At 44.1% G+C, this 122071-nt stretch overlaps 4 protein-coding genes across 4 annotated transcripts; 3 read left to right on the top strand and 1 right to left on the bottom strand.

The window, feature by feature from the left end:
* Nucleotides 1-654: 654 nt before the first annotated feature.
* stag3 (STAG3 cohesin complex component) lies at nucleotides 655-72116 on the top strand (the record flags this gene model as incomplete). Its single annotated transcript, XM_084332006.1, has 30 exons — nucleotides 655-747; nucleotides 2936-3139; nucleotides 5392-5488; nucleotides 6818-6894; nucleotides 7531-7735; nucleotides 9482-9633; nucleotides 11381-11578; nucleotides 12803-12901; nucleotides 13648-13727; nucleotides 19671-19784; nucleotides 21561-21666; nucleotides 23029-23143; nucleotides 24271-24374; nucleotides 24486-24578; nucleotides 27027-27119; nucleotides 29818-30036; nucleotides 40808-40875; nucleotides 40971-41058; nucleotides 44841-44921; nucleotides 45728-45820; nucleotides 49803-49971; nucleotides 51937-52070; nucleotides 59673-59774; nucleotides 61661-61794; nucleotides 62714-62851; nucleotides 64180-64463; nucleotides 70693-70888; nucleotides 71184-71273; nucleotides 71834-71942; nucleotides 72072-72116. 30 exons carry the CDS (start codon nucleotides 655-657, stop codon nucleotides 72114-72116), a joined length of 3780 nt encoding a protein of 1259 aa, XP_084188132.1.
* Nucleotides 72117-74272: 2156 nt separating this feature from the next.
* Nucleotides 74273-92078, top strand: mcm7 (minichromosome maintenance complex component 7). Its single transcript, XM_084332242.1, has 15 exons — nucleotides 74273-74460; nucleotides 76235-76314; nucleotides 77803-77967; nucleotides 79287-79411; nucleotides 79519-79699; nucleotides 79787-79924; nucleotides 80432-80581; nucleotides 83488-83602; nucleotides 85039-85170; nucleotides 86223-86306; nucleotides 87274-87485; nucleotides 87667-87932; nucleotides 88290-88458; nucleotides 90947-91056; nucleotides 91625-92078. The coding sequence occupies exons 1-15, from the start codon at nucleotides 74430-74432 to the stop codon at nucleotides 91848-91850; spliced, it is 2184 nt and encodes a 727-aa protein (XP_084188368.1). The 5' UTR covers nucleotides 74273-74429; the 3' UTR covers nucleotides 91851-92078.
* Nucleotides 92079-93561: 1483 nt separating this feature from the next.
* Nucleotides 93562-95340, top strand: and4 (actinodin4; the record flags this gene model as incomplete). The annotated part of the gene is made up of 2 exons (XM_084332005.1): nucleotides 93562-94445; nucleotides 94570-95340. Exons 1-2 carry the CDS (start codon nucleotides 94284-94286, stop codon nucleotides 95338-95340), a joined length of 933 nt encoding a protein of 310 aa, XP_084188131.1. The 5' UTR covers nucleotides 93562-94283.
* A 1186-nt stretch (nucleotides 95341-96526) lies between these two features.
* On the bottom strand, nucleotides 96527-116790 carry cops6 (COP9 signalosome subunit 6). Its single transcript, XM_084331734.1, has 10 exons — nucleotides 116724-116790; nucleotides 115970-116095; nucleotides 115564-115695; nucleotides 113516-113604; nucleotides 110238-110300; nucleotides 109428-109475; nucleotides 107718-107832; nucleotides 105439-105531; nucleotides 98206-98306; nucleotides 96527-97052 (listed from the first exon to the last, which is right to left on the bottom strand). The coding sequence occupies exons 1-10, from the start codon at nucleotides 116770-116772 to the stop codon at nucleotides 96912-96914; spliced, it is 957 nt and encodes a 318-aa protein (XP_084187860.1). The 5' UTR covers nucleotides 116773-116790; the 3' UTR covers nucleotides 96527-96911.
* Nucleotides 116791-122071: the final 5281 nt, after the last annotated feature.

The following is a 122071-nucleotide window of genomic DNA, read 5'->3' as shown; positions in this document are numbered from 1 at the left end:
ATGTAGTATGTATACTAAATGACTAAATGTAATAACATACAACTTTTGATTAACTAGCTAGTCGAGCTACAATGTCATCAAGCTAGCAGTGCAGTAACTTACAACGTTAGCTAAGGTGACGTCACAGATGTCGGCATGTCGTGTCAGTTACTGTCGGCGATTCGAATTAACTATTTGTGACCATCTTCTTCTTTCTCCACCACAGTTATTAAAGATACCCACTGAGAAGTGTTGCAGAATACAGTAGCTAGCGTTACCGGCTACAGTTATCTGAACTTACCCGGCTGCTTCGAGCACGAACATGGCGTCAGACGATGAATCAAAAGTGTCCAGGTACAGCCAGTAGTAAATCACTATGAATTGAAAATGGGGGACCGGACCCTGATGTAAACAAGACGAAAGTATTTCTCTGGTCTGCATCCCCTTAACAATTGTGTGTATTGAGCTGTACTGTATTGTACCCATTCTGCAATCTGTTAAATAAAGTTTCCATTCATTCATTAAACTATTCCGAATTCACATTGCCAGCCACCCCACACACACTAGCAAACTGAGATTCAGCCGTTTTCTTTGTCAGCCTTGGTGTGGTGCTGAATGTTTAAAAAAGAAAAAAATATATATATAATTCTACTCCTCCTGTCTGTTAGTCTTGAGATGGATGACAACATCTCAGATGATTTTGAATACCAGCCAAAGTCCATCACGAAGCGGGGAAAACGGGCCACAAGTGTGACTGCTGGGTCTAAGGTAATTGAGTTCATTATTTATTATCTCCAAAGTCATTCAGACAGGTTATCATCCTCCTGGATGTTGTAGATCGGGGTCTGTATTCAGAGTGGCTGATTAATTGAAAATGGGGGACCCTGATGTAAACAAGACGAAAGTCTTTCTCTGGTCTGCATCCCCTTAACAATTGTGTGTATTGAGCCGTACTGTATTGTACCCATTCTGCAATCTGTTAATACAATTTTCAATCAATCAATCATATTCATGACATGGTCGGATCTCCTCTCTGGTAAACAAGAATACCCTGAAGACTCTGGCAGGAGCACTCATTCAGGGGTACTACGACTATGCTTGCACCTCATGGTACCAAAGCACCTCAAAGGCGCTAAAAACAAAATTACAAACATCTCAAAACAAACTGGTCAGACTACTGCTTGACCTTACTCCTAGAACCCACCTCACCCCTGCCCACTTTGACAACCTAGGATGGCTTAGAGTAGACGACAGAGTACATCAACTTGCAATGGGCCTGGTCTACAAGATACACTACACGACCAAGGTACCCATGTACATGTCAAAATACTTCCCAAAGGTCAGTGAATACCACGATCACAACACCAGAGGGAGCTCCACAAATCATGTTAAACCCAGATTTGGCTCAAATAAGGGACTAAACACGTTTCGCAATTATGCCACATCAATGTGGAATGCCCTACCCAAAGCTGTAAAGGAATGTGGATCACTACCCACTTTCAAAACCTCTCTCAAGGGACACCTACGGGAGACTGCAATTCAACACTGGCCCCTGTAAATATCCTAACCCAACCCCCTCCAATGTACAGTCATTTACCTAGTATGGTTTTGTCAATAGTCCAATGTACAATTTTGTTTGTTTGTACAGTGTCCCCCCCCCCCCTCAATGTACAGTTTTGCTTGTTTATACAGTGTGCCCCCCCCCCAACCACCTCCAATGTAAATTACCCAGTATGGTTGTCAATATCCCAGTGTACCCAACCCCCCCCCACCCAACCTCCTCCAATGTACAGTTTCTACGTCAAATGTATATACTCCCTTTTCTTGACTCCTTCTGTATCACAAACAGTACTGTATTTGCAAATCTGGTATGTCATAAATGTATAGATGTAGCAGTACTGACTATCTGTATGTCATGTATGTCATATATGTCCTGATGAATTGAAAATGGGGGACCCTGATGTAAACAAGACGAAAGTCTTTCTCTGGTCTGCATCCCCTTAACAATTGTGTGTATTGAGCTGTACTGTATTGTACCCATTCTGCAATCTGTTAATAAAGTTTTCAATCAATCAATCAATCAATCAGTCATCATGGGGATTTATTTAGTGGTCCAAGATCAGTAATTTTATTCTAAAAGGGTTGCTTGATATGGATCCATATATGGATTGCTAACTTTGTATGTAAAAATCACTGCTATCCAATGCGAGTACTGTACGTTAGAAGTAACAAAAAACCTTTTTTCAGATTAATAATTCAAATTAATTTAAGGTTTCTATTGCCCATAGGGTCTTGAAACTTATTTAACACAGAAGAACATGTCATCTTTTAATTTAATGTGAAAAAAATCAAAAAGGCCCAAATGTACTTGTCTTTGGGGCCATTGGTTTTCACTTGACGGTAGCAGCGTGAGCCATGGAACCATCATTATTTTTACAAACAAGCCAACACCTTAGGGCTCGGAGGTATACCCAATTATACCCAATATACCTTGCAAAGGTATGGATTTTCCGGTGTCCACAATATATAAATGAATAGTCAAATACAGTTATATACTGTCAAAACTAAGAAATATTGTGATATATTTTGGCTATAACACGGTAACACCCAGCCCTTCGGGTCAAGTGTTCATTTATTAATCCCCTTGGGAAAATTCAGGCAGCATGTGGGGAGGGGAGGTACAGGCAGGAAAAAAGAGAATAATTGAAGTAGAAATAATAATAATAATAATATGAAAATATAAATAATAGAATCAAAGATAATAATACAGTGGCAGTATATTCTATTGATAATAGTATACATGGTATACAATACATAGTAGTAGCACACTGCGTCTGTGCAGTGTTTAGTAATTAACACTTATCTGTGCTATTTACTACCACTAATTCAGATGGCTACATTAATTCAGCCAGAATCCTCCATTGACCCTGCCCTCTCATTTCTTTTTCATCCAAAGCCACCCAAGAGACCCAAGCGTAAAGCTGCAGTAGGGCTCAGATCCAGCCCCATCAACGCTACCCCAGCCAGCCATCCCCAGCCACAACAGCCCTCCCCGGGGACATCTAAGCTGGCCTCCCCTCGATCTGTGAGGAGAGGGAACCAGGCGATCAGAGCATGGGACATGTATGAAGCCATCCGATCTGGAAAGAGTGCCATGGTGGTGAGCACACAGCCAGTAGAAGGATAAGTGAGGGAAGTTCAAGTTCAAGTTCTTTAATAGTTGTCATACAGAAGTACAGAATACTTTCATACAAAATGCTTCTTTCTGTTACGCTCCAGAGACTGTGCTAGACAAGATAGTATCAAATAACATAATAACATAATATAGCATGAATTTAGAAGAAGAAAAATGAGGTCACAGTGTTCGGTATAGACATATGTACAATGTTCTGAGTTACCATATAATATACAATACACAATACTATGCAGTGTACTAATGTACAGTACTATCTAGTGCAAAGCAGAAATGGGATGAGGTACAATTTTAGGTACAATTTACAGTAAGGTGTACGAGTTGTAGTGCAATCCTTCATCCATAAATATAAAGTGTGGGGAGTGGGTGCTACAGTGTGTTTGTGAACCGGAGGAGGGTATATAGCGATAGACGAATGGATGAGTGAAGGGAGGATGGGAGGGATGAGTAATGAGGGGGAAACGACGCCCTCAGAGCCGACAATGAGTGGGATTATCATGCACTGTCAGCAGCTGACAGATGTGACCCTACAGAGTTGCCTTTGATGCGCAGGGAGGAAGGGGTGCTTCCATTGGGTCATGCAAGTCAATGATTGACAGCACATGTCCATCCCAACCATTGTTGGCCTCTGAAGTGCTGCTTCCCCAGTTTCTACTGAGTCCAATCTGAAAAGGAGCAATAAGGGCCATCGGAAAACAATACGAGTGATGGGCAGTAGAAAAGAGGCCGCCTCTACAGTATACTGTAGCGCCACAATGCAGAAGGGAGAGTCCATTGAAACCCCACTTCAGCCCTCTGCACCTGCTGAGAGAGAGAGAGAGAGAACTTTGCTGAAGAAGTTTACTGTGCTATGCTTCCTTTAGTGCATTTCCAGTCCAATTGATTTAAGTTCGCTTTTTTTAATTAATTATTTTTATAACAGATGGTGTGCATAATCTATACATAAAACATTCTAAAGTGGGGTATCTCTTTATTTCTAAGGCGGCCATGCCTGGCCGGGGTGATTATGCAAAGGAGTCAGTGGATGGGAGTGGAATTTGGGGGAGGGGGAAGGAAAGCTTGGGGCATTTATTGTGAAGCGTGACATGCAGACCCCTATAGGTTATAGCCTAGGAGGATAATTAAACGTCTGCGGCTCAATGAGAGGGTGAAAGTGACCACTGGGTGACAGAGGAGAAAGCTGTGAGGCCAAATATTAGAGGTGCCATGGTAAACCAATTCTTCAGAACTGATGCAAGTAAATGGTATGCATTTATGTAGCGCTTTTTATCCAAAGCGCTTTACAATTTCTATGCCTTACATTCACTCATTCACTCACACACTGACGGCGGAGGTAACCATGCAAGGTGCCGACCTGCTCATCGGGAGCAGTTAGGGGTTAAGTGTGTGTCTTGCTCAAGGACACTGACACGCTGCTGGGAGGAGCAGGACTTGAACCGGGAACCTTCTGATTACCAGACGACCACTCTACCTCCTGAGCCACTGTCGCCCCTGACAAGTACTGAGCACTTTATTAAATGTACCAGCCGATACGAGTACCAGCCCTAGTACTTCTAATTCTCCTTAGGGTGATCTGACTTCAAGTGTTTATTAGGTTTGTCATATTGAAAAACACACACACACAAAATACACTTTAGCTTGACCCCACAGCTGGTAGTTATCTATTTTTATATCATCTTCATTGACCTCAAAGAATGCCTCAAACATTGTTTCTCCCCACCAGAGACGTTTTATATTGTGCTGAAATGCATTGAAGTATCTGTTTTGGCACTACTTCATTTGCCAGTAATGAAATAAAAAAAGCTGATATTTTTCCTCTTACCTGAAGTGACATCTATCCATCCAGACAGTTTTGGTGTGATATATGGCGAGTGTACGTTGGTAAAAAAAATAAAGCTGTTCCTAAATGAAACTGTTCACAACGAACAAGGTCTGTTGATTATCTTGAGTAACTGTGTCATGGTTTCTCAAAAGAGACATTGCTGTTGAGTTTTTCAAAGGCATTCGTTGACTCTTTGAGTGACAACAGATATCTCAAACTCAAATCACACCAAAGCTACCTGGGTGGTTAAATAGAAGGGGAAAGCATGTTTTTCTTTGGGGGGGGGGGGGGTGTCGACCGGATGGGTGTCGATCTTGATACGACAAATTACACAGTGAAACCTCTGGCCTTGGGTGCTGCTTCCTCATTGGCTCCATATCTCCCTGTCACTTTTCAGACAGTGGTGGATGAATGGCTCGACAGCTACAAGCAAGACCAGGAGGCGGGACTGCTGGTGCTCATCAACTTCATTGTGCAGTGCTGCGGATGCAAAGGTCAGGGGTCAAGAGATGGAGACGGCAGGGATGGGGGCTGATAGGGGTCAAAGTTCACCAGATAATCTTCTAGTCTGATCCCAGTATAGGCATCGATCAGCACTCCAGTATTGATCACCTCAGTGTGCTAACAATGTGGTGCCTAGCATCGGCCAGGAGCCATCTTAATCCACTGTGTTTTGATGGCACTATATTGTATTGTGAGAATTTTGATTCAAGATTTAAAAGGGATAGTTCAGCTTTTTGGACATCACGTTGTATGAAATACTTGCCAGGAGTGCAGTGGATGCAAAGCTATTCGCTTACTTACAATGTCCCTTCGGAGTTCTGGCCGGGTTCTGAGCGAACCGGGAAAGCTTTAGACAGGCAGCAAACGGCAGAAACGGTGTCACGAAACCAAACCGCTTTAATCCACACCACAACATGCAGGTAAAGGGTTAACCAGCTCCAAAACCACACCACAACATGCAGGTAAAGTGTTAACCACCTCCAAAACCACACCACAACATGGAAGGCAAAGGGTTAACCACCTCCAAAACCACACCACAATACGAAGGCAAAGGGTTAACCACCTCCAAAACAAAACCACACCACAACATGAAGGCAAAGGGTTAACCGCATCCAAAACCACACCACAACATGGAAGGCAAAGGGTTAACCACCTCCAAAACCACACCACAACATGCAGGCAAAGGGTTAATCACCTCCAAATGGTCCTCTGGCATTTTTAAATGGCTCCAACATACAGATACAGATTATTATTATACAGATTATTTTCAGAGAAACAAAATGCTGATTGCAGAATCCATAGTGCTGGAGGACAATGATTTTGTGTTAGAAATAGTTAACGTTAACCCTTTTGCCTGCATGATGTGGATTAAAACATTTTGGTTTTGTGACCCTGTCTGCTTTCGTTTTCGTTTGGTTTTGCACTCAGAACTCCTGACCACAGGACTCTGTAAGTAAGCCAATAGCTCTGCATCCACTACACTACTGTATTTCATACAACCTTTATTCCAGTGGGAAATAAAGAAGAGATGATGAAAAAGATATTGGGCAGATGTTTTCTTGTGCAGTATTTTTTCTTTTTCTCCTTTTTTGATGTAGCGAGCTTCCAGCTAAAGTGATCGACGAATTATTGAATGAAAGTAAGAAAGAGGTGGCTTCTCTCTCCTGTCTGTGTCCAGGTGTAGTGAGCAGGGAGATGTTTGACTCTCTCTCCTGTCTGTGTCCAGGTGTAGTGAGCAGGGAGATGTTTGACTCTCTCTCCTGTCTGTGTCCAGGTGTAGTGAGCAGGGAGATGTTTGACTCTCTCCTGTCTCTGTCCAGGTGTAGTGAGCAGGGAGATGTTTGACAAGATGGAGCATGCTGAGATTATCGGCATCCTCACCAAAGAGTTCAATGAGGTAACAAAGGAATTTATTAATAATTTATTTATTAGATAGTAGTAGTACAGTAGAACAAGCCCCAAGGACAATTTGCTTTATAGCCAGTTGTCATTAAAACACAGTACAGAATGAGGTGCACAGGTTCACATTATATGTTGTAGACACTCATTCTCTACATAATCTTAAAGCGGATTTCCACCTAAATTAAACTGTTCGGTTGTAACTCTTGCGAATGTTATTTTCCTAAAATTTGCAAAGAAGATTTATTTTGAATTCCATTTTTTAGTTATACGCTTTCAAAGTAAGGAATATGCATTGTCTGAAATGGTTGAAGGTGAATCATGTCTCTATATAAAACATCTTTATGAAGAAAAAAAGAGGTAAAAGTTGTAGGTATGGGAACATGACCAATTGTCTTTCCACAATCTCCAGCAGTGCAATTTGATAATGTCATCACATTGTTTTTACCTTATTTTGAGAACTCATAACTTGGAACAGCAGAAAAGAATCTTGGGCAATTTTCAGAAATATGTCAAATCTTTTAGAATTAAGAAGTCAAAAAGTGAGACTCACTCACACACACACTCACTCACACACTTGCCCCCGCAGATGCAACAGCATACTGTCATGTGTTGTGCTTTCCTCCCTGCCCAGGACTCTGTGAACTACCCTCTGATTTCCCCAGGCCTCCACGGGAAGCGTTTCAAGGCAGGCCTGTGTGAGTTTGTGCACGTGTTAATTCGCTCCTGCCAGAACAGCTTGCTCTATGACGAGAGGCTGTTCTCTTCCCTGCTGGCGCTGCTCACCGGCCTGTCTGACTCGCAGGTCCGAGCCTTCAGACACACCAGCACCCTGATCGGTGAGGCGCACACACACACACACACACACACACACACACACACACACACACACACACGCATGCGCAAACACAAAACATCACATGAATCCAAGGACCCCCACATTGATACACATGAATCCAAGGACCCACATTTGAAAAGACACTGTCTCAAGATTGTAGTTGGTAGATATGATTACGTTTCAGCCGTCTATACTGTAATTGAAGAGATGATGGTGGAGAAAGTGAAACCTGTGATCTAAATACGTAGTCATTGTTATATATTCTCTTACTTCTAGTGGATGAAATAGTGAAGTTAAACTACCCCCCCCCCCCCCCATTTTTCTGGGAACCCCCCCAAGGACCCCAGTCTATCCATAAACACATCTCCACAGGTGGTGCACAGACACACACACCCAGTATGCAATATTGCACATTGTACTGAGTAGACTTAGGCTAGCTATCTATTTTTGTACACAGGGTTGACTTAGGATAGCATCTGTATATTATACCAGGGTGTTAACACAAACAGCACATTGGGTTATTATTATCGAGTGTCTCGCCTGTCGAGCATATCAGACTCATCTTTATTAGTATCTTGTTCTCTACCTTTTATTCTTTGATTATTATTGTTTCTATTATCCTGACTGCACCTCCTCCCCAGTGGCATTAATGAATATACATCTTATCTTATCTTAGCTTATCTTACACACACCAGAGTGGCAGTGACCTATTAGCAGACTTAATAATTTTAGAATATTTCTAATATAGCTAATGAATGCTAATGCTGAGAGAGAGTGGGAGTGAGTGAGTTGGAGTGAACAACGATGAAAATGAATTTGAATAAAATAGTTGCCTTTGCCCGATGTGAACAATAGCCGAGGTGTAAGCTCCTTGGGCGGGTGTGAGTGCGCACGGAAAACATTAGGCTGATCTGCCTCAGTATGCGAGATTAGCTGTGGATACACCGAACACCTGTCAGACAGATGCGCACGCAACCAAAAATATAATCTCACTGGTGCATTCACACCTGCAGAGAAAATTATCAAAGGATTAAGACATTTCTACATGGATTTTCTGACAGTTGCTCACATAAAGAAAGGCTGTACCATGTTCTTGTTTAGGAAATGTAAGGTAGTTATTCAGACACACACACACACACATTCTGCACTCTCTCACACACAAACACACCACAGGTCACTTTAAACACATAAGAAAAGGTCACTTTAACACTTTGGATGCCAGCCACGACAATTGTCGTCTTATCAGACCCCCCATTGAGTGCCGATGACGACAAATGTCGTTTGTTTGCCGTATTTCTATTTATTGGCAACACGCCGCCCCCGACACTTCCTGATTCTACTGCGCAGGCGCACCAACCGACCTGTAGGAGTCGCTGTCCACAACGCCCGATCCCCACCCATCAGTTTCCCACCCCCTAATACGGCCAATGTGTATTAGTACGGACGACCAGCTAAACTGAAAGCAAATGTGGAGCGCTGGGCTCGAACTGACGAGCCCAGCGTCTCCAGCATTTCGTGGCGAGTGCCTTGCCCACTACGCCACGTAGCCGCCCACAGAAAAAAGGTCACTTTAAAGGAAAAAAAAACATAACTGGATGGATGTTTTTGTATAGTATAGTTAGTATAGCATAGTGACATATAGTATAACTGTATGTATATTATTATATATCCTTTACCAGTCTTTCTGACCAGTCTGTGTGCTCCTGTGCCAGTCTTTCTGACCCGTCTGTGTGCTCCTGTGCTATAGCCATGAAGCTGATGACGGGGCTGATGGACGTGGCGGTGGTGCTCTCTGCCCGGCTGAAGACCACCCAGCGGCAGCGGGACCTGGAGAGCAACAAGGGGGCCGGGGACCGAGCCTCCGACAGACTGGAGGAGCTGCAGGCCGCAGTCAGCCAGGTCTTAACGCAGAACACGCGCTGTGCTCTTCCAATGATCTGTGCGAGTTAACCCTTTCACTGCCACACACTACAGAAGGTTAACCCTTTCACTACGTCTGTAGTGTGGTAGTGAAAAGGTTAACCTCCCGTAGTGTGGCTGTGAAAGGGTTAACCCTTTGTCGTGTGGCAGGAAAAGGGTTAACCTTCTGTATTGTCGCAGTGAAAGGGTTAACCATTTTGGTAGTGTGGTAGTGAAGGGGTTAAGGCATCATTTTAACAGAAAGCTAGCTGAGCTGTTTAGCCAGCCGACCCAATGGATGAGCCCCGTTTTAACAGGCTTACATCTTACATCTGTATTCTTACTTGGAATAAACTTTGACGGCGCTACCTGCCTCAGATGGCTCTGCCTCAAATCGGCCACATTATTCACGTACGCTTTTGGTTTTTGTCATTAACAATAATAGCCTGTAATTTACTGCTCACTCCAGAGTCCGCTTCTTTGGGGCTCTCCAACCCGTGTACAGGCCTGGGCTAATCATAATCATCCACTCTACAATTTTCTGTACAAATGAAGACGTTTTTTTTATGGGGTGGTCTCAGCACAGAAGCTACAATTAATGCCTCCCTGCCTGGTCATGTTGAATCTGGCTTAACTTTTTTGGCTTGCACTTTATTTAGCAAATGTGTATTTAAGTAATGTAAGTAATCAAATTTGAACTTTATATATTTTAACATATTATGAATGAATGAATTAAGTTTATTTTGAGCCATTTAGCATGTACAAAAAAACAACAACACACAAATCAAATTATAAGTTGGCCGAAAAGGTTAGGGCTGAAGCCACAAGCTTGTAAATGCCCTAACCCAGTGCATCATCTTAACATATTATTAACTTTACATTGCATGGGAAAAATCATGTTCAACAACCTCTCGTGTGTGTTTATGTATGTATGTTTGGACTTTATGTATTGTGACAGACTCGGGGGTGTTCTGAGTTGTCACTAGATTGGATTGACCAAAATACACACGGCACACGGCAGAAGCAAGTTTAACAGTAGTTTTAATGTTGTTTAGTGGGAAATGAGGGGTTAGTGTGATTGTCAGCCAGTCCGTAATCCTAGAGAAGCGTCTTGGTCCGTTAGCGGGGTTCGGTCCACAGAGAGCGGTTCTCGTACGGGCGGGGGATGATCCGGGAGAAGAGACATCAGACAAGCAGGGGTCGATGCACAGGAGGGTTCTCATACAGTCAGGGGATATAGCACACAGCAGGGTCCTCCTTCCGAAAGTAGATAAACAAAGCAGGGGTCACACAGACGGCAATCTTTCCTCCTCTTCTTCTCTTCTCTCTTACTCACTTCGTTCTGGTTTCGCCTCAGCTACTCCAATTCATTCTGTTACTCCGTCTCCATTTTCTATGGTGTGGTGATTGCGCTCACCTGTCTCGGGCACGTCTGGCACAGGTGCGCTTCATCTGCGCTGATGCGCTCTGCTCTGGCGGGAGTTTCTCCGGAACTCCTAATATGGGCATATGCCCCAGTACCTTGGCCGACACATAGCGGCCGTCTATTACCACGCCAGCCGGTCTGCCACAGTATGTTTATGTATGTGTGTGTTTATGTATGTATGTTTGGGTTTTATGTGTGTGTTTATGTATGTATGTGTTTATGTATGTTTGGGTTTTATGTGTGTGTTTATGTATGTATGTGTTTATGTATGTTTGGGTTTTATCATGTGTGTGTTTATGTATGTGCGCATGGAACGTGTAGCTGCAAGAGTACCAGGAGGAGCTGCTCTGCATCATGAACGGGGCGTTCCGGGGAGTGTTTGTGCACCGTTACCGTGACCGCGTGACCGAGATCCGGGCAGTGTGTATAGAGGAGATGGGCGCATGGCTGAGACTAAACCCTGGGGACTTCCTCAACGACTCCTACCTCAAGTACCTGGGCTGGACCCTGCATGACAAGGTGGAGCAAACAGACACACACACACACACACACACATACAAATGCACAGACACACACTTGAAGTACCTGGGATAGATATTGTGCAAGTGGTTATTCAACAAGGTGAGTAACCAGGCACATACACACACATCAAGGTCAAGGTCAACTTTATTTATATAGCACATTTAAAACCAACCGAAGTTGCACCAAAGTGCTTTGCAATATATAAACAGAAATACTAAAAATACAGTATACACGAAGTAAAAGGCTACAATACATTAATGAATGATCTCAGGGTAACAACACTAGCATACATTTAATTGTTTAGGCTATCTGATCAATGTGCCTCTGAATAAACAGTAAGTTACCACAATATAGCGTTCTGAGTAGGTGTTGGCTATATTTGACTGGGAAATTGTCTTTATTTTTTACCCGATGAAAGTATGGACTGAAACGTCTTTAAATAAAGTATTGCCAGTAAAGGCACAGTGGGAGTTCTCTTCACTTTGCTTATGGACATGTTCTCCTACAACACACCTGTCTATTAGAAACAGTGTGCCTGAGCCTCTACTAATTATAGCTCATAATTTGCCATGAAATCGAAATGTCTAATGTCTAGTGTCTAATGTCTTTTGTGTTGGTTATATAGTTTTTATTTATTATTATATTCTATATTTTAAATTTTGTATTTGGTTCTTTGTATTTTGTACTCAAGTTTTAAGTCTGTATTTATTTTTTACTATTGTCTTGTCATTATTATTATTATTATTATTATTATTATTATTATTATTATTATTATTATTATTATTATTATTATTATTATTATTATTATTATTATTATTATTGTTGATGTCAATATGGCGTTTGTTGTTGTATATACATTTTCTTTAAATAAAAATGTGATACAAAAAAAAATATATATATATTGCCATGACATCGCAAATTCAGCCTGAAAACAACACAAGAATGACTAATCGACTAAAATGAATCTCGGGTCGACTAAGAGCTTAATTTGAGGATTAGTCGACTAATTGACAAAGAGGGGGCAGTGCTAGTGCACATATACATACATCTAGTGCATGAGCAAATATGTGCAAAGACATCAATACTGTAAAAACAAAAAACCGACCCAGCCATTCACGTATTAGAACAGACAGGGAGATTCTTAGCATTTCCAAGTCAATTCACTGTGTGTGTGTGTGTGGTGTGTGTGTGTGTTGGTCCTCTGTGCTCTCCTGCCTGCAGCAAGGTGCAGTACGTCTGCAGTGTGTGCTGGCCCTGCAGGGCTTATACAAGGAGAAGGACTTCATTGGGCGCCTGGAGCTTTTCACCAGCAGATTTAAAGTGAGGAGTCCCACTGGAGTAGACTACTAGCCCTGCTTCTAACATACCGCCTCTAGCCTCCCTCACTCTATCTCTCTCTCCCTCTCTCTCACTCTTCACGCTTTCATTTCTACTCCCCCTCCTTTTTTCTCATCTTCCTCTCTACATCTCCTTTTTGATTTCCCTTCTGTCTATTCCTCCTATCTGTCTGTCTACCTCCTCCTTCATGCCTCTGTTGCCCTTTCTTCCCCCCCCCCCCCTCTATCTTGACCTCCCTCCCTGCCTCTATTCTCTGCTCAGTCTCACCCCCCCCCCCCCTCTCTCTCTCTCTCTGCTTTGTCTCTACCTATTGTGTCTTTGTCTGATTGCTCCCACCTTTCCTCTCCCTCTTCTCTCGTCTCCTCTTTTCACATTTTGCTCCGTCTCTCGTCATGTTATTATATCCTTAATTATCTCCCATCCCATTCGCTCTATTGCCCCCCCCCCCCCCGATCACATGTGTTGTCTGTCTCATTCCCTTACTGTCTATCTGGCCCAGGCATCTGTCCGTCCGTCTGTCCAGCGTTTTATCAGTCAGAGACTGACTGCTAATAATCTCTTCTCAAACAAACCAGCCCCTTCTAAGCCCTGTGTGCAGCACCAGATAAATGTGTGTTTATGGTAGGGCTTAGCTCAGTCTTATATGTGTGTGTGTGTGTGTGTGTGTGTGTGTGTGTGTGTGTGTGTGTGTGTGTGTGTGTGTGTGTGTGTGTGTGTGTGTGTGTTAGGAGCGCATGCTGTCCATGGTGCTAGACAAGGACCCAGAGGTAGCAGTGGAAGCCACCCAGCTGCTGCTGCTTATCCAAAAGTGAGTGTGTGTGTGTGTGTGTGTGTGTGTGTGTGTGTGTGTGGAGCCTTTTGTGCGTGTTGTGTACCAAGGATTCAGTTGTTTCAGAATTTCGAAGCCTGCTATTCAGTCTATTCCAATATCAAGTATCGTGTCTCATAATACGATATTGGGGATTAGGTATCATAATAATCACATGTTGCCACGCAGTACTCGAGTCCTCGCATTGGAGCTGGTGACTCATGATGATGATTCATAGAACTTGCACTGAACATGAGGTAACTGAACATTATTGACTTTCACCTGTTAGTTTGGGGTAACTGGACAAAAACTATTGAGATAAATCTTTCACAAAGATCCACCATTCTTCTGTGGGTCAAAAAGGCAGGAAATCAAGGGGGGCAGAGGTAACAGGAAATCAAGGGGGGCAGAGGTAACGGAAAATCAAGGGGGGCAGAGGTAACAGGAAATCAAGGGGGGCAGAGGTAACGGAAAATCAAGGGGGGCAGAGGTAACAGGAAATCAAGGGGGGCAGAGGTAACGGAAAATCAAGGGGGGCAGAGGTAACAGGAAATCAAGGGGGGCAGAGGTAACGGAAAATCAAGGGGGGCAGAGGTAGCAGAAAATCAAGGGGGGCAGAGGTAACGGAAAATCAAGGGGGGCAGAGGTAACAGAAAATCAAGGGGGGCAGAGGTAACAGAAGATCAAGGGGGGCAGAGGTAACAGAAGATCAAGGGGGGCAGAGGTAACAGAAGATCAAGGGGGGCAGAGGTAACAGAAAATCAAGGGGGGCAGAGGTAACGGAAAATCAAGGGGGGCAGAGGTAACAGAAAATCAAGGGGGGCAGAGGTAACGGAAAATCAAGGGGGGCAGAGGTAACGGAAAATCAAGGGGGGCAGAGGTAACAGAAGATCCAGGGGGGCAGAGGTAACAGAAGATCAAGGGGGGCAGAGGTAACAGAAAATCAAGGGGGGCAGAGGTAACGGAAAATCAAGGGGGGCAGAGGTAACAGAAAATCAAGGGGGGCAGAGGTAACAGAAAATCAAGGGGGGCAGAGGTAACAGAAGATCCAGGGGGGCAGAGGTAACAGAAGATCAAGGGGGGCAGAGGTAACAGTACTCGCCTACCATCGCAGAGACCTGGGTTCAATTCCCGGTAGCGGTACCTCTGACTTGGTCAGTCTTGGTCATTCCAGCTAACTCAATCGGCAGTGTTTGCTTGTGGGAAGCCGGTGGGGTATGAGTCCTGGTCATTGCATTAGCGACTCCTACTGGTCGGTCGGGTGCTTGTTAAGCAGGGACGGGTTCTGGGGGCACGTTATGCTCTCCCAGTGAAACTCCTAGCTGTCGGGTGAAGAGAAGGAGCCAGTGACTCCACATGTAGCGGAGGAGACATGTGGTAGTCTACACCCTCCCCAGACCGACGGAGGAGACATGTGGTAGTCTACACCCTCCCCAGACCGACAGAGGAGACATGTGGTAGTCTACACCCTCCCCAGACCAACAGAGGAGACATGTGGTAGTCTACACCCTCCCCAGACCGACGGAGGAGACATGTGGTAGTCTACACCCTCCCCAGACCGACAGAGGAGACATGTGGTAGTCTACACCCTCCCCAGACCAACAGAGGAGACATGTGGTAGTCTACACACTCCCCAGACCAACAGAGGAGACATGTGGTAGTCTACACCCTCCCCAGACCGACAGAGGAGACATGTGGTAGTCTACACCCTCCCCAGACCAACAGAGGAGACATGTGGTAGTCTACACCCTCCCCAGACCGACAGAGGAGACATGTGGTAGTCTACACCCTCCCCAGACCAACAGAGGAGACATGTGGTAGTCTACACCCTCCCCAGACCGACAGAGGAGACATGTGGTAGTCTACATCCTCCACAGACCAACAGAGGAGACATGTGGTAGTCTACACCCTCCCCAGACCGACAGGAGACATGTGGTAGTCTACATCCTCCACAGACCAACAGAGGAGACATGTGGTAGTCTACATCCTCCACAGACCAACAGAGGAGACATGTGGTAGTCTACACCAGTGGTCACCAACCTTTTTAAGCCCAAGATCACTTTTATTTTTTTGGTGAAGGCAAGATCTACCTATTGAAGCATTGAGAGAAAAAGGCCCCCAAGATTGTACTTTAAACTAAATGACTTTTATTTGCCTGTATTCTAATTACATGCAATGCTTTGGTCCAACATTAAAACGTCAAAGTAGAACTATTATGTACTTTCTCAGTCAGTGCTAAGTGCAGTCATCTTATGCAGCATCACTTTTCACATCAAAACAAAAGTAGAACTGTAATGTGGACTTTCTCATATTATTAACATTGACAAACATATTTACAATTAGCATTTTATAAAGTAGAACTGTAATGTGTACTTTCTCAGTCAGTGCTAAGTGCAGTCAGTGCTAAGTGCAGCATCAGTTTTCACATCAGAACAAAAGTAGAACTGTAATGTGGACTTTCTCATATTATTAACATTGACAAACATATTTACAATTAGCATTTTATAAAGTAGAACTGTAATGTGTACTTTCTCAGTCAGTGCTAAGTGCAGCATCACTTTTCACATCAAAACAAAAGTAGAACTGTAATGTGTACTTTCTCAGTCAGTGCTAAGTGCAGTCAGTGCTAAGTGCAGTCAGTGCTAAGTGCAGCATCATTTTCACATCAAAACAAAAGTAGAACTGTATGTGTACTTTCTCAGTCAGTGCTAAGTGCAGCATAACTTTTCACATCAAAACAAAAGTAGAACTGTAATGTGGACTCTCAGGGTAAGATCTAAAAAAAAAATTTTTTACTTTTAATTTTCATGGAAAGATCTACAGGGACAGTCTCAAAGATCGACCAGTCGATCAAGATCGACGGGTTGGTGACCACTGGTCTACACCCTCCCCAGACCGACAGAGGAGACATGTGGTAGTCTACACCCTCCTCAGACCAACAGAGCGCAGTGACCAGGACCATGACACACACAGAGGGAATTGGCATAATGACTAAATTGGGAATTGAGGAAAAAGATAGCCAGTTAGAAGCCAGATAGAAGATACCCAGTAACTGGTATTGGCCTGATATCGGATACCATTATACATATTGTTACATCCCTGTTATGTGCATTTAGCTAGGGATGTACCAATACTTGTATTGGTTATCTGTCCAGGACCAGGCTAAAATAGGGTATTGGAGAATGTCCCCAATACTAAAATCTGATGCAAAGAAACTTGTAACATGCTAGAAATCAAAGGGAAGGGATTTTTTAACACATAGAAGCATGTTAGATCTCTCTAATGGAGAAAGATGTATTGTGTATTTCAATTAAATTAATTTGTTTTACAATGAACCCAAACTGATGGTCTAAGTCTGTACTGTTCAGTAGAAGCAATGGATCCGATTGGTACTTACTACTTGGTATCAGATACTGAAATCTTAGTTCTCTGAATCAACATTGACAGTGAAAATGTGGTTTTGGTTCATCCCTACATTTAGCACATTCTGTTGCACTGTAAGGATAGCATAAGATAAGATATTCCTTTATTGACCCCCTTGGGGAAATCATAGCACCATGGGGGAAGGTTGAGGGGAGGTACAGGTATGGGCAGGGTAATGGAAGAAAGACATAAATATAGGCAATAAAATGTAATTTGAATATAAAGATATGAGACAAATTAACAGTGCAAACAAAGGTGATGATGAGGGTCTGTATGCTCTATCGGTTATAATATACGTTACAATAAATATATGCAATTCAAAAATAAAAGTGTACAATCTGAATATACAGTATACTTACTATACTATGAGTAAAAGTAAACCGTATACACAAGGTGGTGTATGCAATGTTAAAGTGCAATGTAAGATTAGTTTGTTTGCTCAAACACATCTTAACAAGGACATTAGGGCTGGACGGTATATGGTCTAAAATGTATATCACGGTATTATTTGAAGCATAGACGCATTAGACAGTAATGGTATATATCACGGTATATTCATTTATCTTAAAATGTCTATATAAATGCTTCTGAAGGGGTAAAACACTGGCAGCTATTACTGTACTCTTGTATTACTAGGACACATTTCACATAGTACAGAGGTATTTTAAGAAAATGTATTGTGCAAAACTGCAATAGAAAAATACAAAACCTTTTCTCAAGTTACTTCCATCTCTGAAAAACACTTTCTTCATGAAATACAATAAAATCAAGCAGCACAAAGTGAAAATAAAAACTACTGCAGGACAGGAGGTTTCTTTCCCTCAAACAACTCAAACACAATAAAACTCCAACATAACTTAAATTTTTTTGTACATGTGGCGGCTGGATGACGCAGCGGACATTGCGCTCGTCACCAACGCAAGAGACACCGGTCTCGAATCCGGCTGTCAGCGTTGTCTCCGGCTTGGGCCGGCTGTCATACTGACTCAATTGGCAGAGTCAGCGGGAGGGGAGTCGATGGGTGGTAGTCTGGTCGTTGTAAACAGCGACTCCTACAGGTCGGTCAGGGCGCCTGCACAGCAAAGACAGGAAATGGCGGGGGCAGTGTGAGCCTCCCACACGTTACACCTTGCCAATGAGAGTCCACGCTGGCAGGTGAAAAGAAGTGACTGGCTGCCTCCACATGTATCGGAGGGGACATGTGATGGGCTTCTATCCTCCCTACGACCGGCCAGTGGGGGGCACATGCGAGCAACGACCAGGACAGGGGAGGGAGAATTGGCACGAGAGGAAATTGGGATGGGAGAAAAATCACAGAAAAAGGAGGAGAAAAAGTAGGTAAAAAAAATGTTGTACATGTTTGACAACGTAGAGAGAGAGAGCGAGAGAGCGTGATGTAATAGGTTTTAGTTTGAGGTTTGAGCGTCCTAAGTTGCCATAGTTGATGTCACACCAGGATGTCATTGTCAACACAGAGTTGGAAACGAGAGCAGCCCGATGGATAAAGCGATATAAAGAAACGAATAGCCAATAAATGTGAAGTTATCTTTGAACCTCTGTTGTCAAGCCTCATCAATATACCCCCCCCACTTTCCTCACTAATTAAACTGGTCGTTAGCCCGTTGCTGCGCTAAAGCAAGTCTCCTCTCAGCCTCCTTAGCCAAATTGAAATGCCCAAACTATATGGCAAGGTCCATGAGCAAGTGGAGAAAAACTCAGTACAATTAAACACTATGCAATGACCACTGCAAACGACGAGTGAATCGTCAAGTAACGTTAACGTCATTGCTACTGCTGTGACTAGCTGCTCTAGTCTACCGGTCACAAGGTATGAAGGTATAGTCAAAATCCATACCGTAGCGCAAATTCATTTATACCGTCCACCCCTAAAGGACATACTGACAGTCTATTTGTGAGTAGCAGCAGCAGTGCAGAGATTCCATTCTTAAAGTGGCACTTCACTGAGGGACTGGGAGACCATGACCTCACAATGCACACACCCACCCACCCACCCACCCACCCACCCACACACACACACACACACACACACACACACACACACACACACACACACACACACACACACACACACACACACACACACACACACACACACACACACACACACACACACACACACACACACACACACACACACACACACACACACACACACACACACACACACACACACACACACACACACAAAGTATTTCTATTCTATCCCCAAGGCTACACATCCCCATGACTACATATCCCCAAGGCTCTAAACTGTTGATGAAAAAATTGCAATTCCTATTGCAATCCTTATTTCTATCTCTAAGGATGAGCATCTCTGTGAAACTTAAGAATGGAATGTCTTCACCCTGCTGCTACAATGGTCAGTGAGACTTGCTCGCAGTAGACAGAATGTACATATTAAGATGTGTTTTGGAGCAAAGTTAAAACAACGAAAATTCATGATTTGACAATGTGGATCACGTAGTGAGCCTAAATCAACTTTGAACTTTGTGCCTGTAGTATGACAGAGGAGGGGTTCAACTTCACAGAGGGGGAGTGTGACCACCTGTATCCTCTGGTCTACGCCTCACACGGAGGGCTGGCTGCAGCTGCCGGAGCTTTCCTCTATCACAAGTATGACGTCTTGTATTTGGTTGTTTGCTAGGCTTGGGCAATATTGGCAATAAGTTCTACTGACCATATTGTTTTACGATAAAACAACCATATGGCAAATGGCTGCTTTTTTATATAGCGCTTTTATCCAAAGCGCTTTACGATTTGTTACTCACATTTTTACCCATTCACTCACACATTCACACACCGACGGCGGAGGCGACCATGCAAGGTGCCAACCTGCTCATCGGGAGCAATTAGGGGTTAAGTGTCTTGCTCAAGGACACATCGACACGATGCCCGGGAGGAGCGGGAATCGAACCGGAAACCTCAGGATTGCCAGACGACTGCTCTACCTCCCGCGCCACTGTCACGCCATATAAGATATTATTGTCCAAAAACGCGTACAGTTATGTTGCAGCTTTTATTTCGAAATATTCTAACCAGACGTTCAAACGATCCTGCTGCTCGTTTGACTCACGTCCTTCCCTGCACATCCCAGGGAAGATTCAAATACATGAAATAAATGTATTTACTATTTCCTTGAAACTGGCTTTTTCAACTGTATGGAACCATTTATTTCCCAATGTACCTAGTAACTGCCCTCGGATAGTCTCACCACTGTTAACCGTCTGTTGCCTTTATGAAAACCCCATTGGAGGGTGGCTACGTGGCGTAATAGGCAATGCGCTCGCCACGAATGCGGAGACGCTGGGCTCGCTTTCAGTTTAGCTGGTCGTTCATACTAATACACATTGGCCGTATTAGGGGGTGGGAAACTGATGGGTGGGGATCGGGCGTTGTGGACAGCGACTCCTACAGGTCGGTTGGTGCGCCTGCACAGTAGAATCAGGAAGTGTCGGGGGCAGCGTGAGCCTCCCACGCGTTACTCCTCGCCACTGAGAGATCGAGCTGCGCAGGTGAAAAGATGCGCCCGCTGTTACCTCAAGTACCGGAGGGGACTTGTGCTATGTATGACTTAGTCCACATTGCAGCCGGCTTGTGGGAGGCAAGAAACAGCGTTCGTGACAGGGGAGGGTTGAATTGGATGATATGAAATTGGGATGGGAGAAAATATGGAAAAAAATGGGAGAAAACCCCATTGGATTGGTTGCTCGCCGTGGTAACCTTAGGAGTTTTGAGCCAGATGCTCTGGGTGGAGTCTGTGGCAGTTTCTGTTGGATGGTGATTTTTAAGCAGAGATTTGTGATGTTTCCATCTTAAGTCCTGACTTCTTTATCACACAGCTTACAACTCACTTTGTTTCACGTTATCTGGTTCCCTTTTTTGTTTGGTTTAACACCAACGAATCACCAATAAGGCTCATTCTTTTAGCTAACGAGAGCTGACATAGAGGGTCAGAATGCTGCATATTCATGTAACTTTTTTTTGATGGGGTTTACAACAATGTGGTGAAGCATAGCAATGTACAGTTTCTTCCCCTTCAAATGTATATATTTTTATAATAGGCCTACGTACTTAAACAGTACTGTATATTTGTATGTCATAAATGTCTTGATGAAACAGTACTGTATATCTGTATGTCATAAATGTCTTGATGAATTGAAAATGGGGGACCCTGATGTTAACAGTTGTTTGTATTGAGCCGTACCGTATTGTACCCATTTACGCAATGCCGGGAAAAATAAAGAAAACCCAGAAAACTGAAGAACATCGAAAATCAATCAACGAATCAATGTAGAATTGGCAAAAGCTAGAGTCGCAATTATTACATGAATTGACTATTTCTCCCACCTCTACTGACTATATAGTTGAAGCTGTGTGTGTCTCTCTCAGGCTGAATGTGATTATTACAACGGAGGACAGTGACCTGGAGACAGGCGACAAAAAACGGAAGTCCGACTTCTTCCAGATGTTGATTTCCTTCATCATCCAGAGTGAGGTACTCTCTCTCTCTCTCTCTCTCTCTCTCTCTCTCTCTCTCTCTCTCTCTCTCTCGCTCTCTCTCTCTTGATCTACCCCCTTCTCTCTCTCATTCAGATACTTGAGAATGGTTTGATAATAGAATCAGAATGGCTTTGGGGCGGCTAGGTGGTGTAGTGGGCAAGGCACTCGCCACCAATGTGGAGACGCTGGGTTCGCGTGTTCGAATCCAGCTCTCCACATTGTTTTCAGTTTGGCTGGTCGTCCGTACTAATACAATTGGCAGTATTAGAGGGTGGGAAACTGATGGGTGGGGATCGGGCGTTGTGGACAGCAACTCCTACAGGTCGGTTGGTGCGCCTGCGCAGTAGAATCAGGAAGTGTCGGGGGCAGCGTGAGCCTCCCATGCGTTACTCCCCGCCACTGAGAGATCGAGCTGCGCAGGTGAAAAGATGCGACTGCTGTTACCTCAAGTACCGGAGGGGACTTGTGCTATGTATGACTTAGTCCACATTGCAGCCGGCTTGTGGGAGGCAAGAAACAGCGTTCGTGACAGGGGAGGGTTGAATTGGATGATACGAAATTGGGATGGGAGAAAAAGTGGATAAAAAAAAAAGAATCAGAATGGCTTTTATTTGGATGCAGAAGAAATTTGACTGTCAATTGCTGCTGACGCATCACCCAACAGTCTCACTATTAACCGACACATCACCCAACAGTCTCACTATTAACCGACACATCACCCAACAGTCTCACTATTAACTGACACATCACCCAACAGTCTCACTATTAACCGACACATCACCCAACAGTCTCACTATTAACCGACGCATCACCCAACAGTCTCACTATAAACCGACACATCACCCAACAGTTTCACTATAAACCGACGCATCACCCAACAGTCTCACTATAAACCGACACATCACCCAACAGTCTCACTATAAACCGACGCATCACCCAACAGTCTCACTATAAACCGACACATCACCCAACAGTCTCACTATAAACCGACGCATCACCCAACAGTCTCACTATAAACCGACGCATCACCCAACAGTCTCACTATAAACCGACGCATCACCCAACAGTCTCACTATAAACCGACACATCACCCAACAGTCTCACTATAAACCGACACATCACCCAACAGTCTCACTATAAACCGACACATCACCCAACAGTCTCACTATAAACCGACACATCACCCAACAGTCTCACTATAAACCGACACATCACCCAACAGTTTCACTATAAACTGACACATCACCCAACAGTGTCACTATAAACTGACACATGGGACATACAGGACCTCACATATTCCAGTCACTTCTTCTATATGAACCCACACCTATCTCTGCCTGGCCCTGTGTGTGTGTAGTTCCATGAGCACGGGGCCTACCTGGTGGACAGCCTGTGGGTCGTAGCGGGTTCGCAGCTGAGGGACTGGGAGACCATGACATCACTGCTGTTACAGGAGCCTGGGGAGAGCCAAGGTAGGAGGAGTCTGGAGCTCAACAGAACAAGTCAGGGACACTTTATTCATACAGCCCATCAAACACACAACAAGTTTGTTTCAAAGTGCTGTCGAAGGCGCGTGAAAAGGAAGCAAGACAAAGGACACAGACATACAATAGATTCTAGGACTTAGACGATCTGCCAGTGCTGCCACACACACTGACATGTAAAGCCACCCTCCTTCACTTATCTCGAGAACCACTCATCCAATTGACTTCATGCTTGACGGTTGTATTGATGAGGGCCCAAGTAAGTGCAGCGTCGAATGTGAAGTTGATTGGATCTAAGGTTCTGGAGAACGCTGCAAACGGCAATACCGTAGTTCTGGAGAACACTGCAAACAGCACTACCGTGGTTCTGGAGAACGCTGCAAGCAGCAACACCATGGTTCTCAAGAACACTGCAAACAGCAATACTGTGGTTCTGGAGAACACTGGAAACAGCAACACTGGTTCTGGAGAACACTGCAAACAGCAGTACCGTGGTTCTGGAGAACACTGGAAACCGCAATACCATGGTTCTCGACAACACTGCAAACAGCAATACTGTGGTTCTGGAGAACACTGGAAACCGCAATACCGTGGTTCTCGACAACACTGCAAACAGCAATACTGTGGTTCTCGACAACACTGCAAACAGCAATACTGTGGTTCTCGACAACACTGCAAACAGCAATACTGTGGTTCTCGACAACACTGCAAACAGCAATACTGTGGTTCTCGACAACACTGCAAACAGCAATACCGTGGTTCTCGACAACACTGCAAACAGCAATACTGTGGTTCTCGACAACACTGCAAACAGCAATACTGTGGTTCTCGGCAATACTGCAAACGGCACTTCAGGGGGCCAAGCAATCTGCCGGTTCTGAACCGCCACTTTTTGAACAGGCACGCACTGCACTAGTTTAGGAAAATTCCAAGTAGACTGAGGGAACTCGTAACATTCTGAAGTCTTGAGTACACCTTTTTCACAAGGAACAACCTAGGTGGGAAGCCCAATGATTCAGAAAGCAAGGCAGTGAAAGCAAGGTTTGTTGTATAGCCAACCCTCTCTTTGTGTGTGGTGTTATATTGTTAGCCCCACTCCCCACCTTTGTTGCCAGGTCTGATGGATGAGGAGGAAGGGGCTCTTATAGAGGTGATGATGTGTGCCATCAGACAGGCTGCTGAGGGAAGCCGACCTGTAGGGAGAGCCCAGGGCAAGAAGGTGAGCGAGGACACATACACAGACATCCGTTTTCTTACAAGGAAAACACTTGTTGATGTCTGAATGTTCTGTGTATGCGTGTCAACATTTGCCACTGACGTGTGTGACCAGATTCTAAGCATGAAGGATAAGAAGACCCAGACTCAAGACAGGAGACGCATCTCCAACCACTTCATCATCCTGCTACCACAGCTACTGGCCAAGGTACACAGCTACCATGTCATTACTGTCTACCATTCTGAAAATATACACTATGACTGCTGTTTTGACAGGGTTAGGGTCTTTACTCTTGGCTACATTTGAGGAAAGAAAACGCAACATTAATTCATACGGTCTGTAGAGATGAATTTATGGCTTGGGTCAGGTACCGGTTAAGTACTACTGCTTTATGATGATATGACTACATACAGACAGAGCCTTCTCCAGGGCAGCTCCCAGGCTCTCGAACTCCTTCCACCAAGAGACTCTGAGTCTCTCAATTTTCTAATCCCATTTTAAGACTAATTTCTTATTCACTGCCTGCTCTTATTAATAATAATAATACGCATAACATAACATTACTGTTGGTGTAGGTCAGGCTGGTGGGTAGCCAGCTTGCTAGCTTAGCTCTATGCTTATGTTTGCATACCTAAATGTCGGTGCTTCAACATCTATGGGATGATGCTTTTTCACCACATAAGCTGTTACACTTCTCACATCGTTGGGTCACTGGCTTAGCAGTAGGCTGGCTAGTAACATTACTAGCAATCTGTGGACGTTCATCTACGAAATAATACATTACAGTATTTGCATTCAACACACACGTTTTGGGGAATTCGGTCAAGTATACCTTGTTTGCTGTCTCACTGTTGAGAATAAGACAACGTTATTTAATTTTCACATAACCCGGCACACCACATCAAACACGGTAACGTACACTTGTTGATTTGTTCACCATGCAGGTAGTGTTTAGTCATATTAGTAGTGGATCCTCCCTTTCACAAAATAGGTTTGGCACAGGTGTTGCACCTTTCAGGCATTTTTCAGAGTGCCGCTTGTTGTAACCATTCAACTCTTGCAGGCGGAAACTACGGTGGCCGCCACGGAATCTGAAACCTAGCACGAGTCAAATTTGTTTAATATAGGAATCGATCATTGGAATCGAAATTAAAACTTTAACAATTCTTTTGGAATCCGAATTTTGACATTTTGAACCAATTTTGGGTGCCCAACCCTAGCTGCAGGGTGAGACTGCACATTCGACATAGGAGGCTCTACGGCAGTGATTCCCAACCTGGGGTCCGCCAGACCACAGATGATTTGAGGTCTTTTTTTTTTTTTTTTTTTTTTTAATTTTTTTTTCTTTCAGAGAAATATTTAATTAGCATATTTTTATCATCAGAAGCATGAATAGTCTCTCCACTACAATAAAAAATTAAGATAAATAAATAAACATCTAGACATGATTTTTGAACGTTAACAGTAGGCTACCGGGTAGCCGCTAAAACGCGAATCAGTTGACTGTATCACTTTCCGTAGCTAGCCTAGCACGCTAGTTAACTTTCTCGGCTCGTCTGCAGTCAGCCGCCAGAGGCGAAAATGTGTGACAAACGAAAAGGAGATGACGGCAGCTCATCTGCAAAAAAAGTTAGGACCTACAGCAATCGCGAAAATTACATCACCATGGGCTTCACTGAGGGACCAGACAAGTGTGTGATTTTTGGAGAAAAGTTGGCAAACTCGAGCCTGAAGCCCAGCAAGCTGAAGAGACATCAGGCGTCTAAGCACCAAGAAACCGTTGGGAAGGATCCAGACTTTTTTCGGAGGAAAGAACAGTCTCTCAAGGCGAACAAGCCTGTTGATGTTAGAGTAGTGTGGAGCAGGGGTGGCAGTGATTTACAGAAGGCTACCGAAGCCTCCTTTGAGTGTTCGCTTTTAATTGCAAAAGCAAAGAAACCGCACAATATTGGCGAGCAGCTCATCAAACCAGCCTGCATCAAAATGGTTTAGAAACTGTGCGGCCCACAGGTGGCGTATAAACTAAAATCAGTACCACTCTCGAACAATGTAGTGAAAGACCGAATTGATAAGATGTCAAGTGATTGCGAGCAGCAGCTGTCAGAAAAGCTTAGAAAGGGTCCATTTGCCATACAACTTGATGAAACTACAACTGTCGCAGACGAGGCTGTGCTCATCGTTTATGTGCAGTATATCGAAAATGAGGATCTGAAGCAGGACATTCTCATGTCAGTCAACCTTACTACCACCACTCGAGGTGAGGATATTTTTACTGCAGTGGATTCTTACTTCATTCAACATAAATGCAAACCGTTCACCATTAGGGCCTGATTTGAGAGGATGAATACAGGATTTGAATATTGGCCAACATTTTGAAATACATATGGTGCAAGATGAGATTTATTGATTGAAGGCACAAGTCAAAGAAGCATAGTGGGTCTAATTATGATGCATATGCCTGTGTATAAGCAGTTTGTTATTAAAATGACAAAAAAAAGTATTAAAATGACAAAAAAAGTATTTTATGGTATTTTATAAGGAGGGGGGTCCAGGAATTTCATCAGAGATGTTTGGGGGTCCCTTGGGGGAAAAAGGTTGGGAACCCCTGCTCTACGGGGTGATTGATGGTTGTCCTGACCTTGCCTTTGCCTCCAGTACTCCGCTGACGTAGAGAAGGTCAGTATCCTGCTGAGGGCTCCTCTCTACTTTGACCTGGAGACATACAGCAGCGCTGGCAGAATGGAGAGGGTAAGAGGAGCGTTTGCACTGGCCAAGTTCCTGGTAATTCAATTGTGTTTTCCAGGCTTTCGAGCACTGCTGAAAATGCATTCATTATCTTGTTGACAAGTAGTTCACTGCTTAATGTCAAGCCCAGCAGTTTGTAAATGATGAAGTCCTGGCTGTACTGTATATTGTCTGACTTAGAGTTATAGCTTGTCAAGACACAGGGACATTCAAATAAGCTACTCAGACATTTTGTTTGTTTGTATATATAGAACTATTTGTCACGATCATATATGATGAATGATCAATTGAACTGTTGCACTGAAGAACCATATAACCTTGTTTTGGACAGCCCATGTACTTGCGGTTGTAAAGTCAATCATTTGAGAGTGTGAATGTGATACATCACCAGAAAGTACTCAGCCTCTACTTTAACTATTAATCTATTAATAAACACAACACTCTTAACTTAACCCTTACGTTTGGAAACGTTCTTCTGAAAACCTAAAACGGAGTTATATGGTTATTCGTCTTGAGTTACTAAAATAAAACTGCAATGATGATTTCCTGACCACTAGGGGTCCACGAACGAAAGCCTGTTCATGTATTAACTTAAAAATGCCTTGTTGTAACTAAGAGATTTGCTATTAAAACATGGTTCTCACAAGGTCCTTGAAGTGCTTAAAGTGCTTGATTTTTCAAGTCAAGGCCTGGAATTCCTTAAACAGCCCATTTTTTAACAAGGTGCTTAACCCATTCTCCGCCATTGACGGATTAAGACGTCATTCCTCGCCATGCTTAATCTGCCAATAGCGGATTACGCCGTCATCGAGATCAATATTTCAAATTTTCGACATGGTATTCACATTTCACCGACGGAGTCATGACTGGTGCTGTAGATCTCCACTCAACTCTCCAGCGCTTCAATACCGCCACCTGGTGGCCGATCGGCGAGTTGCCAAACCGGAAGTGGGGCCGGAAGTGCTTGGTGTCACCCCTATTCCGTCCGCCACTCGCTGTCGCTCGCGGGACTCCATCTGGACACACTGGATAATCGATCCGTTGCCATTACTCGATAAACAACATTATTTGGACGTATATAGTACAACCTGGAAATGGAGCGCATAGATCAACATCCCATAATAGCGATCTTTTTGCTCCAGTATCATCCCCCATCGCTACGAGGAAGCTGCGGTGAGTTTCAGCGTTTTTGATTATTATTATCCATACAAACTGCTATGATCTATATATCACCCATACGACATGAATCATTTAACGTCGGTCATTGCATTATAAACGACCCCCCCCCCCCCCCCCCCCCCTCCGGTTACCAGCAGATGAGTCATGACGTTTAGGACCTTGTACAATTGAAATGTTTTATCTGACGTCAATCGCTATCAAACTGCATTTGATGATCTAATATATGCATACATGGCTATAACTCACGTTCTATGAAATACTGCAGAAAACGATAAAAACATATTCATACTCTAGACCGTATTTTTGTATGAATGTGTGAATGAAAAAGTATAACGTTCCCACATACTGAACGATAGATAATTGATGTTGAATGGGCCATAGTAATGTCAATTTAGCAATACAATTTAAAAAGTTATAGCCCTGCAAAGTAGGTGAACATCTCCATAGACAAATAGAGCTGGCAGAAGATGGTATAAGAAGGGTACAATGCCTGGCGAAGAATGGGTTAAAAAGTCCTTGAAATTCAAATCAACCATTCGCATTGAAAGTTTTGTTCATCCATGATAAAATTGTTCTGAATCAAGACATTTAATTTTTTTATTTAAAGTGTAACTAATTGTCGGAAATTGGTTTTAAGCCATAAATATTGGATCCGATTGTTTTTTCTATAAAAAAAACAGCATTTAAAAGTGAATTGTATCCTTTTAAATGCTCTTTTAAAATGACAAATAGTGCTTGGAAAAGTACTTGAAAGTCCTTGAATTTCATTTTGCAATGTCTGGGAACCCTGTTAAAAGCTATTTGGTTTTGTTCATGGATTATTACAAGAATACATACAACTTTCTCTTGGGCATTTCCTGGTTGTTAAACAAGGTAGGTAAACAATTCACCTCCTAGAGATTCACTGGGGGGGGTTTGTCGGGTTTTGTCAACAAAGAAAATAAATGATGGAACAACAACAGTTGTTTGAGTAGCATCAAATGGGATACCACGCAGTTTTACAATGTTTTTTTTTTGTATCCACTTTTTCTCCCCATTTTCTATTGTTCTCCCATCCCAATTTCGTATTTCCAATTCTTCCCTCCCCTGTCTTGAACGTTGCTAGACTATGCCTCCCACTGGTCGGCTGTAGTGAGGATAGAAGCCTTGCATCACGTGTCCCCTCCGGTACACGAGGAGGCAGCCTGTCGCATCTTTTCACCGCAGCAGCTCGAACTCTCAGTGGCGAGGAGTAACGCGTGGGAGGCTCACGCTGCCCCCGATACTTCCTGTTTTCGCCGCACCGGCCTTCACCCAACCGACCTGTAGGAGTCGCTGTCCACAACCCACCGGCTTTCCCACCCTCTAACACTGCCAATTGTGTTAGTATGATAGCCGGCCGAGCCGGTAGCAACGCCGAGAGCTGGGCTCGATACCAGCATCTCCTGCGTTAGTGGCGAGCGACTTGCCCACTGCGCCACTCAGTTGCCTGCAGTTTTACAATGTTGAATGATGATCTGATCTCACTCACTCTTCTCACCAGTATCTGGACCTTCTACTGGCCCAGGTGTGTTCTATAGTGGAGAAACACACAGACGAACGTGTTCTGGATGCCTGTGCCCGCGTGTCCACCGTTCTCTGCTCCAACTGCTACACCTTCTCTGGCTGCTACACCTTCTCTGGCCGCACCAACCTGGCATTCAGCCAGCTGCTAGACCGCTTGAACGAGCGCTTCAACACCTGCCTCAGTGACATGCTGCAGGTGGGTACACACTAGGGGTGCACAATTTGGGACATTTCACGATTCAATTTAGATTGTTGGGGGTCACAATTTTATTCAAAATCGATTCTCGATTCAACCCATGCATAGATTTGATTCTAGATAATTTTTTAGGTACTTTTCCCATTTGACTGCGGTAAACACAGAGAAAAAAAACGTATATCCTCGGAAATATCCCTCATGTAAGATATCGTCATTTCCAGAATTTCATTGGCTACAAAAACGTCAGGCCGTCGGAAACGTTAATTAATAGGTCTCAAAGAAAAAAATCACATTGAATAAATCTTCTCAGGGTGTCACAACAGTGTCTCCTCGCTCTATCCCCATGGAGAGAGAGCTCCTATATGGTGGGGGGCGTCCCCATGGAGAGAGAGGTCCTATATGGTGGGGGGTGTCCCCATGGAGAGAGAGGTCCTATATGGTGGGGGGCGTCCCCATGGAGAGAGAGGTCCTATATGGTGGGGGGCGTCCCCATGGAGAGAGAGGTCCTATATGGTAAGGGGCGTCCCCATGGAGAGAGAGGTCCTATATGGTGGGGGGCGTCCCCATGGAGAGAGAGGTCCTATATGGTGGGGGGCGTCCCCATGGAGAGAGAGGTCCTATATGGTGGGGGGCGTCCCCATAGAGAGAGGTCCTATATGGTGGGGGGCGTCCCCATAGAGAGAGGTCCTATATGGTGGGGGGCGTCCCCATAGAGAGAGAGGTCCTATATGGTGGGGGGCGTCCCCATGGAGAGGGGTCCTATATGGTGGGGGAAGTCCCCATGGAGAGAGGGGTCCTATATGGTGGGGGGCGTCCCCATGGAGAGAGGGGTCCTATATGGTGGGGGAAGTCCCCATAGAGAGAGGGGTCCTATATGGTGGGGGAAGTCCCCATAGAGAGAGGGGTCCTATATGGTGGCGGGCGTCCCCATAGAGAGGTCCTATATGGTGGGGGGTGTCCCCATAGAGAGAGAGGTCCTATATGGTGGGGGGCGTCCCCATAGAGAGAGAGGTCCTATATGGTGGGGGGTGTCCCCATGGGCTCCATCCCATCCTGCCAAGAGACTTCTAGATGTTGCCAGGGCAAATGTGGATCAACCTTTGTACTGTCTTTTACTGTTATGAACTTTGCTACTAAGTAATCTACTGTGCCTATATTACTACCTACTATGCTAATATGTCTATACTACTATGCAGTTCGACACTGTTTGAGGAACAATATCACTTACCCTTAGCTGCCAGAGTTGTACTTTTCCTGCTGACTTGTTGTACAGAATTTGTAAGTCGCTTTTGTTAAAAGTGTCAGCTAAATGACTCCCTCAACCTTAAAGGTGTATGTGGCTGCTATTTCATTGCAACACGCTAAGGTCGACAATGGCACAGTGGGAAGCCACAGGGTGGAGTCTCTCTTCTTAAAGGAGGCTCTAAGATTGCGCCCCCAGAGCACCCTGAGGGCTCCAGAATGGGACTTGCCCTTAGTCCCGGCAGCACGGTGGTGTAGTGGTTAACACTGTCGCCAGGGGTGTGTTGGTGATTTCAAAGCTGGTTGCACTGCGTTTTATTGACGTCACATGCACGCACATAAATGTTCCCTCGCGTGTGCACAGGATGTAGCCTTCAATATATAAAGAAATTATATTGTCAACAGATATGGTGGAAAAACAAACAATGTTTTAAATGTAATTGTAGTTACATTCTTCATTTAGTTTGTATTTACTTTTCTGGTTTAAGTTGTCACGTATGTTGTTGGCTCCCAGAACTTTCGAGGTGGCCCATTTATTTTAATGAACATCAAAGATGCTACCAGTGAAACCATTAACCGTGAGCGGGTTGGGGTGATCATTTGATTCATGGCGCTGAATCCCCTTTCACATTCTACAGTGCTGAAAGTTGATCTCAGGTCGCATACTTATCATGGCAGAAAGATTACCTGCAGCTAAAATGAAAATAAATTGTGACGGAAGAGTAGGCTACAGGACATTCTCTCCCTCTGTGTGTATCTCTCCCCCACTCTCTCTGTCTCTCTCCCTTTATGTGTATATCTATACCCCCTCTCTTGCTGTGTGTGTGTGTGTGTGTGTGTGTTGCCTCCCCTCTCCGTCTCTTCAACCTGGGGGAGAGATAAGCTAAAGCTGTGGACTTGGTGGTCTGTAGCCTACTACATTATTCTATTTGGTTATGGACTTGGAGGCCAATATTATCTAACAGGAGCTCCACCTCGGCTAGTAGCCCTCAATGCCTGAGGCATATAGCTGCAATTCATGCACGGGTCCTCCGAGAGGCCCTCCCTCAGGTGCTCTAGACCGAGGCAAGAGGGGCAAAGATCATGGGCCGTCTTCGGGCTGAAGAGCCGCCAAACTGGCAGTACAGCTGTGAGTGTTATAGGAACCAATGTACTGCATGCCGGCAGCAGGGAGCGACCACGCTGCCTTCACCAGCAAAGGTTACTAGTTGGCTGTGAGCTAAAGTGCTACTGCTTACTGTGAAAAACAAATTGGGAATCACTGGGAGCGATAGCACTACCTTCACCAACGGTTGATAATGGTTGTTATCAATATCAACTTAGATTTAGCTTTAACACTTTGACTGCCTAAAAACGCTTTACAGCGTCATTGCTGGTCATGCTAAAGTTGCCGGGGGACGCTGTACAGCGTCCTTATATCAATATTTCAAAAATCTGGAATCGGATTCATATTCCCCCTCCGCTGGCCTGAGATCCATCAGCAGGACCCACTGAGCTCTCTGGCGGTTCACGAGCGCCATCTGGTGGCCGATCGGCGCAACTGCTTAACAGGAAGCGCAGTAGAGGTTTTGCTGGTCGGCCCTATTACTTCCGGACACTCGGTATAGCTTCCGGCACTCTAGCTCGTCACTCTACATAGCGATCGATTGCCAATAACTCGATAAACAACATGATTTGGACGTATATACCATTATACAAGCTGGAGATGGACCGGGTAATAATATATCCCATAATGATAAAATTTCTACTCGACGATGATCGCCCAACGGCGCGCGGAGACTGGGGTGAGTTTCAGCGTGTAACGTTACCATCTTCGATACTAACTGCTTTTATCAACATTTGACCCACATTAGATGATTGGTATAACGCTGCCCACGGAATTATAAACGCCCCCTCGCCCATCCGGTCAACATCAGATGACGTGTAGTAACTTCTAGAAGTACGTCTAGTTGGAATTTTTTATATCGCGCTGATTGCCATCAAACTGTATTTCATCATCAATATAATGCATTTGGGGCTATATATCACGTTCTGGAGAAAGTTGCAGAAAGAGATGAAAACATACTTATACATTAGACCATACTTTACTATGAATATGTGAATGAAAAAGTTTAACGTTGCTACACAATGAACAATACATATAGGACTTTGAATGGGCCCTAATAATGGCAATGTAGCAATAGAATTTAAAAAGTTATAGCCCTGCAAAGAAGGGGACTTTCTCCATAGACAAATAGCGCTGGCAATCTATGGTATATCATTAATTTAACCCAAGGCAACCAAAGTGTTAAGCTAAAGCACTACTAATTAGGAAACAACATACCGACAGCAGCTAACACTCCGGGTTAGCGTACTAGTAATCTACAGGGTGTAGGTTCTACTCAACCAGCTGAGACCAATCAGTCGGTGATGAGACGTACCCAGATGGACCACTGAGTGGGCTTTGGCCATCCTGCCCAGCAGGCGCTTCACTGACAGAGCGGTGACCATCCTGCGAGCATGAGACTCTCGGAGACGACGGGATATCTTCCTGACACTGGGTAGAAAGAGAAGCCATCTTTGATGCTGAGTTCAGAATCTGGGATCTGGGGCCTCATGCTGAATTTCTTCTGCCGCCTGAAGAGGCTTTGTTGTGCTTTCTTCACCACCTGGCCGGTGTCCACATCCCAGGTGAGGTCCTTGGTGATGTGAACACAGAGGAACTTGAACCTGCTGATTCTCCACAGCGGACCTGTTGATGTGGATGTGGTCTAGCCTTTCTCCCCCTCTCTTGTAGTTCACGACCAGCTCCTTGTCTTGTAAATGTTGAGGGAGAGATGGTTCACCCTGCACCATTATGCCAGCCAGGTTGTCTCTTCCCTGTAGGCCATTTTGTTGTTGTTGGTGATTAGACCTATCACTGTTGTGTCATCGGCAAACTTAATGACCATGTTGGAGCTGTGTGTGGCTACACAATCGTGGGTGTACAAAGAGTAGAGGAGGGGGTTCAGGACACAGCCTGTGTTAAAGGTCATGGGTCTTATTCGCACCACCTGGCAACGGTCTGACAGGAAGTCTAGGATCCAGCTGCACAGTGTGAGATCCACTTGTTTTTCAATGTGTACATAATGTAAATATCTGTAGATGACAGCATCTACTCTGACGGATCTATAGAGGAACAGCAGCTTTCATTTGTGTGTGTTTAGACTGGGGAGCTACAGACAGACAGAGCGGAGAGCAGATAAGGACTTGGGCTGTGCGCTAAAGGTCATCGCAGAGAGAGCCTTTTGAATCATAGCAGCGTTAAAGTGTGTCAGAGGTGACAAGAGCGCCGTTGCCATGGCGTCGTGTCACTTAGTAACAAGAGAAGGGGCGTGGCTACGGGGATGGCCACCGGTTGCTAGGGGAAAGACGTTATAGCTGTGAGTTCTTCTGGTTAGACGCAGACTAAGAAACGAAGCGTAGACACGCAGACAGAGAGACCCCAGGAGCTAGAGGGTGGGGGAAGGGAAGCTGACGCGTAGCCCCCACCCTCCGGTTGCCACGAGCTAGCTTCGGCTAACAGGGAAGGCTTTTGGATAACACTAGGCCGCGACAACCACCGGGCTGATAGAGAGAGATTATTAGAATAATGAATTCAATAGCAGTCAAAGACTTTTCAGAACGGTTTCCATCTTGTACAGAGTATGTTTATGAGAATAAACGTCAACATCCAGGAGAGGTATCCTATTTCCAGTGTGTTGTTAATTCTTTTTAGATGAATGCATCAACGGGGAAGATATCGTGTATCAGCTAGTATGATGAGAAAGAGATAAACACAGCGCAGAAACTTCACGGAGCCACAGGTGACGAGGTGATTACGTAAGGGATAATATATAGCTACGAGGTCATTGTCGCAAAATAATTTACTGACACTGCGTTCTGGAACACCGAGGCGCAACCAAGGTGTTCTAAACGCAGAGAAGGTCAATTATTTTCCGACAATGACCGAGTATAGCTATACATTATCCCGCTTATTACAGGGCTAACTTACTAACAATATACGTAATTCATTTTACACCATCAACAAGACGAGGTCAAATGCAGATGCAGTTGTTCTGTTCTGTTGCTCATCGGCAGACGGCAGGTGTGTGGTCTGATTGCATCTGATGTAGTGCAGCTGTGCATAATGGTAGAGCTTAGCTTTCGTGACTGCGATCAAAATGCTTGATTGTGATTGGTCAATAGAGCTCTGTTGCCCCTAGCAGCGGTCATTATTGCGCGTTGCCCATGACAGCGGTGAATTATCGAGAAATAATTGACCACTGTTAGGGGCAACCGAGCGCTATTGACCAATCACAATCAAGCATTTTGTCGAATGTTAAAACGCCATGTAATAATGAGTTATAGTCAACAAACTAAAAGTATTATCACATATGAGTTATTTCCCTCTAGGTGGTTGAGGGCGCTATGGAGTGTACTGCGTTGATCTGTTTTGCTGGTAGGCAAATTGGTGGGTCTTTTTCAGTGATGGTCGTTAGTCCACTACAGAATAAAAGGAGTAAGATAAAATAGACAGAGTAAAATAGTGCAATAGTGCAGTGCAATAAAATACCGGTAGTAGAATAGAATGGACATAAAATGAGCACATAAAGTGCAGACATATAAAATCAGTTTTTTACAGTGCAATACAATAGTTCTGGATTACTGTTTGTAACAGTTTAAAGTCGTCTTTACCTTCTCTGTTTGGTATCCACAGTTTAAAACTTGACAGTCTTCCCTCCTGTTTGATACCCACTTTGACCCCTCGAAACTCCCACTCAGGGCAAACCTCCCTCTCAGGGCGCAGTTCCCTCTCTCAGGGTGCAGTTCTAGGCCTGGGTCCTACACCGTTTTAAAGCCTGACAGTCTTTCTTGTTTGATACCCACACAGTTTAATACCTGACAGTTTTGAACCTGTAATAAAAAGTAATAGACAGAGTAAAATAGTACAGTGCAATAGAATAGATAGTAAAATTATGCAACAGTCCAGTGCAATAAAATAGAATGGACAGAGTAAAATAGTGCTACAGTACAATCAACAGCGGAGTGTATTAAAAGGCTATGGTGATGACATTAGCGTTACTTGTTTCTGCGATGGGCGTGCCTTCTCCTGGGAGGTTGGTGTGGTGATGACATTAGCGTTACTTGTGTCTGCGATGGGCGTGCCTTCTCCTGGGAGGTTGGTGTGGTTAACCTCTAGGTGTAAAATGTGTTCAGCTCAACCAGTAGTATTGGCTGTGCTACTGGCTTTCCCTTTCAGGTATCCTTGCCACATGCTATGGGAGTTATTACTACTTTGTTCTGTCTCTATTTTATCTGTATATTGCCATTTTTATTAAAAAAAACTATTGTTATTAAAAAAAAAATTGTTATTAACTAAGTAAAAAAAATTCAATATAAGTCTAGTAATGTATGAATTAGTAAATATAATAAATATAGTATGTTCTGATGAGTAAAGGAGTGGGATTAAATAAGTGTATGCTTCTTCCCACTCCTTTTCAAATATGTAAATGACAACAAAACTTTTTTTTAATTGAGTTTGACTTTTTTCTTTGTTCTTTGTTATTTATTTTTATTTTTTATATACGGTACATTTATTATACCTATTCATTTATTGTTGAGTTTTTCTGACTCACAATATTCAGTTTCTTCATAGTATAGGCATGGACATACAGTAGGCTATTGGTCATAGGGATACAGAAATTACATTTCCCATCGCCATGGGACACCATGAGACACTTCTGGAACTGGAATTCAATCAACCTGGTCAACTTTATATTGAGTAAACTTTGAAGTCAGGAGATGAAGAAAGGACAAGTCTCCATGAGGTACTGCAGGAGACAAATGAGGGAGAGAGAGATGTGTGATCCTTTAACTAGGCCTCCCATTGACGTGGGAATGAGTGACGACTTGAAGTGACTATCGTGGTGTGGAGGGTGACTGACTGGTATGGATGATTATTGCACTTTTTAAGTCTTTTCCGGAAACCTTTTGAATGCTGAGATGATTATTATTTTTCGGATCTCTGTATCGACAGATAGTGAATAATAAATGACTGATCGAGAGCATAAAAACATCCCTATAAAAGATGGCTTTACAGCCTGGCTCTGTTGAGACTGGCAGTTCTTGTACAGGTCGTAGTCATTATATCTAGCATGTAGAGAGGAACGCTGTCTGTACAGTATATCCGGCTAGACGTGCCAGATGCAGCATGTAAACGGTTTCTTTTTTAAATGATTATTTATCTGTTTGTTAACGTCGTTGAATTACCCCCCTGCCCAATGTTATTATTGAACTGAGAGTGACTACACTATGCAGCTAATACAGTATACATGCTGCCACACACAGACATGGTTGTCCAATGGAATGTGGAATAGGTCGGAGGCCATATTCCACATTCATGCCATATTCCACATTCATTCACACGTTCATGCGGGGAGTCCCTGGAGTGTCTGTGAGCTTGGGGAGTTCAGTGGTGGGGACTGGTGTTCGGCTCTGGGGGGGGGGGGGGGGGTTGGTTTGGCCCATGGGTGCCGTCGGCTGCTTGGTCCCGGGGGTTCACATGCGTGTGCACACGGCGATGTTCATGTTTGATCGTTGTATTTGGTGAATGGTCCCGGGTGACGTATTCGGGCTGTTTGTGTTTTCCTTCGGTCATGACATGCTCTTATCAGGGGGTGTGTCTTGGATGGGGATGTGTTGGGGATTGATGTTTGGGGGACTGGCTATTCCGGGGGGGTTCACATGCTTTTGAGCAACATTGGGCCTCGTTCACCAATACACTATTATTTTTCTTATATTGTTTCTTAACCGTCTGTTAACACTATCAGTGCCGGCCTTGTTTACCTTTTTACCCCCTTGAATGCCATCATCCACTTCAATGTTAGCCTTAAAAACGCATAATCTATGTTTTAAATTATGATTTAGTGTCTAATCTGCCCGTCGCTTATCAATGACTTGTTTGCAGTCAACATTGTCGAAACGGATTGTTTTTTAATCGGTTCATATCCTTTTTATAGCATTTCGAAAAGCTATCGTTCTCTCGAAAAAAATATCGGAAAATTGAAAGATTCCCCCATAAACGGCATTTATTGGAATATTCTCGAATACACTAGACCAGGGGTTCCCAAACTTTTTCAGCTCGAGACCCAAACGAGAAATTTGGTGTTTCCCCGGGACCCAAACTTACAAAAATACACCATGAATTGCCATAACATACATTTATAAACTACTGATAAAGAACACAACAAACCATGAATTTCAAATGTATATGAAATGTATTATTTAATTATAAAAGTACATCACAGCAATAATCAGAGTGTAATGTTAAGTTGCTCACCACCTCATAACATGTAGGCCTACATACAATTTTGTAACACTTTTAAATGAACAAACATGTTCTCCTTTCTATTTCTCACCCCTTTTTCAACTCCATTTCTTACCCCCTCCCTCCGTCCCTCAACCTTAAACCCCAACATTGAGCAACATTCTGATTAATTTGTACTGACTTATTTTAAAATTCTACTCACCTGACATCATGCTAGAAGGGGTATAAATAATATTTCATCTATGGCACATGCTGAGCATTTAGTCTGTTTCTGTATTTGTTTTTCAGGTATGCTAGAGTAGAAAACCCAGATTCACATAAGTATGTGGGGCCAAACTGACTCAACACATCTACAGCTTTTTTATAAAAAAAAGAAAAAAAATTATTTATTTTATTTTTATTTTTTTATTTTTTTATTGGCGACCCAATAAAAACAGGCCCGCGACCCAGAGTTTGGGAAACGCTGCACTAGACACGTCATTTGTCGGCCTATTTATGAATCGTTTTCAAATAAACGCTAGATTATCGATAGTATATGTATACTTATGCACGCTATAGAAGCGAGCTGAGAAATCGATTCTCTCATTTCCTCAACAGCACACACACATACACATACGGGACACGCTGTTATCTCAGTGAATACAGCTCTGATTATCCTAAAACTGGTAACATAGACTCCTTACCTTAGATCAGATGTTCTCCAAAAAGATTATTCCAATTCCTGATCGCCATTCCAAATATCGATTGCGTTTATTGATTGATTATTGGCTGCTGTAAATATATATTCCAGGCTGCTTTCCATCTCGCGATCACTTCCCTGTTCATCAGATCCCTCGCCAGCATAGTGGCGAGGAGGCTCCCCCTCCACAGATCCACCAGTATAATCGAATGGCCTGCAGTTACACAGGGATAGACGATAGGGGGCGGTATTTTCCCATCGGAGCTCCTAGAGGGGCTGCTGTACCAACGGGAGACTCGGTTGATGAAATATGAATTCAGATCGCTAATTTTAATAAAAAAAAAGACAATTCGCGTCGTCTGCACTCAACGGGGGGCATGAAAAGACGACATAACACGCCGCTGGCACTCAAAGTGTTAACGTCCAAATCAGTTCTTACCCAGGTGTATTGAATGATGACTCCCACTCTAAACTGGAATGCGCGTTCTCTTGGGTCTGCATTGCATGAGCGGATCCCCATATTCAACAGACCAGCGCTGGAGCGCTTTGCGACGTATCAAAATTAGATCAGATTGAAATGTATTAATTTGTCATCATACAGCACCTAGAGCTATATAGTGGAATAGACTATTAATATTCCATATTTATACCATCTAGTTGTGCGCTTCTGGCCACCTCCCGCAGCGCGCACACACACGCGCGCGTACTGTATACAGTACGTGCAGAATTAATCGTTCCAGCAAAGTAGGCTTTGTCAAGACTGAACGACTTGTCAAGAGCCAATCGCACAGTAGGTTGGGAAATGGTTAAGCAGCCACTCATCTGGCTCTGCAAATAGATCTAGAGTCTGAATATCTCTGCATAAAAACATGGCTGGCAGTGCGCATAGTACAGTGCGTGCTCCAAGTCAGACTGGATGGCATCTCTCGCTATCTCTCTCTCTTTCTCTCTCTCTTTCTCTCTCTCTCTCTCTCTCTCTCTCTCTCTCTCTCTCTCTCTCTCTCTCTCTCTCTCTCTCTCTCTCTCTCGATGACAATCTAGTGGTCCACATAAACAAGAAGTTTGGGAACCACTGTCTGATATAGATGATCTCTAAATATGCGTATGGCCTGGGCGGCCAGAGCATCTAACTGTTCTAACAGCAATATATAATCCATTTCAGACAGAATGCATGCAGAATGCATGCAATAAAAATAATAATTATTATTATTGAAAAGTTCTGGATTTTTAAAGTCGCTTCGTGAATGAGGCCCATTCTACTTATTTTATGCCTATTCTTATGTCTGCACGTTCTACATTGCACTACTTTTATTGTCTTTTATAGCTATTCTTATGTCTGCACTTTATGCATTGCTTTTATTCTGTCAAATGTATGTTAATTTTATGCAATTGGCTGTGAAGCACTTGGAGCTGCAATCCATGTATGAAAGCTGCTATATAAATAAAGCTATTATTCAAGCCAGTTCAACACATTTATCTTTGATTCATTAACAAGTATAATAATAATACGTGTGTGTGTATAGGGCACTGCTGATGAAGATGACATGTACAGTGCTGCCAGCGCTTTGAAGAGGATTGCAGCCTTTAGCAGGTGTGTGTGTTTGCTTATGTTTTATGTGTGTGCATGTGGCATTGTGGCACAGTTCAGTCCTGAAAAGTGTGTTTGTGTGCGCGCCTGTGTCCCAGTGCCAGGGACCTGACAAGCTGGAAACTGTTTGAGTCCTGTAGTCAGTTGCTGAAGATTGGACTAGACTCAGAAGATATCGACAAGGAGGTGTGTGTCCGTTTACACCCATACACACACACGCACGCACGCACGCACGCACGCACGCACGCACGCACGCACACACACACACACACACACACACACACACACACACACACACACACACACACACACACACACACACACACACACACACACAAACACACACACACACACACACACCCCCCCCCCCTAAGAACCACCAGGGTTAAAAATCGCGCTGAGCCATGGATGCACACTGAAATACTGGCCGCTATGAAAACCAGAGACAAAAAATGCTCTGACCTTCATAAAAAGTCAGACAAAGCTTTCCAAAAGCTCAAACAGTGAACTCCAAGCCCACGTGGTTGAACAAAAAATTCAAAGAAACAGACTAAGAAATGACGTAAACACCATGATCAAAACCGCAAAAAGAAATTTCATCAACGACAAAACTGAGGAAAACAAAAACAAACCCTGCGAACTTTGGAAATTACTCAATAATCAACTAGGCTGCAGTAAAAAACTTAAAACCAGATTCTCAAACATAAACATAAAGACAGACAACACGCTCATCACAGACAAGCTGGATGTAGCCAATTACTTAAACATCTTCTTCACAAACATAGCCACAACACTGGTAAACAAACTACCCTCCCACTGAGGGCATTATGGGGTAGAACACATAGTAGCATACTACAAAAACCTAGGGGTCCACAAAGACGACTTCAAACTTGAAATGGTAACAACCGATGAGGTACTCAAAAGATGTAGCGCCCTCCAACCTAACAAGGCCACTGGCCATGACAACATCCCCTCCAAATTCCTCAGAGACTCAGCAGCCGCCATCACCCCAGTCATCACACACATAATAAACCTCTCTATAAAACAGGGACACGTCCCCAAGGACTTCAAAATTGCGAGAGTGACCCCTCTGCACAAAAAGGGCAGCAAATTAGACCCAGGCAACTACCGCCCTGTTTCTATTCTCAAAAGTCATGGAGAAAATAGTCTACGAACAGGTCGAAAAGTACCTGGCGGAAAAAAATCTAATCTACGAATTCTAATCTGGCTTCAGAACGTCCCACTCCACTGACACATGCCTCCTCTATTTGAACGACCACATCAAACAAGAGGTGGACGTGGGCAAATACTGCGGCATGGTCATGCTGGACCTACAAAAGGCCTTCGACACTGTCAATCACTCCATTCTGATTGACAAGCTAAAAGCAATTGGTTTTGATAGTTTATCAGTGAGCTGGATGCAATCCTACCTGGAGGGGAGAGAACAGATGGTAGAGGTAAACGATACTCTACCCCCCCCCCCTCACAGTGAGCTGTGGTGTTCCACAAGGAAGCATACTAGGACCGCTACTGTTCCTAATTTATGCAAATGACATGTCGTCAGCCTGTGACTGCAACTTGTTCCTGTTTGCGGACGACTCAGCCCTGCTGGTCTCTGACAAGAACAAGTTGCAGGTTGAAAAAACCCTCAGCTCGGAACTAGGCAAAATCTGCATATGGCTCGCTGATAACAAACTATCATTACACATAGGCAAAACAGAGTCCATTCTCTTCGGTTCAAATAACAAACTCAGCAAGACCGACGGCTTCTCAGTTACAGTGGGTGACAATATTGTCACAAGGAAAGACGAAATTACCTACCTGGGTTCCATCCTAGAGGAAAAATCTTTCCTGTGACAAAATGGCATCCAATGTAATAAAAAAAAGTCAACCAACGAACTAGATTCTTGTACCGGATCTCCTCTCTGGTAAACAAGAATACCCTGAAGACTCTGGCAGGAGCACTCATTCAAGGGTACTACGACTATGCGTGCACCTCATGGTACCAAAGCACCTCAAAGGCGCTTAAAACAAGATTACAAACATCACAAAACAAACTGGTCAGACTACTACTTGACCTTACCCCCAGAACCCACCTCACCCCTGCCCACTTTGACAACCTAGGATGGCTTAGAGTAGATGACAGAGTACAGCAACTTGCAATGGGCCTGGTCTACAAGATACACTATACGACTAAGGTACCCATGTACATGTCAAAATACTTCCCAAAGGTCAGTGAATACCACAACCACTACACCAGAGGAAGCTCAACAAATCATGTTAAACCCAGATTCGGCTCAAACAAGGGACTAAACACGTTTCGCAATTATGCCACATCAATGTGGAACGCCCTACCCAAAGCTGTAAAGGAATGTGAATCCCTACCCACATTCAAAACCGCTCTTAAAGAGCACCTACGGGAGGCTGCAATTCGAAACTGGCCACCGTAATGCCCAAAACCCCCACCACCTCCTAATAGACAGTCTCCTCCCCACCGCATGTATATATTCCCTCCCCGCGGTATTTATATTTCTCTCCCACCCACCCACCCCCTCCTAATGTACAGTCCCCTCCCCATCATATGTATATACTCTGTCAGGATCTAGGGGTAACAGTACTGTATATTTGAATACCGTTTATGTCACAAATGTATCAGTACTAAATACCTATATGTCCCTATGCCATAAATGTCATGTATGTCATAAATGTCTATATTAATTGAAAATGGGGGACCCTGATGTAAACAAGACAAACGTCTTTCTCAGGTCTGCATCCCCTTAACAATTGTGTGTATTGAGCCGTACTGTATTGTACCCATTCTGCAATCTGTTAAATAAAGTTTTCATTAATTCATTCATTCATTCATTCATTCATTCACACACACACACACACACACACACACACACACACACACACACACACACACACACACACACACATACACACACACACACACACACACACATGAACTCAGCCCTCCAGCCCCCAGTCTGTGTCATACACACACACACACACACATGCACTCAGCCCTCCAGACCGCGTGTTGCTTTTTAACAGCGGAGGAGTGCAAGAATGTGACAATTTGACCGCGGCAGCGCGAGAGAGCGGCAATGCGGAAATAGGCTGTCTATTGCCATTCTCTAAGACAAACGCTAACCTTAACCAGCTCCTTAACAGCGCCTAAACTTAACCGTTCTAACCTTAACCAACTCCGAAACAATGCCTAACCTTAACCTTAACCTTAACCTTAACCTTAACCATGCCTAACCTTAACCTTAACCATAGAAAGAATATTGCCATTCTCTAAGACAAACTCTAACCTTAACCAGCTCCTTAACAGCGCCTAAACTTAACCGTTCTAACCTTAACCAACTCCGAAACAATGCCTAACCTTAACCTTAACCTTAACCATGCCTAACCTTAACCGGCGAAAGAATACACGTAAAAAAAAAAAATTTATGGGATTCGAACTTGTCAACAACGGACCGCAGGACCGCTGCGCTGCCAGGTGAGCTGAGCTTCGAATGAAAATCATGGCGGATTAGGGCGGTTACATAATGCCGCAAGCTCTGCCGCTCCGCTCTGCGGTTGCCGCGCCTGCCGCGGGGCGTGTCGCAGCCAATCAGGGAAAACACGGAAGCAACGGCAGCACTGCTCCGCTGTTAATAAGCAATAGGCCTCCAGACCCCAGTTTGTGTCATACACACACACACACACACACACACACACATGCACTCAACCCTCCAGACCCCAGTCTGTGACACACACACACATGCACTCAGCCCTCCAGACCCCAGTCTGTGACACACACACACATGCACTCAGCCCTCCAGACCCCAGTCTGTGACACACACACACACACACACACACACACACACACACACACACACACACACACACATGCACTCAGCCCTCCAGACCCCAGTAGCAACAAACAAGCAGACTGACTCCCCTTCATGTGTTTTCAGCTGATGGTTCCTGCCCTGAAATGTGCCTCCTTCCACCTGCTCTGGAGCAAAGTGACGGCGACCAGCTCCTCTCCGAGCGAGGTGTGCGTCTCTCTCGACACGACACTGCCAGCCGGCTCGTGTTACTCACACACACACCCAGAGCATTTCTGTTACACACAAGGGAGGTGGCAGCCTGAGCCCACCTTGTTCACAGACCTCAGGAGCCCGCCTCTCAGCACGGCAGAGCCAACCTACGTGATTAATGCTCTTGAGGTGGCCATCTTGCAGTGGGGCCATGTCCGTCTCACATTGCTCTGTGGCTATACCCACCTGTCCAATTTACCAAGCCACCAGCTGTGTGGACAGCAGGCAATTAACACGGCAATCTGTTTGAGTGCATCCAAGCCCACAGACACTCTCCCTCATTCTCTCTCTCTCTCTCTCTCTCTCTCTCTCTCTCTCTCTCTCTCTCTCTCTCTCTCTCTCTCTCTCTCTCTCTCTCTCTCTCTCTCTCATTCTCTCTCTCCGTCCCTCCATCCCCCCCTCTCTCCCTCATTCTCTCCCTTATTCTCTCTCTCCCTCATTCTCTCTCTCTCTACCTCATTCTCTCTCTCCATCCCTCCCTCTCTCTACCTACATGCATAAGGATTTGTGATTACTCAAGCAGACATTTGTGTGTTTACCTAAACCAGAACTAACCAAACAAATAAATATCCCCTCCCTTGATCCGATGTTTGGTCCATGCCATCTCAGTCTGTTCTCAAATGTCAGCACTCTCAATCTGATCTGACTGATGGCATGTCACCTCATCACACACACACACACACACACACACACACACACACACACATCTAACCACCTTCACACTAACATGAAAATTCTCATATTTCTCTCCCCCCTCCCAGATGAACCTGACGTGTATGAAGGAGGACATGCTTGCTTTCTGCAGTGTGTGTAAGAGCTGTCTGTCTCTGGGCCAGGCTGAGATCAGAAACCAGGTCAGCCCTCTGGCTCCACCCACAGTTTGCTCCATATGTGGGGCTTTTCACACATAAGCCTCTTTCGCACATGAACCCTGGACACTGCCCAGAGAATCGGACGCAGGCGTTGCCTGGAGTTGTCCTTTCGCACATGTAGCACATGCGATGCTTCGTGGCAGACGCGTTCGCACATATGGTTTAGGAGAGGGGTGGCACTAGAGCGAGGGGATGACGCAGAAAGGGACCTCCTCTACCTGTGTACAGAAGATCATAATTTAACCTCTTAACTGGCGCCCAGAAAAGTGGCCATTTTAAAACTTGAACTTGAGGACTGCATACTTTTTTTGAAAAGCGTATCTTTATACTTATAGCACATGCATAAGCCTGGTCTCTTTTGAAAGATAACATTCTGAAGTTTCTGATACAGTGAAGAAAGATCACTTTTAGTGCTGAAATAGAGTAACATAGGTCTGAACTTGAGTTGTAGAAAAACTTGTTACTCACGTTTTTCTTTAGTAGTTGCAATATCCAAATATAGTATTTCCAGTACATGTAGTAAATTTCATAGGAATCCATTCAGAAATGAGTGATTTTGGTAAACTGTGGAGAGAAAAAAAAAGCTCTCCAGTAAACGATTTCCTCATTGACTTCATTCTGCGTTTTGTTTCTCTTCCTGTTTTCGCTCGTGACTTTTCACCTAGATCCCTAATTCGCAGATCCCCACATGGGGTATCTTTGGAAAGCCACACTCATTGGCTACAACCCTGTCCAATACTTTTTGAGATCGCCAAATGATTGACGGAGCTAGAGCTAATAAAGATTAAAATAAAAAAGCTCTGCCGTGTACTTTGGCGCACGCCTCACATATCGGCATGTAACTCGAGAACCGCTGAACGGGTTTTGTCGCCTGAAAGGGCAATCGACAGGCAACAAATAGGGCTTTAATTCTATATATATATTGTATTAAAGAAAATGCAGACCCGAGCCGCTAGAGGTCGGCAAAGTGGCGCGTCGCGCCGGTGGGCTAATCGTCCTCAAGAGGTCCCGGGCCGGTTCGGTGCCAGTTAAGAGTTTAAAATGATGCATGTAACTTTCATTGTAACTTTACATCGTTGCAAATGAGGTCAACCTCAACTTATTTCGAGTAAAAATTAGAGTATTGATAAGCTCCGACGTTATCGGTTTTGCTATCGGTACTCAAGAAATTATGGATTTTTTTTCCCAGAGGAATTTAAACGTTGTGAACTAATCTTGTTGGCCGTTTTCTATATCTCCTCCCTCGGTCTCTCTCCGTCTGCACGAGGAGCGGGGCTGTTAGTTACCCACACTCAGCTCACACTCACACATGCACATACGGGTACTTGAGGTGCTGTCCGTGCTGAAGCAGGCAGCAGCACACAGGCAGTCACATAGCGGAGAGAACGAAATGTTAAAAAAAAATATGCATGGTGCAACCTGTGTAACATGCTATCTTAACACTTTCGCGGCCACTGGGGCCCGTCTAATATTTAAGCATTACATCACGCGCAGGAGTGGTTTGTGAACAATAAACCATGCCTAGGGGTGGTCGTTAGACCCCCCTAGGCATGGTTTATTGTTCACAAATCACGACTGCAAGTGGTGTAAAGTTTTTATACAACTGCCAGATTCATCCAAACTTATTTCTATACAATAAACACACATTAATCGAAGATTTATTGAAAAAACCATCCGCCAGAAAAAGTAGTTCCCACAACTACAAAAAAGACAAGTTGCCTCCATGTGGAAGCAGCTTGAAGTGCATCCAACCAAACTAACACATCCAACTGTGTATTATTGGAATGATTGAGAGAAGTTGCCTCATGTGGAAGCAGCTTGAAGTGCATCCAACCAACTAACACATCCAACTGTGTATTATTGGAATGATTGATTGAAAATTTTATTACCAGATGCAGAATGGGTACAATACAGTACGGCTCAATACACACAATTGTTAAGGGAATGGAGACCTACTTTCCATAGAACTTCATTCTTAGATGCTTCTATATAAAGTAGGTAAAACAAATTAAAACGTTTTCTTTGCCCTATAGGAAAAAAACGTTTTCTTCGCCCTATTCTTTTATTTATTTTTTTAAACCTACTGTAGAGGGCCTAAACTTAACCAGTTGGAAACCAAGCGTACAGTAATAAAATTAGCAATCAATCAATCAATCAATCAACTCAATAGGCCATGCTCACTTAGAACAGCGCAGCACCCAGCTCTCTCAGTCTGACTATCCCCCGCGTTGCAGGCAGAGTGTGTGTGTGTGTGTGTGCGTGTGTGTGCGTGTGTGTGTGCGTGCGTGCGTGTGTGTGTGTGTGTGTGTGTGGGGGGGGAGGGGGGTGTGTGGCGGTGGGTGGAGACTAGAGCGAGCGCTGACAGTCGAACGGAAAAAGAAATTGAAAAAAAATTGTAAATTAATCAATCAATCAAACCGCGATTTTTCTTTTGTTACAGAATGATTCAAGACCCATCAATTACATCATCCAACATTGTTTAAACGACTAAGACATTCGCTGTGACAGAATCGCTTGATATTTAGTCGTTTAGTATCAACATATCCATTTGTAAAGATTATTGTCCACCTTCTTGTGATCCGGCGGAGTGATGTGATGTGGGTCGGTTGTGGGCGGGTCCTGGACCAGCAGCGTGGAATTGTTGCCAATAAAGACGTGTAAAATGACTGTTTCAGCCAATCAGAATCGAGAAATTTGCATGCCGTTGTATAAAATGATTGAGGGCCAGCTTTTGTAAACAAACGTGTGGCTTTTTGTACAGCTAAATCTATACTTTATAGTATTGCTATCTGTCCATTCTCATTGCCAATTGAGTGCATAAACCGTCCCTTCAAAATGGCTTAAAGAAAAAAAAATGCATCAATAGGTTCTCATTTTATAGCGCAGTGAATATAAGCTTTATAGCGGATTTGGACTAGTATATTTTCTGGAAGGCTAGTTATAGAGCTAATAGCTACTAAAGTTATATCCAATGGCATTTCCGTTTTACAGATGCTACAGAAATAACTCAAACTGCATATGATCCGGACGATCCCAAAGCATGTATGCATGAAAGGGGGGGGGGCGGGGGTATCGATAAAATCCTAACGATCCCTAGTTAAAATAAAGGTTTGAAATGAACTGAAATAAGGGTAAATGGTATTCCATACAGAGTGAAATAAGCAACCAGTGGCGTTCCCTACAGTGCAATGAAATGGATTTCACACTTTCACGCTGTGAAACTATAGAATTTATTTACAGTCAATCCAAAAAAAAATTATTACTCAAACTCATAACATTTTATCAATGACTAAAGTTAATTCATGTAAACGTTTTGGGATGACAAGCAAACAGTGTTTCATATTTCTCATCCTCAGTCAGACAACGGCACAAACTGCATATCATCTTGATATTTTAAAAAAAATCTCCAGTTTCAAAGCATTATTGAGCAAAAGTTTACTTATTTAACAAATATCTTTCATACAGGCTACAACACTGAGAAGCACACATTTAATATGAATGTATGACTGTATACAGTCTCCGAGGTGTCCACTTTTTGGACCATATTTGGCGCACCTCACCTCAAACTCTCAAATCTTGATGAGACTTGTGTGTCCATGGTCAGGAATGAAGTCAAGTAACCAGCACTGGAATGGAGTGAAGCAGTGACGGCTGGCTGCTACGCCAGTGAGGCCAACTAAAGCAAAGGCTTCACTCAATTATCAATTTCCAAGGGGATCAATAAAGGAATATCTTATCTTATCATATTATCAAAGTAGCCAATAGACTAAAGATGCACATGAACAACATGTATTAAAAGAAATAAGACATTCATGAGCCACACGTTACATCTCTTGAGAGCCAGGAGTGGGGGGGGGGACACAAGAAAACTTGAAATTGACTTATTTGTATCCTTTGTGTTTTTTAAGTGTTTTTCTGGTATTCTACGTTTGCATTTACATTTTCGATTTTCCTTTTCCTCCAGGCGTTTGAGTTGCTGTGTGACTTGCTGATAGTGTATAGCGTGGACTCGTTCCGTTCCCAGCCTGACCTGCGTGTGTTGGCCCACCCTCCCTCTGCCTCCCTGCGCTCCGAGATGGCCTCCTTCCTCATGGACTACATCTTCACGGACCCCGAGGACGAAGATCCCGCTGGTACCTCAGCACCTTTCAGCCCAGGGTCGTGTTCAACCCAGGGTCATGTTCGCACCGAGCCGTTCAGCCCAGGGTCGTGTTCGCACCGAGCCGTTCAGCCCAGGGTCGTGTTCAGCCCCAGGGTCGTGTTCAGCCCAGGGTCGTGTTCAGCCCAGGGTCGTGTTCAACCCAGGGTCATGTTCGCACCGAGCCGTTCAGCCCAGGGTCGTGTTCAGCCCAGGGTCGTGTTCAACCCAGGGTCGTGTTCAGCCCAGGGTCGTGTTCAGCCCAGGGTCGTGTTCGCACCGAGCCGCTCCGCGCAGGCCTTTCAGTTCGGCAGAGTCCCAGAGACAGATCTTGGAGCCATCTGAAAGATCAGAGCGAGTAGTACGATAGACAGCACAGTAAAATCATTGTTTGTTTGTCTAGGATTTTGTGGCTTGTGTGCGGAGCATAGAATTAGATAGAAGGTACGGAGTTAGACACACCACTAGACGAAGACAAGGAATCTTGTGCTTTCCTGATTAAACATTATTACACGCAGGGAGGCGCTTTGCTGGAAAATGAGAACCGCCTTCATAAAATCCATTTGCCTCGCGCCTTGGAGCAGTTCCACAGTAGATCCGTGGAGAGAAAATATCCATTGTAGTTGATGAAACCACTGATTACCGAGACCTCAGCGCGCTCAACATTGTGACAGGACGTTTGATCCTTGACTGACTGTTCGCATGCTGGCGCTAGAAAATAGTTATCGTAGCCACTAGCCACGCATCTACTGTGCTGAACTCTGACCTGACAGGGTCACAGAGAGGGCCAGATGCAAAGTCCGAAATACAGTCATTTAGTAATTTAGGGCTGCCTTGTGGCAACGGAACACATCATTAAGCATAATGTGACATTTATGTTCATATTTGGTCATTTAGCTGATGCTTTTATATGTACAACAAAACTAGCAAAACCCCTACATCAGTAGTCTGCTATATAATAATTATTTGGGGGCAGGGAACAAAATTAACACCCGCCAAAGATTTCCTCTTTGGCTGGTAAATTACGGAGGCTACTCAGCCACTCTGGCGTGTAAAGAAATTGGGAGCCATATGAGCATGTGAGAGTATTATAGTAATAATAACACATGGCGATATACTAAAAAGCTATTTATCATTTTTGGCTGGTAAAAAATCTGCCTGGCTGGTAGGCAAAAAAAAATTATTTTGTTCCCTGTTTGGGGGCAAAAAAATTTAAAAATACATGACATTTTTATCCCAAAAAGAAATTACCGGGAAAAAATACTTTTATTTGGGGGGAAATAAAACAGATTTTGTAGGTTCATAGGTCCCTAGAAATGTCGTACAAGGAGTGCAATGCAAACCCAGCTCTCTGTGGCATTTATGCAGCCTCTCCCTACTAATTCAGATTAGCAGCAAATTTGTATGTTTTGCATCTCTTATTTCCCCGCCAAAAACATACTGAACCGTGACTTCAAAACTGGTACGTACTGAACTGTGACTTTTGTGTACAGTCCCCTTAAACCCCTAATTCAACCCATAGGTGACATACTGTGACTTGTGTGTACAGTCCTCTTACACTTCTTGTAAAATTGGTAGAATATCCCTTTACTTTCTCCTGGTCTCACATTGACTATCGCCCCAATCTTCTCTCCTCTCCTTGTCCCTCCTCGGCCCCCTCTCGCTGTCTGTCTCTCTCTATCTCTGTATCTATCTCTGTCTCTCTGTATCTGTGTCTGTCACTCTGTATCTGAATCTCTGTCTCTCTGTATCTGTCTGTCTATCTCTATGTCTATCTGTATCTCTGTATCTGTGTCTGTCTCTATGTCTTTCTGTATCTCTCTCTGCGTCTGTCTCTATGTCTGTGTCTGTCTCTCTGTATCTGTGTGTCTCTATGTATCTGTGTCTGTCTCTCTCTATGTCTCTCTGTGTCTGTCTCTCTCTATGTCTGTCTCTGTCTCTCTCTGTGTCTGTGTCTCAGATGAGGATCAGGAGGAGGCGAAGATAACTAGTCTCTGTCAGAGGCGCTCCCAGCTGGCTGGCTACTGTAAGCTGATCCTCTATGGCGTGTTGGATCTCAATGCTGCTACTGATGTCTTCAAACACTACAGCAAGGTAGAGAGGGATGATGGAGGAGGAGGGTGTGATGAAGAAGAGGCCTCTTGTCAACAGCACTACAGGGCAACAGTGTTTGATATACTGTATATCTATGAACACAATGGATATATACACTATTATAGGGCTGTCAATCATCATGACTTGCTGCTTGTGTTAATCGTGTTAACACATATAAAGAAATATAGAACAAAAGGCGTCTGTCTGTAGGTGCTGCAATCATGCAAGAAATGCATGAAAAATGGTTATGGAAAGCAGGGGTGTAAAGTACTTGAGTAATTGTACTTTGTTACAATACTTAAGTACTGTTTTGGGGGATTTGTACTTTACTCTAGTATTATTAGGTTTGTATACTTTTACTCAATTACATTTCAGAGAAAAAAACATACTTTTTACTCCTTACATTTAAAATGCAGACATATAAAATAAAAACTACAAATCTCACAGGTCCAACCATTTTAATTAGTATATTTGTTTCTCTGGCCGAACTAACGTTAACGTTATTAATCCTGTGGCCTCACTTTATTTAAAAACAGCCAATCAAATCCCCATCAATGGAAAATTAACTCGCCCATACCCATGCTGATTGGTCCTTGTGCAAGACTAGAAAGTGCGGATCTTTGATTAAACACCAGCTATCAGAAGAATAGACAGTCAGAAAAAAAGTTACTTTTACTTTTTAGTACTTGAGTAAAAGTCTAAAATGTTCTACTCTTGACTTTTACTTGAGTACGTTTTTGAGGCTGTACCCATACTTTCACTTAAGTATAATCACTGGTTACTTTTTACACCCCTGCGTATCGGTCACAGGAGTCTATAATAACGTGAATACAATATCTTTGTTGGCAGACGGCTTCTTCTTACATTCTGTTAACATTACTGTTACCAAGCGTAATTATCAAGCATAGCGTAGCTCACTCTGTGTATCGCTACTACTTAGTACTTGTTTCTCTGCTTGGAAAGACTGTTCATCACTGCATCGTTTATAATAATAATAATAATAATAATAATAATAATAATAATAATAATAATAATAATAATAATAATAATAATAATAATAATAATAATTCATTTTATTTAGTAGTTAGATGGTTAGTTAACAGATAGTTAGCTTAGTTAATCATTGCAGTGGAGCCTGACAGCTGATTGTGCTAACAACAATTTGCGGCGAATGCAACAATAACGACGGGTGGAATGGCTTGCCCTCGCACTGACTAAACCTGATGTCAACCAACAAACAAGATTCAAGGGTACTACGACTATGCTTGCACCTCATGGTACCAAAGCACCTCAAAGGCACTAAAAACAAGATTACAAACATCACAAAACAAACTGGTCAGACTAATGCTTGACCTTACTCCTAAAACCCACCTCACCCTGCCCATATTGACAACCTACAGCAACTTGCAATGGGCCTGGTCTACAAGATACACTACACCACTAAGATACCCATGTACATGTCGAAATACTTCCCAAAGGTCAGTGAATACCACGACCACAACACCAGAGGGAGTTCGACAAATCATGTTCAACCCAGATTCGACTCAAACAAGGGACTAAACACGTTTCGCAATTATGCCACAACAATGTGGAACGCCCTACCCACAGCTGTAAAATAATGTGAATCCCTACCCACCTTCAAAACTGCTCTCAAAGAGCACCTACAGGAGGCTGCAATTCGAAACTGGCCCCGGTAAATGTCCAAATACCCCCACCCAACCCCCTCCACTGTACAGTTTCCGCCCCCTCAAATGTATATATTCTCTTTTATAAACTCTGTCTCTTAACTCTTTGACGACCACAAGCTTTTCCCATCTGCACTGACTAGCGCCAGCTTTTCTTGACCATTTTCACGATATTTCACGATCTTTGCGGAGCTATTGTATATTCTATATTATAGCTATGGAGACAATAGTATGGCTCATTTGACAGACTATTTCTAGTCCAATATGTAAAAAAGAGTTTGTTTTTTATCCACTTTTTCTCCTTTTTCAATTTTTCTCCCATCCCAATTTCAATGTGTCAATTCTCCCCTCCCCTGTCTTGAACGTTGCTCGCATATGCCCCCCACTGGCCGGTTGTAGGGAGGATAGAAGCCTTGCATCACGTGTCCCCTCTGATACACGAGGAGGCAGCCTGTCACATCTTTTCACCTGCCAGCGCGGACTCTCATTGGCGAGGTGAAACGTGTGGGAGGCTCACACTACCCCCGCCATTTCCTGTCTCTGCTGTGCAGGCGTCCCCCAACCGACCTGTAGGAGTCGCTGTCCACAACGTCCAGATTACCACCCATCGACTTCCACCCGCTAACTGCCAATTGAGTTGTTTCACTCACGTTGAGGTCTCTCGTAACCGCTGTCTTCCCCTCTTACATAAAGAGCAGAATTGACGCGGTTTTTATTCCCAGGCTCGTCGTATAAGAGCCTGTGTCTGTGTCTCTAGTACCGGCTTCCTGCTGCTCGTCCCAGACAGCGGGGAGAAACATTGTGTGGCTCAACATTGGCAGGGAGGTTTCACGCCCATTAGGTGGGCCACCGGGAGCGGTGCGTTTGCGTACTGACCGGCTTGGTGGCACCCCCTGTGATTTTTTGGATCGACACGCGTACCTACCCCCCTCTTAGGACTGGGGGCGGCGGCGTGACAGGGCACGGGACTTGTCCTGGTCGCACCGGACCTGATCAGTTTAACCCGTTGTCCGCCGTGGGCGCAGACAAGTTCTGGTACCCCGAAGGACCCTGAGCTTTTCTGGGGGGGGAAATGCCAGGGCGGGCCGGGGGTTGATGTCATGAATGTGTGTGTGTCATATAGATGCCACTACAAGTTGCCCTTAACAGTGGTGTGCATTGGTCCATACTATGTTGTACCTTTTTGCAAAATGTTAGGTGGGTTGGTTCTTCTCCATTCGTTTCACCCCTCCCTCCCTGCTAAACCGGGGATGGGAGGGGCCTGTCGGGAAGGCTGCTTCTGTCAACTCCTCTATGCATCCCTGTGTAGGTCCCGGTCCTCCAGGCCCAGGTCGGGCTTTTCCCTCGTTGACCTGTTGGCCTGGGTTAACCCTTTCTAAACCTGAAACGCCTTGAACTGCATTGTATAGCCTGTGTATACTAGGGATGTGCATCTCCATCACTGAGGCCGATGCGATGCGCATCTCGATACGGTGCCAACGATACGATACATTAACGATACATTTGAAGCACCAGGCGATGCGATACGATTCACCCCTGTTGAGATACGATTCGATACGATTTGATTCAACATAATGCGATTTGGGGCGATACGATGCAATTCAACACGATGCAAAATAATGATAACATTTTATGGTATGACAGAGGATTTGGTTGTATTCCTTATATGCAGCTTATATTATTATTAAAAATAAAATAATCTATTGTAAGACAATTTATATAAAAACTCTTGGGTGCCTAAGACTTTTGCACAGTACTGTGTTTTCTAACCACTTTAGCTAAAAACACACACACACAATGTATACACACTACTGTGAGACAATAATAATCACACACAAAGGGATAATGGCTTATAGCGGACTTAATGATTTTATAATATTTCAGATAATGAAATTAAATGTTTATCAGCAACTATCCAGTTAGTATTTATATTGTAACGTTTGGCCACTTTAAATCATTGAGAGAGAGAGCGAGAGCGAGTTTGAGCGTTCTGATGCTCCGTAGCTAACCACACCATGATGGCATTTTGTCAACAACACAGTTTGAACCTGGAGGAAGCGATATAAAGAAACGAATTGCCAATAAATGTGAAGTTATCTTTGAACCTGTTGTCAAGCGTCGTCAATATACCCCCCCGCCATTTCCTCACTAATGGAACTGGTGTTGCAGAGTCACGTTAGTTAGTTAGATAGTTTAGGGTTAGCTGAACGGCTAACAGTGGCTAACGTTAGCCAGCGGCTACTAACGTTAGCCAGTTGGTCACTTCAATTCATGTCTCCTCGACTTCCCTGTTTGTTGATAACTGTGACGCGGCTCTCGCCTTCTATAGCAAAGATAGTATCTGCTGTGTGCAGTGCACTGCTGACAGAAGTGGATGAGAGGAAATGATATGAATGAATCGGTTTTGACCGATGCAAAGACGCTACAACAAGATGCATCACAAGTTCAACCTGAATTCTAGCCGATGCGCACTTATTCCACCGGTGCACTCGCATCTTGAAAGTGTATGCCGGTGCACCGATGCGAATCGGTGAATCTTAACATCACTAGTGTATACGCGCAGTTATGTTTCCGGGGTTTTCTTAATGGGTTGAGGGAGCAACCATTTTCTGTTAATAAACATAGGGGGATGGTTGCCTTCCCGGTGTGTCGGTAGCAGAGTCGACTCCGGTTGAGCCCGGGTTTGACCCCTGCTGCCCGAGAGTATGCCCCTGCATGTTTCGTGACGTCTGCCAATTGTGTCAAACTCTTTCTCTGATACCTCGACCCCGCGGGATTAATAAATTGGCAGGGTCAGGGTTCATAGTGGAATCTGTTCGCTGGTGGAGTTGGCTAACCCCGACTCCGCGAGGTTTGTGACCCCATGAGATTGTGACATGGTGCACGGCATACCGAACACCCTTTCCGCCGGGATCCTGTTCTTACTGTAAGCCCCTTATGGCGCCTGTCTAGTCCGCAGTGCTCCGGGCGCAGGTCGAGTTCTGCTCTTGTTAGGACCTGTCGGCCTGGATTGAGGGATCAACCTCCTTGGAGGGTTGTCTCCCCGGTGCGCCAGCTGGCCCCACAACATTGTGGGGGGGAAGCCTCCTTGGAGTGTTTCGGAGCGGCGTGCCAGGTGGGGAAGGGCCTTCACCTATTGTAGGCCCTGTCCGATACGCTGGCGATGTGAGGGGGTGGTGTCACCAGTGACCGTCTGGTGGGGTCTCGATGCCGCGGCCTCATTGACCTCGCCAGGCCCCTTTTCGGGGGGTCCTGGCCCCCGGGATGTGGCCTGGGGCTGGGGCCTCCTCTGCGCCCCGCTGCTACGGCCTTGCCATGGGGTTGGGGCCCCGCAATGTTGGGGGCTGTGACGTGGGTTTTTTGCTTCACGTCCGTTCCCTGGTGGCGTGCGGGATGCGCGACCGAGTAGTCGCAGGCCTATTGCTCTATTCTAAACAAGGGTAAGTCCTGCGGTCTGCTCACCCTGTGCGTAGGGTTGGGCACCGAAAACCGATTCTAATTAGGAACCGGTTCCTAACTTCCGGTTCTTTGTTAATTAATACCCTAGTTACAGTACAGCAACCAAATTCAACTGTATCAAGTCAACTGAAAATGTGAATAGTATGACATTTTTTTAATAATTTCACACACAAAAAAATTCTCCTGCGAAATAAGCTGTGACCTGCACCTCAAATAATCGGAATCGAGAATCGTTCAGAACAGGAATCGTTCAAATCCAAACGATGCCCAACCCTACCTGTGCGTTGAGGTACTGTTCCCTCTTTGCACAGTCGGGGTCCGGTCTCCCTCCCGTCCCTCACTGGGGGGGCGGGGGGGCCCGGATCCTCCCCGGTATTCTGATGGTTGTAGGGGACCTCAGCGGGTACATCTGTCGGGCTCTCCGCTCTGCTCCGCTCTTGTGTTCCAATAGAGCAGAGCGTAAAGCCATATGAAATATAATAAAGGTTATCCTATAACCATAGTTATATGAATATGGCGAGCGCTCTGCTCTGACTCACTGAGGACCCCATGTGTCTTCCGTTTCGGCGGTGAAAGACTGGGGAAGGAGCTAGTAGTATGGCCATGACCCCCCTTATATGTGAGCGGATGTGGGCATGGTCAGGCAGGTGTAGGTGCGTGCATGTGGTTGAACGTTTTCATGATAGCATATGATTAAAGGGACAGTTCCAATAGAGCAGAGCACTCGCCATATTCATATAACTAGGGTTATAGGATAACCTTTGTTAGTGTTTGAGCCAGGATGACTTGGGAGGGGTCAAGATGACCCTCTTTAAAAAAATGTGGGGGACACTGAGATATTTGATTCATTTTCTTTGTCCCTTTCCTCTCCCACCTTCCTCTTCCCTGTGAACAGTTCAATCTATACAAATAAAATGTGTTCATTCATTCAAATGGAGTGTTTATTAAAAAAAAAATATAGTTTAGAAAATGTTCTGTTTTTTTTCTTAAGGCGCAATCACATCCCTGATACATAATCTTGTATATTTGACATACAAGATATACAAATATACAGTACTGTTTAAGATAAAAGAGAGTATATACATTTGAGGGGGAAGAAACTACATGGGTGGTGGGGGGGGGGGTTTGGACATTTACATGGGCCAGTTTCGAATAGCAGCCTCCCGTAGGTGCTCTTTGAGAGTGGTTTTGAAGGTGGGTAGGGATTCACATTATTTTACGGCTGTGGGTAGGGTCGTTCCACATTGATGTGGCATAATTGCTTTTTCTTTTTTTTTGCTAAATCAACTCTGCCTCTCTTTGTTAATTACAACAAGCAATGCTGTTTGTTATTTAAGATGAGGTCGGACTCTGCACTTTTTGTGTTCATTGTGCTGCTTTTATAAAGCCTTAAATGACGGCTTACAATATTTCATGGAAGCAAAGTGTTTCGTTTGTCTAAGATTTAAAAAGGTTTCAACTTTACAGCACTGACAAAGTTGAACAAGTCCCACAACATAAAAAAAAGTATGTAATTAAAAAAATAATAATAATAATTTATTTCGAAGCTTCGAATTAAAATCGAATCTCGGCCCCGAAGCTTCGAATTCCAAAAAAAAATCGAAGGTCAGCCCTACCAATTAGTCTATCAAACGTAGGTTGTCATTGGTCGTTGCAGGGGGAAAAGAATGTGCCTTGTCTGTCATCATTAGGTCAGTATATGGCTGGAGCGTGTATGAAAACACTCGAGGACTTTTAATTTGAAATGACGGACACAGGAAGTGGCTGGGAGATTATTTTGGATTCCAGCAAGGGTGCCATAGAATGAGCCACTGAGTGGGAGAAAGAAAGGGAGACGTTGACAGGAAGGGATTTTTAGGAGGTGAGAGGACGGAGTGGGCGTCTGGTTTCTTCTCCTGACCCTTTGCAGCTCTGCATTTCTTTTCTAGCTCCTGCTCACATGTTTTCAGTGTCATTACATAAAGCCCATTCTTTCAATAGAGGTCTTCTTTCTTCCAGCCTGGCTGCCTGTAACCATTGGCAACCACTTTCAAAAGAAAATGCCATTACTGGTCCCCTGTGACTTGTTTACAAGATCCGGTAGTAACACCTAATTATATATTTCTTATATCAACACATAGCAACCCTCGTTTTGCACATATTGCAACTATTGTCTCTTCCATTGCCATGTAGAAAACAATGGCTGCTGTTACAGGCAGCCATGTTGGAAGACCGAGAACTACACAGACATTCCATTCCGTGCAAGGCCTCTAATTGTTTTTGCAATATAATGTTGTAACTACTCAAGGAACAACAGCATACATGTGGTGTTCCTACCTAGTATTTACTATGGAAAACCATAGAAAAATCATGACAAATAGAAATTAGAAAATTGACGATTTGGGAAAGTACAAAGTGTGCTTTGGAAAGCGGTGTGAGAGGTTAAGAATGATGATTTCGTTTTTCCTACCGTTTGTAGTTCTACAGAGAATACGGCGACATCATCAAAGAGACTCTGAGCAAGACCAAGCTCATCAGTCCAGTACAGAGCGCCAAGACCGTCTGTCTGAGTCTGCAGCAGGTGGGTCTGTGTTTCACTGTACCGTGTCTTAACACTTTCAGTGCCCACCACGTGATAAGACGTTTTATCAGCCCAATGCCTGAATGCCCACCACGACAATTAGCGTGTTCTTTTTTTATTAGCGATCTGAATTCATATTTCATCAACCGAGTCTCCCGTTGGTATGCAGCCCCTGTAGGAGCTCAGATGTGAAAAATGCACCCTTTTGGAATGGACTCAATGAAAATGGATGGGAAAAGAAAAAGCCGGAATCCACATTTTACTTCTCAGGCATGTAACCCGAGCCGATCGAATTCATTGTAGAGCCTCAGAACAGCGTGGAATACATGTGTACAGTATGTAGCGTTGGATCAATAAAAGCGATCGATTTTTGTAATGGCGATCAGGAATTGGAATGATCTTTTTGGAGAACATCTGATCTGAGGTAAGGAATCTATTTTACATTTACATTTACATTTAGTCATTTAGCTGACGCTTTTATCCAAAGCGACTTACAAGTTCTGTACGACAAGCCATCAGGAAGGGCACAACTCTATCAGCTGAGCAACAATGTTCATTAAAGTGTTGAGTGCTACAGTGTAGGTTAGTTTATTAGGACAAGTGCATGACAGTACGGTTCGTTTTTTTTTTTTTTTTTTTTTTTTTCAGATAATGGTTGAAGAAGTGCGTCTTTAGTCGACGGCGAAAGATTGGACATGTTTCGGCTGTCCTAACTGGGGTGGGTAGTTCATTCCACCATTGTGGGGCAAGGACTGAGAATAGGCGACTTCTCTTTGATGACCCTCCCGGAGCTTGGATAGGAGTAGGTCTGAGGCGGCCAGAAGATGCAGAGCGTAGGCGTCTTGAGGGTGTGTAGTTAGAGACCATTGACCGGAGGTAGGCGGGAGCGGTTGCCTTTGCCACACGGTATGCTAGGTCGAGGGCCTTGCAGCGGATACGTGCAGCAATGGGGAGCCAGTGCAGGTCCCTAAGAAGTGGGGTGACATGGGCCGACTTCGGTAGGTTTGAGATCAGGCGGGCCGCTGCGTTCTGAATGAGTTGAAGAGGCTTAGTGGCAGTGGCCGGGAGGCCAGCGAGCAGTGCGTTGCAGTAGTCGAGGCGGGAGATGACTGTTGACAAGTCTTGGGATAATCAGAGTTGTATTAGCTGAGATCTCAGCATTTGCCCTGTGTGATCGGTCTGTGTGCGCGATCGCTTTGAGGAAATCAGATAATCGATTAATCGATAAATAGGCCGAAAAATGACAACGTTTTTGTGTATTCTAGAATATTCCAGAAAAGGGCGATTATCAGCGGAATATTTATATTTTCCTTGAAAACTAGGGCTTTTCAAAATGCTATAAACGGAAATGAACCGATAAAAAAACAATCCGCTTCGACAATGTTGACTGGAAAATGAGTCATTGATAAGCGACGGGCAGATTAGACACATAGCCATAATTTAAAACGTAGATTAGGCGTTATTAACGCTAACATTGAAGTGGATGGTGGGCATTCAAGCACTAAATCGTGCGCCCCCTGCTGGCACTGAAAGTGTTAATGAGAGATTACTATATTACCAGTGACTGAGAGGGATTTTTTGAATATCCTGTCCTCTGCATGAGCCATGTATGTTGGCAGGTAATTGTGTGTGTCTTTGTCTGTGTGTATCTCTTAGTGGCTTGTGGTAGTGATAACAATAGTGATTTGGAACTTGCAGGCGTATCAAAGAAAATAGCAGGATTCTGTTTAGTTTCTGCTATTATAGGTAGCCACTAGCCAGCCAGTGTGGCAGAAACTATGCTGTCTATGTCCCATGTTGAACCTCTCAAACCTTTTAATCTTATGTATCATTTAGTTGGTGGATTAAAATATAACTTTAAAGTGTGTGTGTGTGTGTGTGTTTAGTTGTTCTCGATGCTGAATCCAGAGGACCACAGTGGGCAGGAGTTTGGGGAACTGAGAGACTTGGCGAAGCGGCTGGCCATGAGCTTTGGCATCGACCTGAACCGGGTCCGCAAACCACTGGTGGCCCTGCACATGTCAGTACCTACGGTTGCCAGTGCTACCACCAGTCAGGGAATTTCAGTGTATTTTACAACTTGTTTATGCACATATTTACTGCATTAGCTGGTGGGTATTACCTACTATATGCATCGTACGAACACTTTTACACAGCAAGGCCAAAGCTAGTGAAAACCAGACTGTTCCCCTGTATTCCTTTAGTTTAGAACCTGTTTGAGCTGAAAAACAACGTTAAAACTAGGAAGACCGTCTCATAGACCAGCAATGTCACTAACTCACTCATTCAGGCAGTCATTCATCCAGTAGTCCCTACTGGCGGCTCACTGGCTCTTCTGTATGTGACCAGTCCAGCTTGACATCACAAACATACTTCTGTGTACCATTCTTGGTTTACTCCTTGGTTTTACTCAGAGCCAAATGCCCAGAGCTAACCATGTCAAGACTGACATTGTGTGACAATTACAATTTAATATGACCTATTATGCTTCTGATTATAGCTGGTTTCATCTCACACATTGTATTGATTAGGGGGCTGACATAATTCATTTCCACCCTTCAGTGACGTGTTGTAACCCCAAACGACATGGTTTCCTGCACATTTTTGTTGCTCAAGTTGACCAGCCTGGACTACTTAATTACAACTTCACTTTATATGTGACGTATTCTAACAGTTCACTATTGCCTATTAAACAAGAGGAGCAGAAATGCCTCTCCTGACCACCGTCCATGGCTGGATGAGCACCAGTCACATTGTGAGTGCTTTTTGGTGACTTCAAAGTGATGGATGTAGACGTGAGAGCTTTGAGGTCGATAGAGAATCTCGTTATTGGTCCTGAGCTTCCTTAGCCAGGTTGACAGTCAACATGAATGAAGTCCCATCTATATTGAATTGTGGTGCGTGTGTGTTTGTGTGTGTGTTTGTGCGTGCACTCTCAGGGATGGGATCCGCTTTGCGCTCAGAGAGACTGAGGTAGCAGGGCTGCAGCCCCCCAACCTGCAGCCCCCCAACCTGCTCTTCCTGGAGATTCTCTGCGAGTTCAGCTTCAAGCTTCTCCGACAGGACCGCACCAAGCTGTGAGACATGCACGCCCACACGTCTACTTATTATAGATCGGTGTCTCGTCTTATGTCATGTACCAGTGTGCACGCGGCACGCGCATTGCGGGGGCAGAAGAGTGAACACGGTTGGATTCAGAACAATGGGGGACAGACTCGAATGTCTTCAAACGTTAGCCATGCTGGTGAACCGATCCGTCCATGCCCATGTTTACTAACCAACAAGTGTCACACGAGAGGTTAGTGACAGGAAATCGGGGGTAGAGAGAAGGGGGGTGACATGCAACAAGGGTCCTAGGCCGGATTCAAATGCAGGACGCTGCAATTACACAGTATGTGGCTGCTTATGGTGAGCCACCAGGACGAGCTCCCGATCCATAAATTTTTTTTTAATTTTTTTATTACAGTTTTAGACGTTGCAGTAGACATTACAGACGTAACAAACATACGCGCATAAATTAAAACAAAACCAAAACAACTGTTCACAGAGCACTTCATATTACAAAATCATTACAATACAGAGGTGAGAGACATAGTCAACCCTTCCACATAAGAAATAAAGGGCTGCCACACCACATCAAACTTTCCACTTGATCCCCGCAATGTGTATTTTATATTTTCCACTTTTAAACAATACATGGATATCACAAATCCACCTGCCAAATCAGGGAGGACGATCGTTTTTCCAGTTCAGAAGAATGAGACACCTTGCTAGAAGGGAGGAGTAAGCAATACAGTTCAATTGTGCTTTTGGTAGATACGAATCCCCAGAGAGAACAACAAAAAGTCCCAGGAAATGACATGGTGCAAGTACCCGACCTGCAAGCTCTGAGTAGAGCTCAAATATGGAGGACCAGAAAGCTGGTAGGCTAGGACATGACCAAAATGTGTGATACAGACTGGCCGGGGCTTGTTTGCATCTGTTACAAGTAGGACTAACCTCAGAGAAAATTCTTCACAGCTTGAGTTTGGACATGTGTAGCCGATGTACAATCTTGAATTGAATAAGCCTGTGTCTCGCACAGATAGATGACCGATCCATACATTTTACTGAACAGTATACTTTGACCATTCGTTTGGGGTTGAGTTAAATCTTTAAAGAATAAAAGAACATTTTTATTTTTGTGATTTAATTTGCCACAATGAATATAGAACTAAAACACTGATGTTTCTTATTATTATTATTATTATTATTATTATTATTATTATTATTATTATTATTATTATTATTATTATTATTATTATTATTATTATTATTATTATTATTATTATTTTTTTTTTTTTTTTTTTTTTTTTTTTGTGTCCTTTGTCCTCATCCCACTGTCTTCTCTGTCCTCCTCTCTCAGGGTTGACATCCTGTTAGGAGAGTTTCTGCCCTCCGATGCTGCCCTCTCCTGGCCACTGGTCAGAATGTACCAGCGCTCCCTACAGGTTGGTTCCACATCCAAGAGCAGAGAGGAGGACGATCGAGGGGCCAAGACCAGAGAGGAGGACGATCGAGGTCCCAAGACCAGAGAGGAGGACGATCGAGGGGCCAAGACCAGAGGGGAGGATGATCGAGGGGACAAGAGCGGTTCCCCGTCCTCACAGGGCACTCCCACAGCTAAGCGCAGGAGGACTGCCACCAAGGGTGAGGCCCACTGCATGTACACACATATACACTCAGGGTGCTTTCTCACTCACCATTCGGGTCCGTTCCCTCCTCGTTCCGTCCTTGGGTGCGAACTTCCCCCCTCCCTCTCCCCCCTCTAGTTTGCGTACACACTCAGGCGGCGGTTACACCTTTCGTTTAATTTTCGTTTCATTGTCAGTTTCGCCGCAACGTGGCAGCCTCGAGTCACACTTTCGTTTTTGTCACCTGGGCACAGTGATGTAGTACACTGCCAAAGCAGTAGGTGGCAGTAGGTGGCGAACATGAAGGCAATTTCAACCAATCAGAACTTGAATGTGCCAATACACTTCCTGGAAGTTCCTGCAAAGAAATGTCAACAAGGCGGGCGCCTATGGGCGCCACCATCTTGCCTATTTACCCAATGCAGCAATTCTTTTTCAGCAAAGCCTAATAAAAGTGCAATAAACAAAACGGATACATTCACTGTGTGTTCTGCCTGTCATTTGTTGATGAAACAAAACTAACATCAACACAAGTGACCACCAAGAGCGGATAGTTTAGTCTAAGAAATGATCGGTAGCTACATTGTTAGCTGCATGCTAACGTCAATGGAGTATGCCATTATAACAGTATAGCATTGTGGCTAGAAGCTAACGTTAGCTCACGCTAGTTAGCCAGCACCAAACTGATGATATCGGGAGCTATCAGTAGTTAGATAACATTAGAGACAACGCTGTGTGTATTAAACAAAGGTGAATAGATGACTGGGCCATTTTGTTTAATGCTTGTTAAGTTGAAAGAGGAGCTCTGAGCTATCAGGGTCTGATAGCTAATGTTAGCCAGCTGCTCATGCAATCGGTAATGCTAGCAGAATGAATGGATGTAAACTTTATTTAACATATTGCATAATGGGTACAATACAATACGGCTCAATACAAACAATTGTTAAGGGAATGCAGACTGTTGGGCGGCTACGTGGCGTAGTGGGCAAGGCGCTCGCCACGAATGCAGAGACGCTGGGCTCGCCTGTTCGAGCCCAGCGCTCCACATTGCTTTCAGTTTAGCTGGTCGTTCATACTAATACACATTGGCCGTATTAGGGGGTGGGAAACTGATGGGTGGGGATCGGGCGTTGTGGACAGCGACTCCTACAGGTCGGTTGGTGCGCCTGCGCAGTAGAATCAGGAAGTGTCGGGGGCAGCGTGAGCCTCCCACGCATTACTCCTCGCCACTGAGAGATCGAGCTGCGCAGGTGAAAAGATACGACTGCTGTTACCTCAAGTACCGGAGGGGACTTGTGCTATGTATGACTTAGTCCACATTGCAGCCGGCTTGTGGGAGGCAAGAAACAGCGTTCGTGACAGGGGAGGGTTGAATTGGATGATACGAAATTGGGATGGGAGAAAATATAGAAAATGGGAGAAAAAGTGGATAAAAAAAAAAGGGAACGCAGACTGTTGTAGCTTGGACTGGGGTCCTTATAACAATAACTTGACAACACATGGTAGCTGCAGCTATTTGGGACACAGGGACACGGAGCTGGGAGCTCTGTCCCAAACACACACACACACCCACACACAAACTCTGTTGTCACCGGAGGGCACGCGATGGTATCTACTGCGCATGGGCGTTTTCGCAACAACGGCTCCGTGCAGACTACACGACTGTTGTCGGCAAGTTTTTTGGCGCTGCTCCAAAACGCAAACACAATTTAGCGTTTCAGCTAGGGCCACAACGTATCCACCAAAAAACGCATTTCTGTGTAAAAGGGACATGAAACGTATTCAAAAACGTATAAAAACGAGCACAAAAACACTGTGTGTAACATGCCCCTCAGTCTTGGTGCGCTCTGGGTTTTGTTTACGGTTTGCGTTTTGAGCGTGTAAGCTTGCCGTAGGCGATGATGTCACGCTCGAAAATGTAAACACAGGAATAGTGTTAACACTTTGGCTGCCTAAGGTTAAATTCATGATATACCATAGATTGCCAGCGCTATTTGTCTATGGAGAAAGTCCCCTTCTTTGCAGGGCTATAACTTTTTAAATTCTATTGCTACATTGCCATTATTAGGGCCCATTCAAAGTCCTATATGTATTGTTCATTGTGTAGCAACGTTAAACTTTTTCATTCACATATTCATAGTAAAGTATGGTCTAATGTATAAGTATGTTTTCATCTCTTTCTGCAGCTTTCTCCAGAACGTGATATATAGCCCCAAATGCATTATATTGATGATGAAATACAGTTTGATGGCAATCAGCGCGATATAAAAAATTCCAACTAGACGTACTTCTAGAAGTTACTACACGTCATCTGATGTTGACCGGATGGGCGAGGGGGCGTTTATAATTCCGTGGGCAGCGTTATACCAATCATCTAATGTGGGTCAAATGTTGATAATAGCAGTTAGTATCGAAGACGGTAACGTTACACGCTCAAACTCACCCCAGTCTCCGCGCGCCGTTGGGCGATCATCGTAGAGTAGAAATTCTATCATTATGGGATGGCGATTTACCCGGTCCATCTCCAGCTTGTATAATGGTATATACGTCCAAATCATGTTGTTTATCGAGTTATTGGCAATCGATCGCTATGTAGCGTGACGAGCCAGAGTCACGGGACATGTACCGAGTGGCCGGAAGCAATACGGACGTCTAGCACAACCTCTATGGCACATCCTGTTTAAGCGATTGCGCCGATCGGCCACCAGGTGGCGCTCCTGAACCGCCAGAGAGCTCAGTGGGTCCTGCTGGTGGATCTCAGGCCAGCGGAGGGGACATATGAATCCGATCGCAGATTTTTGAAATATTGATATAAGGACGACGTAAAGCGTCCTCCGGCAACTTGAGCATGGCCGGGAATGACGTCTAAAGACGGTTCCCGGCACCCAAAGTGTTAACACGGCGTTGGAGACTGGATGCTGATATAAAATAAACAAATAACCAATAAATATGAAGTTATATTTGAACCTCTGTTGTCAAGCCTTGTCAATATAACCCACCCCCCTTTTCTCACAAATGGAACTGGTGTCGGGCAGTCCGCTTGAGCGTTTCCAGGGTTAACGCTAAGCTAACGTGTTTTTATCTGCCCAAAATTCAAGCAAGCATGAAAGCATTACAGTAACGACGTTGTGTGTGTCACGCCCCCCGCTCCCACTAGCGCGCACCCGAGACCACCTATTTCAGCGGTCCAGGTTTGGAGCGAGTCAGGGGGACGGGGGGAGCGTTCTCAGTAGAATGAATTAATGAATGACACACCCTTTTCTGGTGCGATCCGGCGCTGATTCGACCCCGAATGGTGAGTGAGAAAGGGCCCTCACACTTCCAAGGATAAATAAATAAATATTACCACACAAAACATGTCACCGCAAATGTTTTAGCTCTATGACCTACTTGTGAATGGTCTCAGGACGGAATCATCAGAGATGTGTTGTATGAGTAATTTATGAATTTATCTTCTTACAATGAGGTGTGTAGTCCCCACGTTACAACTAGAAGAGAAAAACCAAGCGATGTGCGTTTTTCCTCCCCCTTTTTCATGGCACACACTCACTCTTTCACTCACTCACTCACTAGAACACTAGTTTGATTTGCAAGCATTTTTAGTCAGGCCCCCCTTGGGTAATTGGAAACATTTAGCCCCCCCCCCCCCCCCCTCTTCTCACGCTTTTATTTTGAAGGCAGAATCGCGCCGACCACAGTAGACATGGAAGCCAAGGGAGAGGTGTGTCTCATCATACTGTCTTGCTTTTGTCTTTGTAACGTGAGCGATGTTAGCGTTACCTGGAACGCATTTTCTTTCAGCTCCTGCCGGTGTCAAAAACCTTTCTATTTTTTACCAAGCAATAGTGTTTGTTTACAGCTCTTGTGCGCAGCAGCGCAACACATCGCATTTAAATCCGTAAACATTTTATTCCGCTCTGATTGTTTTGTTGCACTGATAGCCAGACCTCTCTCCACACTGTGTTAGCGCTGCAGTCCACTAGACTGGTAGCAACAACCATCGCACTATATGAGGGAACAAGTCTTTTGTTCTCCCTCCACCCTCCATGTAGTTCACCAGTTTGGGAACCAATGCCTTTAGACCAGGGGTTCTCAAACTTTTTTTATACCACGACCCCATTTTATTTAGGGTATTACTTTGGCGACCCCACACTTAACATATCCACCGCCGGAAACGGCTTACGACGTGTTTCAAGTTTATGCGAATTCTGCCATTCCACGGCGTACAACGTTATTGAGATCATATTTCATTTTTTCACCATGTTATTCATAATTCCCTCACGGAGCCTGGTCTGATGCAGTGGGAGCCTGCACAACTCTGCAACGCTTCAATACTGCCGCCTGGTGGATGATCGGCGAGTTGCAACCGGAAATGGATCTCTTGTGATCTCGGTGCACCGGGGAAATGCGTCCGGCACTCACATATTGTTGCGGGACTGTAGACACACATCGTGTATATGGATCGCTGCCATAACTCAATAATCGAGATGATTTGGGCGTTTATTATTATTATACAAACCGGAAATGGATCGAGTCGATCGCCGTCAAATAAGTGGGATCTTTTTACTCCAGTCTCATCGGCGAACGGTAAGAGGACGCTGACGTCATTTTCAGCGCATTTGTTTATTATTATTCATGCAAACTGCTCTGATCAATATATCACCCATACTACATAAAGCATTTACTGACGATCACGGAATTATAAACGACCCCCCCCCCCCCCCCGTTCATCCGCGCATGATAAGTCATAACGTTTAGGATCATGTACAGTTGAAATTTTTAATATAGCGTGTATCGCCAACAAACGGCAGTTGATCATCTATATATGCGTTTATGCCTATAAATCACGTTCTAGGAATTACTGCAGAAAACGATAAAAACATATTTATATTCTAGACGGTATTTTCGTATGAATCTATGAATGAAAAAGTATAACGTTCCCACATCCTGAACGATAGATAATCAATGTTGAATGGGCCATAGTATTGTCAATTTAGCAATACAATTTAAAAAGTTATAGCCCTGCAAAGAAGGTAAACATCTCCATAGGCTTAAGGCCTCTGCATGCTACAGCAAATTCAAAGCAACTTCAACACAACATCGGCGCGATTTCAGCGCGCTTGTTGCAGACAGTCTTGTAGACTGTGTTGCGAGGGCGTTGCGTACCTGTGTCCAAAATCTAATCTAAAGACCCGTTGCGTTGGTATTGCGTAGCAGTGATTGGTTGGTAGTGAATGGGGGCGGGGCTGTCTGTCACTTCTAGTGTTCCTGGCTCGAGACCAAAAGAAAACTTTCTGACAGGAGCTCGAGACCAAAAGAAAACTTTCTGACAGGAGCTCGATAGCTAGTGTATTGTTTCATTACACTTGTTTAATTGTTTGTTTAAAATGAATCAAATGCAGGAACGTATTGCAGAGGAGGTCCGAAAGTACCAACATTTATATAATAGCGGGTCTAAAGATTACAAGGATAGCATTATGATGATGAATTTGTGGAAGGAGATTGGGGAAACAATGGGGATGGACTGGGTTGATGTGGCGATATAACTATATTACACTATATACAAGAACACAAGCGAAAACAAACATAAACAGGGCTATTATTATACTAACGATGTATGGTTGAGAAGGGAAATCCATTTGTAATTGCTAGAGTGCGCACCTTCGGCTGCCCAAAGTATTCAGGCGGGCTGGGCGCGCTCGAGCCGCACATCCGGGGTACATTTTGTTGCATCATAGGCTGCGCGTTGATTTTGCAGAAGCATAAAGGTAATGTGTCTGCAACACCGTTGCTTTGTCGATGTTGTGTTGAAGTTGCTTTGAAGTTTCTGTAGCATGCAGAGGCCTTTAGACTGGTGGCAGTGATCATACATTGATGGATATAAGCGTGGCAGTTAATGTGTTAATGTATTGCGTAATTTCAACGTGGAATTAAGGAATATCAAACTAAAAGCACACGTTGTTGAACTTGATCATGCACATTTATTAGAACATTTTATTACAGCACTATGTTATCAATACACATTTATAAAACAAGGCATATTTAGCCAAAATATGTTGCCAGAACATAAAAAAGAAAGAAGAAAAAAATACTTGCACTGTCACCTACCCACAACCCCACTTTGGGTCGCGACCCGTAGTTTGAGAACCATTGCTTTAGACTGTAAAACAGTAGATAGAGGATCATAACTATCCTAATATTGTACATGTATTGATATGATCTGAACTGTCTTCTCCCTTCCCCAGGCTTGGTGTTGAGCACAGAGGGAAGACCCTGGTCGGACAACAGCAGTGTCCTTAGCGACCTGCCCCCGCCGGCCCTCACCTCCACCGTCCTGAATCAGCAGACCACCCCGCTGGCCGCCGCGCGGCCTAAGGCAGCCAGCTCTGATGGAGGCAGCATCATCTCTGAGCCTCAGTCTGAGGATGACTTTGCAGCGGGGTGGGTTGAGTTTTAGTAGCGACAGATCTGTCACCATGCACCTCCACATCACCAGCGGGATTAATGTATATGTCCTGTATCTTTGAGGACCAGCGGGATTAATGTATATGTCCTGTATATTTGAGGACCAGCGGGCTTAAGGTATATGGCATGTATCTTTGAGGACTAGCGGGCTTAAAGTATATGTCCTGTATCTTTGAGGACCAGCGGGCTTAAGGTATATGTAAAAAAAAAAAAAAATGCTTTAAAAATAATCTTTCTAAAACAGTAGCCTACTATTTTTACTGTCCTCCAGGTTCCTGGTGCGTAAGGTGCAGCACAAGACACGGAGTTCTGGTCCTGCCCCCTCAGAACCGTCCAGCCAGGTCGCTGAGCACCTTGAGATGTAAGACTGGAGATGAGGCTCTACAGATGCCCAGCTCTACACTGGATTAGACACATGTATATTCGGCTTTAAGTGCTAAGTTATTTGCACCAAATGATTAACTAATTTTGTATCGGTTCAAGATTCAAGAGATTTATTCGTCTTATACATACACAAGACATATAGTGAAATGAAGGTGGCCATGCCCGCTTTGATTGTGCAAAAAATACAAATAATAATAGAATAGATAATAAAATAGGCATGATAAAAAGTACTAAGATAAAATACAATACAATGCTAAGCTTACGAATTAAAAGGTAATGAGTCCTATATACACTACTATACAATATACAGTTATACTATATCTAACTATGCTATACTAACTATACTATACAAAAACATACAGTTAAAAGTGACCTTTTCTTTTGTGTTTAAAGTGACCTGTAGTGTGTTTGTGTGTGAGAGGGTGTGTGTGTGTGCGTGCATGTGTGTGTGTGTGTGTGGAGAGATCAGTGTTCGGATTGGTAGTGAGGGATTTACATGTCGGGAATTAGATTGATGTCAGATCTGTTTGATTCCAGGCTTTCACTGATTGAGGAAGATGAGGACCAAGTGGCGGGGGACGAGGAAGAGCCTGAGATTGAGGACTTCGAGAGTGACACATCTGACCGCGATACAGACTATGCACTGGTATACATTTTTTTATTTTTTTTAAATACCAATGTTACACCGAAAAGCATTCACAATGTCAATGTTCAGCCTGCGTGTTTGTTCCTGTCATGCCAACTCAAGACTGTTTCTTTACCTTTCACTCTGCAGCCTCGCTCTCTGTCCGGCTGCTTCCTCGAGGATCTGTTTTCCTGAGAGCACCAGAGGACTAACCGGCTGCTTCCTCGAGGATCTGTTTTCCTGAGAGCACCAGAGGACTAACCGGCTGCTTCCTCGAGGATCTGTTTTCCGGAGAGCACCAGAGGACTAACCGGCTGCTTCCTCGAGGATCTGTTTTCCGGAGAGCACCAGAGGACTAACCGGCTGCTTCCTCGAGGATCTGTTTTCCTGAGAGCACCAGAGGACTAACCGGCTGCTTCCTCGAGGATCTGTTTTCCGGAGAGCACCAGAGGACTAACCGGCTGCTTCCTCGAGGATCTGTTTTCCGGAGAGCACCAGAGGACTAACCGGCTGACATGGACAACGTTGGACATTCATAACGCTGCCGAGACTTGGTCCAACGCTGGTCCAAGAGAACAACGTGCACAGAGTGTTGTTCTTCCGCGGTGAGAGGCAGCCGGCTGTAATGTGGAGGCCTTCTAGCCATTACCTTCCTGACCAACTAAAGTCAGTGCAGCCTAGCTAGCTAGCAACGTGCCGGCGATGTAGCAGTACTCCTTACATCAGCATTTCCTTCCTTGGCAGCTTTTAGCCGCTCTATACGAGATTTGTATTTTTCCCTCAGGTTCTTGCACGAATATGAGGTCAAAGTTCAATGCCACAGCACTGCCCTGGTGTGCACCTCAAGTCAACACACACCAGGGTAGTGGTCATAGGGTTTAGCCAAAGACGGGAGGATAGTAGTGGCTAGAAGGCCTCCGCATTACAGCAGGCTGCCTCTGACCGTGGAAGAGCTCTCACTCTGGGAGAAACCAGACGACGTCTCGGCAGCATCGTGAATGTCCCTCATTAGAGGTCCCTCATTTGTGGATCCACGTTGATTCTGTTGATCTAAAAATGACTTGTGTTTGTGGGTGTTTTCCTTGTTCTTCTTCGGGTTGACTGTTTCTGGCTGATGTAGTGTTCCATTTTCCAAGCCATTTTCTTTTCAATGTAAAACTTTGTACAGTTTGTGCATTTGTGAATAAAACATTAAATAAATATACATAATTTGTGGTCTTTTTGCACTAAAATGTCAGAAAATCAACATGTTTTAATCAACTGCAGCCACTCGACGAGAAGGAGGTTGAAATTTCCAGTCATGGAAGCAAGCTTTGACTTTTAAAATGATCTCCAAAACACTGCAAGTAGTATTGTGTCGTTCGTATAGATGTACCAATACAGTGTAACAGATGACCAGATGGTTACAGGTAAAGATGTTACTGCCTTCATACTATTTCCTTTAAACCTTGTCTCTAATGTCAACTTTAAACAATGTTCATAATGCAAAGAACAAGCAGCAGTGAACATGTGTATATTCTGCTGAGTTACTTTGAAGCCAAGAAAACATTGTTTGAAAAAGTGGATTTAGGATTTTTTTCCTTCTTCATAATGTATTGTTTATAAGCACTTCCTGTTTTATAAAATACACTTTCTTGGCATTCAGATGCTCGTAAGTGGTATTTACAAGATATAAATGGTATTCACCAGTCCCCCACGTTTGAGTACAAGTATTAAAGCAGAGAGACTTCCCATCCACTCTACTCCAGTATACAGCACCTTCACTGATGGTGTCCTATAAAGGCCTACTGACCTACATAGTCAGCCCCATGTCATCGGGTTACTAACGGCAACACCCCCAGGGGCTGCTGGTGGATATCATTTCCATCTTGTAAATACCACTCTCAAAGCCTCTGACCCAAGAAAGTGTATTTTATAAAACAGGAAGTGCTTATCAAACACAAAAACCTGAAATATATGGGGAGATAATGAAACGAATACATGTAAACCGAAAATAAATAGGTAAATAATTGCTATGCATATTTTTATAAATGTTCTAATTAATCTGCATATTTATTTGATAATTGGGTATTTTATTCTTTAGTCTTTATTTATTATTTAATGTATTTGTTTATTTAGTCGTTTGTTTGTTATAATGGCAGCTTTAGTCCTCCATATACAGGCCGAGGGCACTTGATATGAAATCCAATCACTACTTTTCGCGCCACTGGTGAAAAACGAGACAGAAGTTTGTTGAGTCACGTGATTTTGCCTACACGGCAACTTTCGCGCCACGGCGAAGCCACGCCCTCGGCAGCAAAAAGGCTCGTTTTCATTGGCAGGTAAAGACGTCAGACTCGCGCCAGTTTTTGCACCGAGTCCACTCCGGACATCTCGAGGCTGCAACGTGAACGGTGATAGCGAAGAAACTGGAGCTTTTTTAGATTTTAATCATAACTTCAGTTGGTTTCGTATTGTTTGGGGATTCTGAAAGCAAATCCATCGATCTGGGCATCAACATCTACAAGTATGGCGCCTAAGGATTATGTCGCCGAGAAAGGTAAATGTGGCTTATTTCTTCTTCCCCGGGACTTCGTGTCGTCCTCGATGCTGCAACAGGTCGTGTTCGCTTTGTGTAAAGTTAACGATACTGGCCACGCTGTCTAAAACCTGCGTTAGTTTATTAATTTAGTAAATGCAAAGTGAATATTTGAGGGCGGTTGGTCTAATAATCCTGATCTAGCAACCAGGTACTTCGTATCGCGGAGAGAAATCGCAGCAAGTAACGCTGCTGGCTGCCATTGTCATTCTTTTGTTCCGTGTTGCTCTGACCGCGTCCTGTAATACATTATGGCTCATTGTTAGTTAAGATGCATGGTTATGTCTCGATTCAACATTGTTTCGTTGTGTGGGAAACTGATTCATGTCGTGAAGTTGCATAAAGTTCACAAAGTGTTTAGTTGAGTCGCGGACAGTGTGTGTGTGTCTCTGTGTGTGTAGTGTGTCTCAGTGTGTGTGTCTCTGCTCTCCACACCGCGCGGTGACTCCTGTGACCCGGATGATGGAACCCGTGAAACAAAGGACAGCGTGCTGAACCAGCGGCGACCACATGGTCACAGAATAACTAATACTATCAAACACTATTTCTCCTTTTTGGGAAATATACTATCGTTTGGCAAATTAATTTAACTGCGAGGTTGTCGCTTTGCAAGCACTTTAAACCAGTGGATGTTGTGCCGCTGTTGCCATTTTATAAATGTGGTGCCGCGGGGCTGAAGCTGGCTAACTCGAAGCTGTCTCCATTATCATCTCACTGGAGCTCCCCGAGCTAACATCGGCTAGCAGCTAACGGTGTTTAATACATAGTCTTAACTACTCGACTATCCTAATAATGATGATTATCTATGCCCACTACGTAATATCATGTATCATTTGAAATATGTGGTCCTCTCTTTCAATAATGATTGGGTTAGTTGTTGCAAACACCACGGAGTTGCATGTTCCAGTCAGATGGTCGTCAGTGTTCATTGAAAACAACCAATGGTATCCAGCTGCAGAGCCGCAGCGCGGCAGTCAGAGGGCCGCTCAGCAGCGCCACCCACCCCATGGCTTGCGGCTCTGCAGTTGGATGCTTCTCAAAACAACAGGGCTGGCACTACTTTCTGAGCGCATGGATCGCGGAAGATCTCTGAGTGACGAGGCACACAGGGCCATGTGCTGCTTTGTTTACAAAAACATCATCGAACACAGAAATAATGTACAAGAGGTGCATATTTTTGCCTCTCGCGTCAAAGTAAGTGATGTAATGTTACCTTTTATTTTCGCGTAAAGGTTCATGTCGTTTGGGGGGGACAGTGGAATCGGTTAGCGTGAATAGTTGCCGTTCTTTCGAGAAGTGGGAGATGTTTTCTAAAGATGGACACTGAGCCGAGTGCGTCTGTTGTTGTGCGTTTACATTCTAACGCGCTTTGCTATAGCACGCCATTTCTCCTCTTAGTGCGTTGTTAGTAAATATCTACGGTATAAATATATATAATGGGATGTTTACATTAAATCAGGTGCTAGTTGACTAGTAAGCAATAGTGACAGAGATTACAGAATGCCATGTTGCTCAACAATGGGGTCGTCGCGGAGTGTGTTGTTGTTGTTCACCGATCTCTATGGGTTTTAAAACTGGGATTAAACCATAAAAATCATGACTAAGAGATGAAATGGTATGTTGTAAACAAAGTTTTCACCCCATATAGCCTAGAAGAAAAACAAGTCTATCCTTTCTTTCTTGGTGTGCTGTATACTGATTTATCTCCTTTCTTTTTTTACCCCCCCCCCCCCAGAAAAATGCAAGAGGTTCCTGCAGGAGTTCTACAGCGAGGACGACAATGGGAAGAAAGTTTTTAAATATGGAGCACAGCTCGTGAGTATGATAATGAACATTGCAGAGGGAAAAAAACGTATTTTGATAGTAAATGCTTGGTATGTTTATAAAAATGTTGAATGCAAGAGTATTTCCAGGCTTTCAAGGAGGGTTTGACCGTTTTTCTTGTAGTTGGCAGATTATGAACCTATCGCACAACCTATATGCAAAAACCTGGTAATTGGAATTTGTTCTGAACTTCCCAATTCCAAGAAAGAGACACGGGTGAAACTTTTCCAGATTCCCTTCGCAATAAAAGGTGGACCAGAAAAAGGCTGACATTTTTTTTAACCAGGCTAAGTCTGGTTAATCATTTGAGACAAATTTGCCAATACTATGTTGATGCCAACAATCGTGTGGGAAAGTTGGTGCAAAGTGAACTTATTTTTTTTAATACTATTTTCCACTAGAGAAAGATGGGATTATGTAATTTTAGTTGTTTTATATAATTGTATTGGAAACATGTTTTATTTTTTTGGTGAAAACCCTGACATCTCTGCTATGGCATTGAGTAGCAGGGCTAGGGTGATGTGCCATCTGGCTTGCCCAGGGAGTGGAAATTGAGGTAGTTGTGGAATGAAGGCTCGAAGGAGAGCCTATTAGTTCGGGGCCCATATCAGTTTAAATATCTTTAAATAGAAGGCTTATCCGAGACCAGATTACTTATTTTGGTCATGGTGAATTTTTCTTAAGACCATGTGACTAGACAAGTGATCCTATGTCACTACTCGTATTCTGTACTTCTTGGATGTGTACACGCCCTGTTGTGAGATGGCTTTACAGGCGGAGTCACCAATGGAGTAGATGCTTTTTTGTGTACAGTGGACCGCCTGAAGCAGCACATTTGTGACATGTACCATAGGATGGCCTTTCCAGTTGTTTTAAAAATGCCATTCCCTAAATGCATTGCTTCAATACACTTTAATGCATGATAAGGGTATTCCAATTTTACAAAAAGAGAGCCATAATCCAAGTTCTCGTGCATGGCCAAATAATGGAACACAAGAATTGTCAAGTCATTGTTTAATAACAAGCACAGTAGAGTAGCTGTGGTTTAGGCCAGGTGCAGGAGAAAAGTACATATGAAATATCCACACACTAATAATTACACAAGCAATGTTACTCTCAACCCATATCCTTAAATTGTTTAATAACAAACCCATTGGGTGATGTCATTATGTCCTTATCGGGTTCACCTGGCCTGTTGTAACTGATTTACTTGTAACAATACCGCATCCCATTCGTGCCTCTGGATGCAGTTAGCAATTCCACAACTTGTTTAGTTACGCAGGGTAGATCTCAAACTCTGCCATCTTTCCTTGGTCCTCCAATCACAACTGTTGCTTTCAAGAAGGGAGGGACGTGTTTGTCATGGATCAAATAAGATAAGCTATTCCTTTATTCATCCCCTTGGGGGAAATTCGGGAGCTGAGTGGGTATTGGAGCAGTCTAGTGACCCTGTGTTGAGGTGATGATTTCTGTGTGCAGGTGGCTCTGGCCCACAGGGAGCAGGTGTCGCTGCAGGTGGACCTTGACGACGTGGCCGAGGAGGACCCAGAGTTGGTGGAGAGCATCTCTGAGAACACAAAGCGCTACATTGGCCTGTTCGCCGATGCCATCTACGAGCTGCTGCCAGAGTACCGTGAACGAGATGTAAGCAAAGCATTTCTATTTGATGTTTTGGTTGTAATGTTGTTCCCATAAAAATTAGAATTGTTTGTCTGCCCACTTTTTCCCCCTCAGGTAGTTCAGTATTTATTTCTCATCGTCCCCAAATGAATTTTGTGAGGATATAATCTGTGATTGATTGTTCTTAAAAAAAACTGCTTTAACCCTATTTTCTGAACATCTGCCTAAAATACATAAGTAAATGGAAGATTGCTCCACTTCTACAAGGCCATTTGCATTTTCTTGGTATCTAGGGACATCTATGGATCTCTGAGAATGTATTCCCAGTGTCATACATATTGTGTCTCTTACTAGGCTTGAGTATATTGTAATGAACCAAAGGAGAATATCAATTACATTTAAATGTTTTCATCTTTGACGGTGAATAACACCATGCTAAAATTGACTAGATGTGAAAAATGCAGCACCTTCTTGAGATCGCGTGTACAAAAAAAAGCAAATTAATAAAAAAGATGATTAAACAGAAGGTTTTGTAGATACAGTACTGAATTATGCCATCCGGACACATGCAATTTGAAATATGATTATAGAATATCAGCCAAGTCGCACATCTATGGATCGGGCCAAATCTGTCCTTTCCAATGGCAGAGTTTAATATGGATTTGGTATCACCAGGCGTGCAGCAAAAACCGTGACTGTAATTACAGGTACTTTTTTATAATGTAAATTTCTCCGCCATTTTCATCAGATTGCAATGCTGTTTTTAGCTAGACTTTCACAGAAAGGTAGAGAAACGAACTGCGTTCTAATTTATGGCAATAACATTCAGGTTTGTTCCACTCGTGAGATATGATCCTGAAAATAAAGAGGGGCGGGAGGGACTGAAAGAAGAAGTCAGATGATTGACGGGCTGGCGTGAGCTGGGAAGTGTAGTTATATTTTTGGCCCCGGGTCTCTTCTCTCAAAAGACTACACTCAATTTAGGTTGCGCCAAATCCTTGCGTCATTCCTCGCCCTTTTCCGACTCGATGCCCTGAGATTTCTATAACTCATATTTCACTAATTACTCTTCAAATACACTTTGACATGTTTAGGGTCTTTACTCTTGGCTACATTTGAGGGGGGGGAAATGCAACATTAATTCATACATTCTGTAGAGATGGATTTACATTTAGTAATTTAGTTGACTTTTATCCAAAGCGACTTACAAGTTCTGTACGACAAGTCATCAGGAAGGGCACAACTCTTATCAGCTGAGTAACAAAGGAATTTTATGGCGTGATGTCATTCTCGTACCCGACCGCTCTGGCTTAAAGAGGTTAACCAAATACTTCTCTCACCAGGTGGTGGCGAAGGATTCCCTGGACGTGTACATTGAACACAGACTGATGATGGAACAGAGGGGTCGTGACCCTGCGGACACCCGGGACCCTCGCAACCAATACCCACCCGAGCTCATGAGGAGATTGTGAGTTCAGTCAGAGTTGCCCTCGACGAAGCCAAGTTAGGTGGCTTCATTGGCTACTTTTTCAAACTCGCAAACAATCGATTGTGATTTTTGTGTTCCGACCACAGCGAGCTATACTTCAAACCCTCCAGCGCGACCAAACCTAAAGTAGTGCGTGACGTGCGCGCTGACTCCATCGGCCAGCTGGTGAGCGTGAGAGGCATCGTAACCCGCGCCACTGAAGTCAAACCCATGATGGCCGTCGCCACCTACACCTGTGACCAGTGTGGTGCCGAGACATACCAGCCAGTAAGAGTGGTTTACGGCACCTGAAGTACATAGAGCAAGTACAGTCGGTTTTTTAACGTGCCTCACAGTCTCTCACTCTCTCTCCAGATCCAGTCTCCCACCTTCATGCCTCTCATCATGTGTCCCAGTCAAGAGTGCATCACAAATAAATCCGGAGGTCGCCTCTACTTGCAGACCAGAGGCTCAAAGTTTGTCAAGTTCCAGGAGCTGCGCATTCAAGAGCATGTAAGGAGTGTTTGAATGATGTGCCTCTACACTAGGGATGTCCCGATCAAGTCTGCCCCCCCCAAAACTCATTTAATGTATCTGCTCCGGATCCAATGTTTGTATTTTCCTAGGTAATACAGCTGCACAGTGTACACTTGAAGTATATTCAATTTATTAAATCCAATGTAGGTAAGATATGATTGGTAATTGAATAGTTCTGATTATAGGAAAGAAATGGCCTAAATCACAGCTTTTCCTTTTATGTTTTAATTTATTAATAAATAAATTGGCTTACTGTAACCAATACCGATCAATTAAAATATGCCATGATCTGCTCCGATCTATCCGCTCAGAACGTCATATTCTGCGCTGTTCACTTCAGGCCTATTAAGTTGCCTTTCCTTCATTGTTTTTATTTGTGGGGTTATGGTTCAAGTTGCTGTTAATCCAAGACACGTCCTCTTGTGAACGTGCCGTTTTTTTAAATTTATTTATATAAAACATCTTTTGATTCCTCGTCTCCAGAGTGACCAGGTGCCCGTGGGAAACATTCCCAGGAGTATGTGTGTGTACGCCAAGGGGGAGAACACGCGCCTCACCCAGCCAGGGGACCACGTGGCCATAGCGGGAGTCTTCCTCCCTCTGCTGCGCACAGGCTTCAAAGCAGCTATACAGGTATGGTAGTTTACACACACCGGTGAAGCTAAGAAATGACCTCAAAATGTTTCATTTGTTTTTTTTATTTGGCCTTTATTTAACACTTTTGAGTGCCACGTCGTGTTTTCCTTTTTTACCCCCTTGAATGCCACGGTCCACTCCCAATGTTAACGTTAATATCGCCTAATCTATGTTTTAAATTATGGCTGTGTCTAATCTGCCCGTCGCTTATCAAAGAATCATTTTCCAGTCAGTGTTGTCAAGGCAGATTGGTTTTTTATCGCTTCATTTCCGTTTGAGAGCATTTTGAAAAGCACCCGTTTTCAGGTGAAAAACAGCCCATTCTGTGATATCCTTTTACTGGAATATTCCAGAACGTTGATATTTGTCGGCCTATTTATGAATCGTTTTCAAATAAACGCTAGATGATCAATAGTATACACGCACGCACGTTCGAGCCGCGCGCTGATAATGGCTGCTTTCATTTCCTCATGGATTTTACAGTGAAACAGATGGAGCACATATCACAAAAAAGCTTATCTCCTCGAAAACGAGTCTGATTATCCTAACACTGATAACATAAGATTCCTTACCTGACATCAGATGGTATCCAACTGGTATATTCCAATTCCTGATCACCATTCGAAAAAATCAATAAGTATATTGATCCAACGTGTGTACAGTATTATAACCGATGCTTGCCACGGCTCAGAGGATCCAGAATGAACTCTGGTAACTCCGGCTGCATCAGTGGACTGGAAAATGTGGACTGGAATATTTTTTTTCTCCCATCCATTTTCATTGAGTCTATTCCAAAAGGGTGATTTACCATCTGGGAGACGATAGGGGGCGCTTTTTTCACATCTGATCGCCGGCGGCCCCTGGGTAGGCTAGGGTAGGCTCGCGTGATGCAATATGATTTCAGATCGCTTAAAAAAAAAATCCGAGAAAAGCCGTGCCGTGGCTTCAAAGTAACTATCGTAAACCTGAGAGAAGCCGTGACGTGGCGCTCAAAGTGTTAACCAGGATTTCTCCATTTTGAGATCTATGTAAACAAGACGAAAGTCTTTCTCTGGTCTCCATCCCCTTAACAATTGTATGTATTGAGCTGTACTGTACGCGTGTAGCGTTTTTCAAAGTGGTATGAAACGGAAATCAACTGATAGATAAAAAAAAAAAAAATCTGTAACAATTAACCGATAAAAAAAAAAATCCGTTTCGACAATGTTGACTGCAAACAAGTCATTGATAAGCGACGGCCATATTAGACACATAGCTATAATTTAAGATATAGTTTATGCATTCGCAAATATTAGAGCTCTGTCATTGAAGTGGGTGGTGAACAAAACGGCAGTCGTGTAGCGCGGAAACAGCTGTTCGCGCGTCACTCGGGGGGGGGGGGGGGGGGGGGGCGTGCTTCAGCGGCCAATCGGAGCGCAAAACGGGAACGCGGAAACGCAACTGCGTTGCGGAAAGCATACACGCGTCTCGGACAGAGTGAGAGTTGTATCCATCACCTCCCCCCTCTGTTTCTCTGCACACGGAGGGGAGGGGTTGTATCTAGAGATGTTCCGATACCATTTTTTCCTTCCCGATCCGATTCCCATACCTAAGCTTATCGGCCGATACCCATACTGATCCGATACCAGTGCATACATTAAAAAAATATATATATAAATTATATATTTTTTTTTTTTTTTTTTAATACAGCTACTGTTTTATATAATTTTTAGTAATAACTAAGTTTGCCTTTGAGAACCAATTGTTCTCGAGCCGTAGCGTGAGGCAGCTTGATGTACAAGTACACCCCTTGGACATGATGCTAGTATGTCGCAAGGACTCTCCCCCCCCCCCCCCCCCCTCAGTTAGTAGCAGAGGCTCTGTTGTGATTTTTGCACAATAAATACTCCACATTCTCTTTTGAGACTCAGACTCTTATCATTTGGCACTAAAAGCTAAACATTGTCACCGATATGGCTGTGTAATTGTGTGCGAGAGGTCGATCAGTGACCACGTTAGCGTGAGCTAGGTTAGCATGAGCTAACGTTAGATGGAAACAAGACAATATAACGCTACTGGTGAAAAAGTGATTTACCTTGGAATACTCCTTTGCCAACTTGCTGTACTTTGCTTGCAGGTCTGCAGCCATTATTGCTGGATTATGAATAGCCCCAACTTTAGCCAAGGTAACGTTAAAGCTAAAACTAACTTTTCAGGTAGCTCGTCAGCTAATGCTAATAATGCCAGCAAGCGAACCCATCAGAGCTCCCAGTCAACGCCCCTATCTCGGGACGATGGCATTTAAGAAAGTATCTGCTGTCAAAATGACAAACAGCATTGACACTTATTAGTCGATTAAAAACACGTTTTATAATGCTCACAGCAGACCGCACGTGTTGTTGATAAATTACGTCATATGGTATCGGAGCACCGAATTAGAGGGTACTCGCCGATACCAGCATTTTAGGCAGTATTGGAGGCATTTCCGATACGGGTATCGGAACAACTCTAGCGTGTGGGGCAATCGATGCTGGTGTGAACAGCCAGGCATACAAGAAAAAATTGTTTGTCGGATATTCGGGCAACTGTGGCTCGGGAGGTAGAGCTATCTCCTGGTAATTGGGAGGGTTCCCGGTTCGATTCCCGCTCCTCCTGGGCAGTGTCGAAGTGTCCTTGAGCAAGACACTTAACCCCTTATTGCTCCCGATAAGCAGGTGTGTGAATGTGAGGAACAAAATTGTAAAGCACTTTGGATAAAAGCGCTATATAAATGCTATAAAATATTTGGCCCCGGTTGGCATCTGGTCTGTTCCCAGTGTTGCATTTGGTCTGTACCGCTCCTCCTTCAGGGTCTGCTGTCAGAGACTTACCTGGTGTTGTGCTGCTCCTTCAGAGACTTACCTGGTGTTGTGCTGCTCCTTCAGGGTCTTCTGTCGGAGACGTACCTGGAGGCCCACAGCATCACACTGATGAACAAGACGGAGGACGATGAACTTGGAACCAAGGAACTGACTGATGAGGAGGTGCGCCAGATCACCGGTAGGTGTGTGTACAGTGGTGAATTTGATGGGTGGCACAGTGGTTAGCACTGCTGCCTCACCGCAAGAAGGCCCTGGGTTCGAACCCCAGCAGGGGTCTTTCTGTGTGGAGTTTGCATGTTCCCTGTATTCGCGTGGCTATTCCTCCCACACCATAAAGACATGCGTGGTAAGCAGGGACTACAGATGGAAACTAGCTCATTAGCAAAAATCTTGGCACATTTACATTGATGTGGAAACTGAAGATGTTCATTAACCTGTTCCACCCCAGGTGAAATCTGCATAAAATGTATACCTATGGTAAATGGAATATTGCTCCACTTCTACAAGGGCTATTTGCATATTCTTGGTATCTAGGATCATCTATGGACCTCAATGAATGTATTCTCAGTGTCAGAAATATTGTGTCTATTACTAGGCTTGCTTAAATTCTGGTGAAACAAAGGAAAATATGAATTATGATTTTTCTTTTCATCTTTGACAGTGAATAAAACCATGATAATAATGACTAAACTTAAAAAACTGCCACTGAGCTAATTCAGTACCCTCTTGAGATCATGTGTACAAAAGATCTAAGGAAATTAATAAAGGGAAGATGATAAAATTGAAGGTTTTGTATATACAGTACTGAATTCTCTCATCCGGACCAATGCAATTTGAAATATTATTATAGAATATATGCTTATACATTACCTTATTATAGCCAATTCGCACATTTATATATATACATATAGTATCTTTCAAATGGCCGAGTTCAATTTGGATATAGTATCACCAGGCATGCATAATAATAACATATACAGATATTTAATGTAATCGACTGTACTTTTTTATTTCTCCCACAGTGTAATCATTTTGTAACTAATTTCAGATCTAATTATTCCTACATGATTACAATAGTGTGGAGAAACTGACTGCGTTTCAATATTTGTCAAAAACGTTACCTTTTGTAGCTTATTATCGCGAATCATAACAATTATTGATATGATTCATTCAGAACGCCGAACTTTGAACGACCATAGCGGACCACAGGAAGTGTAGTTTTGAGAAATTCCGACGCTGGCAGATAGCTGGCGAGGCGCTCTTCAAAATGGTTCAACATTTCCATTTACGCTTCAGCGTCAAAAACGCGAGTGAAAAATAAAAACTTAAAATGATATAAACTCACTTTTAAACTATTGCCAACCTAACGTTTTACATTCTACATGTATTTGTGACATAGTAGTGATAATAATACTTGAAAACGTTTGATTTTAAAAACGTTAATTTATTGCATCACTACCGTGGCCGTGGGGTGGAACAGGTTAATTTGCACTGTCCCTGGGTAAAAAATAAACAAACTTAAAACTGAACAACACGGACAAACTTGATGCTCCTTCATTCAGCGCTCTCCATTCAGCATTATTTGAAGTCACTCTGTCTTCTCTTGTGTTGCAGTGGAGGACTTCTATGAGAAGCTAGCGGGCTCCATCGCACCAGAGATCTATGGACATGAAGATGTGAAGAAGGCCCTCCTCCTGCTGCTGGTTGGAGGAGTACAGCGGGCTCCTAAAGGCATGAAGATCAGAGGTGAGCATGGCTTCCTCCACTAGAAGGCAATGGTGGCATGCAGATTTAAAGATACAGTACAATGGTGGCGTGCAGACTTAAAGATGCAGTACAATGGTGGCGTGCAGACTTAAAGATGCAGTACAATGGTGGCATGCAGACTAGGGGTAGGCGTGAGTAATCGAACTCTATCTTAAATTATTTACTAGGATGCACTTTTACGATGCCAGCTTGTGAGAATTCGTTGTAGCCAGCTAGCGTTGATGCTATTCAATTCTATCAACATTAGCTAACCAACGAAATACAATGACTGTACCCAACTAACGTTAATTCAGAATGTACAACACACAACGTTAATACACTTGCATGCATCATTGTTTACAATGAATGGGTGGGTCTAGTCGAAAGGACTGGACACTAAACATCAATTAATTTAATACAACGGGTAGTTTCGAGCTGTGCTGTCGTGCCTACGCACCACAGGGCTATTATATTATATACGGCTTTGACGCACTGCCGATTAAAATCAGCAGCTCTTCCTCCTCATCGTCGATTGCCTGTAGCTGCATCTAACGTTAAAACTAACCTAAAGTTAGTTGTTCACCAACAATCTCAACATTTGTTTTAGCATTAGCTCAAAAACACAGAACCGGACGACACAAGTTGTCCGCTCATAGATGGGTTCCTCTAGCGATAACAACGATACTTCCGGTCGGCGAGTTTCAGAATAAAAGAGCAAAGTCTAAAACACCGGAAAAGACATTTATTTTGTACAGCGTTTTCCTCCACTACTCGAGTACATCATGCAATAAATAGATCTGGATTTTTTTTGTAAAATGCCCATCCCTAATGCAGACTTAAAGATGCAGTACAATGGTGGCATGCAGACTTAAAGATGCAGTACAGTGGTGGCATGCAGACTTAAAGATGCAGTACAATGGTGGCGTGCAGACTTAAAGATGCAGTACAATGGTGGCATGCAGACTAAACGACTTCAAATCGAATCCGATTAGGTAGCAGAGACTGATTTATTTATTTATTTAAGAAAAAAAATTATACTTTTCTCCTCCCAGGCACCATAAACGTCTGTCTGATGGGAGACCCTGGAGTGGCCAAGTCTCAGCTGCTGTCCTACATCGACCGCCTGGCTCCTCGAAGTGAGTGTCGTCCTGACTCATTCGCCAAGTAGACAGAATACACAGGCTCTCTAGTAAGAAATACACAGGCTCTCTAGTAAGAAATACACCGGCTCTGTAGTAAGAAATACACAGGCTCTGTAGTAAGAAATACACAGGCTCTGTAGTAAGAAATACACAGGCTCTGTAGTAAGAAATACACAGGCTCTGTAGTAAGAAATACACAGGCTCTGTAGTAAGAAATACACAGGCTCTGTAGTAAGAAATACACAGGCTCTGTAGTAGGAAATACACAGGCTCTGTAGTAGGAAATACACAGGCTCTGTAGTAATAAATGCACAGGCTCTGTAGTAATAAATGCACAGGCTCTGTAGTAAGAAATGCACATGCTCTGTAGTAGGAAATACACATGCTCTATAGTAGGAAATACACATGCTCTGTAGTAGGAAATACACAGGCTCTGTAGTAGGAAATGCACATGCTCTGTAGTAGGAAATACACAGGCTCTGTAGTAAGAAATACACAGGCTCTGTAGTAGGAAATACACAGGCTCTGTCTTGGTGCAGCGATGTAATTTTGTTTTTCACAGCATATTCCAAAATTATTTCCACGATCAAAGTTAAACCTTGTAGTCCCAACATGTTTTCCATGTCATCAATTTAAATGGAGCTACGAGTCACCCTTTCTAATGGCTGCAGAGGGGCGTTATCATTTACATTTACATTTAGTCATTTAGCTGACGCTTTTATCCAAAGCGGCTTACAAGTTCTGTACGACAAGCCATCAGGAAGGGCACAACTCTATCAGCTGAGCAACAATGTTCATCAAAGTGTTGAGTGCTACAGTGTAGGTTAGTTTATTAGGACAAGTGCATGACAGTACGGTTAGTTAGGGTTAGATTTTTTTTTATTGTTTTTTTTTTTTTTTTTTTTTTAATTCAGATAATGATGCCACATGGTAACTAATCGGTCTCTCTCTGCCCCGCCAGGCCAGTACACCACGGGCCGCGGCTCCTCCGGCGTGGGTCTCACCGCGGCGGTGATGCGTGACCCTGTGACCTACGAGATGACCCTGGAGGGAGGGGCCTTGGTGCTGGCCGACCAGGGCGTCTGCTGCATCGACGAGTTTGACAAGATGGCCGACGCCGACCGCACAGCCATCCACGAGGTGATGGAGCAGCAGACCATCTCCATTGCCAAGGTAAGGAGTTCATGATGGCAAATCTCAAGTTGACCTGTTGTCCACCGTATTCTGTGGTGCCAGCCGATGAGGCTCTTTCGGTTGTACTGAATTTGGAAAACATTTTGGGCAGCACATTTTTCCTCATCGGGTCGTTCTTCAGACTCCTGTAGTATGACCTATAACCTCTCTCCTCCGCCAGGCGGGAATCAATACCTCCCTCAACGCCCGCTGCTCCATCCTGGCAGCCGCCAACCCCGCCTACGGCCGGTACAACCCGCGCAAGACCCTGGAGCAGAACATCCAGCTGCCGGCCGCCCTGCTCTCCCGTTTCGACCTGCTGTGGCTGATCCAGGACAAGCCCAACGCCGAGGCGGACCTGCGGCTCGCCAAGCACATCACCTACGTGCACCAGCACTGCCGCCAGCCGCCCACTCACTTCACGCCCATCGACATGAAACTCATGAGGTGGGTGACGATGGGTTCATGCTGCGGTTTCACACGGCGTGGGTTGGTGTTTATTTTGGAACTGTCCTGTCTCAACCGCCCCTGTGTTTGGGTCTGCGCCTGCGTGTTGCTTAGTGGCTGTAATGTACTGTACTTTGCTACTAAGGAATCTACCATGTCTATAACACTACCTACTATGGTAGTATGTACTCAAGACTGTAGCACCCAAGTTCTACACTGTTTGATGAACAATGTTACCTATACCTTAGCTGCCAGAGTTGTACCCTTCCTGCTCACTTGTTGTACAGAACCTGTAAGTCCCTTTGGATAACGGCGTCGGCTAAATGTAACTTCATGGTACTCTTGTCGCCCCCCCAGGCGCTACATCGCCCTGTGCCAGAAGAGGGAGCCCGTGGTGCCTGAGGACCTCGCCGACTACATCACCGCCGCCTACGTGGAGATGAGGAAGGAGGCGCGCGTCAGCAAGGACGCCACGTTCACCTCCGCCCGTACCCTGCTCTCCATCCTCCGCCTCTCCACCGCTCTGGTGAGAACTCGACCACACCCTGCCGCGTGTCGTTGTGTGTGTGTTTAGAGTCGGGTCCCGGTGCTCTTCTACACTCCAGTCTCATCTCATCAGTCCAGTGTGTGCTAAAGTGCTTACAGTGCAGGTAGTGGTGAAACCTGGCATACCGTACTGTGAGCACTTCTCTCACACGCTGAACACAAGGCCTCTGGATACCGACGTCTGCATGCCTGTTCCTCAGTCCTTATCCTGCGTACGGTGGGTGATAGGCCTCCTGGTCTTCTGATAAGCCTCCTGGTGTCAAAAGTGCTGTTTGTGCAGGTAGCAGAGTCACCCGCCCTACTGCAAAACCAGCACTTCAGGCACACGGGCTGGCGGTGTGCTGCATGAGGAAGACAGCAGGGGGCGCTGCATGGTGATTGTTACCCATGTACAGTACAATGCCCCACTAAGGAGTTTTGTTTGAATGTTTTCACTGGAGACCACTCCACCACCGAATGCACAAGTGCCAATTCCATTTGACTCTGCCCCTGGTTCAAAAGCCCCTATACTTTACTATGGAGACTGTGATATTTTTGCAGTAAACATTTAATCCGCTGGAAAAATCCTCTGCATTTAATTACCTGTAATTATCAGAGACCAGGAAAAACTAGTTTTACGTGCATTACCAAGAAGCGTAGTGGAAAATAAGCTAACCTGGCTAGTTTTCATACTTGAAGGTGATTTATTTATTGGGAAGTGAAGTCTCTTTGCATGATATAAATTATAATGTCTAAGGTGCACAGCTTCCTCATTTCAACCTTAAATGAATACACATACACAATTATCATCAGCAGTTGTATTAGTTTACAACATATTCAAGTAATTACTGTAGGAAAAACTGTATTCCCTAAGGCACATTTGCATGTTAAATTGAAGGTATTTTGAACCGGGGGGGGACTAGTGGAATATCACTTCTGTTGTCTGTACACTCGTATAGCATTTATACTATGATGCATGATCATGTGCAGCACCTTCATTATTTATGATCCATCATGTGCAACACCTTCATTATGATAATACATTTTATTTATAACGCGCTTTTCAAAACCCAAAGACGCTGACAATGAGCAAAACAAAGAACCACAGGGGAAAAGCAACAGGATGAATACGCAGGACATACAACCACGGGTAACAAATACAGAGTCCAGTAGGGGAACATTCAGGGAAGTAAGGAAACCGAGGTGAGGGGCGGGGCAGGAGAGGGAGAAAGTAGGGGAGGTGGTAGGTTGGAGGAGGGTGGTTATGGGTAGGGAAGGTTGTATGCTTGGGAGAACAGGTAGGTTTTGAGTCGGGATTTAAAGGTGGAGAGTCTGATGGTCTGAGGGAGGGTGTTTCGAAGTCGGGGTGCAGCTGGTGAGAAAGCCCAGTCACCAAAACCTTTATGTTTGGATGACGAGACAGTGAGGGAAGCAGTGGAAAAGGACCGGAGGGAACGGGTGGGGCGGTAAGGCGGAAGGAGGTCAGTCAGGTAGGGGGCGACCAGGCTATGGAGGGCTTTGAAGGTGAGGAGTAGTGTTTTGATGTTGATGCGTTCCTTGATCGGGAGCCAGTGGAGGACAGGAGTGATGTGTTCACGGGGACCGGGTGTTAGTGAGGAGGCGGGTGGCTGAGTTCTGGACCATCTGCAGTTTATGAAGGGAGCGGGAGGTGATGCCAGTGAGGAGGGAGGTGCAGCAGGCGGGAGGAGATTAAGTGTGAATGAGGGATTCGGCAGCAGGGGGAGGATGGGGGGGGGCAGTGACGAATTTTGGCAATGTTCATTATGATACATCATGTGCAACACCTCCATTATGATATGACATCATATGCAACACCTCCATTATGATATGACATCATGTGCAACACCTCCATTATGATATGACATCATGTGCAACACCTCCATTATGATATGACATCATGTGCAACACCTCCATTATGATATGACATCATGTGCAACACCTCCATTATGATATGACATCATGTGCAACACCTCCATTATGATATGACATCACGTGCAACACCTTGGTAACACCAGTGTGTCTCTGCATGCATAATGTGTTGCTGTTGTTTGTCTGGTCCTGGTCAGCTTTGCTGGGTGGGCAGTCGGCATGTGTGCGAAGGAGCAGCTGTGCAAACCCATGCAAAACTGACCGTGTCTGGAACCAGTCGTCGCCATGTTCTCCTGAAGGACCCTGTCGTGTATATAAAGCGTCCAGGTCCGACTCTTCCGGTGTCACATTTCAACCAACGGAGAGACTAGCTGGTGTTGAGAGGCGGAGACTTGGGCAATTGCCGGCCATCCCATAGGGCATTGCACTTGTCTCGGTCTGACAGTGCCGGCACAGCGCGGCATGTGATTTCGGAATCTGTTTTTGTCATGCTACGTCACGATAAGCCTGTAGATGGAAAATGAATTCGGTCCTAACGAGGCGTTCTATTAATTTGATCACACTTGGAATCTCCTCCCCCCCCACCTCCCCTCCCATAGGCTCGTCTTCGCCTGGTGGACGTCGTAGAGAAAGAGGACATCAACGAGGCCATGCGGCTGATGGAGATGTCCAAGGACTCTCTGCAGGCCGACAAGTCGAGCGCCGCCAGGTCAGTTCTGACGCAGGAACTCCAGACGGGTCTGTAATGACTGCGTTGTCTGGCAGTAATAACATCACCGACCGGATGTCTATATGTATTTATGCTATGCGGAGTTAACGGTGTCTGTTCTACAAACGTGTTTATGGGCTCCTTGTGCCCTATAATGGAGGTAGCTCCATACCCTGGAGGAAGCGGTAAAACCCCAGAGTGTTTACACTGTTTTCACACCACAGTGGGCCGTTTAAGCAGGCATTAAGAGCTGATGGCGTGTCGGTCGTTAACCGTTTCTCTATGTTGCTTTACCGTCAATGCTGTAATCTAGAGGACTTGAGGCTATAAGTAGCTATAAGGATTGGTTCTGGGGAGGCACAGACATACCATGTATACAGTCAGGGGGGGGGGGGGGGGGGGGATAATGACTGGAAAAAGAAAACACTGTCCTTCATGTAATTGGCTTCCTCTGTGGTGACTAGATCATCTTTCCATTCACGTCTAGATGAATGGCATTAGTTATTGGCGTGCGAGACGCACTTTTACCATAATCTTCATTTTTGTAATTTGAATCATTCCTGTCTAGAGCGCAACGTCCGGCCGACGCCATCTTCTCCCTGCTGCGTGAACTCGCCACAGAGGGCGTGGCGGGCCGCGGGGGCGCCGGCGGAGTGGTGCGTTTGAGCGAGGCGGAGCAGAGGTGCGTGACGCGCGGCTTCACCCCCGACCAGTTCCAGGAGGCCCTGGAGGAGTACGAGGAGCTGAACGTGTGGCAGATCAACCAGGCGCGCACGCGCATCACCTTCGTCTGAACGGACCACTTCCTGCCTGTGCTTTTGTAGCAGCCACCTGAGAACTCGTAAACATCACAGGACACTCTCCTCATCAACTTGGAGTCTATTGTGGGACGCTATGGAATAGTATCAGTGTTATTTAGGCTTTTTTTTATTGTTACTTTTGACCATTCATTTTTGCAATAGGGAATGATGCCCACTGTCGGAGTTTGCTAACTTTTCTTTTCAAATGCTTTTTATGTTCTCCCCCCCCCCCCCCCCCCCCCCCCCCAAATAAAGCTCTTGTAAATATGTATTTTGTAAGCATTCTATTGGATTCCATATGTATTTGAAGATTACTGATGGTCTTTCCCATGTATGAAATAAATTGGCATAAAAACCCTGTCATGTGTCATGGCTGTATGAATTATGATCCTTTATTACATGGTGTTTTCACATTCGCCGAAATGCTTAAAATAGAACTGCGTCTGCATTTGATCTCGTCTTGTCGATGGTGTACAATGAATTGGGTATATTGTTAGTAAGTTAGCCGTGTGATAAGCGGGATAATGTATAGCCTATACTAGTCATTGTCGCAAAATAATTGACCTTCACTGACGTTTAAAACACCGGCGAGGCGCCTCTGTATTTTAAACTGTCAATTATTTTGCGACAATGACCTCGTAGCTATACATTATCCCTTAAAGAGGAAAGAGTAGGTGTTACTATCATTGAACAGCTGGTTTCTTATTGATCATTACTGAACACCTGGTTTGTTATTGCAGCAACTTGCTGCTTAGACTCCAGCAGCACCTGTAAAACTCACTCAACTACTGGGGAACTAGCGCTGCTTTACCTGTACAATATGTAAAAAAAAATATATAATCAGTATGCTGAGAAATACATTTTTGTGCAAATACTTGGTAACGGGTGTCTTGAGCAAGAGGAAAAGGTCCTGCACACAGTCTTAAATTGACAAAGAACAGAATTTATCATTGATGTGGAATAATTTTACCAGATATTCAGAGGCGGACAAGAGTTTGATTAAAGATGGAGTTTACTGATGTTGCAACATGGGGAGTCCTAGGTCTAAAAACGGTATTTATGCAGTAGATTAGACAAAAGTGAGAAGGCTGTGTGGAGGGAGTGTAGATGTCTGAGTGAATGCTGTAATGTGATTGTATGAAAGTAAGAGGGTGATATGGTGTGCGTTAAAGATAATTATTTATAACACCCGTTAAGAGATTTGACTCCTAAACAAGTCACAAGAACCCAAAATTCCATAGGAAATAACAAGTCTTGTCTGAGTGAACAGGGGAAAGTGTCCTCCATTACCATTTCTGAGTTTTATAGTGAGCATGCCAAGAGCGAAGCAGTGTACTGCCTCCTGGACATTAGGGTGCGTTCCAAAGCAGGTGTTGCTTTGTTAAAACGAATAACCACCTCTTCAACCAGATGCTCAGTATTCCAGAAATGTCTTTATATCTACAAATCTACGACTTAAGTTGTCTTTGCCGCGTTGCTCTCTCTCCTCTTGGCTGAGATACTGCCACACTAGGCAACATTTTCCCCTGGGATGCAATTCTATTCCTACTCCCAGCAGGTGATGCTTTCCTCCCAGACTTAATGGGGGAGTTTCCATTTGAAGTCTGTGCTCTTTATGACTTTGCGCTCAGGTCCAGGGGGTTTTATCCTTAATTGGCGCCAGGAGCCCCATATTAAAATGTATTAAAGGGAAGGAGGAGCCATTGTTATAGTTTCAAAGATGGAGCAAGTCCATTGGTTAAGAGGGTGCGTGTCAAGAGTTATGGACACATAGGCCTGTATTTAACCCACCTGCTCTCTTGGCTACAGTGAAGACAGCATCCTATGCCCAGGTAAGAATTTCACAAGCTTGTTCTACTTTTTGTGATGTGGTATAACCATTGATAGATGATCTAAACTAACATACCGGTAGCCTACCTATGGTTCTCTTGTATGGGGTTTAATACTTGTTTTCCCGTGGGAATGTATAATGATACTAGAGGTTGAGTCATGGTAGATAGCCCCTATATTTAAAATATACTGTATAAGTACGCTAGTGGTTTGATCAAGCTGAAAATCTTTTAACAGGCCATTTATGAGAACATTTCAACCAGATAAGTTTGCTTACAAAGCTGTTTTCTGGATTGCAGGAGGACAAGATGATTTCTCCCATGTGGTTGGTGGGGGCACTGAGCTGCCTAACATGGCTCCCAGGTCAGCTTTGGACCTCTCAAGTCTTTACTAGAAAATAAAAAAAAGTTAAATGTGACACAGAAACAAGCGGGTAATCAAATGATTTGAATCCCTCTGCAGGTCTATCAGAGGCCAAGTCTTTGCTGAGTGCAATCAATCAAGAAGGTGAGTGATTTTCTCCAGTTCTTAGAAACGATTCCAACACAAGTTTTGAAAAAGCGAGACCTTACTAATCCCCCACATCTTCTAATAGAGATGGTTCCGGCTGATGCCGTGAGTATTGACTTCGAAAAAGCAAACGACTTCCTGAGTCACTCGAGACCCAAGCGCAACGTGGCGCCTGCTGCGTGGTACCGTGGCAACCCCGACTTCCAGTCCTACTACCGCTACTACACCAGCATCGGGCACACCGAGGGGGTGAGAGAGAGATCACGATCTTTACATTTCTCCTTCAACAGGAATGTCTGCTCGTCTAAATCATCTCTTTACTTTTCTGCCTGTTTGACCCTCCACTTTGACCTCTCTCCGGCCGTCCTCTCAGCTGTACGAGATCGACAAGCTGAGGATGCTGTACCAGCAGATGAGGTTCCTGGAACACACCTACGGTCCCAACGCATCGCACCTCCAGAACAAGCTGGGGGTGCCCGTGCTCCTGTGTGACCCGGCCACGGACAAGAACTGCAAGCTCCCTCCCCCTCCCCCACCCATGAAAGGAGCCCCGAAACCGACAGAGCCCCCCATCACCCCCCCTCCTCCCCCGGCCATGACCCAGGCCGACATGATCTACCTGTGCAACATCAAGGATCCCCTCTGCAAGCCCCACGTCGTCTACCTCCCCACCGGCGCCGTGCCCGTGCTCTGTGACCCGCGCTACCACCCCCACTGCACGCCCAAGAAGGCCCCGGCCCCGGTGCCCGTGCTCCAGTACCCCCCGCCTCCTCCGCCCAAGAAGATGGCCCCCCCGCCTCCGATGATCATAGTCAAGAAGTCTCCCCCAGCGCTCATCCACGCCTTCAAGGGGATGGAGTACGACTGCGACCCCTACTGGGACCCGGACTGCCTGATCGACCACCCGCCCCGGCCGGTCCTCAAGGTCAAGGCCATCCTGCCCCCGCCGCCCCCACCACCACCCCCCGTGGTGGAGGAGCCGGCACCCCCTGCGCCCATTGTGAAAAAGCTGCCTCTCCCGTACCCATACCCTTATTACTACCCCTTCCCCTACGACCCCAGGGATGAACTGTACGACCCGGCCCGCTTCAAGTACCCCCAGCCGGCTGACCCTGCCGATGAGCCTGTGGAGGGCACCGAGTAAGGCCTCCTCCGTAGGGTTTCACTTGTGCCTAAACTGCATCTCTACAAGTGAAAGAGACTTTTCTTTTGCAATATATATACATTCATCTAAAACATCAAAGGTGCACCTTTCCACGTGTCCGGGGTTTGAACATGTAGCTTGTTGGCTAATGTACTGTTATAATGATGCTATTAAACGGTTATGCTGACATGTTATGGAAATTGATATGCTGCAATTATCATTTACAGTTTGATCACACTGCCGATAGCGTTGATCATGATGTTTGAACATCTCCTGTTCACCGTGTCATTTTCTTTCACCATGTAAAAAGCAGTGTAACAAAAAAGGTTATCGTGACTCATGATGGAAAAATAAATGTGGAAAAAACTGAGTTTTTTTCTAATCAATGAATGAACTATGGCAATGCTTCTGACCTTTTTCATATCAAGGACCCCCACATTGATATACATTAGGCCACAGACCCCCACCCGATTAGATTTAGCCAGAGGGAGCCCCATCTGAGATTCATTTTTAGATATAACTTATTCCTGACTTCCACCATCTATAATGTAGGTCTGGAGATAACGGAGAGTGAAAAACGATGATTAGTCACTCATATACTCTCATCAGGCTAAACTCTAGAGAATGAAATGGTGAAATTAAACTATTTTTATGTGGGGACTCCCTGGAACCTCCGCTAAGACCCCTGGAGGTCCCAGGACCCCTCATTGTGAACGATCATTTAAAACCTTCAAAAAGCAAGAGTAATGACAGAAAGTGAGAAGGGAAACGGTCGACTCCTCCCAGTGCCACATGGCAGGTAAAACCAGGCAGCCTATAAAAAAAAGTGCGCACGTACAGGCTGGGGGTCATTATCTCCAGTTCCGCTCTGTATTTTATATACCCATATAAACGCCGACTCCCGTTGGACCTGTCGCACTAAAACCAACCCCCCCCCCACGTCTTCCTATACCTACAAAAGGTAATAAACAGTGGGGCCAGGACTTCAAAAGCCCTGCTAACTGCAAACATATACCCAGCCCCCGCCAATAAAGCTCATTTCAAGACGTCGGTCTTGGGTTTCATGGGTATTGTGTTTTTTCCGCGCGTTTACCGTCCCAGAGCGAAGTGTCGTATCACTATTTGTATTCGGTCGATCCGACCCCTTCACACTGTATTCATGACTAGAAAAGGAGAAGAATCTAAGTCCCACAAAAAATCTGCAGATCATTTATTACTTACAGAAACATGAAACGACAACAAAAGCAAAAAAGGGGTCAAATGAAATTTCTTTTCATGTACACTGGATTCATAAATGTGCATACTCAACATAAAACCCATCACTCGAGTGACTTTGTACACCGTTCCCCGTCCCGTTTATGTTTCTGACTGAGCGGTACAATCAAGTGTTCTTCCGAGACACTTGCAGCCTTGTCTACCTTTGAAAAGCTACCGTTCACTTGTATGCAGGATCAAGAACGCATGTCTGAGTAAAAAAAGAAAAGGAAAAACGAGCAAATTTGCAGTGCCTATGACCTCTGCCATCTAGTTCAACCCCCCCCCCCCCCCCCCCTCCCAGATTCTTTTTAAACTCAAAAGAAAAGTCCTCTCATCCTCCGGCCGATGCCCTGCCGGTCGTACAGGACGTTGAACTTGTTGATGAACTGGTTCATACTGTTGCAGGTCTTGGTGATGGTGCCCAGGTAGGCCATGAGACCCACGTCGTTGCATTGCTGTGGGGGAAACAGTGAAGAGTTGGCGACTCAACCGCAAGTAACCCTGTCTGGGCTCACTTTAAAATGTCTCACGGACCGTTACGTACTTAAAACACATACAGGAACAAGCCCACATTATGGGAAATGCGCTTACTGTCTTCTCCAGAGTCAGACAAGGAGATAGATACTGATTTCCCCTCTGTGCGTTCAGTAGAAAGCTATCCGACTGCAAGCTAGCCTACATTAACATTTACCGGTAGTCATTTAGCTGACGCTTTTATCCAAAGAGACTTAAAAATTCTGTACAAGTCAGCAGGAAAGGTACAACTCTGGCAGCTAAGGGTCAGTAAGATTGTTCGTCAAAAAGTGTCGAACGTGAGTGCTACAGACTTGAGTGCATAGTAGGTAATAATATAGGCACGGTAGATTCTTAGTAGCAGAGTGCATAATACTAAAAGACAGCATAGCTTAACACAAATTAATGGCTAGCTTGCAGGTGGATAGCTTTCTACTGAATGCACAGAGAGAGGAAATAGGTATCCATCTTCTTGTCTGACTCTGGAGAAGACTGTAAGCGCATTTGCCATAATGTTGGCGTGTTGCTATAAAAGGGGAACACCCAAATTAAGAATAGTTATTTACATGGCCTAGGATAGTTCAATCAATATTTGCGAACTTGAGGGAATCAAGACTCACGTGTGTGTGATGTCATCAAGTATAAAGTCTGGAGCTGCCCCCATATACAATGAATGGCAGACTGATTTTGTAGACCCACAGGTAGCTTTTTTTTAATACCCAAATGAGTTACATTCTCTTGTAGTGTTCCATGTTCCGAGAAAGAACATGTACCTGTATACTCAGAACCTTCCCCTGGGTGCTCTCAGGTGTCACCTTTACAATCGTTCCCAATTTGTGGTCTATGGTGCAGCTCCACACTTGAGATTGGAGACTAATTAAACTCTTTTATTTGTTTTGTTTTTTGGAGAGTTGTTAACTCTATATTTCCCCAAGGGGATCAATAAAGGAATATCTTATTTAATATTTTCTGTATTCTCTTAACACCGTAGGAATAACACCTATGAATTCTGAAAATGGACGTAGTTCCCTTTAATGATTTATATTTGTGATCCGACACGTGGTGGTAGGGTAGGGAAAATGAGAGAGCGCTTACATCGTAGAAATCAGTCTTGAATGCGATGGTGCTGAGGACAGGCAGTCTATGGCACAGGGCGTTGGCCTCTCGGAGGATCTCATGGTTAAATGGCACTTCTCCTGGTGACGAGCAACGCCAACCCAACAGAGGAACACAGAAGGAGTGAAACAAGGGTTCAATTCAGGTGTCAGAAAGTTCATTTTCAAATTCAAATATTGAAAAACATTTGGCATGAAAAGGTTGTACTATCCAACCTACTGACAAGTAAATGGTAAACGGACTGCATTTATATATAGCACCTTTTATCCAAACTTACACCCATTCACTCCCACATTCACACAGGTTCTATGTTAAGCTTGGAGACAATGTATCCGAGGAACATGACAGCAATTTTGGAGTCGCACAAGGAAGCTGCCTTGGTCCATTACTCTTCTCACTATATATGCTGCCCCTCGGGGACATCATTCGAGACCACAATGTATGCTTCCATAGTTATGCTGATGATACACAACTATATATCTCCGCAGAACCAAATAACACTACAGCCATACAGTCCATTACAAATTGTCTGTTAGCAATAAACAAGTGGATGAACAATAACTTCCTAAAATTAAACGAAAGCAAGACCGAAATCCTATTAATCGGCCCAAAAGCGAAAAGGGAAGTGCTTTGTAAAAACCTGGGGAGTCTGTCATCCTATGTAAAGACTGAGGTTACAAGCCTAGGTGTCATCTTGGACTCAGACCTGACCTTTAAGTCTCATATAAATAAGGCCATGAAAACGTCATTCTTCCACCTAAGAAACATAGCGAAAGTAAGACCTTTCGTAAATAAAAAGGATGCAGAGAAACGTATTCATGCTTTTGTATCAAGTCGGCTTGACTATTGTAATGCACTGTTCACTGGTCTTCCCAAAGCAACCATTGGGAAGCTTCAGCTTATCCAAAACTCTGCAGCTCGATTACTAACTCATACAAGGAGAAGAGAACATATCACTCCAGTCCTGGCCACTCTGCACTGGCTTCCAATAACTCATAGAATTGATTTTAAGGTCCTTTTCCTAACATATAAAGCTCTTAATGAGCAAGGCCCAAAATACATAGCAAATTCCCTAGTTAGTTATCTGCCCTCAAGAACGCTACGGTCATCCACTACAGGTTTACTAGACACGCCCAGAAACCAAAAAAGGATAGGAAGTATGGCATTTGCCAACTATGCCCCAAAACTATGGAACACACTACCAACACACATCAGAAACGCCAGCTCTATACACATTTTTAAAGGAAAATTAAAAACGTACCTATACAGTCTAGCTTACAAATAGTTATGGCTTGGAAAAACCTGATGGATCCATGAGGCTAGGATAAGCCTTGTGGACCCAACTTTTTAGATGAAGGAACGGGTACATAGGAGACACGCCTCCAGTTTTTCAAAAGTTTTTGACACGCCTCAGCTTCTGAGCTGAAGGCGTGTTTTTGCGGACCTCCCAAACTTTCAAACTTTTTAGATGAAGGAATGGGTACAATAGGAGACACGCCTCCAGTTTTTCAAAAGTTTTTGACACGCCTCAGCTTCTGAGCTGAAGGCGTGTTTTTGCGGACCTCCCAAACTTTCAAACTTTTTAGATGAAGGAATGGGTACAATAGGAGACACGCCTCCAGTTTTTCAAAAGTTTTTGACACGCCTCAGCTTCTGAGCTGAAGGCGTGTTTTTGCGGACCTCCCAAACTTTCAAACTTTAGACTGTTTTCTTTATATGTTTTTCTTTTTCTTTCTTTCTACCACAAGACGCGGCCACTGATGGGTCCATGGGACTTGGATAAGTCCTGTGGACCCAACTCTGGCCACTGACCACATGAGCGAACGGGTACATACGCACACAATACACGGCCACTGATGGATCCATGGGACTTGGTAAAGCACTATGGACCCAACTATGACCACTGATAAAAACGTAACTACACTAGCATTATAAGACCTAAACATTGCTACCTACCATACAAGTGCATTGGTTTAGTGCACTTCCGGTTGCCACTGAGCGGAAATGTTTGTGCGGACCTGTTCTCCCAAACTGGTAAGCAAATGACTGTTTTTACGTTATTTTCATTTTTACGTTACTATTATTATTATTATTATTATTTTTTTTAAACATTGATCTTAACTGATCACTATGACTTTATTGCTTTTATCGTTATATATGCCTATAATTGTGTACAGCACTTTGAGCTACATGACATGTATGAAAGGTGCTTTATAAATACTTACTTACCAACGGTGGCGGTGACCATGCAAGGTGCCGACCTGCTCATCTGCTCGTTTTTTTATTTAATTTTATATGCCGTGTGATTTCATGTGCCTTTTCTTTAGCTTATTTCTGTATGTACACTCGACGTGATTGTAAATTAAGGAAACCTCAGTTGCCTTTCGAGTTTAAATAAAGGTTTGAAATTAGTTAATTAATTTAGTGTCTTAAGTGTATTAACACTTTGATTACCACTGGTGAACATGGTAAAACCCTGTTAAATGCCACCACCGACGTCACTGATAGCGTTGTGAACGCATATTCTCTCTCTTAAATTATGGCTATGTGTCTAATCTGCCTGTCGTTTATCAATGACTTGTTTGCAGGCAACATTGTCGAAACGGATTGTTTTTTTATCGGTTCATTTTCGTTTTATAGCATTTTGAAAAGCCCTCGTTTTCAAGGAAAATATAAAGATTCCGTGATAAAAGGCATTTACTGGAATATTCTAGAATACACAAAAACGGATTTGGATTTTTACCACTGTGAATTGGCAAAAATGTGATGTGATTGAATTGCGAGGTTAAAACGCAGACTGGGAGTTCACTCACTGCTCATAGAACGTGAGAAAACACTTGTAATGTAATGGTACATGCATCTTTTATCCAAAGCGCTTTACAATTTGTTCCTCACATTCACACACTGACGGCAGAGGCAACCATGCAAGGTACCAACCTGCTCATCGGGAGCAGTTAGGGGGTTAAGTGTCTTGCTCAAGGACACTTCGACACGCTGCCCGGGAGGAGCAGGAATCGAAATCGCTGTTAGTGCCCCCAAGCTGTTAAATGAACAAGAGAGCTGGCGAGGGATGGTAAATTATGAATTTAACCCATGGCGATCAAAGTGTTAATAGCAGACCCTCCTCTTAAACTTTAAAATGTGTACATGGAAACTCAACTTGTTCTCTGTGCATTTCCATATATAAATTGTCATAGGTTTTGGTCCTGGGGGGTCCGGGGGTCCTGGGGTGGGGGGGAGAATGTCTTTTGTGTTGATTTTTTATGTTCTGTATTTATAATTTGTATTATTGCTAATGTCATTGTTGTTATTATTGTTGTAGTATTGTGAAGTCTTGTTATTATTATTACTGTATTGTGTTTGTCTTTTGTGTATAAATGAAAAAAAGATAAAAATATTTGATTAAAGAAATATATAAATTGTCATAAGTCTGTTTAATATTTTGCAGATTTAAACTAGGAAACACACAAAATAAGCACGTCTGCCTGTTTCTATACCAGTTTACTGTAACTCTGCCCCACGGGATACTCGGGTGGTGCTTGTTAAGACAGTGGTGGTTAGTGACTGATGGTGATACGAGATTTAAGATACGATTTCTATCCACAATATCATTACCATGTAGTGTTATGTCAAACCTGTTGTTCTACTACTAGGTAAGTAGAATCAGTCAGAATTCTACACATCAGCGACCATATTTCATGACTATTCTTAACTCATTCAGTGCCAGTCATGATGATAGTCGGGTTAACTCGCCATCACTTGAGCGCCAGACCCGAGTATAGTTGGGTTTTAATCGTTATTTCTTTTATTAGCGATTTCCATTCATTTTCTTTTTTTAAAACTTAATTTTTTTAGCGTTTATCGCTTTTCTGGTCAAGCATGACCGACAGAAACAGGTTGAATGGGATGTAGAGTAGGGGAAGACACTCTGAGAAAATACGGCGGGTCCGGGAATCGAACTCGTGTACCCCAGATCCGTGACGAGCACGGTTGTCCCCGACGCAGAAATAGCGCCGAGGTACGCGGTGAGCTACGGGAGCTCCCCGCGATTTCCATTCATTTTCATCCATCCAGCCTGATGTTATCGTTGGGAATGGGTCTGAGCTTGCAAAAGGGCAAATACCGCCGCATACGCCTTCCAGTTGGTATTGCACCCCATTGGGAATGGTCTACTTTCTTTTCTGGGACAATCCAAGCCGTGCGGGCGTGGTTTAAATACTCAGGCGAGATAGGCAGATACACCGATGCATCTGCGAGTCCCCCGCCCCTAAATATGCAATGCTGTTGAACGTGGCACGGACCTCCGCGCCCAGTACTTCAAATGGCGATGAGATAATTGGATTATTTCTTTTGCATTACATCAGATACAAGGTAAGAAAACTATATATAAATTTGATCGTTGATCTGATATGTCTTTCTACCGCAATTGCGGCTGTGTGTGTGTGTGTGGCTGTGTGTGTGTTGAAGAGGCTACGGCGGAGACCCGCGGTCCAATGCTCTTTTCATGTATGCACGAGGAAGGATAATACTGATAATCTAGCGTTGATTTCAGGAAGATACGATAATAAGGCGAAAAATTACAACGCGTTTAGTGTATTCCGCTAAAACGCTATTATCCGTCTTTCTTTGGAATTACTCAGAGGCACCCAAAGTTATACTCATATTCAAAAGGCTATAAAACGGAAATGTACCGATGAAAAAACAATCCGTTTAGTTAGGCCTGTCACGATAAACACATTTTGCTGGGCGATTACTTGTCCCAGAAAATATTGCGATAAGCGATATTATTGCGGTTTTGAGAGATTTTTTTTTTGAGAAATGTATTTCCCAAAAGTTTTCAATTAACATTTAAATTTTTTTTACTAATATAATAATAGCATAATAATGCAAGGAAACCGTTTCAAAGTGCAGTAAACCTTTATTTAACATTGGAAAACATTTTAAATATCCCAAATAAAAAAAATGCTCAGTTTGATTGTTTATTATAAAACAAACTGAAACTGGAAACAAGCCCTCTGTCTGGCTTTTTGTGTCATCCTTTTAACATGTACATGTATTATTAATGTACCTTGCGGTACCATGTACAAATGTTAATAAAGTGTGAGGAAAAAACTGGAAACGTAATAAATAAAAAGGCAGTGAAACAATAATCAAATAAACACCAAAATATATACTATCTCTATTGGAATAGAGACTTCAGCACAGGATAAACTAGGGATGGGCAAAAATAATCCAGATCGATTGATCACATGATGTACTCGAGTACTCGTGGAGGAAAACGCTGTACAAAATAAACGTATTTTCCGGTGTTTTAGACTTTTATTTTGAAACCCACCCACCGGTCCGGACCGGAAGTATTGTTGTTATTATCCTAGCAGAACGTATGAGCGGCCAACTTGTCTCGTCCGGTTCTGTGTTTTTGAGCTAATGATAAAACAAATGTTGAGATTGTTGGTGAACAACTAACTTTAGGTTAGTTTTAACGTTAGCTACTAACGTTAGATGCAGCTACTACAGGCAATCAACGATGAGGAGGAAGCGTCAAAGCCGTATATAATAGAATAGTAGCCCTGTGGTGCGTAGGCACGACTCGAAACTACCGGTTATAATAAATAAGTTGAGGAGATCAACAGGGGATCTCAAGACTCCGCCGGTGAAATATGATTGCCATCACAGATTTTTGAAATATTGATCTCAATGACGTGTTACGGCGTCATTGGCAGATTACGCATGGCGGAGAATGACGTGTTACGGCGTCCTTGGCGATTAAAAGGTTAATCTTTATTTAGCAGTCCAGTTTCTCCGGGCAGTAGCGAGTAACTACTTGGGTCTAAAAATAGCTAACGTTACACTACAAAGAACGCTACTTGGTTAAAAGGAGCAACACTATTGAGAAATGTAGTTAAGCTATGTGGCGTTGCTACTGCCCCACGGAGCTCCCGTGCTGTACTCTGTAGTAAGGCCAGCGGCCCCCCACACAGAGAGTGACGAGTGACTGACAAGGGGTACTGGTTCCGCCTCATTAAAACAAACGCGCAAATAGCAATTAATCGTGCCCGTCAAAATCATTGCATTCATTTTAATTATTGCGCAGATTAATCGATTTATTGCTTATCGCGGCAGGCCTACGTTTCGTACATGTTGACTGGATGCAACTAACTGATAATCAACGGGTGTATTAGACCCATAGCTATACTTTAAGATATATTTTAAGGGGCGGCTAAGTGGCACAGTGGGCAAGGTGCTCGCCACTAATGCAGGAGATGCTGGGTTCGAGACCAGCTCTCGCTGTTGCTTCCGGCTTGGCTGGTCGTTCATACTAACACAATTGGCAGTGTTAGGGGTGGGAAAGCCGGTGGGTGGGGATCGGACGTTGTGGACAGCGACTCCTACAGGTCGGTTGGTGCGCCTGTACAGCAGAATCAGGAAGCAACGGGGGCAGCGCGAGCCTCCCACGCGTTACTCCTCGCCACTGAGAGATCTGATTTTATTTATTGTCAAAAGTATGCATAATGTTGTGTTAATTCCACGACAAGAGATATGTAATGTTAATTACCTGAAATGATTCCGTTTTAGGGGGGGGGGGGGGACCCTACATATATCGATATCGGTTGATATCGGTATCGGAAATTAAGAGTTGGACAATATCGACAAAAAAGCCAATATCGAACATCCCTAATTTTAAGGACTCGCAAATCTCACAGTCCCCCCATTAACTTAGAGCGGTGGCGCACTAGCGCCATCTCGTGGATTAAGCGGTGGCGCTGAATGAGTTAATAGTCAAGATTTCACAAATGCTACCCAGAAATTCCCCTAGAAATGTTTCAATAACCTTTGAAGTTTTAACCATGATAACATGATAGAAACATAGGGTTTGGTATATTGTTTTTTATTAGGTGAAAGGATAAATATTTATATCTACTACTACTACTACTACTACTACTACTACTAGGTGCTATTGGGTAAGGCTATCAGGATACATTACTATGGTATATATATATATATATATATACACAAATAATAATAATAATACAAAATTATAATAATATTATAATCATTATATTTGTATTTAAGAGGGTCGGCTATTAACAAGATATGCTTGAGGGGCCCCACTTTTAATGACGTCAAACTAGGAAACACCATCTAATTTAACAACCGCTGTTCTCAAAGGCTCTCACTCCATCATCAGACAGCTCCACTCTTCCCTCTTACCTGCTTCCACTGCTTTGACGTACTCCAGAATGACCTTCACCCTGCTGTGGAGCATCTTGATGGCACTGTGCTGGGCTATGAGATGTTCAGCCACTGAGAGAGAGAGAGCGAGAGAGAAAGACAGAGACAGAGAGAGAGATGTCAAAGAAATATGCAATCTTGCAAACATTGAAAAACAGATCAGATGCTGAAATTAGAGGCAAACTATTCAAACGAAACAATGACCAGAGGGGGAAACTCAGGCTAGATATGTTTTTATTTTACTAGCCAATTAATTCAACTTCAAAATACCGTACTTTTCGGACTATAAGCCGCGGCTTTTCCCCCCATTTTTCGACCCTGCGGCTTATATAACGGTGCGGCTAATCTATGGATTTTTACAACTAACAGGGCGCACTCCCTCAGCTCTGTGACCGTCAGATCAGACTCCTAAATCTGCTGCAGCAGTGCACGTCAACCACGTCAACAAACCATTACGGCAAGAGTCTAGTGCAGTGGTTCTCAACTGGTCTAGCCTCGGGACCCAACATTTTCCTTAGTCATTAAGTCACGACCCAAATTTTTGAACCACTATGATTTATTTAAATTTTTTTTGTTTTTGCAGTAATACACAATCTTTCATGCACTGTTAAAAACATGAAATAAACAGTGCAACAAAAGTGCAACTAGGGCTAAAAACCCAATGAAATAAAATAATAATAAATAATATGCTTCTTAGCAGATTTCTTAGCTTAACATAACAGACCTAAGTTTGGGGGAACTAATGGGATAACTGGGGTTGCAAAAAAAGTGCAACTAGGGCTAAAAACCCAATGAAATAAAATAATAATAATAATAACAAATAATATATCCTTCTTAGCAGACTTCTTAGCTTAACATCCCAGGGAACTAATGGGATAACTGGGGATGTTGTTTGCTCCTGACAAGAGTCTGGTAGACAAAGCAACTCTGAGGTCATGCTCAATGTCCAATCTGTTCCTCTGCTTTGTCTTCAGCTGGACCAGAGCTGAGAAGCCACTTTTTTTTTTTTTTTTTTTTTTACACACACATCCCACTCAAAATGGCCCTGCAACCCACTTTTGGGTCGCGACCCACCAGTTGAGAAACACTGGTCTAGTCTATGAGCAGCTCAGGGCTCCTCTTTCAACATGCAGCCTACATACTGTACTGGCTAACGTTATGAGAGCTAACGTTGCTACCTACTGTACCCGGCGCTGCTAACTGGCTAACGTTATGAGAGCTAACGTTGCTACCTACTGTACCCGGCGCTGCTAACTGGCTAACGTTATGAGAGCTAACGTTGCTACCTACTGTACCCGGCGCTGCTAACTGGCTAACGTTATGAGAGCTAACGTTGCTACCTACTGTACCCGGAGCTGCAAACTGGGAGCTGCTAACTGGCTAACGTTATGAGAGCTAACGTTGCTACCTACTGTACCCAGCGCTGCTAACTGGCTAACGTTATGAGAGCTAACGTTGCTACCTACTGTACCCGGCGCTGCTAACTGGCTAACGTTATGAGAGCTAACGTTGCTACCTACTGTACCCGGCGCTGCTAACTGGCTAACGTTATGAGAGCTAACGTTGGTACCTACTGTACCCAGAGCTGCTAACTGGCTAACGTTGCTACCTACTGTACCCGGCGCTGCTAACTGGCTAACGTTATGAGAGCTAACGTTGGTACCTACTGTACCCGGAGCTGCTAACTGGCTAACGTTGCTACCTACTGTACCCGGAGCTGCTAACTGGCTAACGTTATGAGAGCTAACGTTGGTACCTACTGTACCCGGCGCTGCTAACTGGCTAACGTTATGAGAGCTAACGTTGCTACCTACTGTACCCGGCGCTGCTAACGTTATGAGAGCTAACGTTGCTACCTACTGTACCCGGTGCTGCTAACTGGCTATCGTTCCTGTTTAAACAAAAATGTTAATAAATGGGAGCTTCCTCAAACAGCCATCTCTTTCCCGACAATCCCCTCTGTGCACGAACCCTTACATATGGTAATTAAACATTAAAACACCTGCGGCTTATAGTCCAGTGCGGCTTATATATGTACACATCATTCAATTTAGCTGCTGTGGCTTATATTCAGGTGCGGCTTATAGTGCGAAAAGTACGGTACACAATGGTGTTTGGCTGGGTTAAAGCTCATCAACAGCAAATATCGCTTCTATGCGTCTTCTGGCAATAGAAACAAACTGGGAGTACTTGTCATTTACCAACCGATTATTCCAGCCTGGTCCATCCTGGATCATAACAGGGATGGTTAGTCTTACCTGTTGAGTTCTCTCCTGTGCCTGTGGCTGTCATGCGAGCTACATGGTCAACGCCAATTCTCTCTGCTTCCTCTGTGGCCAGAGTGTAAGTCAGTTCAGCAAATAACATGGTGGCCTAGGATAACGAAGCACAGACATCAGTTTACTGCTCTGTATGTGTTAATATCATATATATATATATATATTTGATTTTTTTCCACTTTGATTTGTCACCATCTGTTTCGGTGTATTCTTTTTTGTATTTATTCATAAAAAATTATATATACATATATATATATATTAAGAGTTAATTTGCTAAAAACATGAAATGCTATTCACAACATTCTGTGTTGTCTGAAAACAAACTGCAGTGTAACTTTGGCTCAAAGTTATTGTTTTTAATTAAATGTTACCATGACGTTTATGTCCTTGGGTATAGCAAACAAGAGAAAAGCTGAACATGATTAAGCTAAAGTAGCAAAAATGTGCCACGAAATCCAGTTAATGTGTAACTTGGAACATCTTTGAAGATGTTTTTTTTTTTTTTACAAAATGTTAGCGTGACATGTCATTTATAAGAAGAAGAATTGTTTTATTTAAATTTGAAATAAAAAGACACGTCAATCAAGTTTGATTTTGTAAGTTACCTGTAATTTGTTATGTTATTTTTTTACTTGATCAAAACAACCCAACTGCAGTTTGATTGATATTACCTGAAATGCACAATAAAAAATTAAAACCTGATTTGTGAAAAAACTGAGATTAAATAAGATTGTTTGCAAATTAGCTCTTCATATATATGACATTTGGCATCATGTGTATGAGTGAAATGTGGCTCAAACCCTTAACCCTGGCAGTGTTAGTGCCATGCTCTACCCTCAGAGCCCTTAACCCTGGCAGTGTTAGTGCCATGCTCTACCCTCAGAGCCCTTAACCCTGGCAGTGTTAGTGCTATGCTCTACCCTCAGAGCCCTTAACCCTGGCAGTGTTAGTGCTATGCTCTACCCTCAGAGCCCTTAACCCTGGCAGTGTTAGTGCTATGCTCTACCCTCAGAGCCCTTAACCCTGGCAGTGTTAGTGCTATGCTCTACCCTCAGAGCCCTTAACCCTGGCAGTGTTAGTGCCATGCTCTACCCTCAGAGCCCTTAACCCTGGCAGTGTTAGTGCCATGCTCTACCCTCAGAGCCCTTAACCCTGGCAGTGTTAGTGCCATGCTCTACCCTCAGAGCCCTTAACCCTGGCAGTGTTAGTGCCATGCTCTACCCTCAGAGCCCTTAACCCTGGCAGTGTTAGTGCCATGCTCTACCCTCAGAGCCCTTAACCCTGGCAGTGTTAGTGCTATGCTCTACCCTCAGAGCCCTTAACCCTGGCAGTGTTAGTGCTATGCTCTACCCTCAGAGCCCTTAACCCTGGCAGTGTTAGTCCTATGCTCTACCCTCAGGGCCCTTAACCCTGGCAGTGTTAGTGCTATGCTCTACCCTCAGAGCCCTTAACCCTGGCAGTGTTAGTGCTATGCTCTACCCTCAGAGCCCTTAACCCTGGCAGTGTTAGTGCTATGCTCTACCCTCAGAGCCCTTAACCCTGGCAGTGTTAGTGCTATGCTCTACCCTCAGAGCCCTTAACCCTGGCAGTGTTAGTGCTATGCTCTACCCTCAGAGCCCTTAACCCTGGCAGTGTTCTACCCGCTGAGCTACACTGTGAAAGTTTGAAATGTGAATTGAAAAACAGTACCTCTCCATTGATGATGTCGATCACAGACTCAAACACAGTAACAGGGAGCTGAAAGAATAAAGGACATTGTTCATTAGCACCAACTGTGTGTAAATATAAACCACAGATGGAAATTAAGAATAACGTCACAGACGATTCATCTAAATTAATGTAATCTACTAACTGGCTACTCTAAGAAAAACACAACTTTATTTGCGCTGGTAAGATATTATATAATATATATATAAAATATGTGCATTTCAAATGTATCATTATACTAATGATGACCCATGGAAATGTAGTGCTTTGTTCTGGCAACTCAGGATGTACAAACTCCTACAAAGGAATTCATTTGAAACGTTGTTGGATTTGCTATATTGGTAGCTCATAATATACAGTTTCTCATAACTCAATGTTGGAGTCTCTTTTTGTCTTATTAATTTATTCATGAAATTTAGAAATGATTGTTATTTTTAATAGAGGTTCAGCTGTAAACATGCTTTGTAAAGGTTATTCTGTTTAACTGGGGGGAGGAGAATATTGGGGAAGAAATTAATTCCATATTTGGCTTATGTATGCATGTAGGTTGGTATATATGAATGAATGTGTGTCTGTATATGTGGACCACAGGAAGAGTAGTTGTTGCCTTTGTAAGAACTAATGGGGATCCAAATAAACAATAATGTAATTATAGTGTAGCCACAATAGTGTAATTACTAGAATTAATTTCGACTAGTACATCAAACAGCAATTAATCAACTAGTCATGTTTCTAGTCACTTCCCTGTCTAGAAACAACATGTTTGCAATGGAAACAATCTGTGGGCCTCACATCTGTGTGTTTAGTCATTGGGTTGAGCTTGAGGAAGAGAGGGCTCTCGATGATCTCACACACCTGGAGAAGAGGAAAGAAAAGATGAGGAGCAAATATATCAATTAATCAGAAACGACCCCCCCCCCCCCCCTTTCATGCATTCATGATGGAACATAATATACCGATCATATGCATTTGAATTTTTTATTGTAGCGTGTATAGGGACGAAATGCCAAATGCCCTAAACATGCCCATACTTCTATTCACCACGGTATAAAACGGGAATGTATGGATGGGTTTTTTTTTTCTTTTTCACATCTTGAACGATAAGATACTCTATATGCCAGGGCGGCTACGTGGCGTAGTGGGCAAGGCGCTCGCCACGAATGACGGAGACGCTGGGCTTGCCTGTTCGAGCCCAGCGCTCCACATTGCTTTCAGTTTAGCTGGTCGTTCATACTAATACACATTGGCCGTATTAGGGGGTGGGAAACTGATGGGTGGGGATCGGGCGTTGTGGACAGCGACTCCTACAGGTCGGTTGGTGCGCCTGCGCAGTAGAATCAGGAAGTGTCGGGGTCAGCATGAGCCTCCCACGCGTTACTCCTCGCCACTGAGAGATCGAGCTGCGCAGGTGAAAAGATGCGACTGCTGTTACCTCAAGTACCGGAGGGGACTTGTGCTATGTATGACTTAGTCCACATTGCAGCTGGCTTGTGGGAGGCAAGAAACAGCGTTCGTGACAGGGGAGGGTTGAATTGGATGATACGAAATTGGGATGGGAGAGAAATATAGAAAATGGGAGAAAAAGTGGACAAAAAAAAAAGATACTCTATGCCAAATGGGCCATATTATTGCATCCATAGCTATAATATATATATAGTTATAACCCTGCAAACAAGGCAACTCCATAGGTTTAATGCATTGGCAGCACAGTCATATCCCGTTCACAACGTGGCGGTCAATGAGTTAAAGTTATCCATGAAACTAAGAGCCATACAGATTATTTCTTTTACATTTTTATTTTAAAATCATTTACGCAGCCATAAAGATATAATTTCTTTCCACAGAAAGGATAGTCTTGTTTACTTTTATATCTATATCACTGCATAGCTCATAAATGTTGAATGAAATGACAAATTTAACATTTGGTTATTTGTGATACTATGTATACATGCATTTCAAATTTATTGCCACATTTTCTTCCAAACTAATTTGGTCGCAAAGGTAGTAAATGGTCAGCATTCCAAGGCATTTGGGGCAGAACTCTTTCAGGATGTAACCAACAGATTCAGAGCTCTGCGTAGAAGTGTGATGGTAGAATTCTACGACAGACTTGTTTTAAGGAGAGACAGAAAAATTAGATTTAGTAGTTTAGATTTAGAAATGTTTGCTTTGTTTACCTACCTAGAATAAAATATAAATACTTTATCCCGAAGGAAATTCAGCACTACAGAGCACTCACAGTAAACATTTAGGTAGTTAGGAACAAGTCATGAATAAAAATAATAAAAAAAAAGGTCCGGGATATACATTCTAAAATATACAGTATTGTTTACATACAATACAATATATTTTTAAAATGTCGATTTAAAAGTGGAAGTCCAGAAAATTAACATTATGGTGATAAACATAATGAATGATGAAGAAATCTATCCAAAATTATCTCTTGGTTGTGCTAACAAATAGATGGGTCCTCCTTAGAAAACATGTTTCTATCTTTCTCTCTCTGTACTTCCTTGTTTATGTCAAGGAAACTGTAAAAGAAGGAAGAGCCATTACATCAGAACACCAGCATTATATGCTCTACTTGGTGCCAGTTCTAGTATTGAAGCCTATGGGAGATGCATGCAGAAGCAAAAATATACAAGCTATGTGTGTTAACACACTACACAGTGATGTAATGACCCTTCCTTCATTTATAGTTTCCTTGTTTATGTTCATGAACTCACCGCTTTCCATAACGGAATGTAGATTTCTTTGACAAGAGGCTACCACTCTGTTAGCGAGTCCAGGCGATACGTTTAATGTAGGTTTATCACCATACCGGTCTGGTGATTTAAGCTCTTCTCTGTGCCTACCTGTTTGTGTATGTGGATATCTTCTCTGTGCCTACCTGTTTGTGTATGTGGATATCTTCTCTGTGCCTACCTGTTTGTGTATGTGGATATCTTCTCTGTGCCTACCTGTTTATGTATGTGGATATCTTCTCTGTGCCTACCTGTTTGTGTATGTGGATATCTTCTCTGTGCCTACCTGTTTGTGTATGTGGATATCTTCTCTGTGCCTACCTGTTTGTGTATGTGGATATCTTCTCTGTGCCTACCTGTTTGTGTATGTGGATATCTGACTGGTGATTTAAGCTCTTCTCTGTGCCTACCTGTTTGTGTATGTGGATATCTTCTCTGTGCCTACCTGTTTGTGTATGTGGATATCTTCTCTGTGCCTACCTGTTTGTGTATGTGGATATCTTCTCTGTGCCTACCTGTTTGTGTATGTGGATATCTTCTCTGTGCCTACCTGTTTGTGTATGTGGATATCTTCTCTGTGCCTACCTGTTTGTGTATGTGGATATCTGACTGGTGATTTAAGCTCTTCTCTGTGCCTATGTAACGGGGAAGCCCGTGGGTATGTCCACAGTCACGGAAACAGGGGTGTTGACGAGTGACTGTGGCATTGCGGGCTGGTAAGTTAAACTCACTTCCTCATAACAGGGTTAACAGACGCATAGGTACGGTAGTTAGGAGTGGATTCACTTCTTAGTGCAGCGGCCTGTGTCGTCGCCCGCGGCGCGGGATGTGTATGTGGATATCTACCTGTTTGTGTATGTGGATATCTACCCGTTTGTGTATGTGGATATCTACCCGTTTGTGTATGTGGATATCTACCCGTTTGTGTATGTGGATATCTACCCGTTTGTGTATGTGGATATCTACCCGTTTGTGTATGTGGATATATACCCGTTTGTGTATGTGGATATCTACCTGTTTGTGTATGTGGATATCTACCCGTTTGTGTATGTGGATATCTACCTGTTTGTGTATGTGGATATCTACCTGTTTGTGTATGTGGATATCTACCTGTTTGTGTATGTGGATATCTACCTGTTTGTGTATGTGGATATCTACCTGTTTGTGTATGTGGATATCTACCTGTTTGTGTATGTGGATATCTACCTGTTTGTGTATGTGGATATCTACCCGTTTGTGTATGTGGATATCTACCCGTTTGTGTATGTGGATATATACCCGTTTGTGTATGTGGATATCTACCTGTTTGTGTATGTGGATATCTACCTGTTTGTGTATGTGGATATCTGACTGGTCAGGCGGTCCCCCCGTGGTGTACCAGCCCAGGAACTCCATCTCCTTGAAGACCTGTTTGACTGAGAAACAAGAAGATGAAAGAGATGAGAAATCGTTATTGCTCCCCTTATGCGTCAGTCAACAGCACTACACAGCAAAATAAATAAAAAAAACAGGGAAGATAAGATATAATGTAAAATAAAATAGATTAAAAAAAGATCAAATATAAAAGAAATAAAAGCATAAAAGGCTGGTTCAGTGCTTGGTAGGACAGCCACCCTCTCCATCACACCCTAGCAGGACAGAGGAGCAGCTGGGACGGCTCATCTCGCTGCGATCACGGACTGAGCGGTACAGGGGATCTTTTGTCCCCTCAGCCATCAGACTGTTTAACACCTCAGGCGAGGTCAACGGCTCATGAGCCCCCCACCCTCCCATTGGACAATGTGCAATAGTGTTCATTAACCTTAATTTATTTATTTATTTTACATTTTAACTTAAGTACCGTAAATCCTCAAATAGAGGAGGGACCTCCGATAAAGGAGGGGCCTCTCATAATGGCTTGATGCATTTAGACAAACACAGGCCGGTCTCTATTATAAGGTCGCAAAAAAAGTATTTTTTTTATTTTTCGTGCCGTGATATAGAATGAGATAAACTCTTGCCAATGGAAATCAAGTGCTGCCTCCCGCTACACTGACTACCGTACATTAACGTTTCCCTCTGGTTAGCTTTAGCGCTAGCCACTAGCTAACGTTGTCATAATATCTAGATATGTGGTGTCAGCTGGATGACGTTGACTTCAGTTTGCAAACGTTAACGTTCGCTATCTATATGGCGTTGGCAGGAGAGGCTGGCGTTGTCCAGTTGACACATTAGAGATCATGATGCTATGACAGCGTTAGTAGCTAAAGCTACTGCATGTCAACAACTCGATTCGACGGAGGTACCACATGCTAAACCGTCCCCGGACCCCACAACCTAGTATACAGTTCCAACTTCAGTGTGTGAATTACGTTAATCCCACAATTACTCAACTGCACTCAATATTTAAATACCAATGCTAGTCTAAATAAATGTAGACAGACAATGTACGTATTAAAAAAATAAAAATTTAAATAATAATAATGCAATAAAAGTCTGAAAATGAAGGGATTATGTCCATGAGTGTCATTTTTAGAAATTAAGGCCTGCCTCTTATATAAGCCTCTCTCTAATAAAGGCCTGGTGCTCTTTGCAGCTGAGGTAAATAGAAGACCTGTTTGTCCACCACATTGTTTTACTCATTTGACTCTTTTATTGCATGTCCATTTATGTCTATTTTAACATTTGTCAACTGATGAGAGCTATTAGATACCTGAATTTATAATATTCTGGGGAATAATCTACAAGTGTACAAGTTAAAAGAAAGAATATGGCTATTAAATGTTAAAACAAACCATAATCATAGTATTGCTGTGTTTGCATCAGGATGGTTGGTTGGCTTAGTCTAGTGGTGAGAGCACTCGCCCGTGGTCACAATCAGTTTGTTTTGGACTTTTGCCGATACGAAGCGTAAATATATTGCTTATACAAGACGCAAATATATGACTTATGGCTATAGGGATGTCCGATATTATCGGCCTACCGATATTATCGGCCGATATCGGCATTAAAATGTGATATCGGTATCGGAAATTAAGAGTTGGACAATATCGGTATATCGGTATTGGTAAAAAAGCCAATATCGAGCATCCCTACGTTGTATAAATTATGTACCTTTTTTCCTGTGGTCGATTAGTACTTTATTTAGGTTTTCTGATGAGACTGTTAGTAGGTGAGATGACTCCCGTGGCATCAGGGAGGGAGGTGATAAGCTCAGTCTGAACATTTTAAACTGCACCTGGGTGAGGACAGTAAAGGTGCCCTGGGTGTCCTGCCCAAGTAAAGTCTGTGAGGGAAGCGTGGAGCGTTTCTTCACTAACATTATCCCCACTGCTATTCCACAGTCAGAGAAGTAATATAGATGTTAGATAGAACAAGACATACAAATCACTTACACTGCTCCTCCTTGGTGTAATAATACTCCTTGTCAATATGCGCTCGGTCGTCTACAGTGTGGGACAGGAGCTCAAAGGAGTTCATCACCTCAATGGTTCTACCCTCCTGCTTCCCAATCAGGGCTCCGATCACTGGACAGGAAGATAAACAAAATCAACAACAATTATCCCCAAGGGCTGACTATGTGCAACACACATTTTACAAGACAAGACGACTGAACTGCTGTGAGATGAGATCAATGACCTGTTGGTTTACAATATAATCTGTGAGTTGATTGGGACATATACACAGACTGTGTTGTACACCGCTGTCCTAGTAATAAAATGTAATATTATGCAGAAGCACAACATTGGAAGATGTTCCTGCGGGTGTGCACTTCGATGGTGCGTGCACAATACAACGTACCCTGCATCGGTCGCCCCTCCTGTGAGCGAATGCGTATCCAGTGGTCTGAGATGTTGAGGATGACGAGAGGATGCAGGGCCACCGAGACGCTCCCAGTGACACCCGAGGCCATAACACTGGGGCTGGCTAAAGATAGACAGATGTGAATGAATGAAAACTTTATTTAACAGATTGCAGAATGGGTACAATACAGTACGGCTCAATACACACAAGTGTTAATGGGATGCAGACCAGAGAAAGACGTTTGTCTTGTTTACATTAGGGTCCCCCATTTTCAATTCATGTAGAGGTGGGTTGAGTAATCAAATGTACTAGCTAGTTAGCTATGCTTATATTTTGACACCATCATGACAAGGCAACTACTGAACTAAACTACACACACACATCTATCCACTTCACTTGTAAACAAGAAAGACACGTCGATGAATGATGACCCGTTATCGGAACAGAATGATCCCAACGTTATGTTAATAGCCAAACGATTATGACCTACAGATGTATCAACATTGTAAAGAGTGTGTAGAGAGGGACGCTGACTCATACAAACGAATGAGTTTGTTGACAGCACAACCTAAACAGTTGGCTAACGTTAGCCCGCTTGTTGCGTTAGCAAGCTTGCTAACTAGCTAGTTCGAGGCCATAATCCACGTGGCTATGAGCACAAACACAAAAAAAATATGCAGTACATGTTACAATTTGCATTCTAGTTTATATGAGTGCAAAGCGGAATGTGTGCGGCGACAGAGGAACTCACTATCAGCTGCCCCATCCACCTCCATTCCTCCACCATTGCTCGTCGCCATCTTGCCCGATTGACAACCACGACGCACGCGCAGTTAATCCAACAACCCCCTACCGCGTGATTTTTTTCCGTAGTCTATGTACGTACAAGGCGGAAGAGACCCTTCGGCGTTAAACCAATCAGAGAGGGTCTTCGCTGTACGCGGCTAGCCAATCAGAGAGCGTCTTCGCACACATAGACTACGGAAAGAAATCACGCCCCCCTAGTACCGATGCCGGTTGCGCACAGAACAGATGATTATTATGCATAAATAGTAGGAAACATGTTTGTATAGGAAATTAACTTAAACTAGAAAAGTAAATACAAACTAAATTAACAATGTAACTTAGTTTACAGAAGGACAGTTCTATTTCATTACGGCTTACGCTCAGCATCAGTTGCATATATCTCGCTTCAGTGGATATGCAGTATGCACTGAATACATTTAAAAATGTACCTTTACATACCAACATCCGTCTGACCACACCCCCATCTGCTGCCTACATAAACAGGGGTGGGGCCACACACTCATCTCCTTCTCAAATTTCATCCACAAGGAAGTGCCTGTTATATACCCACTTGACGTGGAGAAAATATTTAGTCTGAGGAAAGGAAAACAGAAGAACAAGGAGATACGTTGACATTATATCTTTATTTTCTCTCTCACTATTTTCGAGAAAATACGGCGATATTGTCTTCGTCACTGGAGTGTCTAGAAGATGATGATCATTCTGTGTGACCTTCACCGGCTTTTCGTATTAGGGGCTCGCGCCGCTGACATGCTCCCCAACTGCAGTCCTCCTTGGTGCGGCTGGATGGGTTTGGCCCTCCGGCCATGCAGCTGGACTGTGGGAAGCACCGACTGTTATGAGGAAGCGGTGGCTTCCAGGGTGGGGTAAGCACTGTTTTGCTTGCAAGCTCTGGTTGTCTGTTGATGCTGTGGGGGTAAGCTGACAATTTTACGAACGCCGGCCCCAGATTGGGGTCCTCTGCTCGGCTTCTTAAGCGGCGGACGGAGGATCTTGGTCTGAAGCCCATGATGGTCAACTAGTGGGCCGCGACAGAGGCCTGGTTAAAACCCGGGATTCTCTGGACAAGCGGATGCTTCTCTGTCCCGTGCAGGCCCCATCTTTCACTTGAGTGGAAGTACAACCTAAACGAGGAAATGTGGGCATGGATGTTCGTTATCGGAAGATCCATGTTCAAGTCGGCTGCAGCCCAGATGGGACTTGTGCCGGCTCCGCCGTATGTCTGGTAAAATCACTGTTGTAAACTGTGTTGACATTTCTTTTTCTCTTCTCTCTTAAAGATGAGGAGGGTTTCAGTGTGGCTTGTTATGTCGTTGTGTACAGTTCAGGTGATAGCTGCTTAGCTTGCGTGCTAGTTGTGGCCTACCTGTTAGCCAGTCAGCTGTTAGCCAGTCAGCTGTTAGCTGCGGCGCTAGCCCGTTGTGTCACTAGGCTAGGAAACGTTAGCTTGTTGCTATCAGTCGAGAGCGGCTGTTAGCTTAATGCTACACTGTTGAACGTTGCTATGACTATAACATGCCTTAAAACACTCTGACTACGACGTCATCTTTGACAGAGGATGTTAGTCGAACCTACACCGCGAGCCCTGCCAGCGAGGACTGCGTCAACATGGAGAAACGTAGCGGCTGGGTGGCGCAGCGACGTTACCCTCGTCACCAACGCAGGAGATGCCGTGTTCGACTTCGGTGTCACGTTAACCAGATTGCAGTTCTCTCGGCCTGCGCTCAGGGTAGGAGTCCCGACCGGACTTTAAACACTTCTTCTTTCCTTCCCTTCTAAATGTTTTGTAATAACGATGTTTTCCAAAACGTGTGTTGCTGCAATACATTGAGGATACGACGCGTGTTGTGTGTGAATTGTCTTGTCACTGGTATAGCTTCTCTCTCCATAGAATCTGAGTTGTTGTTTACATGTGTAAAAATGATTGATTGATTGATTGATTGAAAAGTGTATTAACAGATTGCAGAATGGGTACAGTACAGTACAGCTCAATACATACAATTGTTAAGAGGATGCAGACCTGAGAAAGACTTTCGTCTTGTTTCCATCAGGGTCCCCCATTTTCAATTCATCATATGACACACATGACATACAGTAAGATAGACAGTACTGCTTCATCTATACATTTATGACATACCAGATTTTCAAATACAGTACTGTTTGTGATACTAAAAAAATCCAGAAGAAGAGTACATACATTTGACATGGAAACTGTACATTGGAGGAGGTTGGGTAGGTGTTGGGTTGGGTGGGGCTGTACATTGGAATACTGACAAAGCCATGCTTGGTCTTTATTGTACAACTGGGTTAGGACATTTGTAGGGGCCAGTTTTGAATTGCAGTCTCCCGTAGGTGTTCTTTGAGAGTGTTTTTGAAGGTGGGTAGTGATTTACATTCCTTTACAGCTTTGGGTAGGGCGTTCCACATTGTTGTGGCATAATTGCGAAACGTGTTTAGTCCCTTGTTTGTGCCGAATCTGGGTTTTACATGATTTGTGGAGCTCCCTCTGGTGTTGTGATCGTGGTATTCACTGACCTTTGGGAAGTATTTTGACATGATCTGGTTAGTTGTGAGGAGAGCATGTGTGTTCATGTAACGTTGTAACGTGGGTGAACTCACAACTAAGGGGGTTAATTAACCTGTGAAGCTATGCTTAGTGACATGTGATTGAGGAATGAATTCTTTCTCAGCCTGTGATGACAATGAACAGTGTGTTCACATATTAACAGGGTTACCTGTTCAACTTGGTCGTATCAAGGGTAAGGTAGGAGAGGTGATCCCCCCGGTTTCCCTGGGGCTTCCCCCCCTCCTCTCAGACATGTTGATTACAATATATTGTGTCACTGTGTTTGTGGGGATACGATGTAACCCTCAGCTTAATTGCTGGGGTTGTGCTTTCCGCTTGAGAAACTATTTTTTTCCTAAAGAAAAGATTGTTTGGTCACTTATCATGTGTGCTTAGCAAGGCCTGTGGCCAATACATAATCGAGGATTCTGTCTTCTCTCGTTATGAAAAACGGCGTTCCTCTGTAGTAGGAGTGTACTGTGCCATTTTTTGTTGTGATGAAGGGTTGTGTGTGTCTTTGTGATCTACAACTGGGTTAGGTTTGGCCCACAGAAGCACATATGTAAGTCTGGACCTGGGCTCTTAAAGGGGCCCTCTCTGTTCTGTGTTTTTTCCTTGGTAAAACTCAGGTAGCAGGATTAGTATATGAGCTTTGTGAGGCTGTTAGATGCCTCATGTAGCATGCTATGACTGTGTCATGCTCTATTTGTCATTACATCGTATCATGGGTGAGGGGTCGTAAAGGGGTGAACTGGTAAACCTTTCCTTCCCTTTTCTGATTGGTCAGGGGTTACAACCACCTGTCTTTCAGGGTTCCTGTCACGTTGCTGTTCGGCATGTTACAGGGTAAGGGGGGGGGGGGGTGTGAAAGATTGGGCGTGTGCACCGTGGAAATTCCCCCGCCATAGAGTATGTCACTGAGCGCGTCTCTATTGGTAGGACTTCCGTGGGTTGTTCAGGTCCATGTTATGGATCTGTTTCAGGGAGTTGTCAGAGCAGGGAGAAGTGCCTTCTGTGAGTTCGGACTCTCCTTCCCTGTGAGGGAGCCTCCTCAGAGTTTCAGAGCCTCCTCCTCAGATTGTCAAGGTGAGTAGAACTTCAAAAAGGAGTTCTGCTCTATTGTATGTGTATTCGATTCAATTCGATTATTGAGTGTGTATTGGTTCAGTGCCTCCTCCTCGGAGAGCCCTAACCCAAGTGTTACATAGCTCAATGTTGCAATATTCTTTTCAATCTATACAGCTCGCGTGGGAAGTCTCTCTGGGGATTCCTGTCTCCTCCCTGTGGAGAGGGTGGTGGGATGTAAAAATGAAGATAATTTTTACCCTCAGTCGTGTCACGTGGGATTCATGTCAGTCTGTGTTTCTTTCTTTTTTAAATAAAAAGAGGAAAGAACATGAAGCACGACGGCTCCTTGTCGTTCTCCCAGGCGACTTGGAGGAACAATGTCTGGTGTCTTGTTAGACTATCCATTGATGTGTTTGGGTCTCGACGCGTATGTAAGTGCTGGCTCTGGGTGTTTCTGATGGGAATCATGCATGAGGCTGGTGCGCCTTGGTTGCTTGTTATTAAAACAGCGTTTTTATAGGGCAACTGGGATGGAGTTTTGTCTCTTCCGAGCGCCAGTTTACTAGGTTGTCTCGACGAATTCTCGTTCATATCTGGGGGATGTTAACGGAATAGATCAGAACATAGGTAGAGGGGTCTCACGCCCTTGGGGTGGGCCACTGAGCGCGGTACAAATGGGACCGTCTGGGTGGCGCCCTCTTTTCATGTTTTAGATCGACACGCATACCTACCCCCTCTCCTGGAGTGGGCATGTCGGCGTGGTTAGGGCACCGGACTGGTTCTGGTCGCGCTGGTCCAGGTCAGTTAACCCGTTGTCCGCCGGGGACGCAGAGCTGCTGTTCTGGTACCCTGAGGAACTTGTGCTTTTTTCGGGGGGAAAAATGCCGGGTCGGCCCGGGTGTCACAGGGTTAGGCGTTATGGAGACCCTTTGTTGGGTACATGTTGTACTCTGCACTATTGTAATGGCTTACGGCCATACCAACCTGAACACGCCCGATCTCGTCCGATCTCGGAAGCTAAGCAGGTTCGGTCCTGGTTAGTACCTGGTTGGGAGACCGCCTGGGAATACCAAGTGCAGTACGCTTAGGGCTGGTTCTACATTCTTTTCGCTCCTCTCTCATGCGTGGCGAAGAGGGGGCTGTTGGGGTGGTCTTTTGGACCTCCTCTGGTAACCCTGTGTGCTTCCCGGGCCGCCGGGCCCGGTCCGAAGTAATGTTTCGTCGACCCGTAGGCCTGGAATAACCCTTTTTTGAAAACTGAAACACTTGTACTGCGGTATAGCCAGTGTATACCCGCAGGTGTGTTTTGGAGTTTTTTCTTGATGGGTTATAATAGGAACAACCACCGCATGTGGTACCAAGAGGGTGGTTGATTCCCTGGTGTGTTGGAGCAGAGTCAACTCCCGGGTTACCCGGTTGAGTGTGCCCCTGCACGTTCATAACGTCTGCCAATCGTGTCAGCCTTCTCTGCCTCGACCCCTCTGGGTCGGGGTTTTTTGGTGGAGGCTTTGTCATGGTGTGCAACAATGCCAGCATACGCCCCTTCCGCCGGGGGGGCTGTTTTCAGTTGACCCCTTTGGCGCCTGTCTCGTCCGCAGTGCTCCAGGCTCAAGTTACAGCCTGCTGCCTGGTTTCCCCGGTGCGCTGCCTGCTTCCGT

This window comes from Notolepis coatsorum (assembly GCF_963971535.1).
Source record: "Notolepis coatsorum genome assembly, chromosome: 16".
Lineage (NCBI taxonomy): Eukaryota > Metazoa > Chordata > Actinopteri > Aulopiformes > Paralepididae > Notolepis > Notolepis coatsorum.
This window is presented reverse-complemented; position numbering and strand designations above follow the sequence as displayed.

Bases quoted from the DNA above. Each gene is read 5' to 3' on its own strand.
- cops6 (XM_084331734.1), bottom strand. From the start codon at position 116,772: ATGGCGACGAGCAATGGTGGAGGAATGGAGGTGGATGGGGCAGCTGAT. The intron at 116,096-116,723 runs GTGAGTTCCTCT...GTCTATCTTTAG, and splicing joins GGTGGATGGGGCAGCTGATA to CCAGCCCCAGTGTTATGGCC. The intron at 98,307-105,438 runs GTAAGAGGGAAG...GCTCGTCACCAG, and splicing joins CGTCAAAGCAGTGGAAGCAG to GAGAAGTGCCATTTAACCAT.
- mcm7 (XM_084332242.1), top strand. From the start codon at position 74,430: ATGGCGCCTAAGGATTATGTCGCCGAGAAAG. The intron at 74,461-76,234 runs GTAAATGTGGCT...CCCCCCCCCCAG, and splicing joins GGATTATGTCGCCGAGAAAG to AAAAATGCAAGAGGTTCCTG. The intron at 86,307-87,273 runs GTGAGTGTCGTC...CTGCCCCGCCAG, and splicing joins CGACCGCCTGGCTCCTCGAA to GCCAGTACACCACGGGCCGC.